Here is a 144,179-nt window from a genome sequence, read left to right as displayed (position 1 = left end):
AAGAGAAATCTGTTTAGCAGTAATCTATGTTGTCATATGTCATCAAGTGTGCTAATGTACTTCTCTGTTATTCTGCCCACATTTTCTTCTCATGTTGAAGCTTTTAATCAAGAAAGACCTCTGAAGCAGGAAAGTGAATCTTGTTTATTTATAAGTTCAAGATTATGTATTTATTACTTGTTAATCCTATTTTTTCCATTCAGCATCCCTTCAATTGACATATAAATGTGTTTCATGTTTATTGCAGCCTAAATAATTCATGACTGAAAAAGAATGCAGCAGATATTCTCATGAATTCTATTGTATTTAAGTTTATGTGGTTTTATTTATTTATATATTTTTACTCCATTATTGTAACCAATAGATGTTCTGGTGTGTTTTGCTTGACTACTTCATAATAATTCCAGACTGTCCCTGTGGGATATTGCAACTGTATTTCAAACATAAAACACTCAAAACATATTCTGGTTGAAAATTCACTGCTTGTGAATTTCTCTATGTGCTCTTTAGTTTTCACAACACCCTTCCCCTTGTTACCAACTATCAGATAACTAATCATAGTCACTAATATAAAAAAAGCAAGTGTCAAGAGGAAAATTACTTGCAGGGGACAAGACAGATTATATGAAGTTTTATTATACAGCAAAAGTGAATTTGTTTGTTAGTTTTTAAGAATAGGAACATTGAGGGAGCTTGTGCACAGCCCTGAAAGAAGCACAGAGGTGTTGCAGTCATGTTCTATTTACAAAACTACAGCTAATGGGAACAAAGGAATGATCCAAATGGTGACCAAAGGTGAACTTTGCTTGATTGGCTTGAAAACATGTATTACTTTTCCTGTGACCACGTATGCCAATGAAGTAAAACCTGTGCATGATTTATACGCATGATAAAAGTGTCTCAAACTCCAACTTATTATGAAATAGCAGCAAATGAAACTTGATCTTTTTATAACTCTCAAAAAAATCACATATAACCTAGGGGAGGGATGTGAAGGGGGCAGAAGACTCCTCTTCTGTATCCTGGGATGGCTGATGAGCTGTACCCATTTCCCTTGGTTTACCATGAAGTAAGCCTTATTTCACAGTAATATTGTTGATTTTGTTTTCTGATATCAATGTATTTATCGACAGAAATTTCTGAACCTTATCTTATCACAACAATTGCTCTATGTGTGAGTCTAGAATCTTATTGTATTTGTCTGGACTTAATGTGCAGCCCATACTATTTCTGCAAATGGAATTATGATTGTGAACAGACTTTCAGTATAACCAGTCTTTTAGTGCATCCAACACCTTACCAGATTTACAATGCCAAATTATTTAATCTACAATTTTATTTCTGAAGGTCTCCTGGGAAGTCGATCAGAGAGATCCTGTAGTGACTAAGAAGGGGAAACCACCCCTGCACCCACTGCATCTGCTGATAACCCTGAAAGCAAGAGAATTGCCTTTTCTTAAATTTTTACATGACACTAGCTTTCCTTTCCCATGTATTGGGAAAGGGTCAGTATTTTGGGAAAGGATTGGGAGAGTTGGTATTTTCACTGTTTCTGGGACTGCCCATGTCCTTCCTGTTTATACCCTTTGCCATTTTCAACTCCAGCTGAACCTTGGTCTTCCTAATTTCCTCTCTGAATGCTTAAGCCTTGCATTTAAAATGCTCAGTAATCTGTCCATGTCAGCAATCAATACCCCTCATTAATCTGTGTCTTTTCTACTTCCCTAATCTATTTCTTTTTTGCCTTTAGGTTGAGTCAGACATTCTGGGCTGGGCCAAGCTGAACTTTCCTATTACTGATTGTTTTCTCAATGTTGAGGATGGGCTCCTCTTGTGCGTTAAGGACATTGCCCCTGAAGCCTCCTTGAAGAAATAGGCTACTCAGTGAAGTGGTAGAATCACCACCCCTGGAAGTGACCAAAGGCATGTGGATGTGGCCCATGGGGGAATGGTTTAGTGGTGAACATGGTGGTACCAGGTTAACAGTTGGACTTCATGATTTTAAAGGTTTATTCCAACCTTAATAATTCTATGAGGTTTCATGGGCTTCTTTGCCCTTCCTAGAAAGGAAGCTTTTCAGATTCTGATGAAACCAGCATCCATACTCTTGAAACCCAGGGTCTTTGATTTGCCTTTTGCTGTCCTGAGGCTCTTAAATTCTACTCTGTTGCAGTAACAGCAGCCAACACCTCCTTGGCCATTTTTTTTTCCTTTGTGATTAGCAGACTCGGTGATGCATCTCCTCATTTTGGTCCATACTGTTTCTGCATGACAAATTTTCCTCCTGGACGCAGGAATGCACCTACCTTGCTTGTGCTCACCATACCCTTCTCTCTATGAAGTCCGTGACTGTCAGTTTCATGTAAGAGTCAGCTTCTAAGATGAAGAAATATCTTCTGTCTGTTAAAAAAAAATACACCATCAGAATTCAATTTCCTCTGAGACCTCTGATTATATTTCATCTATTTAAGATTTTCCTTGGCACTATACCTGTTGAGAAGAAGGGTAGCTGCACTACTGGAAAACATCTATAGATAATACATCTTTTAAAAAGGAACCCAAAACTACTTTTATATATAGCTTCCTTTTTGTGTTTAAGTTAGGCACAGATAGACCAAATGCCTTCCTTACCTCAATTTACTCTTCTCTGAAAACATGCTGAAGGGTAAAACAGACCTATTTTTGTTGACAGAAGTCGCAAGTCTTCCTTAGATCTGTGAATGGTAAGGCAGAGAGGGGAAAGGTTGAGAGATATGAATGGAGGGGAAAAAATGTAAGTTCATAATCATGTTCAAAATATCTCTTAGATGTAATTATTTAGAAATAAATTTGATGTTATATGCTGTAATATTCTTGCATTTTGAGTGAGCCTATAAACTTTCCTTGAGTGGAGTTAAAACTTTGCTAGGTAAAGTACCTTATATAACTGAAGCAGACTTTTAATTCTGTAATAATTTAGTACAAGTTTTTGTTGACCAAGTTTTTATACCTTCAGAGAGGTAAAGCTTAGATCTTGCTTAAATATATTTGAAAGGTATATTGTTATATTGTATTCATTCATTGGAACAGCTTTAGTTAAGTTTGCAATGTTTCAACACAAATATTCTAATTTTTTTAAGTATTTCACAATTAAACTCTTATTTTTAAAGCTATGGCTATTCTTGTAAATTACATTATGAAAATGCTGACTGGAAATGTTATGGTTATGTACCGGAACATATACTGTAAGGACTGACTATGGATATGTTATACTGGAACATACCATGAACTCTCAGCCACAGAGGTGTGAGACAGCAGTATAACTGAGTGTGCACTAACATATATTTCTCAACAATCTTCACAAATAGTCACAAATTGTATCTGGTAACACTATTTCCTCCCCAGTTTTGGCCACATGATGTGGGAGAGTCTCAGGGAGGAGGGGGCATTAAACTGGGGAGTGCCATTCCTAAACCATGGCACATCAGAGTCTTGAACAACTGAATTTATAAATGAACATGAGAACTTCAAATCCTCAGGCACAGTTCACCAGTAATTTGTTTGAATGCCATGTCTAAACAGGTCACTCATTGCTTTTGTTTGCTTGTTTGTTTGATCTTTTCTTTTTCTTCTTCTAAATTTGTAGGTACATTCTATCAGATTTTCCTTTTCCATTTCAGTTGTTGTGAATTTTCTGAGACCTATTCAAAAGCATATGAAAATATAAATGCATACATGTGGATACATACACAAATCATATATATATCTTTCATCAACATTAAAACTACTTAAAAAATCATTTGTTATATCTTTACAGAGAGGTAGATTACAGCAAAACAGTTTTTTGTTCTTCACATATTGCTTATAGTCCTTCCATTTTGCAATACACATTTTACTAGCCAGAGATGAAATTGTAGTTTGTAGGAAATTTTAGTGGAGCACAGACCCATTTACTCATACCCTCACACAGGCTTTAAATTATATATTTATTGTACATATTTATATTTATATATTTGTTTATAATTAATATTTTGAGGGAAATAATATATTAACAATTATTTTTCTAACTTTTCAATTTTGTTTTACTCTCAGAGAAGCAAATCTCAATTTCTCTGATATTTAAGACTTAAGATAATATGAAAAATGCCTACAAAGCCAACCACAAAACAAATAAGAAACTTAAGGGTCATTAGTAGTCAAAGAAATGAGAAGGAACACTTTCTAGTCATACTGATAATGAAAAACATAAAAAATAATTTAAAAATTACAGATTAGAGGATGCAGTTTATATAAAAACCAACATTTTTTCATTTGAGAAAGGGATTTAAATTTTTTAGTTGGCTAAGTATTTGAAAGAATTTTGAGATCATTTGAGTTTATAGTGGAAATAAAGCAATTTGAAATTCCAAAGGTGTTCAATTAATAGCATTTTAATACTGAGTAGTAATCTTTCAGTCTGCCTACAAGAAAAAAAACCCTACATAGTTATGTCTGATGGACTCTGAAACTATTTCTTTCCAAAACATTAGTAACTAAGTGGAGTGTAGAATTTATAGCCAGTCGGCTCTTCTTGTGTTTGGACATGTACTATAGAAGCTTCATACTTGTAGTTGTCAACATTTTGATATTGCTTTTATTCTTAAAAGACGTGTGTTTTGTTATATCACAAGTGTTAAAATTTACTTCTGCTAAGAGAGGACTAGTAAAAAGGAAGTCTGTGAAAGTGTCTGTTTTTTTTTTAGTTCAGAAAATGTGATTATTGCTAAAACATAATTTATTTTCTTTAACATACAAAGGCATATGTAATTAAAAAATTGGTATTTTTTTTAAATTATGCACTGATGTAATTACATACCACTTTTATGCAGACAATGTAATGTATGCATCTATATACAGGGCAGTTCTACCCCTATAATATAAATATATATAATCACTACATCTATAATAATTTTACAGTATAGTACCTAAATTCAGCCTTTTCCAGTGCTCAGTCATCCTCACAGTAGAAAACTCCAGGAAATACTTTTCTACTGGGTGGGTTATCGAGCTGTGGCACAGGTTGCCCAGAGATTTTTTGGAATCTCCAACTTTGCTCAAAAGGTCAAAAGCCATCTGGAGACAGTCCTGGGCAACTGGCTCTAAGTAGCCCTGCTTGAGCATTGGAGGCTTGGAGCAGATGGGATTCAGAGGTCCCTTCCAGTCTCAACTTTTCTGTCATTCTGTGGTCCATGGTATAAATACAAAGAATCAACACAACTAGTTGACCAAGAAACAACAGATTCTTTTCCTGTACATACACTCACTTCTTTAGCAAGATTTTTGTATAATCTTTTGACCCATCTTCAATGGGAATATTAGAACATTTAGTTTCTGAACTGAGCAGACCTGAAGGGAAATTCTAACAATTGAAGTCAATAACAATTACAGTAATTTCAGCACAATCAGTACTCCACTGAGTCTTTTTTTATCCAAAGAGTACAGATATAATTAAATCAAAATGTGCTTTCTTATTCAATTAAAGACATTTAGCCATGGAAAGACATTTCAGTCCTTACAAAATATTTTTAACAGATTTGGAAAACATTTAAAACTTAAACTCAGGAATTTTCCCAGTAAATAACATAGGAAGTCAAAGGAAAAAATAAACATTTGTTTTCTACTGAACTGTACTTGAGTTTTTCTTCACTATCTTTTTTTTTTTTTTAAATCTCATCACCTTGTGTGATATTTATTTCAACTCTGTGAAAATCACCAGCTTAAAGTTTACTAGTACTTTAACACAAATGCACATACAGAGCATCACATTCCCCAATTGCTGGAACCTTGTCCTACTTGCTAGGTGATCCAATATGATGTTCACACACAGAGGCTCAAAATAGGAAGGATATTCATAATAGAATACAGTTAGAAATAGGATTGAGCAAGAAGATTCAGTAAGAATGTAGGACAGTCACAGTAGCACTGAGTGTGACAAGCATAATGACCACCTTCTGCTAATCTGCAATCTGTCCTTTTTATCCCTCTTTTTCTAAACTTGTTCTTTTTGGGTTGGTGTTGATCCCTCTAACATTCCATAAAAATTGCTGTATAATCTGCAGAATCTCTGCTCCACACCAAAATAGTTTTTCCCTCCAGCCCATAGTAAGTCCTATGTTCCTTAAAGCAGCATCCCTTCTAGTTTCCTTAGATTTACCCACTGACAAAATCTTTGAATGTCATACAGTGAATTTCAGCTGCACATTTATAGAAGGAATATAGAGAGGAAAGATGAAAGGGAGAAAGATGAAATTCAATTGTTTTAATTGGAAAATGATGTTATAACATTCATGCTCTTTGACAGTCCTTAACAAAACAACTAGACTTTAGAATGTGCATTTCAAAATTGCAAGACCAAGGTTAGGTTTGGTTACTACTATGTAGATCAAGTATCATGTTTTCAAGCACCACTACTATTTTTCAGGAGCATATTCTACTGAAAACAGAGGCCTGCAGCAGCTCCAAAGTAGCAATGCACTAATCAGACTGTAATTGTGGCTTGCCTTGAACACAAATAGAAGTATATTATGATAGTGTTAACAATATTGTATGTACACTGTATAACCACAATATATAAATAGTTTGTAACACCATTAAGTCAAGCTTAGGAACAATCTTTAACCATTTAACTTTAGTTTGTGATCACCAAGAAAACAAAGATATATGTAGCTCCAGGTAGAAAAAGATAACTACATTTTTGCATATTGGTGAGAAAAAACCAATTTTATTTAAAAAATGAATGAAACCAATTCAAACATTATCTTGAAACATTTGTTGAAATCTTTGTAAAAAATTTGCTTTGGAAAAGGAATTTAAACAAAATAACTGAAGTTAGATGTAAAAAATTTTGAAATTGGGAAGCAACTTCTAAAACATGTTTATGTTGATGCAATTTTTCTCTGAAGATTGTTGAAAGACAACACTAAAAAAAAATATGGCATGAATATTTTAAAAAAAGTGTTCTTAATTTTTCTTTGTTTATTTTATAAATGTCAGTTATTGAAACTGAATGAGTTTTATAGTCATGATTAGAAGGAGGTTGCTATCCATTACATTTGTAACTGTTTCAAAAAGCATTTAAGGAGTGTAAGAATGTATCAAATTACTGAGTATTTTGACTACGCTGTTAACATCAAGCTGTCCGGAGAAAATTAAAAATTGTTTGCTTGTCATGATATATTAGTCAGGTCTCCTTTTCTCAAGAAAATATAAATACTGAATTAAAAAAAAAAAAGTCCTAATATCTTTCAGTAACCTAAAAAATACATAAACTCATCAAAAATCAAAGGAGGCTATCAAAAATTAAAGGAGATAGAGTAGTGCAGGCAGAAAGTTCAGAAGAATATGAGTCAAAATTAACTTCAAAAACTCTTGCTTGTATCACAATTGTGCCATGTTATGTCTCGACAATCTATCTCAAGGAATTTTTGAGATGACAAGCAAACAGTCTCCTAAGTATTTGTATGCATAAGAACCTACCTAGACAACAGAAGAAAAAAGGAAGTATTTCCTATGTCCAGCACATTTTTTGGTAGTTCTTGTAGGGTTGCTAGAATTTAATAAATTTACAAACTATCAGCTTGGGAGCAGAGATGAAACACAATTAATGAGCAAATGTCTCACCAAGGCAAGTTACCACACACAGAGTTTCAGCCCAAAGGTATAAACAAATCTACTCTTCATCAAAGAAAGCCACTCAATAGGTCATTTTTATGCAGGGCCTAGGGAAATTGAGAATGCTACCACTTCTGAAGTCTGTATGGGCTTACTGTGATTAAAAGTGACAACCAACTTTCCCTCTCAGCTGTGTGCTGAGATGACCTTACTGCAGCATGCCTGTGTACTCATATATTTGCACTGTTAACATTGCTTTGCGGAGACTGTTAGTGATAATTATTGTCTGTAGTCTTTCATGCCAGAAATAGAGCTAGATGTGCTGCATTCATCAATTGGTAATATTGTTTCTGTTTAACATAAGGGATCTTGAGAAAAAAATGTGGTCTTCCTTTTTTTATTTGTGCCATCTCCATATGTTTCTGACAGAATATGCCTCTGGGTATAGAAAATTAGTATTAAACAAAAATAAAAAATATGTTGTGGCAGTCATTCTAAGACCGATGACTTGAAAGAGCAAAAAGATTCAGTAGGCCTTAATTATAAATTTTGGATTAAAAAAAATCTGAAACACTATTTTTTTTTCCTTGTATATGGGAAAAAACCTGACAAAACAAAGCATGCAATCACCCTGCTTAGCAACAGTGAAGAGTGAAGTAACTCATGAAGACATAATGAGATGAAAGAGAAATCTCTCATGATTTACTTCTTAAGTACTTACTACTTACATTTTTCATCTCTATAAATCTATCTTATAGCCCTACGTAAAAACATATTAATAATAAAGCACAGTTCTGTAAGAATGCGTATGTGCAAGCTGAGTCTCCTAGTAGTTAAATTCAGTCTTTTGTACTTCTGCTTGGACTTGCTAATTTAAATGCACTTTTTTTTTTTTTTCCCAGCCATTCTTCTGCTGTTTTTTTCAGCCAGACTGGTTGCAGACAGCTTGAATATACATGTACATTTGCATATATAAGCACAACTCCAACAATATTCAGCTGACTGGGCAAGAACACAAACCTATTAACGATGAGAAAACTCTGGTCATGAAAATTGCATATTCAGTAGTCATTATGTCTATGCTGTTTTACTATTTAGACGTAATAAAGGTAGTATGGTCTTCATACATATTATGGGAATAGAAATCCAGATTTTCAGCTTCAGCACTCTGAAAATAATTCAGAGTAATATTCCTGAATTACAGGGATTTCAGGGTTATATTCAACCATCCATCTTTAAGTGTCTTCTTTCATTACCACGTTAATATTTTCTCATATACTTGTGAACAATTTTACCTTGATCAAAGTAAAAAATTCTCATTCTATATAGTGTTCATCAGATTCTGTCTAGAAAGAATCAACATTCTCACTGTAAAGATGTTCTTCCCAAACAGCAAATGCATTTTTCCCCTCACAAAATTATTAGCTCTCAATTGAACACATCTCTACATAGTGCTTTATGTATTTATTGCCATAGTGCTTTATGTATTTTAAACTGAAACACAGTTGCTTTAGAAATTGCAAAAACATCTCTTATTATCCCAGAGATTCACTTTACTACTATTATTATTATTATTCAGAGGAAGCTTCATCTGAAGGATACTATTTTTACATTTGGTAGTATCAAGAATGAATTTACCCACTGCAGAAAGAGAACATCTGTGTATGGAAGTAATTCTCTCTATGGCATTACATCAAAAAAGTGGATAAAATTTATTCAGTGCAATGCCAACTTGCTATAGCAATTTCACCTCTTAAACTTCCTTGACTATGTAGTGAGCTGAGCAAAAGTGAGACTTTGTTAACTCCAACTAAAAACAAGTATTCAGAAGCATAAGTGTTCCTGTCATGGGGTAAATAATGTGAAACCCTTTTCAGAATTTTCACATCATAAAGCTACTAAAAAAAGTCTTTTCAAAATGCATTGAGCCAGATCCACAGCAAGTGTAAATCAGGATAAATTTATTAAATTAACATATTCCTATGTGGTTCCATAATGAGACTCTGTGGCAGGAATATATACTAGACTGCACAAAGGTAATTGGGGACTGAATATGATGATGCAGAAAATCCTTAATTTGATGTTGGAGGTTGGACTAGATGACCCCACCAGTGGTCCCTCCCAGCCTTACTCATTCTGTGATTCTGTTATAATTTTTACAGATCTAATAGAATATTTTCAGCGTATATTGATTCACACAACACAGCAATGTCTGACTGCAATTTTTCCTCTTAAGGAATGACCTGATATGAATACTCTCTGCTGATGCTAACAACCTCTGAACTATACTGGGTTGGTTATTTCCCTTTGGAAATGAAGATGGTGTCAAAATTTCAGTTTTTCTAATCCCATTGTTTGAAATAAAAAAAATTAGCAAGAAACCATTCTGTGCTTGAATGCATCTAAATGATGATTTAACATATATCTCAGATAAAGAACAACAACAAAAAAAAAAAACAAAAGAAAGGCACACCCATTTTTTAAGGTTGTTATGCATAATTTTATTTGAGTGACTTTTTTAAAAATCCATGTATAAAATCTAGCTAAAATGAAATATTCATAATTTAAGTGCATATGAATCAGTAGCACATGTTCCTTCTTACCTTTCGTATGCAGTCCTTAATGGGAGAGTCCTGGAAAACCTCTGTTATTTTTAAGTTAAAAACCATACGTACAGATTTTTTTAGTATCTATTCCTTCTCTTTTGTGTTGAGCATATATTTTTTTTTTCAGAATTAAACTGTTCACAAGGTTTACTTTTTTTTTTTCCAATTCTTCTCCACACTGTGGGTGCAGGAGGGAGGAAGTGACTGTGGTCACTGTGGTTTTTACCAGCTGGGATTAAGCCATGGCAGGACAATAGAACCAGACCAAATTAAACAAAACAGGGACACATGAGCAGTTGGGTGACTTGTTCAACTGTACAGCCTCAGATATTCAAATCATATGTGCCTGTACATACATAAAATCAAACTTAACACAATTGGAATTGAGGACATAATTTCAACAACTAACTTTCTCCTATTTTAGGATCAGTTTTTCTGTCAAGAGAAAAAAGTTGTCAGAGGAAGGTCATCACCCCTTATCTATTATAATTTTCTATGTGCCTAAATTTAGTTGAACCAGATCCCAGCTTTATGCTCTACCTCAGAAAGGGCAGAAGTAGTCAGGTCAGATCAGCACAGAGGAAATGGACATAAAGAAGACAGAGTTAATGGTAAGCTGAACTCTCATATATTGTATTGGTCCACTCTCATGGAATGTATTGGTCCACTTTTTCAATATGATCATATTATCCACAAGAAAAAGCTGCCTTTTACTTCTGCTGATGATACTTCAAGCATATAAAGTCACAGACTGAAAGAACTGCTCTGATGTCAGTGTGTTCTGGAGTCATACCATAAAGTCTCACAACTTCATCTGGAAATAAATTTTTTACTTTTGTATATAAGACAGCGCTGAAACGTAACTATCATACTTCATAAGTTTGAGACACTTTTAACAATGAAGTACATGAAAGTTTGCAGGAATATTTCTAAAGGAAAATTTCATATAAGTTGCTTTTGCATCTTCCAAAATCTCATGTAGGATGAGATAGAGGGTCACTTACAAGATACTTTTACATATCCTAGTTATTTAAAAAACCTAATTGACTCTAAATTCAATATATATTCATGTGCACACCTGTTCAAAACAGTTGCTATTTATATTTGAAAACTGGATTCTTACAGGAGGAATTCCTCTTTATTAGATTGGAACATTAACAAGCTGGACATGTACATTTGAGTTACTTACCATCGTTCAGTGCAAATGAAGAGAAACATGGCTGCTCAGGGAGTGATTCCTTTGCTCCTGCTCTCATTCAGGAGTAGATCACCAGAAGGAGCAGCTTGTTTGGCTCTAAAGGTGACCTTATTAGGCAAGTTCAGACAAGTTATTTCTTTCATGGTCTTGTGCAATAGGGAAAGTGGTGGTGGTGGGGGGCGAGTTAAGTTAGTTATTCTTTCTTAATTGTATGATTTTTTCCCCATTTTTCATATATTTTCCTTGATTCAGGCAATGCTGCCATTAACTTGTACTCTTTATAAAGTTAAAGAAGGCATGTAGGTTTGCTCTCAGTATGAATCCATGAAAGTACAGCCATCTTTTAAAAATCTGAGGGCTAATTGACCAGTTCTCTTATGGGACTTATAAATGTAACTGACTAATTTATTTTTTATTACTTGTCTTTGAATTTTAATAGTAATATGTTCTTTGGGTTTTCTGCTTCTTTGTTTGTTTGTTTGTTTGTTTTTGTGCTTAGTCTTTTTCTTATAGAAGCTACTGTGAAACTGGGTTTTTTTATATTTCTGATTAAAAGGGTGCAGAAAATACAGAGATGTTTTTGTTATTGCTGAGCAGTGTTTGCATGGAGTCAAAGACTCTTCTGCTTCTCATCCCACCCCATCAACATGTGGGCTGGAGATGCACAAGAATTTGGGAGGGGACACAGGAGAGCAGAGCCACAAAAAGGATATTCCATGCCATGTAGTGTCATGCTCACCATATCAGCTGGGAAAGGAGAAGGAAAAGGTGGAAGTTCAGAGTTACTATGTTTGTCTTCCCAAGCACTGTTACATGTAATGGAGCTGTGTTTTCCTAGAGGTGGCTGAATACCTGCCTGTCCATGGGAAGTTGTGAATTAATCCCTTGTTTTCTTTTGGCTTGCACATGCAGCTTTTGCTTTATGTATGAAATAGTTCATCTCAACCTCTGACTTTGCCCAGTTTTACCTTTCTGATTCTCTCCCTATCCCACCAGGAGAGAATGTGTGAATGGCTGTGCAGGGCTTAGACCCAACAGTTAGCTTTTCTTTCTCAGCTAGGCAGCTTCTACATTCTGCCAGATAATAAAAAGTTAACTGTAAAAATAAAACAATAAGAAAGAAAAAGAACAGATTTTTTTTTGTATGGTCTTGTCCCTGTTAACAAAATTTATAGGGTGTACATAGGATCTAATTTTCCAAGCTAGTTTGCAGACATTCTGGTACGATCTACCTAGCAACCCATACCAGCTATCATAAGGCAGTCACTGAGAGTTAGGGTAATGAACAATTTCACTAGAGACTCATTTCAAATTTCCCTTGAAATATGTGTGTGTCTCAATTATCCTTTGTAAAGCAGTTTCTCACTGTGAGATTTATCCAATGGCTACTGAAATCAACAGACATTGAACCAAACCCCACTCAGTACTTAAGGTGGCAACATATATATGAAGATGGTATTATAATGTCTTTTCAATAATAATGATTGACAAAATTTGATATTTCTTAGGAGCTTTTTTTTAAAAAAAAAGGTCTTCTAATCTTGGGACTGGAAATAAAATATCACTTCTGTGGCTCCATCATAGCAATATGAGAAGAAAAGTTTTCAAATAATAGAAAATAAAACTATATTTGTTCTGTATCCAGAAAGCAGTCTGTATCAATAGCTTTGACATCACAAAGAAGAATGGGAAAAATGTATATAAAATAATTTGAAATAGATTATATTCATATATATCTTCATATTGAAGAGAGTTTGAAAAAAATTAACAACCAAAACAGTGCTAGGGAATATTCATGTACCAGTACCTATTTTGTGTATCTATGATTGTTCTAACAAAGAGAGAATTCATCATGACAGAATTTTTTACAAAAAGCAGGCAGACTTTTTATTTTTGGAGTTTGGATTTTTTTTAGTCTTTCACTATCTTAATTAAAGCATTTCATTTGCTGGATAAAATGCAAGGCAGCTTCAATGTTCAGGCATAATAGAGATAAATGACAGCTTCATTCCCATCACAACTGGATGGAGGTAATTACTGATACTGTCACAGGCCTGGCACAGATCATTGCTTGTAGAATAGCCACATCCCTACTAAAAAATACTAATGTCAGAATGAAGGATTCTTTCCTTTTGTAGCTGTCCAATATGATTAAAAGATTTTGCGCTCTAAGGCCCTTTTTAACTAATATTATTAACAGTGAAAATAGTTAATAAGCCATTACTAAATTGGATGTCCCATTTTTGCATCCTCTAATGGGATCATAAACTAATAGAAAACTCTGCGCTGAAGCTTTGATAATGTATATTTCATTGCTGACTCTAGATTTTAGTTGCATTATTTGCCAACCACGTTAAAGGCAGAGTTTTAATTGTAAGTAAAGAACCCTGTTTTGACTCATTTGGTATTAAAAGTTTTCTTCTTTTCTAATTTTTTAAAAAGTAAGTAAACTTTAATCATAACACAGCAAAGCTGGCAGCAGGTGATCAGGAATCCGAAAGCTAATATACAGCTGACTGTTTACAAGTCTAAAAATATATCTCTCTTCACTGTTAGAACCATGAATGTCAGACAGGAAGAAAGTAGGAAACAAGATTGTTGTTGACTTATCCTCCACTCTCCATTTATAAGTGCACTAATATGTACTTTGGAAGCAAAATTCACTAAGATCTTAAGGTTTGTAATTGTCTTTTGTTCAGATTAATTGAAAGAAACAATAGATGGCCCCCAAACCAAGAGGAAAGCATACAACTTCTAAAACAAAATAGGTAAAGCAATTCACAAATAAAGGAGGTGTTGATTATTAATTTCTTTCCCCTTGAACACTGTTGAATAACAATGTATGAGTGTGTTTGCACATTTTGTGAGTGAAAGTGGCGCTGAGAAACAGAACAAGACAGTCAACGCAGCTGGGGAAAGGACAACACACACTGTCCTGAAAGAAACCCTGAGAGGAAATTTTAGGTCAGCCTCTGCCTAAGAACGCCTTGAGGATGTGAGAAAGCGTGAGAAAGGAGCCAGCTTCATATAGTTTCTTTACTCTTCTCAGAAAAAAAAAAGAATGTTATTTATTTTTAGAAAATGAAAGTAACTATACATAAGTACACTAGCCTACCATTAAATTCTCCTCATTGAAACAGTTCAAAAATTATCCAAGTTCTGGCTATTTTTAAGTGGTAATGCTTTCTTATTCTCAGATAATTTTTGTATTGGTGATTAGTTTATAAAACTGATGTATAGGCAGGGATTGAAGAGTTCGATTTAATACCATATCTAAATGTCAACCAGTTGAACTTTAAATTTTTTTGGCTTTGAACTCCAAAAAATATATTTTAAAATTATTATACAATTTATAAGTGAAATTATATCCATCAGCAATGTATTCAAAGGGAAACCCATACACACAGTAGAAAGACACCAGAAGGTTAGCACCAATAATGTTGAAATGTTGAAATACTGGGATTTTTCCTTTTTTTTTTTATTTTTCATTTAATGAAGAAGGCAGTGATTCAAAGGCAAAGACAGCCATCTCCTAGCATTTAGGATACAGTATGGAATTTTCTTCTGAGACTAGGTGCCCAGAGATATCGTCCAAAGAATTTAACAAACTACTTGTTATGAAAGCTGATCAATTTTCTATACTTGAGGACACATTCTTTCCTTTGAACACCCATTTGTGACAGATAATCTGAAGGAATTACTATTCAGTCACTATTGCAGCCAATATAGCTACATTTTTTTGAGGCTGTGGAAGATGCCATGATCCATAAAGTGGAAAAAAATCCAAGCAAAGGGGTCAAAAGTACGCAGATCCTTACAGATATTCAGAATCACAAAATTTGGAAGGGACCCTAGTGGGTCATCTGGTCCCACCTCCCTGCTCGAGCAGCTATGGCCTCACCAGGGCTGAATAGAGCAGCAGGATCACCTCCCTCGACTTGATGGCAATGCTTTCCTAATGCTCTCAGGATACTGTTAAGATCCAGTTATTGAGAGATGCCTCTACCCAAATTAAGGTGCAAATGACACTATATGCTATAGTCAATAGTATGGATTTTATTTAACAGTAAATATGAGAGAGGGAGATAGGAAGAAATGGGCAAAGGGCAGAGAAGGGGAGAGAGAAAGAGTGAGAGAGAGACAGATTAAGCAGAAAAATATCATCTCTCATGGATCCAACTTTGTCCCATTGGATCTTTTTTTTCATTGTGGGCTTCTTAGTGGTAGGGGTCTCGAGGGCACTTAAAATTTTCACTATTTATATATTTCAGCAAAAAATAATCAATGCTTATTGGCTGCACAGTTCTCTTATTCTGTTGATTGAATAATTCCCTCATTTCTAATTAGTCCCATGCTCAGTGTTTCTCTTGAGTCAGTGGGCCTCCTAACTTCAGTTGGCCAGCTATCACCTCCCCTGCCAGACCCAGACAGAGCTGATCTTCAGCACAGTTTCTGAGCTGGCCTTCCCTGTGGACTCCTTGCACTGGTGTATTCTTCTCTCCCAGTCTTGTTCATCTCCCCTCTAGGCCTGAGATAATTGGAATTTAATAGTATCTTTATCTTGTCTCAAATTCCTTCAGGTAGCTGAGCTTACAGTCCACATTCCAGGAATTAATGGAAGCCTGTTTGAGAGGGTGGGGGGTGATTGGGGTTGGGGTTAGGGTCATGTGTATAGACATGGCCCCTAGAATGAGGCACCCCACCACCTTCCCAAGGATCAGGTGAGGCTGACTGGCCACTAATTCCCTGTGTCCAGTCCTCAGGCATCTCTCCCAGTTGCTACAACCTTTCAAGGATGATCAGGAGGGGCCTTGCTTTAGTGTCCACCAGGTCTCTCAGCACTCGTGCATGCATCCCATGAGGGCACAAGGGACTTGTGAATATTTTTTTCCTATGTGTTCTGTAACCCAAATGTCCTTGATCAAGGGTAAGCCTTCCAACATTCCTTTACATTGGTATCCTGGGTCAGAGATTACTGAGAGATGGTCTTACCATATTTTTTATTTTTCTGATTTTTGGGTATAAGAACATATAGTTTTATTTTTTAATACAATTGCACTTTCAAATTTCAAGATTCTCTTTTAAAATATACCAAGTATTTTTCTTTCTGCTTGTTTGAAAATTTGACCAGAAAAGATTTACAAGTCTCAGCAGAGATAGGGTTTTTTTATATTTTCTTAACACTTCGGTGCACTCAGGTCCTTAATTAGTTTATTCACCACTCACAGAAACCACTGTTAATGCAATGGTGGTAATAATAGAAAGGATCTTCAGCAGGAATAATGTAGGCTCAAATGACAAATGAGCCCCATTTATTTGAATTTATAGGTCATTAGTTCAGATGCATCCTTGGTTAGGAGATTGTCCAGATTGTTAGATGGCTTATGCAAAGCAAGCATTCCACTTTTTGATGAAGAACTGTGCATGATAAAAAAGTACCATCAAGAGTAATGTGTAGTTACAGCACAGAAACAACATTTCACAGGATGAAAGCACAAATTGACTTCTCGCCTTCTGCAGTGTTTCCTCAGATCATATTTTAAACTCTTTGGAAGTAAGAAAGGCTGGAACTAGAACAGTCTCAGCTTTGTGTAACCTTTGTTAATGAATTTGATTATCAAGATTGTCAGTCAAGTTATTTCCATCAGGTAAAATTTTGCAACACTAATAATTGGAGAAAATAAAAATTAACCTTCTTTTTAATACTCAGAAAGATTAATGAAAACATAGAGGGTTTTCCATTATTTTCTGTCGTAATTCCTGTAGTTCATAACATTGCCATTTTGAACAGTCTCAATATTCTTCTAGATCTCTGTGAATTTTGCTCCTTTTTAATTTTTCTTTCAGACTCTCAGAATAAAGAGAGTCACTTCTTTGACATCCCTGAGCACTAGTAAACAGAGAAAAGCAGCATGTATATGTGGTCTGATTAATTACAACTACTCATAACATGATAACAACAGCACTTACCATAGAAGCTCTTCACAATCATCTTCTTTTCTCTCTACCAAGAGAGAAATATTTGCTAGTCTTTAGCAAACTTATTTGGAATTCTTCTTTTTGAAATCTCTTCTTCCTTCAGCACAACTGAAATAGGACAATGATTTCAAGAGTTATTTAGTGAGAATTGAAAGTCACTTTCTTTGTAAAAGGAAGGGGAGAAAAGAAAAAAAAAAGACAACAAAGGGGGCAACACAATTATTTCATTTATTTCCTAGAAAGTTTTGGCTGCAGATTTTTCCTGAGTGTGGAATTGAGTGTGGAATTGGAGCTGATGGAGAGCTTCTGGTTTAAAATGAGGGAAATGACATTCAAAGATGATTTTATATTGAGTGTCTGCTATAGGCCACCCAAACAGGTAGAACAAGTGGATAACAACAATAGGAGCAGTCTCAAATTTGAAAGTCTTGATCCTCACTGTGGGCTTCACCCACTAGGATGATTGTAAAGGGTCAACACACTAAGGAATAAATAATTTAGAGGGTTTCTGGAGTTTATTGGTGATAAATTCTTCCTACAAGTGATAGAGTAAATGAGGAGAGGTGCATTTCTGCATCTGATAGTCAACAATGAGGGGACTGCGGGGATCATTGGAAATGTGGAGCCCTCTCTATGGGTCAAAGGATGAAGGTGTAAAGGACCCTGAGGTCAAGGAGGAAAGTGAAAATCAAGTCCCACAAAACTGGAGAATGGGAGAGCAGACTTTTTCATCTTCAAAGAATCATTCAGCAGAAACACATTGGGTAAGTTCCTACAGGGGAGAGGCCCAAGAAAGCTGGTTAATATTCAAAGATCTCTTCATACAAGCTCAACAGACCTCCATCACAAATTAATAACTAGTCAAATAAAAATGCCAGGAGGATGAACAAAGACCACCTGGCCAAACTCAGAAATAAAAAGAGAGCAGACAGAGTGTGAAAACAAAGGTAGACAACCTGGGAGGAATATGGAAACACTGTCTAAGCATTCAAGGACAAAGTTATAAAAGCTAAATCCCAGCTGACCCTGGATGTCAGATAAAGTGGGACTTACAAATGTAGAGGCAATACAAGAAAAATGTGACACCAATGATTCATGATTTGGTTACAGTGTGAGGTATAGAATTCTTTTTCTGTCTCAGTCTTTATTTACAAGACTTCACTTATGTGAGAAGGCTGAGTGCTGGGATTGCAGCCTAGAGAAGAGGTTTGGAGGGCTTGTTACTCATGTATATGAATTCCTGAAGGAAGGATGCAAAGAGGATGGAGCCAGGTCCTCTCGGTAGGACCCAGTGACAGGTCCAGATGGATGGACATACACTGAAATGCAAGGTGTTCCCTCTGAAGATCAGGAAACATTTTTGGTTTGTTGTCATGATAGCAAATGATCTCCCTGCAGCACCACGTGTGACATAGAAACACAAGAAGTCTCAACTATGTTTCCTAGAGAAGCCTATAGTATAAGAGAGACTCCTCTCTTAATGAACTGAGAATTAATTATCTGAAAAGTAGTGATAGACTGAAAGTTAGTGATCTGAAAAGTAATAACTGAATTGAAAATCCAAAGTTTTATCCTACTGTAGTGTATTAGAAATTAGGGGAAGAGAAGAAGAATGTTTTTAGAAGGTTTTCATTCTATGTGTGTTTCTTTTTCCATGTAGTTGTAGGTTAATAAAGTTTTTTCTTTTATTTCGAAGTTGGAGCCTGCTTTACTCTATTGCTAATCAGATCTCACTGTAAGCACCAAAGAAAGTATATTTTCATGAAAGCACTTGCATTGTGCCAGCATCAAACCATGACACCTTCGAAGGTGACTGAGCACTGGAATGTGTTGCCAAGGAAGGTTGCAGAGCCTCCATTCTTAGAGTTATTCAATACCTGTCCAAATGATGTGCTTGACAACTGGCACTTAGTGGCCTTGCTTGTGCAGTGTGGTTGCACAAGATGACCTTCAGAAGTCCTTGCCAGCCTCAACTCTTCTGTGATTCTTAATTTTAGGGAAAGGTATTAATCCAGAATAAACGCAATGGTGTCTTGAGATAAGAAAGCTTCACAAGTTTAGGGTAATTTTTTTGTCTTAGAGATTGCTTCCACTTTAATATGCAGTAATATTATCTAGAATCATTAGTAATTTTAAAAGAAAATATGATCAAGTCATCTTAAATGTTGTCACACTTCATGAAAAAGTCACAAATATAACAGAGGCACCTCTACAGTCTTCCCATACTGTGAAAACTGTGCCAACCTGCAGGTTATTAACAGCAGAATAATTCAAGACGTTAGCATCATGTAGAAATTCATAAATCAGAGTTCAGAGATATTTACAATATCATTAAACATTTCTTTAAAACTCTCTGTTAAAGCAGAGAGTTTTAAAAATACTGCTACCTCTTCAAGAAACAAGAACATTCACAAAGCACATGAGATAATTTAATAATGGGTTATATTTTAGAAATCAATGTATTTGTAATTGTTTTACTGAGGTTTTTTCCCTTTATTCTCATTAATTTTCATTGTCTAAAAGCAATGGTAAAGGAATGTGAAATATGTAAAGTAGATAAAGGAAATATTTATATTTATAAAGAATTACATAATAATTTGCCAGATATTTTAATTCTATGACTATTTTAATTTTTTTTTTATTTTAGATACTAGTTATCAATAGCTATTCAGATAATAGCAATCTCCACATTTTTTCTGGGACTCTATTGTCTACAGTTCTACCTATTTTTGTGTTTATAAATTGCTAACTATCCATAGGAAAGTACACTAATTTTTTTTAGCTTTGTGATGAGTAAAATCATATAGAATTAATAAATCAGAAGTTTTATTTTAAAAAATCAGAAATACACTGCAAGAAAAGGAGCTGAAAATGTAACACATTTATGCTTTTTATGTGGCCTGCATTCCAAAATAAGTGGTTTACCCTGAGCTCTATTTTCTACTTTAATCAATAAGATATTCTCTCCTGGTGATTTTTATTTGCTTTCCTCCTAGATTGAGATTTTTTTTTATAAAATTGATATGAATAAAGCAAAGATAAATAAGAATGCCAATGCATTTTAAAAAAAAGCTTTTGAGAAAATCAGTACTAATTGTGCTAAAAAATTGGATTTATATTCCTATAAAGGAAATAAAAATCAAATAAATTAATTTTCATTCATATAAATACCCACAAAATCTATGCCATCTAAAACAATATAAATAACATTTTTGGGCAAGGTGCAATAACTCAGACAATTTTTTTCATAAATTTTGATTTATATAATATACATAGTATAGACATCATAGTATATATAGCATGCATAACGTAGACATCCATATCACCCCAACATGGGTATCTACATTATTTATTGTAATTGACTGATCTTCTGTGTGTGATTAGTTTGTTTTTAAATGGACTAATTGGCTTCTCCCAAAGTGCATATCTATCTCTGTGAATTTGAAAAGAAGTTTGAAGTATCAGACATATGTGTTTACGCTATGCACATGTATTATGTAAGTGACATTTATCCACTAAACCCATTCTGATTCTCTTACTTATTATGAAGTTTGGCTTTCAAGCTCTAGTGGATTTGTAGAAATGACCTTCAATAGCCTCTAGTCAAGGACTCTCCAAAGATAAAAAGGTCAGTTATTCAGTGACTCTCCACTTAAACCTGTACAGCAGATGAGTGAAAATTGCTAAGTGCAAGAACAAGCCTCTTCTCTTGCTGGAGAGGACCTTTCAACCTCTGAGTTGAATCAGAGGTACATTTTAAACAGTTCTAATTACTTGCTCAAGCAGAACTGGTTCTAAATTTATCAGAAAAGAGAAGACATGAAGAAAGATAAGATAATAGTAGCTGCTCTTTCCATAGTAACCCAACTGTTAGGCACATACTCAGGAAAAGCTAAAACTAGAAGCTAAAACCCTCATGAAGCTCAGGAATCTCAAACACATATTATGGGTGAGAGAAAGATTTCATAATGGCAAGTTAGGATAAAACCAGAGATGTGGATGACTCCTAGAGAAGATTGGACTAGGCCAAAGGTCTCCTGTCAACAGACTTCAGGAAGAGATGGGAGCATAAAAAACAACTGTGTCACAAGCCCTGGGGCTTTTAGAAACTTGCTGGCATGTGGAACATATGATTTTGTGTTTTGGGGAGCTTTGGAATCTTTGCTTTTGAGGGCCTTTTGGCTTGGGGGGCTTTTGGGTCTTACTGCTTTTTGGAGATTTTTTGAGACTTGCTTTTGAGTCGAGGCTTTTGAGATCTGCTTCTTGCCCTGGCCATAGGCTGCTTTTTGTCCCTTTTGCCCTAGCCCAGCCTGCGCTCTCCTGCCCTGGCTGGCTCTTCCTCACCCTCACGTCTGTTCTGCCTCCCTGTGTCCCTGACCTGCGTGCTTCATCTCTGCATCCCTGCCTGAGCCCCTTACATCCAATCCTGCCCATTCTGAGCCAGCCTACAGCCCATCCTCACCAGGACCCATCCAGAGCTCTGGACCTCCTGGCCAAGCTCCCCGTCACATCGTGCCTGGTTGTTCTGGGTGCTGTCCACACCCCCTGGCACTCCCTGGCGTCCAGTGGTAACATCCTATTTATCTCTGTCTCCACTTTCTCTCTCTCTCCCCTCTCTCCCATTCCTTTTAAATTTTCTTTCCTTTCTTTCTGTCTCTTTGGTAGACTGACTCCTTTCTATCTTGTTTTCTTCATTATCAATAATTGGTTCTCAGTGTTTGTCTTGTTTGACTTAATTTCATTCCTGATCATACATTTTTAAAATAACTCCTCACAGTTTCCCACAGTCAAACACAGCAATTTGGTAAGACAAAGAGAATTGAAGACACTCAAGTTTCCTTTCTAACTTTTCACTATTGCATGAAGAACTTCAGGTACAGGAGTCGGTACTAGTCATATCATTATGATTGTGACTTTGAATGGATATGACCTGATAAATATCTAAAGGTGTTTGACCACTAGTCAAAATACAACCAAAAAGTTGGCTGAGAAGAATTCAGATGTTTGTAAAAACAATTCAATTTCTTGTAATACTCACTTCATCTTGAAGATTTTCATTACTTAAATAAACCTTGCCAAGAATGGCATTTCATTATTAGAACTCCTAATTACAAGTGAAACGTCTATTTAAAGCTCTTGTGACTCTTTGTACTCTATCTCTGATAATATGTAAATTACAGTGCAAGCTCCCACTTGGCAAGACTTTCATGAATTTAGAAATGCAGAATTTATCTAAAGAATGGCACCATTTAACAGATTAATTGTTTGGTTAAAAGTACCCATAATTGTGTGTTCTGTTATACTTCCTGGAAATGCACTTTGGGCTCAAAAGGTTCAAAAGACTGAAAGTAAGATGATGAGAAAACGTTGTCCTGACAAATTGAGTTTTTGTACAACTTATGGCTAAGTAAAGGCCTCAGCATAGCTATTGCTCAATTACCACATTCTGCAATTCTAAATTTTTGAGTCAGGTCTGTATGTACATTCATATAAAAAGTCTTCAGTCAGTGCCTCTTCCCACTAATTTAAACAACCCTTATAAAAGTAGCGATCCTCAAATGATAAATGAAACAGATGACTGGTTAGAGCAAATGAAAACAACACAAATTTTTAAATATATTTAATTGTATAAATGACACAAATTATTCATAATCTACAATTTTTCTCAACATATATATGATATGTTATTCTAATATTTAACCTTGTATCTCTGAAAGCTACATATTTATTTCATGATACTGTACACAATGTGACCTTTTGAAGCACTGTAGCTGGTAAAATATAAATTTTCCTGCTAGCCAATCACAGTATGTTAAGACCAGACAAAGTTTTGCAGAAAGAACCTGCCATCAAGTGAAAAATCAAAAAAATAAAGAATATTCCTTGCTCTCCATTCAGAACATGCTTTCTCAGTTAGTTTCTGAGTTTCTTTGTTATCTTAGAGTTTGAGTACGCTTATGAGCTCATGAATCACAATTTTCTCCAGCCTTCTCATTAGCTATCAGAAAAAATACCTTCAACAACTTCTGTCGTTGATCTATTCTGTTTGATGAATATGTTGCTTGCTCAGCAGAATTTAAGTCTTCCTTACCCCAGCCCCCAAGCCTTTGATTTATAGAGAACATTTCACATAGTTATACATTTAAACAGTGCCTTATTACCTTTTTTTTCCTTGAAAAGCAGTAATGTTGATAGGAAAGTTATAAAAATAATTGTTAGAAAATAAGAATTTCACAGAAGCAAATTTAGAATTCTAAGAAAATTGATTTGTTTTCTGTCTGTATCATTTAATGCTGTCTTGAAGACTTTAAAGACATTGCTTGATAAGGTAGGACAGGTGAGAAGTTTTGAAAATTGAATTCCATGAATATACACACTTCTTAATATTTAGATTTTTTTCATCCTCCAATTTTGAATCATTCTAATTTGTTCTGCTCAGGAAAATGTCCAGTTTTTATGATTCTGTGAATATTTTATTGCAGGAACAGTTCCAAGAAGACACTGCTTCCATCTTTTCACAGTTCTCCACAGTATTTTATCAAATTTTGCACCCTCCTATCCTTACTGCATGTTCAAGACATACCCTCAATTTCATAAGAAGGTCACTCAGTTGGGCTGTGGCAGCTTCACATTATTTAAACACTCCTAAAAGAACAATCCAAAAATGCAGTAATTAAGAGACAGAAAGTCAGGGGGTCAGTATGGAACCCAGGAAACCATACTGTGTGAAAATAGTCTATTCTAGGAGATGTGTCCATGTGAGAAACATGGACATCTATGGACATCAATATGTCAGATTCTGGACCAAACTGAATGTTGGAACTCGTATGGTGCTAATTTTATTGTAGAGGTTAGACTAATCCTTCCCATATACCAGTCTGATTTATAAAAGCAGGAATGACTGTGCAGGTAATTATTACACATTACTACATTACTGCTTTATTACACATTACTAATTGCATCTTCAGGCTACTGCCCACTCTGTAAATAAAAAACAAACAAACCAACAAAAAACCAAACAAACAACTGGAAAGATCACCTAAATCATATTAAAGCTATGCCACAGCTATATTTAATTTACTATTACAGCTGCAAAGTGGATTCTTGGTTTTGAAAGGAGACACAATTTAGATGATTATTTTAAGAGTTCATCAGTTATTGTGGGCAGAGATATAATTCCTAATTGCAATCTGGAAAGTAATAAAATATAAATAAATTATGTTGCATCTTAAAAAAGTCTTACATTGCCGGTTAACTTAATGAAGTACAGCTTTCCCCAAGCCACGTTTTTATTTAACTTTATTACCAAAATACAAGAGCTGAAAACCAACTGCTCCATTTCTCCTTCGTGACCTAAAAACTAAGATCTAAATACACCCATACATAACAGGGATGACTGTACATACAAATTTATTTGCCATCTATTTACTGTCTAATTTGTTACTGAGGCAAATATTTTCAACAAGCAATTATCAATTACTTTAGACATTCAAAAACTAGTTTCATTAAATTTGTATTTAAAATCCATATAAAATGAAGAATACAAATACATTTTTTTATTACTCTGTAGATGAGATTCACCTTGCTTGCCTGATAACCTGAATGTCTTAGTAGCTGTGTTTGAGACAGTCAGCCTGGGTCCTATTATCATTTAATAGATGCAGGCACTTTCTGGCACAGTTCATCTGACCCATTAGAGTCCAAACCCCTGCCCACATATTCTTGATATATGTCTGAGGAGTTAAGTTTAATAGTGGCTCTTAAACTGAAAATTTAAAAAGATATTTTATCCAGGTTATGCACCTGTAGATAACAAGATCTTCCAATTTAGACAAACTCTCAGTACACTTTTGTACCTGAATTGATTTTTCCTGCTTAGAAATAGGACTCAATGGTTCTATGTCCTAATTATATAACCCCCAGATCCTGGATTACAATAATTTTGGTGCTTTGTTTTGTTTATGTGCTCATTCACATCTAGTCATACTATCTCTAGCTAAGGCCTGCAGTGCACTGGATAGATCTCAGAGGACATTAATCCTAAAGAAGCCCCAGAAAATGTTGAAAGAAAGTGCAACAGGGAAATACACATATTGCATTTTTTATTGCTGTGCACTACTTTTGACTGAAGACAAATCAAACTAAATAAATAAATAAATAAAATGAATCTTTGCTTCTTACTTCTTTACTAACACATATTTCTGGAACTGTAAAATAGAGATTAGTTAATTTCTGACAATGAAATGAGAGTAAAGTATGGTGCTATCCCAGGAATCAGTCTGAACTAGAAGGAAGAATGGATAGGGAAAAGGAAGTTCCGTACTGAGAAATTAATTACAGCAAAAAATATTCAAGGCCAATAGATTGTCTACTAAAGAATTAGCACTATATCATTATCAGCAAGTCTGGTAATTCAACCACACCTTCAAACACAGAGACACTGCATCCCGAGCAGCCTGTATGCTCACACACACCTGAGAAGGCCCTATGGATCAGCACATCTTGTGACAATCTCTAGGCAGTAATACACGGCAGCATCATGTTATATTTTCACTCCATATCCAAAATTTTAATTTTCAGTCCTGCTGTTTCAGTACTTTGATTATGCGAGTTATTTTCCTATGTTTTCTTAGTCTTTGGACATTTCTAGCACAAGTACTGTAGAGAAAGGATTCTTAAAATCCTTTTATAGAGTCCCCTAAGGATGCAGTAAAAGCCTATATGAGACACATAAACACTGCTCAACTCACATGTAATTGCTGACCTCATCTCTGCACTTCCCTGCCCTGGTCACCAGCTTCCTCTTTCTCACCCCATGGCAGAAAGTACCATGACTGGGCAGAAGGTCTAATGCTGGGGCACCTGGTCCTCTCTTCAGTCTCTGATTTCTCAGAAACAACACTTGATAAAGACTTCTTAAATTGATGCTTCACATTGGCTGGCTTCTAGGAAAGGGAAAATAACATATTGAGTATTTAGGAAAAGAAAATGAACAATAATGGATGAAGGTGAGAGAAATAGGCAAGAATCATTGCTGGCTTAGAGATTCTTGGCTGACACTGCTCACCTGCTGCTTGGTACCTAGAGTACAAAGGGGTTATTGCTGCCTTCATCTCCCCATGCCTCTTAGACAGACACGAGCTGCATGAAATGGACTTCTGGTGGAGCCTATATCTATACAATCTGTTTCAAATAAAAAGAGATCCTTGAAGCTTCCAGATGAAATTCACTAAATTTAGTAGAAGCAAAGTTCAAAAATTCAGTGTGAGTAGGTGAGTAGCTCTCCTGGTCTCTAGGGGACATAGAGGTAAGAAAAATAAAAAAAAAAAAAAGAGAAAAAGTAATTGACCTGAACAGGAGAGAGTAAGAGCAGGGAGAATGAAGGTAAGGTCCTTGAAGATAGTAACTACTTCAAGCTTAGAAAAGATAAAAGGAAAGGCTGACTGTAAAGCAGACTCACTGCAGAAACTAAGAGGGATTATAAACATGAATAAGAGTGAGGCACTATGAGCTCACTGATATGTATAAGATTTAACCTAGAGAGAGGACGTTCAACTCCTTCATATACGTTACATCAGGTTAGGAAAACAAAACAAAAGAAAACAAAGCCAAAATAGAAAACAAAAAAAACAAAAAAAACCCAAAAACAAACCAGCCCCCAGCTCCGCAAAAAAAACCAAAAACCCAAAACCAAAAAAAGAACACCCAAAAGAAGTCAATAGCTGTGGGGAAAGAAAAAGGTATGTAATTGACCAAGAAATCAACACCTGTAAGTGATTAGCCAATAAAATCCTTAATTAAAAGTTTAGTAGGACAAAAAGACTCTCTTCTAACAGATCTTAAGAAGTATATAATAATTAGAATTTAATACTTATGGCATGCTGGTTTTGGGGTTTGGGTAACACTGGTGAACTCTGGACTGAGGTTCTTGAGGAGAATGAGCAACCAATCACCAAAAGTTTTCCACAGGGCTCAATTCTATGGTTGGTTTTGTTCAATAGGTTTTGAATTACATGGATGTAGAAGATGAATGTACCATTAGAAAGTTTTCTTACAGTGCCAAACTGGTTGGTTCTCATGACTCCCTTGAGGGATGATAGGACTAATCAAAGGATCAAAATTAAAGCATTGAGCAATTATAATGGCAAATTTAAAAAATCCAGGTGCTGGGTTCCACACTTGTGACAGAGGCACATATAATTGGGACAGGAGTGACTGGAACACAGCTCCACAGAAGATTGGCTCAGGCTCAATGGGAGCCAGCAGTGTTCCCTTGCAATCAGGAGGCAAACAGCATCTTCAGCCAATAAAAAGTGGTAATTCATCTACTGTATTCAGCATTGGTACAGCCTCATCCAGAGTACTGTGTGAAGTTCTGGGCCCCACAGTTCAAGAATGACCTGAAGGTCCTATCCTACAGCAGAGGATAACAGAGCTGGTAAAAGGGCTGGAAGGCACAGCCTGTGAGAAGTGGCTGAGGATGCTGGATTTGTTTAATTTAGAGAAGAGCACAATGAAGGGTGACTTCAAGTTATTTGTTTACAATATAATTATTTGCAATTATTTGTTTAGACATAAAAACATTCTTATTTTCTAAATTTATTCTTTAAAGGCTTTGTTTTTATTTCTGCCATATGTTATTACAGCATTTCTTCAGTGCTCCTGCTACTGTTGCATAATATTCTGCCACAAATCAAACAACTCTGCTAGGGAAAATTTTTCTTGAAAACCAGGAAAACTTCAGTGTTGTGTCACCATAAGGCATCCACTCCTGAAGACCACTGCAGCCAAACCAGACTTCTTATTCTTAATCCAGTAAGATGATAAAACATAAGGTTAAAGTGCAATGATCTTATACACAACAGGTAAAACCCTTGGTTTAGTTTTCTCTTATGTGGCATTTGCCATAACTAATGACATTAAATACTAGCAGCTCTCACCAGAGGGCACAGAAGTATCTTCATTGGAGATGTCCTTCACTCGACAAAGAAAGGGTTTTGGTTATTCACTGTAAAAGTCCTCAGCTCTTCCTTCCCAGCAGGCACTCAACTTTCTTACAGTTCAATTTTATGGCTGATGACACATACAAATGGCAAGTATCCTAGCCTGTTATTTTACTATGCAGTCCAAATAAAAAAAAAAAAAAAAAAATTCAGTAGCTGAGTTAGAGGTCATTAAAAACAGCAAGAGGGATTTTTTTTTTAACATGTTCTTATCCAGAAAAAAAATCAGGCTCATTTTTGAAAATTAAATTATACATGGAGGGTATTTCATCAAATAACCTTTTAGCCAATTATCAGACACTATTAATCTGTTCACTATCCATTCATGTAAAAATTACTGTCTTGCAGGTTTTTTTATGAATTAGCTATACTAAAGAATCTGTAACTGCTTATCTAACTATAGATGCCAAAAGCCCAAAATAATTGTTTCAGCTGTGGTATGGAGTGACTAATCAAGGTCATGGCTCAGCCTTTCTAAAGGGATTTTTTCTGTTCCTTTTGTTGGCCATCAAGAATTCAGATCCCCAATTCAGGAATACTGCTTCCTAACCACCAGAAATACATAGTCACATTACTACCTAATTATATCCATACAGGAATAAATTTCAAACCCAATAATTTTGATGCATATAATAAATTGAAACTTGTTTTGAGATATTTTCTTGAAATTACAACCATAAAATCATAGAGCTATAGAATGAATTGTGATGGAATGGAGCTTTAAAGATCATTTGTCCAACTGTCATGGGTGAGGACAACTTTCACTTGATCAGGTTGTTCAAAGCCCCATTCAGCTTGATATTGGAACCTTCCAACACTGGGACAGTCACCTCTGAGAAATATGCTCTGGTGTCTTAAAATTTGAGCATAAGAAAAGTTTCTTCCTTATATTTAATCTGAATCCACCCTTTTTCACTTTAAAACCAATCATCCTTGTTCTGTCAGTACACGCCCTGTTAAAAAGCCTGTCCCTTCTTTTTTATAAGCCCCACTAGAGTATTGAAAAGGCACTATAAGATCATCAGAACCTTCTCTTCTCCAGACTAAACAACTCCATTTCTCTCAGCCTTTCTTCCTAGGAGAGAAATTCCAGATTTTTGTCATCAATGTTGCATCAGGAAACGCATTACCAGCAGTTTGAGAGAGGTGATTCTGCCCCTCTACCCAGGCCTGGAAAGGCCACATCTGGAGTTTTGAGTCCAATTCTGGGCTCGCCAGTACAAGGGAGACACTGAGCTCCTGGAGCAGATTCAGTGGAGGGCAACAAAGACAATTGAGGGACTGGAGCATCTCTCTTACAACGAAGGGCTGAAGAAGTTGGGCCTGTTCAGCCTGGGAAGAGATGTCCGAGAGGGGACCTTGTCATTGTCTCTCAGTATCTGAATGGGGGCTGCCACGAGGATAGAGTCACAATCTCCTTGGTGCCAAGCAGCAGGACAAGAAGCAATGAGCAGAAACGGATGCAGAGGAAGTTCCACCTTCTCTGCTCTGTGGGTGACTGCACACTGGAACAGAATGCCCAGAGAAGTTGCAGTCAGTCTCACTGGAGATACCCCAGAACAGTCTGGGTGCAGTCCTCTGCCACGTGCTTTAGGATCACCCTCCAGAGCAGGGAGGTTGGGCCAGATGACCCACTGTGATCACTTTCAGCCTGACCCATTCTGCGGCTCTGTGATTCTCTGCTCGGCAGCTCTGTCAGGTCCTTTTCTTTCTTATACTGTGAACTCAGACCTGGATGCAGTACTCCAGGTGGCATGTCACCAGAGGAAAATAGAAGAGCAGAATCATCTCCCTAGACCTATTGTCTGTGATGCTTTTTTATGCAACCAGACATGCAATCAATTTTTTGGTCTGTAAGCATACATTGCTGAATTAGGTCTATTTTTTATATCAACTAGTATTCCCTCAGTTTTCTTTAGGGGTCCTCTCAATCCATTCATCCTCCTGTTTGTACTGATATTGGGGATTGCCCTAGCTCATGTCTAGGATATTGCACAGCTGATGGCAACTTCCATTCCTATGTGTCCTGGTGAAATGAATGAATTTACATATGGGAAAAGTTTGAACCAAAAGACATGGTGCATATGAAATAGAAAAATACAAGCAATGATCTCTGGTGAAGGTGGGTTTAGAAATGAAAATATAGATGAACTGCAGCAATTAAAATAGCTAAGCCAGCAAAATAGACATGCAAGATTAGTCCTTGGATAGCTCACTTAACAGTTTCATATATAAAAACTTGAAGATATTAGCTTCTGGATACTTAAATCTAGCACATTTCATTGTTACTCCCACTGTCAACATTAATGAGAACTCTTCAAGTATACTGAAGAGAAATAGATCTTTAAAGGATTTCATTTATTTTTTAAAGGATCACTTAAATCTAAATTACTATTAAAAGGAAAAGAGTGCTGAAGTAGAATTGCATTAAAATTACATTAATTCTCTCTCTCGAATGACTGCCATGAAAGTATAAATAATGTATTGAAGACAAGGGAAAGAGAAGTGAAAAAGGAAAAAAAAGGTATGTTTGCAATCAAATAAAAAAGTTTTATTTAAAGTTTATTAGAAAGTATTTTAACACCTCCAAAATGCTACCTCCATTTGTCTCCTAATCAGAAATTCATATGTAAAACATTATATTCTCATTTTCAATTTGATTATTATAATCAAGTTTATTTTAAATAAATAAAGATAAAAGTCATCTTAGAAGATCAACTAACATTTTTCTTTAATTCAAATATTTATGGAGAATAATTATGTATATACTACAGCATAAATTTCTTTATTCCTTATATAAAGTATTTTAAAATACAATATATTTATAGCTTACTCTGCATAACTATTTCTTGGTGGGTCTTATGAAGTCTGGCTGCCAGATACCCACCCAGTCACTTTCTCACTCTCTCTCCCCAACATGACAGGAGAAGAAAATATGAAAAATTTTGCGGGTCAAGAAACGGACAGGGAGGCCACTTATCAGTTGACACCATGAACAAAGCATAGTTGAAGCAAGTAAAATGAATTTTCCTCCTGAAATTCAAAATATCTGTACTAAATATCGGTACTAAAAAGTCCTTTCTTGCATCTTCCTCATTTTCCTGGGCTAAATTTCATTCCTTCAAACCCAACTCCTCTGCCTTCTTACCCTATCTCCAAAGGAATATGCACATACATATTTCTCTCTCTCTCTCTCTCTCTCTCTCTGTGTATATATATATATATATATATGTCAGAATGGGTCATGGTAATACAACCATCTTTTCTTCTTTCTTATATTAAAAGAAATTAGAAATGTGTATCTTATATGCTTAAAATTATTTATAACCTATATGTATTATTTTAGATAGAACAATTTGCAATATCTTTTTCCAGGAACTCCATGATGATATTCTTCCAAATCTTGCAGATGAGAATTTTTGTTCTCTATAGTGAGGTTTTGGCCAGCTAATCTATGCCTAAATGATAGGCATTTTGTGAAATGTTACAATGAAATATAAATATGTAATTTCCAAAAAAGTCAATGCTAGATGTTATCTTCCAGATGTCCAAAGGATTCCAGAAAAATGTTTCTCAAATAATATAATCAATTTTATTTACAATGTTAAAAATCTTATCTAATGTCTTTTTATTTGCTTGACAGGACAGCATTGCCAACATAAAAAATTTAAATGTTCACACACCGGGTCAGCTTTGCAGACGGTAGAACTAGAATGATTTATACCATCTGAAAGATAGGATCTCATGTTTTTGAAAAATGTGTAACTAAAAGTGATATAGTACAATATGTTTTCTTACATGACAGCATGTCTCAAGTGTCAGTACATGATTTATAAAAGAAAATTTTAAAATGCTGTATAAAGCAAGAAAATAACAGACAGCATGTATGGAAAATTCTATATAAAACCTTGACTAGCAGCGATTTGTAACTTGAAATAATCATTAGTGCTGATTTCTTTTTAGTACTACAAAGTGTATCAGAAGCAATATGACTGTTTAGCCATCAAAGATAGTCTTTTGACGTGCCTGAACACTTTATTACACAATTCCCTGTCATTCTGTCTTTTGCCACACAAGTTCCTCTGTATTCAGGTTGCAAGTTTTGATATGAAGCGGGGGGTAGAGAGATAGAAAAAGGGTATTTTTAATGGTTCTTAATATTTTTCTTCTAATACTGTTTCACACAGTTTTTCACAGAACTTTCAAAGTCCTTGTGAATCTTTTCCTTATACTATAACATCTATGAATGGGTGACAACTGACTGTGAAGAAAAATTAATCAAAACAGATTCAAAGTTACTGTAAGTTTTGTGAACTTTTCACTGTCAATGCCATTCCCTGTATGACATCTCCAAGACCTTGATCAAAATGTTTTACACAAGTGTTCCTGCTCACTATATGAAGAACTTCTCACTAAACACAGAGAGCTAACAATAACAACTAGTGAGTCAGTATTGTTTTTCTTTTCAACACTCAGCATCTAGAGTCAAATTTCTTGAACTGTAAATAATAAAACAAAGATTTAAATGCTAAGCAGTTCATTTAACAGCACATGGTAACACCAACATCTGTTTCAGTGGAACTTCTCTATCATACTTAGGCAGGTTATCAAAGTCCCAGGTTTGCTTGTCATGGATTATTCCTAAGCTGATGTGTAGGGCAAAACAAAAATAAATGGAAATGCATTGAGTTCCATTGTCAGTGTTATGCAAATCCTCATATTTATTGAAGGTTGCATCAAGTTTTACATAGCTATGAGCAATAAGTGATCTTCAGAGATGAAGACAAAATTCATGACACAGCTGGCATCCATACAGTCTATGGAGGTACTCCTGCAGAAAAGGCTGTCCATCCTCTTATTGGGAAAGTCTACTGGCCATGTTGTTCTCTGGACAGTGCTCAGGTTTTGTCTTTGATTTGACTGGCATGGGGGAAAATCAAATAAATGGATAATACTATTGAAGAGTTTACAAATTCTCAATTTAACTCTGAGCTTGTGTAAGTTTTAACATAACCTAAGAATGCAATAGTTCTCACAGCCAGGAGGACATCACAAGTGCCAGTAAACTTAATTATCTCACAATTTAGATTGCAGAAATATGCAAAAAATTAAAAATATATAGGCAGAGAATGGCAGACTATGAGGATGTGTGGCAACCCAAAGTATAGCAGAATAAGGAAGATAAAGTGTCATGTGCTGTTGACATTGAAGTTGTCAGGTCATCAATATCAAAACATATCTACTCTCAGCTTTTAAGGACATCTCTTATCAGGAAAACAATGGATAGCCTATACTCCTGCTGTCAGGAAAACAGAGTAAATAAAATCAGAGTCATGGTGACTCCTTTATCTATCAGCCTCAGTCCTTGACCTTGAAGTGTCTGGGAAAGCAAGAAGCAATAATACACTGCTGCCCTCTACCTTTAAATAAATGAGATTTTTAAAGTGTTCCTATTCCATCAGTGTGCACCTGGACAGCCATTTGCTATGTGTAATTTGTATGCACAAATACAAGGAAGAAATTATTTAAAAATAAACTTCCCACTGCCATTCATGGATTTGGGTAAAACTAGTTGAGATAAATTAGAGGTGTTGCACAATCTATCTCATGATCTTGCATTTTTATATTTCTAGATGAATTAGTTAGTTGGCACAGTCACTCAGAAATGCTGAGTTAAAGAGGACTTTGAATTTCATGCCTTTGATTAATGTGGATTCATATCCATAATCTTTTAATAGAATAGTTCAGTATGACATCAAAAATCCAAATACACAATAACAAAATTAAACAAGAATCCATTGCTGTACAATAGGACTGTTGTTAATACTGATACTTTCTACTGATGCAAAATATATGGTAATTTAACATCATAGCCTGTTATCTCTTGGATTATCTATATATGGTTCCTTTTCCTATAAGTAATTTTCTGCTTTTTCTTCTTGGTAAATCTTGGAGCAAGCATGCTGAAAATATATTGTCTTCTGAGGAGCAACCAGGCTTATTCAAGATGAGCTTTATCTGCTTTGTGTCTGCAGAAGTATTGGAGGTCTCTAGCAAGGTCAGTACAGAGCTTGCAGAGCAGAGCTGATTTTGAGTTCCTGAAGGTGTGCTCCACATTTGCACAGACAGTTGACAAGTAAGTTGCAAAATATTCTGTTTGTGGGGAGAGATCAGGATGTAAGCCATACCTCATTTACAGTTTCTATTTATTATGAACATCTTCTTTGAGAAACAAGTTATTACCATAATCTCTCTTGGGTAAAGGGCTGGTGTTATAGTTTAACCATATTGGCCATCAGCTCAGCCCCACACAGCTTCTCACTTACTCCCTTTTACAGCAGGATGAAGAAAAGAATCAGAAAAGTGAGAAAAAGATTGGGTTAAAAGAAAGATAATTTAATACGTAAAAGCAATGAATGCAAACAAAATCAAAGTAAGAAATTCATTCACTGTTTCCTATAGGCAGGAAGGTGATGAGCCATCTCTAGAAAGCAGGGCTCCATCACCTGTAATGGTGACTTGGGAGGACAAACACCATCCCTCCAAATGTCTCCCTCCTTCATCTCCTAGCTCTTGTTGCTGAGCATGATGCCAGATGTTATGAAACATCCCTTTGGCTGGCTCTCTGTCTCATCTGTGTTGCCTGCAGGCTTCTTGTCACCCTCAGCCTACTTGCTGACAAGGGACAGTGAGAAGTAGCAAAGGCCTTGTCTCTGTGTGAACACTGCACAGTAATAACAAACATCTCTGTATTATCAAAATTGTTCTTATCAACAATTCAAAGCAAACACCATAAATGCAACAATAAAAACACTTAATGATACCCCAGCACAAAACCACTACTGCTAGTAACCTGCAGTGATAGGAGTGCAAGTCTTTCAAACAGGCCAAGTTACTCCCAAAATATATATTGATAGGATCCAATAACTTCATTTAGTAGGGAAAATTTCCTTCTTTTAGCTCTAGCTATTTCTTTTTTGACCTATTTCCTAGGCTGCATCAGCAAGGGAAGATTGCAGAAGACATGTTGATAATTATTTTATGGACCTATCAATGGTGCTTTAACAAGTAAAGCATATCCAAGACCCTTCAGCAGCAGCTGATTTAAGTTGCTGCCATTTCCTCCTGGGTGCAGCTGGGGTGGGATAACTGCTGATGCTGTTGCGAAAACAGCTGCACAAGCTCTTCAGCCAACTGGAGCTGGCTGGCAGCAAGCTGCTGAATACAAGCTGCTGCTTATTTGCAACAACAGCAGCCTACCGGGTAGCACTGCTTTGTGCTGCTATAGTGGCTTGAAAGTACTGCCAGGTGGGAACTTCTGAGAGTTTAATCCTAAATCCCATTTCCAGGTGGTATTCTGTGACATTCTTAAGATTACTGAAGGCCAAAAGACTAGCTAAGTAGTTTGGGATATGATCCTGCAGTGAGGAATGTAAAATGAAGAAGATTTTCCTCTGTCTACCTAGTGGTAAGAGCCAGTTGGCTGTATGGACGTAGCTGCTGAGAAATATGTGATAGTTAATGTATTCAGCTTTTTGGAGCAGATGAATATAAACTTTTTGTGAGATTTGATATCCATAAATCATAGAGAGCTGTGACAGATAATTTTGTTTGGTAGACATTTAGACTGAAAATATGCCCTCATATTTTATTAGTTTGGCTAAAGTGATGGAATAAACCCTAAAATATTAACAGAAGCTATTTACATAATCAGTACAAATAAAGAATGGAGTCTCATAAATGAGTAAGATCATAGAGACAAGTCCTTCCTGAAGCAGGATATTTATTTTATATTAAAAAGACAGCAATTTATTAAGACAAATCTCTTAGCTTCATCTGCTCCAGCTTTTTTTTTTTTTTTAATTTTTTTAATTCAGGATATATTGCATGTTCAATTTTTTCTAAACTTCATTCTCTTTGTTTTTTAATTTTTTTAAGGTTGTCAAAGGATTAGCTTTCTTATGCTTTGAAAATTTTATGTGCTAGGGATGCATACAGCAGATGAAGACAGCACGTACCAGTTCCTTTCCAGAACAAAAATGAGTTCCTCAGGAGCGTTCTTTTTATTGATGTGATACATTAATGACAAGAAATGGAGAAACATAAAATCTTTATTTATGTCATGTCCTGTTTCACCCATATGAAGCAAAGATATTTTGAAGAGCAGAGTGGTTTACAGGCAAGTTTTAGAATGACCTGGAAATTTACATTAAACTATTCAGAGAATGAGGAATAGATCCAGGATGTTGCCTTCGGGGCTCATTTTTGAAGGACAGAAAAGGGATCTCCTGCATTATACTTGTAAGGTTACAGCAGAATATAGACAAAAACTTACTAGAACAGTTTATTTTTAATTTTTTTTTATAACTATCCATTTCCATAACAAAACTTGAAAATTCCTGAGGGACCTTTGCAGGACTGACAAAGGGAAGTTAAGAAGAAGGACATTGGAATTTCCATACTCTAAATATTGCTATTAAATCAGATGTCTTTTCTTTTTCTCTGGAGCAATAGGTGTGATCTTGAACTGGGAAACAATTTTTAAAGGCTCCCACTACGTAAAATTCAGCTGTGGGAATAAAAGGCAATGTGAAGAAGCTAGAAGCAGAATACAAGAGCGTAATAGGAGTTAGGATTCGCTTTCATGGAACTATATGCAAAAATCCCAGATGACCTTTCCCACATTCCAGAAACATTTGGAATTATTTTTCTCTACTTTCAAGTGCTTTCCTTTTCAGATATTTTGGAATATTTTTGGTATGAAATATTAAACCATGCTCTAGATATCTATGTGAAAGGTGAAAAAATTCTTTCTGTATGATAGATTGTATCAAGCACATTGTCTAGACTTGAGGCAGTGGTAGAGGAAAAAAAATATTAGAGCAAGGTTAATAAAGTACATACAGAAATGACAAATAGGTTTAGAATAATAATCTCTAACAGAAGTTGTTTAAAAAGTATTTTGTTTTGATACTTATTTCTTCTCTACCACTATTTACTTAATGCAAGAATGGGAATGTGTATTTTTGCCAGCTAGAGTACCACACTCAAGAACAACGATAGAAGTACTCTTCAGTGGGTTAAGATGACCTTTCTGTTGTTGTTTTATTTATTGCTATTTTTTTCATTAGATGCTTATAGATTTTCAGGTGAAGCTTTTTAAAAGGAGATGCTTAGATTGATGAGCTGTTTTAGTAACTCTTTCACTACCTTAGCTTTTTCTCCGTCTCTTTAATTGCATTAATTTCACTTTATATATAAATTTCTTGTAAATAATTTTCTTCTAAGATTTCTGCACATAGCCAGCTAATTCTGTCATTCCAATATCCACTTTTTTCTAATTATTTGCTTTTCATGCCTAGAAAAGCACGAGTCTAGACAGTCTATTAAGGTAAATATATTAAAAAAAAAAAAAAAGAGACCTAAAGACTTAGTGGGTTCAGTCATTTACACTGAAGCAGTTAAAGTAAAAGTTGAAAACTCCAAAAATATCTGAAAGTGTCTTACATGGGTGATTTTTGTTCTCAGGTACAAAAGCTTTTGATAGCTCTTAGTATTTGTACAAAAAGATGATATTTTTGCTTAATTGTCTTCTGTCTGAAGGTAGACTTTAGACCCATTCTTTTTCATGTAGTGGGAAAAAAACTACTAATACCTTAAAAAGAGAAGTCACAAAAATGAAGCTAAAAATTTAGCTGAAAATTGTTTCATATCATACTAGCAGGGTAAGTTGCCATAGAATGATGGGTCTTAAAACAATGTTTGTTTCATTTGGCTTTTAAAACAAAGGTTCTCTGCAAAACTAGACTGCGGGTGCTCTAGCAGGAATTTAGACTCCTTTCTCTAAAGAGTTGCATCTTTGCAACTCCAATAAGTAACCAAGAGCTCTTCTGTGACACGCACACACTAAATCCTAAGAATGTCCCTATAAGAAATATAACTCTCAGATTTTAAGAAAAAACTTTTGATTGATAAGGGCTCATCTGAGCCACAACACACAAAAAATGGCATCAGTAAATTGCTTGGCAAGTACCCATGTGGGGCTCCATGGAGATTTTTAAATCCCTTAAAGGTCAAAGCACCAAAAAAGTCCTGTCATCCCCCCGTCCCCTAAATTTTAAAGATAAAGGTAGTTTAGTAGCATTTGAAATTTCCCAAAATTTTAAATTAATTAAGAAAAGAAAGCTTTTTCCCTATTGATTTTTATTCTTATTTTTTTCACAGCTCTACAATTTCCACAGCAATCTTTTTAACATCTAAAAATCGTCACTGCTGAATTTCAAAAAAACTATGTGTGTGTATATATATATATATGTATATATGTATATGTAATTACTGTATACTTTAATAATTTTGATTTAGTAAAATCGGAATTCTATAAGCCTCTACTATACTCACACATATAACAGTCTTGCCTACATGGTCACCAATAATACACAAAACATATAGAAACTTATTTCTCTGTGTGATCCATATCCAGTGTATGTATGAAACTGGAATTCAAAATATATGAGATGGAAGAAATGAAAATGGCAGAGTAAGCCTAGGAAACCAGGCTTAAATCACTGTAGTTTGCCAATGTTTTTATCTGAGTTTAGTTCTTATAAATTGCCCTACTTTATGTACCACAAAGTAGTGCTTGCTGTTTGCCCTCCCACAAATGATTTTTATATGCAGTATCTATCCAACCACTAGCAAGCTAATCTCATTTAAAGTACAGTAAATAGAACTCAAAAGCATAATGCAATGAAGTGCTAGGTTGGCATAATGCCAATTCAATTTTCCTGATTTAAAATCAACTTCATTATTATGTGCATTTTTCATTCAATAATCTTAATTATACATTGAAAACATGAAGAATAGCATAGTAAATCTGTAGTTAGGAGGCTTTTGACCAGGTTTAATCTCAAATGGCATTATATACAGCAGGTTTATATATTAATATGTATTTATGTATTTATATACATCAGCTGATTACTGACCACCCAGTGATTTTGCTAACAGTGGAATGACAACTCTGTTTTTCCTATCAGGATTTCATACCTTTTCAAAGTGATCTTTTTTCATTTTGGCTCCTTAAGTTTCTGCATAGAAGGAAATAGGATAGACTTTTTTAATTTGAAGAGGCCTACAGTGATCCTCTAATCCAACTACCTGAACTATTCAGGGCTGACCAAAAGTTAATGCTGCTAATGGCATTATCCAAATGTCTCTTGAACATGTGGCTTTGGGCATTGACCAATTCCTCAAGGAAGCCTGCAATGTCTGACCACCTTCTCCTAATGCTTGCCTATATCCAGTCTGAACATGCCCTGGCACAGCTTTGAACCAACCTTTCTTGTGCATCTTGTCACTGGATTTCAGGGAGAGGAGGTTAGTATCTCTCCCTTCACTTCCCCTCCCCAGAAAGTTGTAGAAAACAGCAAGGTCAGCCCTCAGCCTCCATTTCTTCAAACTAGACAAACCCAGACTCCTCAGCCACTCCTCACAAGACACGTCTTCCAGCACTTTCACCAGCTTTGTTTCCCTCCTCTGGATGCATGCAAAGACCTTCAGATCCTTCTCAAATTAATGAGGACCAGAACCGCACTCAGTACTCCAAATAAATGAGGCCACAGCAATGTTGAACACAGTGGGCTAATTTTGACTGCCTGGTGATACTGTGTTGGATGCACATTTCTTCCTAAGTTACATATCCATCTGAGCTTTTATGTTTCTTATGCCTGAACAGATATTTTTACAGCTTGTTCTCACCAGTTACCAGTTTTATTGGAAGCCTGAGCCACAATTACACAGTTGTACCATATTAGTGAAAGACTTCAGATCCTTACAACAGAAATAGTTAAATTTCTAAGAGCCACAAAATACTGTAGTAGAGGTTATGGAGAAAGACTGTGGAGCTTCACTTATTATTTTATACATCCACTGACAGAGAATTCCTGAACAGAGAATCTTGGAGAAGACAAAATATAGATACTTATTTTAAGATTTTTTTTAAAGCTAGAAGATATCCTTTTTTTTTTCCTTCTTCAGCATAACAGAGTTAGCAGATGAAAAATAGCTTTAATATTGTATGTGTCTAAATAATATAAGGGAAACATAAAAGATCTTTGTGGTGATAACTTGATATGTAATCTATATGTCATTTAGAAACCCTCAAAAACCCTCAAAATGATTAAAGCCTTCTTCTGACAGTTTACTAAGAAAAATTCCTGAAAAGCTAAGCATGACGCAGGTGAAAGTAAAGGAAAGAGAAAAGAAAAGAAGATCTACTAAAGGAAAAGGTAGAAGAAGGGGATATTAACGTTGTCAGAGAACCAATATCAGTAAAATTTATGCAATTTTTACAATTATGTTGTTCTTTGCCTGGGAAAACTAGCTTTTATTTTTTTTAACTATTAGAAAAGGATTGGTATACATTTTGGGGTTTCTACATAAAAATACACTTCACAATGACAATATTATTTTCATTTTTTCATCTAGTTTATATAAAATGGCTTAGCTAAATTAGTCTTTTAAGATTACAAAGTACCTGCCTACCAAAGATACTGTGAAATCTGTACTTTATCAGTCTGAGATAATTTGGGGAGAAAATGAGAAATATTAGAGATAAATTATTCATTTTTTTTTCCAAAATTTTAGATGGGAAGAATGTGAAAAGGTAAAAATCCCACTTTATGCAAAACATTGTTTCTAAGGTTAAGTCTTCAAAACAGGTTATGGCATGGATTCCTACAAAGCTCTTAAGAGGAAAATGTGCCCACATATATGAGCAACAAAGCATCCTGGACAGTCTGTATTCCAACTTCAAAGCAGATCTCCACTTGCACATATTTGTGGAGCAGCATTTCACAATTTCCCAGAAGTAAGTTAATGACTGTAATTACAGTATTGAAAGAGAAAGAATATCAATAAATGCACCAAAATCTATATGAATTTTGTGGTTGAAAAGACAGCAGAGGGTTGAATAAATGTCATTCATAATGTGTCAAGTCAGAGTGAACAAAAGCAACTGACTAATATTTGTCTATAACCATACTGATCTTTCATTTCTTTGTAATGAGAATTTAAAGGCTTTTCATTCCATTATGCTTTCCCCCTCTTCCATCTGTTTCTATGACTTCAGATCATCTAATTCCTTCAGCCCTCTGTCAGTTATTTCAAATTTCTCTTGAGCTGTTTTCTCCCTTTATTGATTACCACTGAACTGCAAGAGATCTTCCATCAGCTTGCCCTCTTTACTGAAACATTGCCACAGGAGGTAAACAGTTCAGAAAGAACTTGCAGCAAGAGTTCAGTGTGTTCCTTAATCAAATTCTCATTAAAGACCAATATACTCCAAGAATTGCCATCCATAATGTCATCTATCCCATGAATTTCTACACCAGCCATCACTGTAATGACATCTGTAAAGCTCTTACAGACTTCTTAAGGTAGACATTAAGAATTTACACCCACAATGGCAGTCTTTACACTCAACTAAAGATTAACTAGCTGGTACACACAATTACTTTAAAAGTAATTTCTTTTTTTATAGTGGCATTGAATGAGCACAGACATTGTTTTATCTAATGCTGGTGACCTCAAACAGAATGTGTAGCAAAATAACAAGTGAAAGAGTATGGAAGTGGTTTCTTGGATCAATATCCTTATAGCAAAAGGTGTAATCATGATGAAAAATGAAAGACTTGTCAAAAGTAATAAAAATAACTGTATCTGACCGACATAATGGGATGCTTTTATGAAATGGTAACTGAAAATCATGCAGGCTTTTTCAGGTAGACCTACACTTTTTCTTTCATGATGGTCAGGAATCAGACAACCAGACAGTAAAATTCAAACGCAGAAATCTAATACAAGGAGAAAGAATCATCCTAGTAAAAGTGCTTCATGTAGTGGAACAGCTGAATTTCCTTTTTGGCCTTTTTTTAGGTTTTTTTGGCTGATTTTGTTGCTGGGTTTTTTTGTTTGTTTGTTTGTTGGTCTTGTTTTTCTTTTATTTTTAATGCTATTATTCTCTAGGACCAAAAGAGGAAACTTCTTGAAATCTTACATGTTCAGCCCAGCTACTCTAAATTAAGAATGACTGTAAGCAAAGATGTTCACAACTACCATGACTAGGAAAAAAAGTACTCTTTGTCCTTGGGTGCTGATCCACACTTTGGCAGTAAGTGACGTGATCTGGATCTTATACCCTTAGTTCTGGTAGTTTCATTCGAATTAAAACACAAAGGCAGCCAAAACAGCTGCATCATAAACTCCTATCTTCTGGTATTCAAAGTTACTACCAATATTCAGACCTACAGGAAGAAAATATTACAGATAATACTGATTACCTGTTGCTGTACCTACTGGTATTGACTAGAATCTATTGAACACAGATAGTATCAACTAAATTATTTCACTATTATTAAAACAAAAAAACAGGCAGAAAATTATTGGTCACAAAAACCTTATGACTGTTGAAGAATCTGACACATAAATCCTGATTTTAATGAAGATCTGATCTTATTATTATTTTCTCCCCATCTCACAGTTGTCTTTTTTCTCAGCTTCAATTCTAAGTGAATTAATTTAGGCTATATGATATATTTTCAGAAAACATTCCAATATGCGGAAATTATTTTGAAGTTGACAAGGGTTAAATGTAAGTAACTAGTCTTTTTAGACCAAAATTCAAGCATCTCAAAGTCTTTTATCTCCTCAGATTTCTTAGACCTACTTTTTAAATTAAATTTATTTGTATATAGCTATGTAAATATACAAGAGTTGGTGGAGTAGGGGGGCTGATGGGACACTTGATAATATACAAAATTTAGTAAAATAAATCTCTTTTTTATCTAGAATTATAGATAGTTTCAGTTGGAAAGGTCCTGTAAGATCATCAAGTACAATTGTAACCATAATGTTGCCACTGCAAAGTCCACCAATTTTATTGCCTACAATGTTAGTATCATTGTATTAAAACTATGTAATTGTTATGTTATTCTTCATATAATGGTGCTTCTTACATTCATGACTGAATGTGCTCTTGACTAAATCTGTTCTAAAACTGCAACTAAAACCTAAGAATTTCCTTTAAATAAAGTGTTATAACATTGTATAGCTAATAATCAAAGGTCAGGAAAGTTGATGCAGCGGTGCTCTTACAAGGCTGTTAATGTGTCATGCGAATTGTGTGGATGTGTTGTGGTGTGCTTATCAAAGCATTGATCATTTTAAAGAACCGTAACTACCATGTACGAACTTTTTAAAACTTCTAAGAGTAGATGCCATACCAGAATTTATTTGGGGTATAGAAAAAAAAATACAAAACAAAGAGTACCATTCTTCTGGTTTTGGTTACAAAGTTTTAAATTATGATATTTAAATATACTTTAAAAAACAAACCATCAAAAAAAAAAGAGTCAATGAAAGAAGAAATTGAATGAGCTTTAGAGAAAGACCATATATGCCTGCATGCACATCAGAATTTGGTTTTCTGGCAGGAAAAATGGGAAAAATGGAAACTACTTAAATAGAGAAGATAATGATTTATATTTATTTTGAAATTGCACTTTCAATAAAATTGAAAAAAAAAAAATTGGAGATAAATGTGTCTGGAATTTTCATGTCTCATGAAACTTCCCCAAATCTGAATGCTCATGCAAAAAACTGTCATTCCAATATTAAAAAAAAAAATTATACATTTGGCTTACTAGACAGAATGAACAGAAAACATAAGGCCTATATTTGAACATAGTGTTTGCTGATGTTTGTGAAGAAGGAGAAATTTTTGATGTAGCAGAACAAAATGATTTATATTTGGATATTGCTCAAGCAAATTTGGGAGACGAACAATGTGACATCTGGTCTTAGCAAAGGAGGATCTGGTCTCTTCTGCTCTTCAATTCCATTTTGAATGGAAATTAGAAAGTCAAGTAAAGTATTTATTAATGGCTAATTAAAATATTTTAAAAATACTAAATTAAATTCTGGCAGTCAAAATTCATATAGGAATGACCGTCAAAAATTTGTTACTGGTTTTGTTTCTGTGTTGTTTAATTTTGATATTGGAAGTTTTCCAGGCAAAGCAGATAAACCCAAGTAAAGAGTAAGACCCAGAAGAATCCAGATGGAAAGCCAAATTATAGATTTTTTTTTCCTACATGACTAAAAAGAAATATAAACAAATAAAAGTCCGAGATGATTAGCTGTCTTGCTTGCTTAGACATGGGGCACAAAACTAGACTGTAATATATAAAGAATTAAATTATTTGATGGCCAAATTACAGACTGGCCTGAAAGTAAATGCTTCAGTATTCTAAATTATGAACTGAATTTTAGGTTGAGACAAATTAGAAACCCACTTAGATGTTCTGATTAGACGTTGTGAATTCTGGACCAAAAACCAATGACCGTGTTAGAAGTAAATTGGAGATGCTGAAACTAACTCTATCCATTGTTTGTGTTTTAACAATTAATTTAACATGATTTGCACAGAGGAATCAAAAGAAAATAAAAAAGCTTTTTCAGAGGTTGAAAAATCTCAAAAAAACTGAAAACAAGAGCAACCATGTGGGAATAAATCCTGCACCACTTTATTATGTTGATTAATGCTGGAATCATTTATATTCACCATTATAATCAGGGAAAAAATGACATTTCAGTGAGTCAAAACCCAGAAGTTTGGCAGATATTAAAGATTCAAACATTTTTGTTATTTTTTTTTAATATTTTGTTCTTCTACCAGACTGTCTGAAAAAATCTTACTTTCACATTGCCTTATGAATGGCAAAAGCAATTTGGAGCTGATTTTCAAGAAATGTTTCAGTGCCACTTCCCCCACATAGCGAGACTTACTACCTGTTCAAAGAATGTGAAGAGGGGAAAAGAGTTGAGGTTTCCATAGTAACCTTTAGTAGTCCAAAGTAAAATTGCATAAAATGAAATCATTATCACTCAGCAACTAAAGAAGACAGCTCAGCTGATGAAGATCCAAGTTGTAAATGACTGCCGGTGAGTAGCAATTTTTTTCCCTACCTTTAGTATTACTATGCCTTTTATGGCAGAAAGAAAAGAGAAAAACATAACAAACCAAAAGACAAAATGTATGCTTCTGTTATGTTTAACAATTTTGAAAACTGATTTTTAATTCAGAAACAATGTGACTTAGAATACATGGTATCCATGGTAACCCAGGAGTTCCTAAAGATCACTCTGTTCATTTATCGGGAATATGAGCAGATTGTTTGTCTCCCGGTAGACTGCAAAATGTCCTGTTACTATATGGCTGGAAAACAAACTCAAAATGGCTTATAGAGCTTTCATTTCTCTTGCACTGCAGTAAAGAAAAATCTTTATTCACCAGATAATAGTAGTATGAAATAAATTGAAATATCTTTTAAGTACTTAATTCCTGAGACCTCCTAAAAGAAGCTGAAACATTGAGCAAAAATACCTTATCAGAATCAATAGAAGAAAGCAAATCCTTGAAAAGAAACAGTCTTTCTGAGGCATTTTTTCTCCCCTCTCACCAAGTGACTGAAACTATGCAACCACTTCAATGCTGTTAATCCCTAATGGGTTTAATCAGTTACTTACTATGAGTGACAAATGTATCAGAACATTTATTTATTTAGCTTTTTCTTTACAGATATAATCTGATACAAAGAAACATAATTCAAGTGTGTGATGAGGAGGGGTTTGCTGCTTTGGTCTCCTTGTTTGTTTGGGTTTTTTTTTTTTAATATATATTTACATTAGAATGAAAGGAAGAATTCTGTGTACCTTACATTTCAGGCTCCTATTATTAAAACAGCCTTATGCAATTTACTGTGCCACCATAAACATAAAGCTTTTCAGCCACTAGAAACATAGGAAAACATATACCTAGTGCCCCATTGCTAATCCCCTTTGGGCTGCTCAGTAAATAATTTGAAACAAAACAACAATACCAAAATACAAAGGATCACAGGAAATAGATGAGGTTGGTATTGTTAGGTTGATTCTGCTGTAGCCTCTACTGGGATAGGAACTGGTGTGCAACCTGTTTCTGAGGAAAATATGAAGAGTGCCCTGTCGCTATTCCATGGTCTGGATGAAGAGATGCATGTGCATGTTTATAGCTCGCAGAACAGTATGGTTAGGATTTCCAAGAATCCTGATAGTAAAATAAATGAGAGTTTTTCCATGCATTTTGCTTCTGGTATGCTATTTGAAGTAAATTTAAGTCATTATACCTGAAGAAAAAGTTTCCTTTTTAGACATCCCTGCTTAGATAGAAATGGTTTTTGGCTGATGTTTGGGCTGTACTACTAAGCTGTGTGTTAGGATGTGTCTTCAGACAGATGTGGTCTGGACCTGTGCTAACCAAATTGTCACCCAGGTGGAAGTCAGGGCATTATAGAAACCTGATACTACATCTAAGCTAACAGGATGGTGCTCCAAACTTCTCCAAGCTCCTGTGCTCCATAGCATGGCGCTGCAGCAGCAGTGTGCCCACCATGAACTCCGTGCCTCATTCATTCAATTACTTGACATGATTGGACAGAAACTGAAGTAGAAAGTTTAAAAATACCTTTTTTGAGATAGTGCATAAAATTCCCATAGAATGACTTTGATTACAGTGCATCATTCTAGAATGGAAAGATGAAAGAAACATGTCCTTGAATGACATACACATATTTTTGGACTGTTTTCTTCCTACATGCTTTAGTTTTCTAAGTGGAATACCTTATACACAGAAAGCATATCTATTCATTCATGCATGAGTTGCTTTATTTTGTACGTGAATTCATAAAACAAAAATAAAGGACCAGCAATTGTGAAAAATTTAAGGTTTTTTTTCTCTCAGTCCAGGATCACTGATGGTTTAAAACATCAGTATATTCTATTTCCAATGATTTTCCCATTATAAGTCTCTAAGGACTAGTCAAACCTCCACTTCTGTTGAAATGTCTTACTTTAAACATATCTTTACTTTATAACACACTCAAATATCTCAAATATCTCAAATAACCTTTTCACAATATATCATCATTAATTGCAAAAATTCACTAAAAATTAAAAAAGAACAAGAGATCCTTTCAAAAAAATTTAAAAGAAACATAATTAATTAAAATTAAAAACTACATCTAAAAAGAAATTCAAGTTCCACTTGTAATAATTTATAATAGATTTTTCTAAAGAAAGAAAGCATAAGTGCAGTTGAAGTAATTGGAGATTACTAATCATTTAACTTAGTCAATATTTTGTATAAGAACTTTTACAGAAATAATATTAAAGGATATTAAAGATGTTCAGCTCAGGCAAATTCACCAGCAGAACTAAATTTATTTTTAAAAAAATGTAAAATGAGAACTGAAATTGTACATTTCTGCAGAAGATCATTCAAGATTGGAAAGTCCATTTCACAAATAATTTGCCTGAAAGCTTTATAATAAAGGAAAAGCTAAAGAAAAAATATAAGCCATCCATACATATATTAACATATATTCCTGCTACTAAATCTTCAATGTTTCTTCTTACATGGATTTAGCTACTAAGGTGGTCTTGTCAAATACAGCTCTACAAAATTTTGTTTCAGACATGACAGTATCCAGTCCTTGCTCCTTATCACTGGGCACTGATTCCCTGTATTCCTATGCATTTATTACTTTATATCTTCCCTGTCCTTTCTCAAAATTAGTAGTCAGCATGATTGTTTTTCTGTGGTTACTGCTCCTTTTTTCTCACAAATATGTATGTTCCTTTTACCTTTCTGAGAAGAGCATGCATTTCATTATTTTCTTAAACTCTTCAAGGTCTGTCTTTTCATCAATGTCCTGAATTGTCTTGATACAACTCAGATGAAAAATAAAACCACATTTCTTGCAAGAACACAGCAAGACCATAGTTAACCTTATTCCTTCACTGAAGTGTTTTACATACTGGTAATTTATCTCAACATTTACTTACATGGAGTTTCTAGTGCAACTAGTAACCACAGGAGTGGAAACAAATCATAACCTGGCATCATTTCTGCAAATGATGTCTCATTCACATTGAGAACAAGATTAATCTCACCCATGTTTTCATATGCAGATGTAAGACCATGCAGTTTGTTTTCCTTTAAGTAAAAAGAGAGAATGAGGCTCACAAAGGCATAATTCAACTAATGTATTTTGGATTTCCTTTAGATGGCTCTATGTGCTTAGAATGAGTGAATGATAATATTTCAGATAGAAACATCTATGACTTGATTCCTCTGCCTGCACTTAAACACCCAGTGTTCATTGAGATGTCTTGGACTATTCTGCATGGATGTAACAGGAGTCTTCTAGAAAGGTCTGGCTCTCTATGTATCCCCTGTACTGTCCTATGAAGATGTGTATTTTGCCTCAGGAACTCTCAGATGACTCCAACTGATTTGAAGTTCAGGATATATACATTTTAATATCAGTGTGTGAGGCAGGGGTCAAATTTATTTATCCAAACATAAGTACTGAATCTTATGGCTACTAAAGCTTATACCTGGCTTTCAATTGTTGCTTCAGAAAGGCATTGGTTCTCCATAAGTGCTTTGTAATAACTTATAGCAGCTATTTTTCCTAAATAAAAATAGATGCATCTGTATAGCAAACTGAAGAGCTCTTTACATGTGGAAGCTGTCATTATAGCTAACAGTGAACCAGAATTTAATTCTGTTGCCTAAATGGTGCTGATTAGAAATGGCTGAAATGTCCCAGGTTATCCTAGCCTATCATCAGTTGCTACCTTGGAATAGCATATATCTCCCTTCTGTCCCATGTAGTGCCCAAGAGCCTCATGCACATCCCTGCCATGCCAGTACAACACAATTACATAATTATCCAAAATTTCACCCCACATCAAAACGTTCAGTGTTGTCAAAGGTGTTACTCAAATCGAAGGAGCCTTTCAGCTACCCAGAGGGGGGCATCCATTTCCATACATTCCCAAGGAGATCTAGGAACAATACAAAATGGAGACCTGCATGGTTTTGGACCAGCTACTGGAAGCCAGACCTAGGATCGAGAAAAAACAACTCCAGGTATTGTGAAGTGTTGGCAACTGAGAAGGTAACTCAAGTGCTTTGTATAAAGGTGCCCATACGCTCCCTTGAGGGTGTTACCTAATTCTCCACTGAGCATAATAGTTGCATAAATGCCTCTTTCACAGGACTACACCTTCATTTAAAAGTTTTAATTTGCAGCTACTTTCTTATTTGATCAGATAATGTGCTGATTAGACCAAAATCAGGAAGTAGATTTTTAAATAAGAATTATATCTACCAGTTCTCAAATTAGACTGCCGTGCTGTGATCAATAAACTAAGTCACAGAAAGAATATCAGAACTGCAGTCTTTAAACTGACCTTAGTAAGGAATATATTCAGTCAGATTTTAAGTATGGAAAAACTTAGAACACACATGGAAGGAATAGCATAAAGATACTTTTCCCCTTGAACACTTGTTTTTCTCACCTTAAAAAAAATATGATTTTCACACTTTATAAAAATTTAAAAATTACTTATAGTTAACAATTGACGATATTTGGTCTGTTTATTAGTTTTTGAATGATATTACAATGATAACTGAGTGGTTATTGAGGAGGATGTACTGATTCTGATTTAATCAATACTGTGACTTTGAGGGTACACAGAGTAGAAGCTTTTCTAACACTTTAGGCTAAACATATATTTTGAATGTAAACTTTCCCTTTTCCTCTTTAACACTCCCATGCAACACTTGCTGCTTCATTTTTTTTGGCATTTAAATACTGAAAAGGATTTAAAGCATGTCAACAGCATCTAAGAGAACATGCTACTCCTGAAATAAATTTAATTACAAAAATATTGTCTTATTCTCTGCTGTGACTATATTAATGATTCAGCAGCTATCTCCATTATCACTCTGTAAGTTCCAGTTATAACAGAGCAGCATGCTTTTTATTATATTAGGTGAATACAGGCTCTTTTTTGGTTCTTCACTCTGTAAAAGACCTGTGAGTGAGTGCAGGTGTGAAAAAAAAAAAGGAAAGAATACTTGCTTTTTAGAATGCTTTCAGGATTGAATTCATAGTAAGTTATTCAGCTTCTCCAGCTTTCATTAAAAAGCACAAAACAGAAAAATATTATTGCACTGTATTTACAGCATAGTATTGTTTTTCCATAGCTCATATATATATATATCTCCTATGTATTCAGATGTTTACACAAAGCGTACAGCTTGCTGAATCTGTTTTGATTTCACTTCCCACCTATCTGACAAGCATTCACATCAAACAAGAATTAAAGCTGCATGAACCTTCTTTGCTCCTACCATGAGTTTTGAAGCTAGGCATAGGTACAGGTAAACAGGCATACACACAAAGCAGGAAATTACTGAAGTTTATTGTTTTCTTATACAATAAGATGCTCTCTATGTAATAAAATATGAGCAAAGTGGAAGGCTTGGGTCATTTTGCAACTGTATTCTTAAAAATGCAATAAAAATACTACATGGTAGCTTATTTTTTAACCAATGTACTCTTATATGCCATGCATGCTAGCATGTTGGTGGCATGGTGACTGAAAGTTAAGAAAGATTAATTCAGATAGATAGGGAAAGGTTAGAACCTTTTGGTTCAACCTGAAAAGTTAGCCTTGCCATCAATTGCAGCACGGGATGGCAGATCCCTGGAGACACAGTCCCAGCATGGCCAGCAAAGCCATGGGGATTGGGACAGGCTGACAGGCCAAGATATGGGCTAATGTACATCTAAGTGTTTTCTGTAATGCCAGCAGAATCTCAGTACTGGACTTCCATCTGAACTGTCCACTCTTAGCACTTTCCATCTGAAAGTGCTTGTTCCTTTCAAAGCAATCCTGAAGACTCACATTATCTCTTTAGTCTTTTAATAGATGTGTTTGCTGCCGTATATGCCAGTTCTTGACCAGCTCTTGCCAGTGTTTGTCCAAAGCAAGAGTGACAATAATTCTTTCTCCTCCATTAGCCTCAGTCATTCTAGTTGGTGCTATCACACAAACACTACTGGTGACTGCTAAAGCACCTTTCCTGCTCCCCTCTTTCCTCTCCAGAGTCTGGCTGACCTTGTCTTTAGGTGCAGACACTTCACAGCAGCAGGGGAAGCAAAGGAAATGGCTGTACAGCAGAAACATTCATGATATAAACATTAAAGCCATTCTCCACTTCCTCTTCAAATCAGGTTAGGATGGAAAACTAAGACGTGTACTTCGTTTCAGTTCCCTTCAAGACAAGTTAATTTGAATAAGGCACCAGTCATGAGTAGATAGGCTCAACTCCTCTTTTTATTTTCCTGAATACTTAAGCGAACGTCTTTAGTATTAGTCTTTTACTAAAGACGTCAAAATTTATAGAAATGAAAAAGAAACAGTTGCTGCTGTTTATAAAACATTTTAAAGTGTTGTTGTACATTTCTATTACTTTTCTATATGACCTTTTCATTACTAGATAGCCATATGTTTCATATAACATCAACAACTTATAAAAAAACATTGGTGAAAATTTCAGCAGTAATTAAAATCAACAGTATTCCTTTATACGGAGAAAATAAAATAAGTCCTTTGGATTGCACAAACCTTTAAACAAATCAACAAAGAAATGAACAAAAAAGAATATTTCAAAAGCTTTCTTAATTCTTTGTATCAAACTCAGCATAGAAATCCCAAAATGCTATCTTTCTTATTGGAAAAAACTGCCTCTTGCTTTCCTTTTTTCCCCCTCAGAAATACAATATTTTTGTTGTGTTTTTCTCTTTTGTTTTTTTACCTCTCTCTGTTGAGTAAATCAGTTTTATGGCATTGTAGTCACAATAAAAATATATGTCAGTATTCATGTTCTTCCTGGAGAGGATGGTTTAGTCATTATTCATGATAAATAAAGACATTTGTATAGAAGTTAATGCAACTTTCCCTGGAAAAACTGCACTTCAGAATTTAATTTTCTATTTTATTTTCCCATTATAAAAATATATCTTAGGCCATGAAGATTTCCACTGACATTCCCGTGGCTCCAACATTTTCTTTCTATAAGCAAGATAACTCTGTGGCTTAAATTTAACATAGTTTTTACAATTGTGCACTTCTTTTTGTATGTTTGATGTCACATTTATGGGTAACAATGCAGTTCCTTGTACTGTAGGGGTTGGTATAAATTATCCATTCATAACAGCTATAGGGCTGAACTTTTCTGCTACAAAGTCCTTAAAAATTTTATTCTTCCTTTGTGTGATTGAGACAGTAGTAATAGTTGCAGAGTAGAGCCTCGTTTTTGGGAAATATTAAGCTGTGTCATAACATATAATGATCCACATTTTCAAAATAAATAAATCGCCCAGAGCACACAGAAGGACATTGTCTGAGCTCAACTTTAGAAATTATGTCTTTCAACAACTCTATGAAAAGCAAGTAGTGAAAATTGATTATTCTCTGAACTGCTAACTCATGCAAAAAACTACAAAGATCTCCTTAAAGAAATACAAATGAAAATTGTCACTAACTTTTCCTTTTTTATCTTCTTTTATGTGATATATATGTTCCATTAAGCCTTTTGTGAAAATCAGCAGCATGTTAACTGAGCTGTTTTGCTTCTCTGCTTTAGACACTTTAGCTTTTAAAACATCCCCATTTCAACACAAGGACCAAATTAGTATTTGGGAAAATAAAAGTTTGTTTCAATATATATAAATGGAAACTGGCATCTCCCCTCCCACTATAATTTCTGCACACTGTGTTCTCTGGTTTCGTTACTTCTTTGGTCAATAATTGGTTTTGTTTTTCCTTTTTAGTGGAAGCCTTGTGCATATGTGTCAGTCCTCATGCATTGGCATAGCATACCTAGGTGTTCACATGTGTATACTTAAACTGAGCATATGTATGTGTGATTGCATGTGGGTTGAACCTGATGTCACCAGTTTTAGAAACGTTCATTACCCTTTGATACACTTTGTCTACATTTTTTCATAAAGTACAAAAAAATTAACATCTATTTGAAGCTAACTTGCTGTGAGCCAGTCCCACCACTGCTGGCAGTAATTGTTTGCATGTGACCTTGCTTTTTGATTATGCTGAAATTTATTAAGGAGCAATCTGCAGGCAACCATTCTGGTCTGCTCACTTGAATGTGATTTATTCAGAACTTTCCTGCATGCTTTGTCCATCATTTAATCTCAGTTTCTAAGGGAATTAATCTTGAGTTTCTTAGCTTCTAAATGATTAAAGTAAACACGGGCAAGAATGAAAAGGGAGAAGAAAGAACCATAGGAATCTTTCTTCCCTTTTATTCTTTAGGGAAAGGTACGTTCAGTGCAATGAATAAAACTATCTTTCATGTGGAAATTCTGCTTTACCGGCAATGCAGAGTACTTTATTTATGAAGATGAGTAAGCTAATCCTCATTAAGAAGAAATATAATGAAGTGTGGGGGTTTTTTAAGTCCTAGAATTTTATAAAGACATTTGGGATTTGAAATATGATGAAAAATAAAGTACAACACAAAATGAGAAGTTTTCATTACCAGAACGACCTAAAAACCCCAAAGGAATGCTTAAAATTAGTTTATAAGTTGAGATACTAGAAGAGTATCCCCACTTCGCAAATGCAAAAGTGATATTGATCAGTAGTATAATTACGGCTAAGATACATTCTCTAGAAAACTTGTCTGAAGGAAGTAGAAGGATATTAAAAAAACAAAAGAAGAAAAACACCCAGGAACAAAACAAACTGGGGATATGGAGCTACACCAGCCTTGCCTCCACTGGGCTACTGAACTTAGCAAGCCCCTAAAATACCTGATGTACATTTAGAGTCTCCTTTATAATTTCTTATATCTTTTTCTCATAAAACACATGATTGCTGAGAAAATTTATTTTCAGGCTTGAGGTGAGAATATGTAAATGTGCCTGTGGTACTTTTGAACATTGATGTACAGACAGCCACTCGCCACAAAGAGACCTCATATAGCAGATTTTTCTATTGTTATTACAACAGATTTTTGTTGTAATTACACTTCCTCACATTTTGCAGCATTTATTTTTACTTCATGTTCATTTGCCTGTTCTTCAAGGTGTATTCACACTTTCTAGCCAGTTGTCTGATTTTCATTGATGCATTAGATTTTCTTCAACTTTATGTAAATGTGTTGGTTTTGCACAGCCTAGCTTTTGGTAGCAGGGGGGACCACAGAAGTGGCTTCTGTGAGAAGCTGCTGGAAGCTTCCGCCATATCCAGCAGAGCCACTCCCAGGTGCCTCTAAAGATGGACACACTGCTGGCCAAGGCTGGGACAATTAGAGAGGCTGGTAATGCCTCTGTGATGACAGATTTAAGAAGAAAATCAAAGCAAAGAGGGGCACACCAGAGAGGAGGAGGAGGTGAGAACATGTGAGGGAAAACAACATGGAGACATCAAAGTCAGAGTGGTGTCTGAGAAGGAGGGGAAGGAGGTGCTCCAGGTACTGGAGCTGAGATTCCTCTGCAGGCTGTAGTGAGACCAGGGTGAAGCAGCTGTGCCCCTACAGCCCATGGGTCCAGGGGGATGTAGAGATCCACGCACAGCTTGTGGGGAAGGTGCCCATGCTGGAGTGGGTGGATGCCTGGAGGAGGCTGTGATCCTGTGGGAGATCTGGTGGAGAGAGAGGGTCTCTTCTCTCTGGAGCAGCCTGCCTTTGTAGGACTGGACTCTGTAGCCACATGCCACAGCAGTTTTGGGAGGACTATCTGCCCATGGGAAGGACTCATGTTGCAGCAGTTTTGGGCAGATGGCTGCCTGGGAGATTGGAGCCAGGCTAGAGAAGTTCAGAGAGAACTCTCTTCCTTGGGAAGGGACTCCATGGTCTCACAGTGGAAGGACTCCTCTCCCACAGCAGTGGAAGAAAACCTCGGGTGACAAATTGACCAAAACTCCATGCCGTCTCTCTCCCTGTACTGTCAGTGGGGAGGAGGGAGGGGGCTAGGGGAAAAAAAGAGGTGTTTTAAGGGCTTATTTTACTTCTCATTATCATCCTCTGATTCTGTTAGTAATAAATTCACTTTGCAACTTTAAGCTGAGCCTTTTTCGTCCTTGAAGGTTTTTGTGCTTAACTCATGAGCACTTTGTTGTTTTTTTTTTTCCTCTGTTCTGCCCAGCTGTGGCAGGGGAGTGTGAGGAAGTGGCTTTTATGGGTGCCTGGCATTGAGCCAGTGTCAAACCACAGCAATCAACTAAATTTCCTTCACAGATTCTTTTCCCCTGAAAAAATAATACATGAAATTATAAAATAGAATACCTCTTTGAGCTTATGTTACCTGAATACCTCTAATAGGCTGAGTCTGACGCGTACTCGCCATCTCAAAAGCTACTTGCATCACATAATTCTTACTCCAATTCTCACCTTCTACAAAATAGCTAATGTGGTATCCTGTGTTTTACTACACAAAATGATTTAATAAATCTAGGCCAGCAACTTTTCTGTGTTCCCATTTTCTGTAAAATTTCTTATCAAGAAAGCCATCAAACTTACAGTTATATACTCGCAGTAAATACAAGTGCATTGTTAATGTTTCCTCTTTGTAGTGTAGACATTGTGGAAGACTTGGTCATACACTGGTTTTGAATTGGAGAACTGGATGTTGCAGCCTGGAGTGGAAGAAAATTAGTTTGATTTTAGAATAAGACCTTGATTAATTAGGGAATTGATTTAATTAATTAAAACATTAATTAAATGTTGAAGAAAATACTGAAAAGACAACAAAACCTAACATACAGGTTTTAATTAAAATACTACATAAAATTTTGGTGAAATCAAAGAAAATAGAATAACTTAATTATAAACATTATTTATATAACTGTCTCTTAAACAAGTTGTGGCAACCGTATAGGAACAGCAACATGTAAAACTAAGCATTTGTAGAGCAAAATATAAGGAGATGAAGACACTAAGGATGAAATGTTCAGTTTGCTAAATTAATTATATTTCATGATAAACAGTCTTTCTCCCATCCAAGAAGATACTTCATACATCAAAAGCAAGTCAAAAGCAATCCATTGTCCTGTGAGTAACATAATGCATTACTGCATTCTGCTGGAAAACATCCCAGGGTACTCAGAAACTCTAAGTAATGAAATAAAGGATATTAATGATAAAACAAAACTATGTGGCTTTTATAGAATCTATTTTTATTAATTCTGTACAGACACACAATTATGTCCTTTGCTAAGCTGTGTATCATGACAGCTCATTAAGAGAAATCATGGCAAACAATTTTGATTTTTTTTTAATTGTCTAAGAAGGAATAACAACTTTGGCAAATAAGATGAAATAAAAAAATAACATTCAGAAAAAATCAAGTGAAGCAATTTGAATACTTCTGACAGTGGTTAATTGCCATAAAACCAGAAAATAAATTATTTAGGCCATGTGTAAACATGATATAAAATGAATACATTCTTCAATGCAGTAACATATTTGTGGTTTAATACTAATTTTGAATTAATGTTATTCCATTTCCAATTTACTAAGTGTCATTGAAAAAGCAGTCATTTAACAAAATGTTCTGTAAATCTCACTCAGCATGTTATGGCATGGATATGTCTGATCAAAACTATTTGACTTTGCTATTCCACTATGGGCTTTGGTTCTACTAATTTAAATAAATGGAGCAATGTTATAAAAATTACAAAATACCTTTGAAAGACACCTCCAGGTCGAGCACACTACCAGCACTCTATAAGTGTCAGAAAGAGGTTCAATTAACAGAGTTTGACGAATGGCATAGGTATTTTTATTAAAAATTTCTTTCAGACCCTAAGAATAAGGATCCTTAAATTTTGATGGTGAATGTTTGCCATGACTTCCGCTGTCTTAGAATCTGGAGGTATTAATTCAATAGCCTACACAGAGGCACCTCTAAACATTTGAGTTTGCTAGGTATCCTACCTCAGATCCACTTGTCCTTTCAGAATAAAAACCAAACATGAATTGTCTTTATGTTGTCTTTTATATGCCCGCAAGAATATCTCAGACACCCTACAGCACCCCAGCTCAAACAGATTTTAGGTATGAATAGCAGAAAGGTGTTCTGAGTTCTACTTTTGTGCTAATCATCCTAGACTGCTCTTAGTCAGCAGGAGAAATAAAGGCTCTGTCGGGCAATTAATAGAAATTTGACCTCTGATCTAAAACCATAGGAATTTCCTGTGGTGATTACCAATCTATCTACTGCCTGTTAAATTAGCCTTGGTAAATCATGGACAAAAATGATCCTAACATTGAATATTTAAATGTCTAAGGTCAAGGAAGAAGAGTCCTGCCTCCCCCAAGACTCTGCATTATCTCTGAAGGTAGAACTTACTTGCTAGGTCCTTTAAGTCTTGTAACACTGAGGAGGAATGCATTAGTCTACCATCACATAATACTGATTACAGCACAATGATGAGAGTAGAGTCTGTCTTCACATCGGTGCTAAGATCTTTTCTTATTAGTTCCCTTAAAGTTCACAGAGCTTATGTCAGCTGTTTTCTTCCTAGTACTTTAGAAAGTCTTCTTTGCTTAAAGGTCAATGCCATAGAAAACTATTTTTTATTGCTAGAGGGAAGCTGTAAACAATCTCAGAAGTTCATAGGACAAACAGCTAAAGAATATTTCTCAATTCAGTTAAAATTTTAGTGTATAACTTCTCAGTGAAACACAGTAAACTGCCATAACTATTTAATCAGGTTTTCTTCAGGCAGTTCCAACCTGCACCAGAAATACATATGTGATTACCATGTTGTATATGACAATATTTTACCTACATAGTGTTAGAGTGGATTACTCCACATCCATCAAAAATGTTACATTGAAATATTGGCAGTTTGAATCTTCTTGTAACTAATATATTTGATTAGTCTCCTTATCTTCAGGTTATAAAATAAATGGAAAGATACATTTCAATTTAATTTAGTTATTATGAAGGACTTTACCATCAGAAGTTTGTAATAGTTTACTACTGTCCTACTGCTTGTAAGGCCTTAGTGCTACATCTGGTCTGTAGAACCGAAGAATCCAGAGCTCTGAAGATGCCACTGCCACATCACTACTGGCTGTAGCTGGAACTAAGAAAATAAATTGTGTGGTGAAGGGCAGAAACCACTGAGATTTCTAAGAGTTCTTAAACCCAGCAGTAAAGGAGATGATGAAAGCTTAGAAAGACCAGCACAGGCAACACAGGAAGGCACAGTGAACCTTGTGCTGGGGAACTATGAAATGATTCCACAAAACTTGTATCGAACATGATCAGTCTAATCTTATCTCCCTGAATATTTGGGTGTACTTATTCTGTACAATGAAATAGAATATATTATGTTTTTTTTATGATCTAAAATGAATAAAATTAACAGCTGCCTCCTGTACACAACATTGTAACATTTTGTGCACGGAAATAGTCAATTGGGTTCATTTATATGGCTCCTGTAAATATTGCTTTGGGACTGACTTAGTTGGGAATCTTAGTGTTCACCTAAAATTCCATCAATTTAGTGGGTTCCAGGCTTAGGTACACACATGTAGGAAAACATAATATACACTATCTAAATGCTTAAATCACACAATAGATGAAGGTTCAGTATGATGAAATATTTTCAAAGTCTTGTTACAGGAGGATTCACATACAACATTTTCAACATTGTTAGCAATTAAATTTGCATGTTCATCTTCATCACAGAGAAGTACAAACTTCTGAACCTTGGAGAGAGTGACCATATGCTTGAGAACAACATAAAATGGCTGAAAAATAGTTTAGCTGGAAAGGACTTGAGTGTTAATGCAGGCACTAAGATTTTGATAAACCCAAAGTGTGCCTTTTTTTGCAGGTTTAGTGTATAGTGGGCTACATTAGGAAGAGGAGAACAAGAAGTTGAGTTAAATTATTATCCCATTGTTTTTCTTATCTTATCTCAGCCCTGGGGAGGTTACATGTGAATTACCAGGCCTAGTTCTATTTTACTTGTCCCTATGGCAAAAATGCCTCAAAAAAAAAAAGGTTGAGCATTTGAGCAGGGCCCAGTGGACAACTACCAAGATGGTGAGAGAGCTAGAGCATGACCTGCGAAGGAGGTCAAACTGAAAGAACTGTCTGGTGGAGAGGAGCCTGATGATCTGACATTATAGTTTTTTGGAGGGGAGTTTCAAAGAAAGCAGATTCAAATGCTTCCCTGTTGTTGCAGATGGTGCAGCAGAGTTGTTTTGAGGGGGAGATTAAACATCAGGAAAAACCTTTCCAGCTGGCAGAAAGTTCACCACTGTAAAATATTGTCCAGAGGGGATGCATTAAAAACCATGTCTGTGGATTTTTCATGCTTCAAATCTGACTGATCTGGCTTTGTCTTGATGATAATCCTGTTTTGAGAATGATAATGGACAAGGCATCTCTAAAATCTGCTTTAAGTAAGCATTTCTGGTTTTCTGTCTTTCATGGATGATAAGCTCTGAGGACAGCATAGCTCTTTAACTTGAATTCATTAGATTTTAAACTTCATTTTATTATTTCACTATTTAAAAATCATTTTCTCAGGGTAAGAGAAACATTAAGGAACCTTGTTTATCTATTCTTATTTTTCAGTTGCATTTATTATATTTAACATTATTCTATTTCTTTACTTAGCATGAAGTACAGATGAGGAGAAATATTTGGGAGGTTGTTTTTTCTCAGTTTGAGCCCCACAAGTGTTTTTAAAGCTTAATCTTAAAATAGTTCATCCAAACAGAATGAATGAACACAACATTGAAATTTAATGTTTACAAATGGAAGTAACTTTGTCATATCTTTTAATACTAAAATTTGTCACAGAGTTATGGCAAATATGACTACTTTGTTCATGACTTTTAAGTGATACAAATATTGTCTTTTGATCCATCACTTCTTAACCTAACTTCAACTATATAAATGTACATTTGTATGAGTAATTTTCATTATTGGGAAGAAAGAAATCATAGCAACATCTTCTTTTGAAGCACTTTATCTTTTTATTATGTTTTTACATGTTTATCTGAAATAGCCTAAATCTAATGGCTTTGTTATATGTATTGAATTATGCTCTCATCCAGGGTCAATAAGTGCAGTGGAAAAATAGACTGAAGTGTGGCTTTACTCAAAAATGCTAAATTTTAGTCAGTATAGATAATTCAAAAGATTTTTATTTTATTTTTAATGTTTTTATTTAAACCTTAAAATGCTTTATAACAAAAAAATGGAAAAATATGAATGAGTGATTGAACTTGAAGAATCTTGGATACAAAACTGAGGCTCATACAGTCCCTTCAAATATTAATTCATCTGTGAGGAACCATATGGTTTTCTTATCTTCAATTAAAAAAAAATCAATTTAGTCAGCTAACCACCTGAATTCTCAATATACGAAGTCCAGCTACAGACTAAGGCTTCTCATTTGATATTTATGAATTGCACTTTAAAAGAGAGGCTTGTGTTTTAGTCATGTGCAACGTAGCTAATAAATATGCAGGGAATGAAAACATACTAACATAAAAATATAACTAGAGTGATATACTTATTTAGATTTAGAGGTAAAGATCCTAAGATGGAAGTCTGGCTTTTCCCTTTCTTATTTAAATTGAGTTCAAATGCAAACTTTTTGAGAAAATGAGACACAAACAAACACTGCCAAGGCATAAAAAAATACTTAAGACGAATCATACTGACACAAAAAGATGACTTGAAATTTCAGACTATTCATAACAAAGAAGGGACATTGAACAAAGAAGGGACATTGAGAATTTCAGTGGGGACAGGAAGTGCTGACACCGTCTTTTTCATGGAAAACTTTATATGTATTTCAGTCACACAACTTGAAAGACTATCTAATCTGGATCAGAAATGCCATAGGAATCCCACATCGAGGCCATCTGTTGCTAAGAGTGTAGGAGGGACCATGATTTTGACCTTGTTGTACACCTGGGACAAGGATAGAATGCTACAGGCGGTAGGGAAAAATGAAGAGGTTATGTTTAAGGGCATGAAGATATTATTCCTTCTTGATGTAGGTCCAACCTCAGTTAAAAGAAGAGAACTGAATGAGAATTAAAAGGTTTCCATGAAAGGAAAGGTTATGGTCACAGCGCTCTGTCTTGCAAACTGAGAGTAACTTTTAATAACTGCACACTGACTGAGTAAAATAGCAGCAAATAAGCTTTCATACAGTCAGAAAAGAAAGCACCTAGGAAGACCCTGAAAGTAAAGACTGTGGAGAATGAATACACTGCTGTTTGGGCCTACTTGCATCTCTAGTTTTACATGGTCTTCAAACGTCACATGGTTTGTTGTAAGCTTTGTTCAGAATGTCCTGCTAAGTCTACAGCCACTGCAACCTTAAACAGGTAGGTAAAGGTCATATGTTAAATATATAGGGTCTACTTTGGTATTCTTTAAAGCTAGTTTCAGTAGTGGAGTGTGGAGTGCTTCCTTGCTCTCATATGTATATTGATAGAAAATAGAGACAACTTGTTTTGTCTTTTTTAGACAAATAACTGCTTATAAATCTACTGTATTTGTAAACGTTTCTTCTCCAAAAAAGAGAAGAAAAAGAAAAAAAGAAACACTTCTTCACCCAGTTACACCATTTTTTCTTCTCCAAATGTCCAGCAAGTCTTGGTTTTGTGCTAATTTCAGTTGTTCATGAGATTCTTTTTTTTGCCCTTTCTAGCAGCTCTGAAGATTATCATGTTTATGAGGATTTAATGTTTGTTCTTTTTCTCAATTTTTTTTTCTAGTAGATATAATAATATTTGTAATGGTTTATAAGGAACTTATATAATGTAACTATTTTAGACATTTCTTTTCTTAATACAACTGCATATATATTCCAAAACATACAGGCATCTTTTCTAAGGCAAAGGCATATCAAACTCATGTTTATTTTGCTATCTACTGTCCCATCAAAAGCTACCAACCAGAACTATGGTTTTTTGCAAGTTTTTAATTCTCCCAAGTTAATATCTAAATTTTGTATTGCTTCTTTTGTTGTTTTGGAATTACTTTTCTCCCTCCAAATGAAGCCTGTTTTTAAATGTATATATATATTTATTTTTTGGTGTGCTTTAATCTCCTTGGATTAAATATTCATGTTTCACCTTATCTTCAGAAGACCTTAGCAGTATAATTTATTTTTCTCTTTCAAAGATTTTTTAGTTCACACTCTTTTTGCCATCAAATATTACTTGAATTCAAATTGAGAGCTAGATATGACGTCTGTCAAGATATTTAAGAACAATTATGGTGTAACTACAGAGTATCATAATTTGTCCAGAGAATAGAGGAAGAAAGGAAATAAATGGGCAAGATGTTTTCTTACTAATTGTCATGGTTTGAGCCTGGCACAGAGCCAGTGCCCCCCATGAAAATGCCCTCACCCTGGTGTCTGCTGTGAGATGTGACCAGGAATAAGCAAAACAGGCTTTAGCTTAAACATAAAGAACACTTTATTACTTAAACTACAGGAAAATAGGGAAAGACCATAAGGAAAAGAAAAAAAAAAAAAAATTGAAAACCTTACAAAAACCACTTTCCCCCCTCCCCACTACCTGACTTTCCTAATCCGATACATTCTCCCAAAACACCAACTGCCCAGCCTTGGCCCCACACTTTAGTATACTCAAACTTCAGTTCATGAAGAGGAAAGGAGTCCTTCTTGTTCCATAGGCTTCCCCTGGAAACACACTGAAACCTCGTGTGCTTCTCTGTCACTTCGGCACCGCCCGGAAAAAAGTCCTTTTGCCGCTTGTGACATCTTCCTTCCATGCCCAGTGCTCTCACCACTGACGCATGGACCAGAGCTGCTTTTAGGGTTGTCTTTCAAGGATGCCTTGTCTCACTCCAAAAAGGCACAGTCTCTGCTTTGGGACATCTGTCCCCCCCATATTTTTCCAACCCCCTGGGGCCGGGGGGTCCTCACGGTGAACCCTCCTGGTTCTGAGCCACTGCTTCCCCCTAAGTGCAGTCTGTGTCACAGGAACAACTGAGTCCATGGCCACAAGAAAAGTCCAGCCAAAAGGCCACTCCAAATCATCTCTCCCCATTCAATCATCTCCACGTTCTTCGGGCCAGGTCCTTGTCTCATCTCATCTCTCATCTCCCTTCTTATTCAGCTTCGAGGAGGATTAGCATTTTTTTGCAAGGCCCCAATCATGAAAGAAAGGGGTTAAAACTTTCAGTCTCTGTCTGTCCCGGAACGATGATACTCCCACACGTGCTGCTGCTGCGGCCGGCCAGGCTGCACCCTTCTCCCCCCCTTTCTCCTCCTGGGCCGGCTGCTATCACATTCCGTCTCGCCGACTCTCCCTCTCTCTCCCTCCTGAGGGGGGGGGAATGGCTGCCTGATGCCTCTTGGGCTCCTCCACCCTTCCATCCTTGAGGGCCTTCTCACCCCCATCTCTGTCCAGGCCCGGGCCTACCACGTGGCTGCCCCTCCCCCGCCCAGCAGCAGCGACTGGACAGGGGAGGGTGATCTGACCTCTTCGCAGCGACGTCCCAAGAGAGCCTCCCAAGGCCAAAGCCCTGCTTTTAACCCCTGTGTATTCTCGGAGGTGTGTCCAAACCCCACTGGCTACACCAGCTGCCAGTCTCAAACTCAAAACCTTCATTGGTTTGACCACAGCTTCCCAGAATTCCCACTTCTTCCTGGTCAAACCACCACACTAATAACAATCTTTTTCTCTGTAGACAATAAACAGCTACATGGCAATAGAAAAACCAGCAAATTATAAAGTTCTTCTTTTTTTATAAAGGAAAATTATAGAAGTCTGCATTAAATGTATTTGCTGCATATATTGACAGGAGTATTCAAGATGATTATTGGTTCTTATTTAATCAAGAATACCAGGAATAGCTTTTTCTTTTCATTTCTTTTAATTCTAAGTTGAGGTGGTTATTTATTTCCAATGAATGCAAAATGCATAGAAGTATAAGAACAATCCTGCAAATACTAACACTAAAACACAATCAACATGAAACTAAAAATTTCATTACCCTTTATTTTTAATAAATAAAAAATAATGCACTGTTTTCTTGCACCAACCTTTGTATTTAATTTAAATACATGAGATAGAAGAAACTTTACAGAAAAGGAAGAACAGAGTGCTGTTCACTAATAAGGTAGAAGCCAGGAAAAATCCACTGAGAAATTACCACATGACAAAATGCCTCAAACTTGGAAATGATGCTGAATATTTCAAGAGAGTGTTCACATTATTGTTATCCATGGGACAATTACTTTGTTCCCTGGCTGATGGTTCAACCATATGGCCATTTCAGCTGTTTGTAATCAAGTAAATATGTCTTTTATACTAGAAATTCATCAAGCAGACCTGATTTGAGACTTCCACGATTTTAGTTTGAATAAGACAACTCTTCTTTTTTATTTCCTTTCATTTAGAGAAGCTAGAACAGATTATAAATCCCCATAAAAGACAAAAATAACCTATTAAATCACCCAGTATTTCTTACAATCAGCTCCTGAAAATACATGGGGTAACATCTCTCTTAAAAGCTGTAGCATGTACAAAACCTTATTAAAATGAAAAAACTGAATGTATTCCTTGAAATTAATTTCCTTAATCTAATGTCATATTAATTCCAGCAATTGCAATAATTTTTAAAAGGAGGAAACATTATTAGAAAGGTAAAATTTTAATTTAATTAAACAAACATTAAATTAATTTTAAGCCCTAGAGCCAGTCTTTTCTTTTTCTCCTCTATGGGGTTCTTCGTTAATTTTGAATCAAACACATTCTATGAGGGTGCATTATAATAACTCACACTTTAATAAAAAAATCTCATTTTCAATAATTTTCTGTTTAAATTTTCTGGTCTATGAACCTGATTATTCATGAAAAACTAAAGTCAAAGCTCATTTTACTTAATGGAAAAGTTAAGTTTGTGACAGAACCTAGAATGAATTCCATTTACTTTGACCTTTAAATTGCACATGCTGATAAAACAACAAAGATTGCATCTTTGAAAATTAAATTTAGAAATACTAAATTTAACTAATTCAAGGAAAATTAAATAATTAGAGGTGGGTTTAAAGTTTTGATTCATATATTAATACAATGTATCAACATGTCCTTAACTTTTGTTAACCATGATTAATTTTGAAATATGGCTTTGAAAGATATACATTGTAAAGGATATTTTCTTTTGATAAAGAGTATTTATCTAGAATTTAAATATCTTGCATGGCTGTTAGTCTTTCAGGAGATGACATGCTGGCCAAATGTTGACTCTTTCATATTAGGTATGCCTAAATTAAAAAAAAAATAAATATTGTTATCAATTACTTACAGACTACAGGGCAAACATTTAGGCTGTCTTGTGTTATCCTATGTATTAATGGCACAGAAGCATCAAAAATTTCCCATAGTGAAATTCTGAGTAATTTGGTTCTTTCAAGGATTAGCGGATGATCAGGACTGTCATTAATTATCATTAATAACTTTCTCTTATTTCTGGAGATGTTTCTGCACTGTCAGCACATAGCAGCTCTAATAAAAAAGTCTCCTTCCACATCTCACGATACAATTACTGCAGAGAAATGTTACTAGTTTATTTCTATTTCTATTATGATCTCATAATAAGGATAAAAAGCAAAATTAAAGACATAATTAAAACTTTTTCCGAATCATTAAAGCATGAATACTTTACTCCTATACGTGTTGAAAAGTATGGAATATAGGAATAACAGGATGAAAAAAGGGATATAAATTCTAGTACGAGATGGTCTTAGCTGAGTATAGAATGGGCAAAACTTTGATTACATTCAATTACATCTGATTACATCCTATTTTGAAATATGTCGGTGTTTCAGTGTATACCTAGACTAACTGGATTTTGTTGGTGAATTTTTATTTTACTCCTTGAGGCAAATTAAATGCATATTTTTGCCTAAATATGAAGAATTTATTGAGCATTCATTCAATGGTTTGGGTTGGAAAGGATCTTCAATATACATTCATAAACCTCTTGCCATGGTCAGTGACATATTTCACTAGATCAAGTTCCTTATTGTCCTGACCAACTTGGCCTTGAACTCTTTCCATGATGGAGCATCCACAACTTCTCTGGACAACCTGGTGTTAGAGTGTTTCACCATACTCACTATAAAAAAAATATTCTTTATTTCCAATGTAAGTCCTCCCACTTTCAGTTTAAAACCACTACCACTGTCCTATTTCAACAGGCCTTATTTAAAAGCCTGTCCTCATCTTTCTCATGAGCTCTCTTTAGTCATCAGGAAGCCACCATAAGGTTTTCCCACAACTTTCTCTTCTCCAGGCTGAGCAGCCCTTGGCCTTTCTTCACAGGAGAGGATATTACAGCACTCTGATCATTTTTGTGACTCTGACACAGGTGGAGGACATTGCACTTGCCTTTCTGGAACTTTACACAGCCTTTGGGCAGAATCCTACCTCCATAAATGACTCTTCAAGGGGTCTGCAATGATATGTAATAAGCCAATTACTTATAGACCCTTTCAGCAAGAAAGGCCTTGTGAACAACATCATTAGATTGTTGCTGATTTCATTTCCCAGCACCAACTCTGTTTACCAGAAGGAGGTCCTGAGCACTTTAATTCCATGATTCTCACAAGAAAATATTTAAACATTTTATACCTCATCAACAAACTTCACTCTCTTACATGGAGTGAAGATGTATATCTATATATCTATATATCTATATATCTATATATCTATATATCTATATATCTATATATCTATATATCTATATATCTATATATCTATATATCTATATACCTATATATCTATATGTCCATATGTCTATATATCTATATGCTATATATCTATGTCTATATGCCATCTATATATCTATATATCTATATATTTATATATCTATATAGATATCTTATCCTTCCATAGTTGGGCCTTCCATATACTGATATACTTGGTCACAAATTACTGCAGACCCGCTACAATGTGAATTTTCAGTTCAATTACTAAAAATACAGCTTTCCTGGGCACATATAGGAGTATTTCTTAGGTACAACATTTCTGACAGAATTAATTACAGCATTAAAAACACTTTTACATACTTATTAAAAATAAATAAAAATAACAGTGCTTTTTTAAAATCATTGAGCTACATAAATACACAGCTGCCAGTTTTCTCTGGAGCACTTCTCTAAAGAGTAGAATTTTAAATTTTCTGTTTTAATCTCAAGTGTTCTTTCAAAACTGAGCTAGTAAAGCACATCAGGTAACAAGTACCACTTTGCAGTCCTCTACATGGCCTTCAAAATAGGTACATTTGAAAAGGACTGGGCAAAAGAAAAGATAAATCACATCGACAAATTGATTAGAAACATAAATTCAACCTCCTATTTTTTTTTTTTTGTCTCCCAAACCCAATGGCTAATACAAACATATTTCCAGAATATTATTCATCTAAAATTTTTAGGTATCTCTTTCATATTAACATAAAGCCCTTTTCTTGTTACAAATTTATCTTTATTTGTTATGAATGAAATATTTGCAGACTAGCACAGGCTTAGATATTTATTATTTCAAGCTCAAACTCAGTTCTAAATTATCGGTCTAAGACTTAAACAGAAGAGTTCCTGTCTAATGAGTACCCTAACAGTTGATTATTCAATGGAAACCTTTCCTTTTCTTTTTCATGAGCTCTTTCACCCTGGATCTGAGAAAATTCAGCTGATGTGGTCACTGTGATCAATATTATGCATATTTCAGCACATAGATGCTTGCTGAAACATTCCTCATCAGTTCTAACAGACTCCATTACCAGCTGAGGCATGAGGAGTGGAAGTTCAGTTCACTCAGCTAATCCTCTCCACCTGTACACTCCGTCAACTTTTCATTTGTGAATTAATTCAAGCTCTCTTGGGGTTGGAGAAGATCTTGAGGCACATACCTAATACAGAGCATGTTTCTGTACAAAAGCCTAAAGCCATAGATATTTCCTCTTGCACTACTGGACTATTTTTTCTTCACCTCTGACAAGACTAAATGACTAGGATAGAAATAATGGATCAATAATTCAGTTAGGAGCAAGAAATTTTTTTTTCTTCATTCTGACTTTACTTCTTTGAAATAGTTGCTGTTATAGCACTCAGTGTGCAGCATGATAGTTTAGTACCTTTGCATGGTTCCAGGATTATAAATGCAGATAAACTACTGTAGTCTGTTGTGAGCTGTGGGGGATTTTTTAATTTGGATTTTTAATTTTCTTATTTCACCTATTAATTCAATTAAATGAGAATTAAGAATGATCTATAACTTTGTGTGGGTGCTTGTAACTTTATGCTAGTTTTCGACACATCCCCTCCTCCCTTGAATAACTTCTGAACCTGTGCAATTTCTGCCAAGTTTCACAAGTCTCTCAAGCAGCCAAGGCAAACCAACTTAGTTGCTGAATACTGTAGGAAGTATATAACTGAAATTTTTATAAAGCCTAGTTTAAGTGCTGGTGTTTACAGAATGACAAGTTTTAAGGTTAAAATGTAAAAACTTGTCTAATGCTGATTTACTAATTTTATAATTAAATTATACAAAGGAGCTTTAATTTTGGGTCTTTTTGTTTACCAAAAAGAGCTAAGTAGAAGAAATATTATTTCTCTACAACACCTAATAATAAACTATGTTCTTATCAATTTACAAATAATAGGAATGAGGTTTTTTTTCATTAATTTTTTTTTTCCCATTAAAGCTAGTTTTCATAAAATTTACCTTTGCCTTTTTTCTTCCCTGCTCTCTTCTACTATGATGTCTTTTACTAATTCCATAGGGACTTGGAGATCGGAGTTTTACACAGACTCACAGCTCCTTGAAATTTTGTGACTTGTGGAAAAGAACAGCACAAATCATTGTTCAAAAATAAAAAATGCTGCAGATACAAAGAATTGTCTTTTATAGTTTGACAGACCTAAGAGTGCAGAAGACTCTATGGCTGGCCGTTCATTACAAGCAAAACCCTGGATGTGTGACAGTAGATTGAGCACATGCTAAAATCAGTTCACAGCCCAAATGTTCAGAAGACTAGCCCCTGTAAATCTGATCTCTTATTGTTGTCTGACTGGTTTTGATTTTTGCACTGAGGATTTTAGCAGATACACATGAACCTTTGATCTGCTATGCATAGATGAAATACTTCTTCGTTCATCATGAAAATTCCTTTTTTCTCTGACTTGTTCCTTCATGTTGTTAAAAATCTAAACAAAGCCCATCACTGGGCCATAAGTATATATCTTTGATTTTCAAAAGAATAGAGTTAAATTGTGAGGACTGCCTGTATGCTTTTATTTTTTCTTTCTTTTTCCTGAAGAGTACATGTCTTTTAAAATTGTTATTATTAATCACATATACAATATTGTTATTCCCTGTACAAGAAAGACTAACATAATTTTAAAATGTAATTTATTTTTATAATTATTTATAATAATTCATAACTTTGACTAATAATTAGGTTTTGAAATTGAAGTGACATAAATTGACATTTTTTGTATTTCATATTGTGGCTTAAAAAGCTTCATAAGACAACTGATGGTTAAAAATTACTTAAATGTGTTAATTACCATGGAAAATCTGACCATCCCAAAAGCTATTTCACATAGTTTCTGATGCAGAATTGACCAAACTCTGTATTGATAATACATGTAAGTAATGAATAAACTGTTTCTGGGGATTCATAAATGGTCAAAGAGATCAGATGTTTACAAATAATAATGGTGGTTCAGAGAGGTTATGCAGTCCTTTTAAGATAATAACTGTAGATGCTTGGTCACACAGAACCGTGTGTCACAGAAATCTTATGTGAAAAATCTTTTCTTTAGGAGTTTTCCCTCTTCTGGGAAGCTGAGGCCCCAGAAAGAGAATATAAACAATAATTATCTGCTGATGTGGAATGCAATAAGTGCACCTGTGATTGGCCCATGTTCCATGTTTACAATTAAGGGCCAATCAGGGCCAGGCTTTCTCTGGGACAGATCAGAGAGAGCTCCGTTGTTGATTTGTTTCTTTTTCTATTCTTAGCTTAGCAGCTTCTGAACTTTGCTCTCTATTCCTTTGAGTATAGTCATAGTGTATCATGTATCATATATTAATAAATCCAGCCTTCTGATCATGGAGTCAAGATTCTCGTCTCTCTCGCTTCACCCCTGAGGAACCCTTGCAAGCCCGGTAACAACCATGGATCAGCTGGATGTAAAGATTCATTTGAATCAGCTTGATAAATCTCATCTGTTTGTGCTAAAAACCCTTCCACGGAGACCATTGCAAGGAAGAATCCTGTAACTCTGTAAAGCCAAAGAATGCTGTCTGAAATTCAGGATCTATGTTTCCCCTTAGTGACACTTTATGTTATGCCATCCCTACACTCTGTATTTCTTTTTAGTATTGCATCCTCTTTTCCAAAAAGGTTCCTTAGCTGTGCAGCCCCATTAATTTTTTTTTCAATTAGGAGAGAGATTCCCATTCTTCATCTCTCCCACAAGGAAGATTTCACTAGAAAAGAAAAACTAAACCGTGCATCACTTTTGTTCAGCCCTGGCTCTTTAAGAAAACAGCTGTAGGTTTATCCAGTTGCATGTGTCTTTCTACACCTGTATATCTACATATGTGTTTATATAAATTTATAAAATGGTTATTGACATATATGTGTATATAGTGGTATATATGGCAAGAGGGATTGGAAATAGATGATCTTTAAGGTCCTTCACAACCCAGACCATCCTATGATTCTATATAGAAACCAGACTTCATTTCCTGTAGCCAACAAAGTTATTCCAGGTTCTACTATTTCTGCATGTTGTAACATCTTTAAAGGTTGGTGTATGAATCAGCACAGGCCAGCAGCCGAGAGCCACAAACACACAGCTAAAACACTGACTAAACATATTTCCATTGCCTTGCTTGTGAAAAGTATCTGTTCCCTGCTTAAGGGGGAGTCCCCAAAGGAGCACCTGGGCAGTGGTACACAAGCAGAGACACAGGCACTGCTAAACTTGTTCTATGCTGGCCTCTTGTTCATGCAGGTTTATCAAGGGTTATTTCAAGATGCAAGGTCCTTTACAATCCTACTTGCCAGTGTTCTGCTTGTAGCCCAATCCTCCCAAAGGCTGATTTGATTTCTGTGAGGCAACAGAAGTCTCACAGGGTATATAACCATATTTCTTAAGAAAACATAGGCAAAGGAAAAGTTTGAACACTGTTTGAGTACTACATATTTCCTATCTCTATACTTTCCACCTTGATTTTGAGCCAATGCAACTGCATCTCTAGTATAAATATGCCACTGAGGCTAACCCAAAATAAGGTTCAATAAAATGAACTTATACCACCTTAGATTTCAGAGTCAGGGACATGTGCATGGATTTTTTTATTTTTCAATTTATTTATCATAACAGAGAAAGGCAAACTTGGCTCTACTAGACTTCAGGAGCATGTCAGACTGCATTCATTTTTGGCACAAAAGTCAACTATTCAGCAACTGCCAAATCAGCTGTGACTCTGCAATAGGTCTCATGGGATATTAAAAAGATTTAAGTAAGCAGGGAAACAGATGCTCTTTGTACAGGTGAGAGCATATGTTGTTTTCTCCATGTGTCCAGAATTTCACAGTGTTATGGTTTCAGTACTGGAGTTCAAACTCTGATACATGTATACAAATTTAAACATGCACTGATTTGTATTTAACTTGTCTTCTGAACAAGCTCTCTTCTTGCAGTTTGCTGTGAACTGGTAATAGAAGTATTCACACAACAAAACAATTATCTGGAGATGTTTCAGTTTTCATCAGCAAATGGTATTCAAATGCATTTCTTTGGTGGTGGTAGGATATTTCTAGTTTATGTCTGGTTTCACTGCAACAATTTGTTTGTTTGTTTTCCATCCTCTGTATTGGTCTTTTGGTTTACAGTCAAACTACACATTAACCTCCCCAAATACTATCATTTCAGCTTTCTCTGCACAGTTTTTTCCCCTCTGATCTACTTGGTGGTATGCATACTCTATTTTTGTCAGCATTTTCTCCTTAATTATGCCTTCTTAGATCAAACACAGACATCTGTGCTGTCTTAAGCATTATATGAAGAATTATTTCTGGTATAGGATCCCTTACGCATAGCTTAAAATTAAGAGCTATTACACTAGTAATGTTCCATACTAGAATAATTTTGATCAGCTCTCACTGCAGTTATAAACTTTGTAAATGTTGGAGAGAAAATGGATATTATAAAAAGATTTGAGAGACAACAGCTGTGGACAAGCTGTACAGCTGGCATATTCCAACTCATCATAGCTGTAGAATGCAACAGACAAGTGTAGTTCATTCCCAGCTTTGATTGATTTCCTTAAAATGTACAATAACTCAATACAAGTGATATTTCTGTCTTGTATTGAGTTATTGTACATTTTAAGGAAATCAATCCAGAAGTGATATTTCTGTCTTTTGGATGAAAGTAAGGAAAAGAGAAAGAGGAAAGAGGAGAGATAGTGACAGAAGAGGAAAGTACGCGAGGAAGGATCTGTGCTTCTATAAAGACATAAGAAATAAGACATTACGTAAAGATTTTTTCAGTAGTTTAATGGTTTGGACCTCAGAAACATTGGTTGAGTTTGGGGAGGAGGAGAATATCTGCTGGTCTGTCATGAAAAAGTGCAACATTTGGCTCAAAGACATTTTTAGCCATGTTAGTAATGTAAGTCCCCCATCCTCAGCAATGTATAGAAAAAATTAAATCTTTTAAGTTTTAATACCAAAAACTTCTGTAAAAATGTTCACCTAGGACATTTAAAGCAAAGTAGATATCTTGGAAAAAAATCTAATAATTTAAGCAATGGCTAACTCAGCAAAGTCTTATAGTCAATTTAGGTGATTTTTTTATGGGTTCTACTGTAGCTATATTAATTTTTAACCTGCAGAAACACTTAGGAGAGAAAATATCATTAGGATTAACAGAAAAAGATCTGTAAGTAAAACAAACTTCATTAGACAAAAACATACTACCAAATTCTGAAATACACTTCAGCACTAGTTTACACATATGTGCAATTCAGTTTCTGAAAGTGGGTGTTTTTCTGCAAGCTGGGTGTCCAAAATTCCCACTGTAGTTAATGACATCTAGAAGTCTATTCAGCACAGTCTAAAAATATTCTTGTGTGTTTGATCAGCTGAAAATTTTCCCAAGGTTCACTTGTTGTACAGACAAACCCTTCACTGACTACAGTGGGATTTAGATATCACACCCCAACATAACTGAAGTGGAAGAGAGTAGCTTATACATCACAATATACTTGTCTATATATTAAACAGATGTGGATTTGATGAGTGGAATATTTGATGGATGAAAATTTGGCTGGGCAGCCATATCCAACAACTTCTAGTCAATGACTCTGGGTCCAAAAGGAGAATTCTAATAAATTATGTCCTCAAAGCTCTATATTGCAGCCAGTATTGTTCAATATCTTTGTTGATGACATAGGGAGTGGGATTGAGTGCATCCTCAGCAGGTTTGCAGAGGACATCAAGGTGAGTGACACAGATAATTCTCTTGAGGGACAGGATGGTGGCCTGAGAGATCCTGACAGGCTTGAGGAGGCAGCACACGTGAAGCTCATGAAGGTGAAGGAGCAATGTATACTCACAGCCCAGAAAGCCAAATGCATTCTGAGCTGCATAAAAAGCATGACCAGTAGGTCAAGGGAACTTATATCCCCCTTCTACTTTGCTTTTGTAAGACCCCTGCCTGGGGTATTGCATCCAGGTCTGAAGCCCCTCTGTCAGATCTGGAGTAAAAAGGACATAGATTTGTTAGAGCAAGTCCAGAGGTGGACCACAAAAACTATCAGACGAATGGAGAACCTCTCCTATGAGAAAAGACTGGGAGAGTTGGGGCTGCTCAGCCTGCAAATGAGAAAGTTCTGGGAAGACCTGATTTTGATGTTTGGATATATAAAGTGGACTTAGAGGAAAGATGAGAAGGGACATTTTGCCGTGGTCTGTACTGACAGGACAAGGGACAATGGTATTCAACAGAGAGGTGGTAGATTTAGATTGGATAAGGAAGAAATTTTTTTACATTGCCAGTGATGAAACACTGGAAAAGTTTCTCAGAGAAGCTGTGGTTGCCCCATCATTGAAAGAGTTCAAGGTCAAGTTGGACAGGGCTTTGAGCAACCGAAAATGTCCCCGGCAGGGGAGTTGGAACTGCATGATCTTTAAAGATGTAAGAGACAAAAATGTTATAGTCAATGGCTTAAACATTGTTATGAAGGACTTTTTGCCCATTAAGGCAAACTGTATAAAGAAGCTGCAACCACCTAAGTTCACCTCTCCCTGAATACACCTTCTGAACTGGAAATTCACACTGTGAGTTAAGTTGCCTTAGGGAATTTGAGAGAAGACAAAGGTGACACTTCTGTCTATATATCTCAGGTCTAGGCAGAAATAAGCAAGGCTGAGGGAAAAGAATTTATCCACAAGAAAATCAAACCCAGCAGCTGTCCTGAAAATCATTTCTCACTTGGTTTGGAGGGAGGCCACAGCCCACAACCCCATCTGCTGAGGCCAGGTTTGCACAGATTCCCCCATAACCAAAGGGGAAGGAAATGAGTTTTTGGGATGTGGCATAACCTGTGTTCAGAGGGAGTGAACACCCATCCTCTCTTAGACAAACTGGCTCAGTTGTAAAGCTCCCTACCACATGGTGGAGGATTTTACATCCATGGGGCATTCCTGTGAGGAGCAGATGAGGGTGTGTCATTGTCCATAAAGATCTCTGAAGCATTCCCAGACTGATTCCTGAGGCCTTGCACCAGAGCACTGCACATAATGCAGAGATGCAACAGATCTGGCCCATTGAAAGAGACAGTGTCAAGCCTGCCCCTCTGCTCCTCAGAGGAGGTACCTGGTCATTCCCACCTGCATATTACATGGTCCAGAATATCTCCGATTTATTCAAGTTGTCTGCATCGTCATGACTCTTCCCTGGCTATTCTGCACCTCCTAATCTGTGCACTGAGGGCACAAGGTGAGCAACAAAGTAGGTCTTGATGCTGTATCCACTTTTCAGCAAAAATTAGAATGCTAGTGTGTCGCAGACATCTTTTCATGAAAATCCTTTCCTGAGAAGCTGAGAGGCCTCAGAAGCAAAATGTAAACATTGATTATCTGCTGGTGTGGAATGCAACAGGTGGAACTGTGATTGGCCCATCTTGGATGTTTATAATTAATGGCCAATCTCAGCCCAGCTGGCTCGGACAGAGTCCAAGACAGAGCCTTTGTTATCATTCATTCCTTTCTATTCTTAGCCTAGCCTTCTGATGAGAACCTTTTCTTCTATTCTTTTAGTATAGTTTTAATGTAATATATATCATAAAATCAATATATATCATAAAATTTCAACTTCTGAAATATGGAGTCAGATCTTCATCTCTTCCTTCAACATAAGACCCCTGTGAACACCGTCACAGTAGTGTGTTATCAGTATTGTTTTGGATAAAAGGTCTGAAGCACAGCAACATATGAGATGTTATGAAGAAAATTAACTCTGTCATAGCCAGACCCAATACAATATTTTACAATTTAACTTGCAATTTTGCTATTTGGCACACAATTCTTATTGCAAAACAATAAATCAATAATTCTTCCAGGAGTTCTACTGTTCTATGATAATTCTGTTTTTCTTTCTTGCTTTTTTATTTTGTTCCCATAAAAATTTAGTATCAGGAAAGGCAAAATACAATCTCAGTGTGGAAATTGTCTGTGGTTAATCTGCAGTCTTATTTATCATTTTGTTGATAGCTTATGATTGGAGGTTTTTTTTAATAATTTAGTAAGGTAATTTTTTTTTTTGTTTTGAAACTATAAAATGTGACATAGAATGATGGATTTTTGTTATGAGTATTGGACCACTATAATATGGATTCACATGCTAACACCAGAAAACAGGAAATTACTAGCAGTATAAGGACATAACTTGATTTTTATTGTGCACTTTTATTTAAAAAATAAGGATTTATTTGTTGGACAACTTCTTGTAAAGAACACAATAATGCTACAGGAGTAATTCTGAAGAGCCAATATTTAAGAATATAAATCTTTAAAACCAGTTTAAAATCAAACCAACCAAAAAAAAAAAAACCACCAAAGCAAAAATAAAAATTTCATAACAGTGTTGAACTGTGTGGGGGCAGCAGATTACTGAGAGCCAAGAATTTTCATGGGGAAAATAAAGGCCTTAGGAATCCCTCGTACGTTTCAAATGTTACTAGAATGATAGCACTATGGGTAGAATGACAGCAATATTGGTGACACTCAGGAAGGATCTGAAGTTTTAGAATATCAGATAAAGTTGTGCATTAGTATACACACAAGTCTTGAGGGGGCTAGTACTACAAATCTTGGTACCGAAATGCCAAATAAACAAATAACAAAGAGACTGCAAGTTCTAGATGAAGTTGAAAGAGTCAAGACCAAAGAGAAGTGATGTAGATTCACCCCCTTCTCTCTAAGAGAGAAGTGATGTTATAATTCTATTTGAGCAGCATGTAGCCAGAAAATATAGTAGTAAATATGTTGTATATTAATTTCATGAAAAGCATTGATATTTTCATTATTTGGTCACAAATAAAATTGACTACAACCACTTTAAAATACTGTCAGGAAACAGTTGTAGTGAAAAGACTGAATACATAACAGAAGTTGCTAAATATTGATTCAGCAAAATACTACTCACAAGCACACACGCACACGTACACAAACACACACACACACAAGCCTCTTGACATAAGATGTCTAGAAAGTAAAGCAACTGAGCAAATAAAAGTAAAGCAACCCATACAAATATATTTCTAAAAGAGAGGATATTCTTCCATTATGTTCTTTCCATGAACATCATGGAAAGAAAAGTGTAAGAATTTGTATAGAAAAAAGAATAAAGCACAGAAAGGACTAAAGGTTCTCTGTTGTGACCTAAATAATGAATGAAAAAATTTGGCCAAACATGAATGAAGGTTTTTTCTAAGCAGGTAGGAAATATCACAATGTATCTACATACAAAAACTGACAGACTAACATGCAGAAAACAGAGAAACCTAAGAGCTTCATTACTGTGGAAAAGTCTTAAATGCTGACTTTATAACTTTTCTGAGGATTATAGTGGATAGAGATAGAAATGTAATGCTAACTCCCAAGCTAAAGCAAAAAAAGCATCTATTAAAGAAAAAATGGGTTACCTGTGTGCAAATTCAGAGTGTCTGCTGAAATACACCTTCAGGAATTTTTGAAGTGCTTGTTTATATCTGAAATGCTGGTAGTTATTCATAAACTCTATCAAAATAATAATGTTTTTTCCCTTTGATAGTCAGCGTTATCTATATTGGTTTTATTAAACTCTTTGTTGCATTCACCCATCCTATTGTAATTTTCAGAATTACGCTTTTCTGAGTTAATGGCAATTATAATTAGTGTGGTGTTTGAAAACCATTAATTAGTGTTGAAATTAACTATCATAACTCACCCTCTCCCCAATGTATATGCATTATAAAAACTAAAATTTTGATGACGTTTTTCATTTCAGAATCATAAAATTATGTTTTTAAACTTTCATTAAGATATCATTTTTGTTTTAAATATTAAGCAGAAATATTTTTTATATTCTAAAAAATATTTTGCATAGAATAAAATTCCAATGCTCTGAAGTGCTGATATTTTAATCCCACTCAAAAAAGACAGGAAAAATAATTTCTGCTTGAACTGAACCATTTTTTTTTAAAAAAGGCACAGTTGCTGTGGCTGCAGGGGACCCAAATAAATGCCAAGTACTGGTGAGTTGTCATTTCACTAAAAACTAAACTGTTGTTTCTCTGTTGAGGAGCTTGTAAAAAAAGCATCTGTTCAAAATTGTTGATTATGATATCTGTCAAAGTAAAATATTCATTTCTCACTCTGTTTGACATCTGAATTAAAATATATATGATGAAGTGAAAATCCGTGCAGGAGAAATGCATAAATCGTTGGAAATAACATCCTTCCAATAGTTATTAGTAGTGCTTCCAAACTGGAATATTATTCACTGTTGAATCTCAAAGATGTCTGTTTTATTTCCAGTGTTGTTTACTGATTTATAATTTTGTTAATGAAGAAAAGAAAAATTTTAAATAGTTTACATGGCTAGAGTACAGTTTAGAATTTTCCAAGTGAATTAATTTAATTTCTGGTCCATAATATTGGTGTATATGTAATGTAAATGTAAAAGCATTTGCTTGAAAAAAAAAAAAAAAAAAAACCTAAAAAAGAAATTTCTTTATAGTATTGATGTCCAGGCTATACTTGAGTAATGTAATGCCCCAAGGAGCAAAGATATAGGTATAAATGTAGGCCTGTACATGCCAGGAGGAGCCTAAGAGAGGTGATATTGCTTCTTAAGAGCCAAATAATTGCACATGGGAGATGAGGCATGCAGCCTCCAGAAAATTAAATATAAATTTATTATTCCATTCACTTAGATGAAGGAGAATGTGAAACATAAGGTAATGAACTTTAGGAAAATTTAAGAAACAATAAAAAAATAAAAGAATTTAAATTGAAAATTAGTTACATATGCATTTATCAAGTAAACTTTTAGAAAGTAATCTGAAGATTCCTCAAGCATTTCAAGACACTGAAAATTGTGTTGTTGATGTAAAAAAGAGAAAATATGTTCTGGGACTACTAAAAAAGTTTTGCATGAAAGACATGAAATCATGAAAGATTCTGTGGCTCTTTTCTGGAAAGATGTGGTCAGTTTCTGTCATCCTCCCTTCAAAGATGAAAGGACACTGGGGAGTGACATCTCTATTTTGTAATGCCTGTGTGCGCACATAAAGGCATACATACTTTTGCAGACCATCCAAACACAAGCTCTCATGTTCCCAAATGCCATGGTGCAATCCAGCTTCAGTCCAAAAAGTGTGTTGCTACATTGGATGTCAGTGTGATTGAGATAATCAGCCCAGTTCCTCAAGTGTGTCATTATGCTGGCAGCTGAGGAGGCTTTGAATTACAGCTCTGCCATGTTGAGCCAGTTTGGACAGGCAGAACACACTTGAGTCTGTTTCTGTGAGACATTACAGATATATTTCCAGGGGTAATGGCAGTGAAAGACAGTAAACATACTACAAATGAAGTATGAACAGTTTGAAAAAAAAATGGAAATAAAGAAAACAGCCTTGTCTTTCAAAACATTTTCACTGAATGAAGAAAAGGAAAAACTGTGGATCATAATGTGATTTTGTCAATGTTATTTTAAGGATAATTTTGCTAATTTCTTAAAGAGTAGTTTGAAATCCACTGTAAGTTTGTGTCAAAGTGTTAGTTTTCTATCTGTTATTTCCCTGAAGGCATTATAATGTGGTTCACTGACGTGTCTCAGGCAGAACTTTTTAAACATTTGTTTAAAAAAAGCTGTGTAAAAGATATCAGCTAATCGTAACAAAATAATAGCTCACTTGCAAACATCCACCTTCTAATCCAAGGCAAAAGGTCATAGTTATCTTTAGTTCTCAGAAACATTAATTGATACCCTTTCCAGCTTCTTGACTGTTTCCTTAAATTCAGTCATAGGTATGTTATGATCTTCAGCTTTGTTCTTTTACAGATACTGACTTTCGTCTAACGTTTCTTCTAGCTATATTATTAAATAAAAACTGGTTAGATTATCTGAAAAGCCTGGTGTCTAGTCAAGCTGTTACTTCATCTGGCTCACAGTTCCCATTTCTTAATCCCAGTGCATTACCTCCCATTGTTACTTGGGATTTATTTTCTGTATGTTTCAAGATTGCAATACAGGGCTAGTTTCAGTCACATATGTTCTAACATTAGTTCAGTGAAAGAGAAATTAGTTTAGGTTTCTCAATTACTTTTTATTTTTATCCTGTGGGAATGCATCACTGTTTTAGGACCTAATTTAAAAAAAGCAAAAAAAAAAACAAAAAAAGAAAAGCTTGAATAACTTGTGTGTTGAATCATGGTTGAACCCAGATCCCTCAGTATCTCACTGATTAGAGTATTGAATTTTACATTTCATAGAATTACAGAGTTATAGAATGCTTTGGATTGGAAGGGACCTTAATGTTCCCCTATTTGAAATTGACTTGTCACTTGCCTTGTCACAGGGACACCTTCCACTAGACCAGGTTGTTCCAAGTTCCATCCAGCCTGGCCTTGGACACTTCCAGGGATGGAGCATTCAAAGTTTCCTGGGACAACCTGTTCCAGTGCCTCATCACCCTCAGTATAAAGATTTTCTGTCCATTAATTCGCTTTAACCTAAAGACCTCAGGAACATATTTCAGGAATTAATTTATTATAGGGGTGTGATTTTGTTCCCATTTGTAGACAGATAAAATAATTTCATTGTTTTTCTTCAGCAGAATTTAAATGTTTTGTCTGAAAGTTTATTCAGAAGATGCCCGAGTATCTCCAGCATGAAAAATCAAGAAGGGATCCGAAAACATATGATTAACTCTTAAAGGATACTAATGAATGTAGTAGTTCTTTATTGGAAGACTTATCTGTGTGAACTTTAGTTTGAAAACATCTTTTAAAATAAATTTTTGGGCAGTGCAGTAAAACTGTAAAGTGCATATATTTAAATTAAATTATTTTGAAATTCACTTATTTTCATTCCCTTTTGTCTTAACTGTGTATGTTGCTTATTTAAGTCTCATCCATTTTCAACATGGCCACAAAAACTGTACTTTGATTCTCACACCTTGTCTCTCAGTGATTTAATGTTTTAATAAATTCCTTTAAATGGTCTGCTCCTCAAGGACTAAAGTCCAGTTTATTTACAGATTTCTGTAAACACATGTTTTCATTCATGCATCACGTTAGTCTCATCTGTTGAGGGCAGAACAGGATACATGAAAACTGGCATCACATTTTGGGGGCTAAATTGACTTGGGGAGAAAAGTCACTTTACTCTCATATAAGTTTATTTGCAGCATAAAAGCTTCTTCCAAAAACTGGGATTCCACAGGGGACTTCTGCTAAGAACTAGATTTTAAAACAAAGGAAATTATATTGTTCTACTTTCAGAGATAGTATAATAAAACTGAAGCCAATTTGCTTACACTAATGTAAAATCTGGGTAAGCAGAGGTACCTAAGGAGGTGTAGAGAAATTGCTCTTAAAATCATAGAAGACTTGCATGGGGAAAAAAAAGAAAAAACCAAAAACCCAGAAATGCCTCAGTTTATTTAGAAAATATAGAAAAACTAGATAAATAAGAGACTGAAAACTGGAGATTTTTATTGGCAATATGGCAAGCGTTATTAAATATCAAGATGGACTCCAGCTTGCAGAGAGGCAAATTTGCATGTAAAATTAGATGCCTAATGCAGCAGCTGTATTCTGTACTTGGAAATTGGTTCAGCATCCTAAACAGAGCAGTCTGATGCTGCTTTAGATGACTTGAAGTGTGATTCTGAGATGTTTTTAGCCACCATTTCAGCTACCTATGTATGGTGTGACATGTATGCTACATTCATGGACACATCTTAAATCTACCTAACGCTTCTTAAATGCTATTAAACCCCTTTACCTAGGTATTTGGTTGCAAATACGTAAACATGAACTAAGAAAGGAATGCAGCTGCCTGTCATTGCTCTTCCTGCAGGACTAAGGCCTCTAGCAGTTCCAGGTTCACACCACTCAGACAGGAGGAAGTGTTGACTCAAATACCACAATGGCACTAACCATAGGTTTAATTGGTGAAGCCCATGTCAAAGAGTCTAAGTTACGGCTGCAGTAGAAATAACCTACTTAGTAGTAGTTTTCAGTAGTGTAAGAGAGAATATTTCATTTTATTTAACAAGTTCTGCTATATCTCATTTACTTTCCAGATGCTGCTCCAGGAAAGTATAAATTTCTGTTGTCAGAATTATCATTTTGCAGTTTTCCCAAGAGCATTTCACCTAATGGTATATGCCTGTGGTCTAGAAACTGAATCATGTCATTGGACTCATGCCTAGCCAATTACATTTGAATGCTAAATTTAGATCAAAAACCTGGTGATGAGCCCACCTCGAGCCTTAATTCTTTAGCCAGATCTTAGGCATTTGAGTTACTAAAATTGGATGCATGAATTTTAATCAGCTAAAATTTTCTGAGATAAATTTTACCATTGGAACCAACCCATCTAGACTATCTAACAAACAAAAGTTTATGTACCTAACCCAGTACAGATAATGCTTACATTCTTACATTTCTCATAAAACATTTTGCTTTATTCTTTGTATTTTAAAGCAGTTAAATTATAAAAGAAGCTGCTTAGGAAGGCAAGACTTGCAGGATTTTCAATAATTAATAAGTTGAGATTTTTATCTAAAATTTGTTGTATCTATGGATGACATCCAGAGAGGAACTACTTTCAAAGTAATGGGTAATTTTTAATGAATCTGTCAAAAGTATAGTATTAAAATTGAAGTGGTTTAGGCTCTTAGTTCCATGTACTTCCTAGCTCATTGCCCACTTTCTTAAGCTGCCAGGTATAATGCTTAGTGAGGTCTTCACACAGTGGAAAGAAAATTGAATTAGTTGACAGAGTTGATTTACTCAGAACAGTTTTATAGTGTGTATTAAACAAATGAAGAAAAGGGATTAAAATGCACTTTCCAGTGTTTTTCAGATCTACTTTAGCGCTCAGCACTAGTAATTACTTGATTAAAATCAAATCTGACATGTTGATAATATTTTAATTAGTAATACTTCTGTGACTTGCTGGGAGGTGACATGCTAATTTTGGCATGCAGCTTGAGAGACTGGCTGGGAAGCAGATGGAGATAACTTGCAGAACGATCTCCCTCCTGCCTTCCATTTTTATGATCTGTGATAAAATGAGGCTTCTTTGGTGGGGCTGGAAAAGGTATGAATTCACATTCTCAGAAAATCATGGTCAAGCTTTACCTTTCTGGTTTACCTTAGAATTTATCAGCACAACAGAAATCTGTGTAATACCTATATTGCTAAGAATGTTTATAGAATCATAGAATAGTATTATTTGGAAGAGACCTTTAAAGATTGTGTAGTCCAATGCCCCTGCAATGAACAAACATCTTCAGCTACAGGTTGAAGGTTCCTCAGAGGCCTGGAATGGGGATGGGAACCTACCAGTTCTTGTGGCCACCTGTTCCAATGTTTCAACACCCTCTCAAAAAAAAAAAAAATTATGACATTTATCTAAATCTATCTTTTAGTTCAAAACTGTTGTCTCTTTTCCTATAGCAAAAGGCTCTATTAAAAATTTTCTCCCATCTTTCTTGTAAGGCCCCTTTATATACTGAAAGGCAACAATATGATCTCCCCACCTTCTGTTGTCCTGTTGAACAATCTCAACTCCCTCAGAATTTTCTCATACAAGACAGTTCTAGCCATCTCTTTATATTTGTGGCCCTCCTCAGTAGCCACTGCAACAGCTTTATGTCTTTCCTGCATTGAGAGCCCCAGAGCTGGATGCAGGGTTCCAGATAGGATCTCACCAGAGCAGAGCAGAGGGGCAGAATCCCTTCCCTTGCCCTGCTGGCCCTGCTGCTTTGGATGCAGCTCAGGATACAATTGACTTCCTGTGCTACAAGCACACATTGACAGCTCATATCCAGTTTTTAATACACCAGCATCCCCAAATCCTGAAGTCCTGCAGGAGTGTTGTCAATCCTTCTGTCTCCCAGCCTGCCCCATTACTTGAGTTGCCCTGACCCAGGTGCAGAACGTTGTATTTGTCCTTGTTGAGCCTCATGAAATTCCCATGAGACATTCCTGTGACAGAAGGCTAAGAGACTTGGATTGTTCAGCCTGGAAATGAGAAGATTTTGGGGTAGTAACACTTCTCCAGTCCTTGTTTGCAAGATCATGTAAGAGGTATGTTTATAAATGCCTTGGCCAATTGTCATAGGTTTTCTCTGTCTCTGCTGAGGTATCAGTCTCATTCATCTCAGTTCAGGGGTGAGATTTTTGCAGATGAAGTTTACTTTCAGCTTAGAAACTTCAAGCGCAATACAACAGGTTCATAACTCTATTATGAAATGCCTTTATTATATTATGATAATTCTGTCAATTGGAATTATTCCCACTTATATTATGCATGTAAATTATTTTCCTTTAAACTATTTGTGTTCATTTTTTCCTCAAATTCTCATATTATCTTTCCTGACCCCTACTACACGCTCTACATTTACATTCCTATTCGTAATAAATTGTGTATACATTCATGAGCTGGCTCTTGACTGTATTTCCATTAGAGGTAAATGACAGAGTGGAAATATGTTTAATATAATGAACGACTCTGTTTCCAAAAAGGACTATTAGAAAATGACAGGCATTTGAGCATAGGCCAGCCTGGTTGAAAGTAGCTAGGTAGAAGGGCCAAATTAAATCCAACAATTTTTGAAACTAAAACAGCATCTAAGATTTTAATTAAGTAAGGAAAACAGTTTTATTTTGTCAGACTGAAAATAACTGGTAACTCCAGAGGCAAGTACAACAAAGGAATTGAGGTAAGTCAGTGATTCCACTAGCCTTTAGTTAAATTACAATTCCACAGCTGTACACGTTTTCAGGAACAGACCTTCAATAATTGTTTTGCTAACATTAACTTTACACACTGAAGTTAGGTACTGCAGAGACTTCACAGTGGCCTTCAGCACGGCCACGGAGAGAAAAGAATTGCTCCTGCTCTGATGCCAGCACAGCAAAATTGTAGAGATAAGCAAGACAATGCTGATAGAAGATGTTCCTCCAACAGTAGCATAACTTTCGGCTGGGGGGGTTTTCTTCTGTATTATGTGCTAAATCCTTGAGAAATTTGAGGGAACAGGCCTGATACAACCTAGTAAAAGCAATTGAATAGATAGGAAATGGAGCCTGCTCTGGTTAATTTTAATAGGAAATGCCCGAAGAGAACAATGAACAACAGACAGAAAAGAATAATTTTCTGCTATTTCAAAAGTCTTCCAGAAAAAAGAGAGTGCTACAATGGAACTATTTTCTGTTAGAGCTTTTATATACTAACAGAAAAGAAAACTCATAGTGTTTTGTTGTTATAATTGATTTACTTAGTTATGAGGTCTAAAGGTCTAAAGATATACAGAAAATATCTGCAAAATGTATTCTTAAAATGATGACTGTGACAACACAGAGCAAAAACTAAAATGTCATTAAATTGGAATTAGGCTGCCTATTTTCACTGACATCCTTGAAAGATAGAAGCCCATTCATAATGCAGATATTTTGTGAAAAAAAAGCATAGTAAAGAACAGTTGTGCATTCTATAAATAAACTTTTTGTATTGGCTGACCTCTTAAAATTAGCCAATTTTTGTTCCAAAAAAGGAAAACAACCATATAATATGAATATCAATATACAGTGCATTTAACTATTTACTGTATGACAGAGTGGAGATGGATTTGTAGCTTCTCAGCTTCATAGATGAAGATTTTTTACAACCAGGAATAAACCAGTAAGTTATCAGTAACTTACATTGAGAATTATTCAAGTTAAAATTAAAACCATTTTTAATATAAAATAAAGGGAGTAAAATTAGCTACAGGGAAGGAAACTTTCCATAAACTAAATCATAAACTTTGGGGAAAATTCTCAATATTATTAAATTTTGAACACAGCTAGAGATATCTTGCTTATTTTGCTGTTAAATAGAGAGAGGGGTCTGTTGAAAACATATTAAATATCCAAGAAATATATCAAGAACACTTATTATATGAACTACATTAAATCTATTATATAATATGTTATTTATTTCTGATAATTGATACTTAAGCACATTTAATCTTAAATATATTTATGAATATATGTATGTGTCTGTATGCATATGTAAACACATACCTTTATATGTATGACATAATGGTCTGTGTTTACATATGCATACAGACAAGTAAATAATGGAATAAGTGTGTATTTTCTGAAAGCATAAGCATAGTGTGTGCTTTTTAAGTTTTTTGGGGACAGCACTATATAGTTTTTACATTGGATGCATCTAAAGAAATTATGAAATAAGAAAGGAAAGAAAAAAGAACAAAGCATCAAAATATTAAGCAAGAACTGCTCAGATAGGAAGGAGAAAAGGGCCAATAATAATGTCAAATATTTCAGCAAAAGAAAATTCAGAGTAGCTGGAAATAAATAAATCCATACATGAGTACATGAGTACTGGGAAGCATCTGGAGAAGAGAGGAACTTGATGATCAGAAAATTGAAAATTAGCCTGCAATTGTTTACTGCAGAAAAAGAGGCCAGTAACTTCCCAGGCTCCATTAGGAACAACATTGTCAGGAAATTGTGGGAGTTAATTATTCCCCTTAACTCAGCACTGGAGAGGCCATCTCTGGAGTGCTGTGTCCATGTCTGAGCTCCTCAGTAGGAAGGAGACATGGACATAGTGGAGTAAATCTTGCAAAGGATCATGAAGATCATTAAGGACTTCAAGCGTCAGACGTGTGAGGAGAGGCTCACAGAGCAGGAACGGTTTAGCTTAGAGAAGAGGAGGCTTGGGGAAATCTTACCAATGTGTCTAAATACCTGATGGGGTATACCCTGCTGGGGGTGGGAAGAAGAAAACCAACACTCAGTGATATTCTGTGAATGGACAACTGTAGTGGACACTTGTTTAAGATACAAATGTATATACAAAAAATCATGGGTAAGCACAAGGAAAAGCCTTTTTTTTACTCTAGAATGGTCAAACACTGGTCAAAACCAGACCAAGTTTCCCAGACAGGTTGTGGATTCTCCCTTCTTGGAGACATGAATAATTCAGCTTGGACACAGCCCTGAGTAGCCTACTGTAATTGATCCTACTCTTAAAATGAACACTGAAGTAGAAGAATTCCAGAGGTTCTTTCTTACCTGAACAATTCTATGATACTGTGCAATACAGTCACATTTTACAAGAAGCACTAATTTGCCTTGATTTCACAGGTTCTCTAGCTGTGCCTCCATACATTGTTCAAATGCATGAGATGAGATTGATATCAATCTCTCTAGAGACTGATAATTTCTAGAGACTTGTTTTAGTTCTTGTTTCCTTTATTTTATAGTTTGCTTTTGTGTAGAAAGCAGAAAAATGAAAATGTATTCTGGTTGTATTCTTTAAAAACTGAGTATATTAGTACCCTTTCTTCTTTTCAAAAGGGCTCAGTACCTAATTCCAAGTCACACTGTGATTTTTTACTTAGATTAAATTCATGCTGAGCATCCTCAGTTTGCCAAAACACTCAAGAACTTTCACAACAAATGCAGTGCAAGCTGTAGCTAAAAGAACTGTGACTGTGTTGTCAGTTTGATGAAATAGAGATAAAAACTGTGGTAATGCCCAGGGTATTTAACTTCCCATTGTGTCTTTGTTGCAGAACTTTTGCACAAACTGAAATAGAATCTTTCTCTGTCTTTTGCATTAATTTAAGGCTATGTGACTTTGCTGTCACAGTGACACAAATTAAATTAAATTGCTGAAATGGTCTTCTTTGCCTCAAATGGACATTAGAGAAGAAAATAAGTATATGAATTTTCTTCTCTATTTCATGTAAAATGAAAAAAAAATTATTTATTTAGTATTTATAGCCTAAGAAAACTCTCTGGCATACACTGTTGGAATAGTATGATAAAACATAACTACAGCATTTCTTTCAGAAAAACCCAAAGCTTACCTGTTATAGGTTTGAGAATATTCTTATTTTAAATCTTTTTTCAAGATAAAGCTATTATTTATACTTAAAATGAGAAACTCTGGAAATTGATTTACTGATATAGGAATTTAATAAAAGTCAACATTTTAATGTGAATATGTATTTATTTAAAGTTTGAATCTTGTATAAATTAAATGCAAACATGTTTTGCTTGTCCCCTTCTACCCCCAAAAAAATCTGAAAATTCAAAATAATTAAAAAGCTAAAAATACACAATCTCCCTGAAATGTCATCTATTGTGTAGATGCTGGAGATGTGCAGTGCAGCTGACATTCTCACCAATTTCCTGGCTATAAAGACAGAATGTCAACTGTGCCTGGTATACATCAGCCTCAAGGGTTTTCAAAAGGTCTTGGAACATAGCTTGTTGCTCCAAATATCTATAATGTCATTTTTTTTTAATCCAAGCTAACCACTCAGATTAACTTTAAGGAATTGGCACTTCTAGAAATAATTAATCTTGTCATAAAATGTACTTCAGCAGCTGATCACCCATTTGAGCTCTGCTCCTGACTGTGTGCCTCAGCTGTGAGGAGTCAAACATAAGTAACTCGAGAAGAGAATATGCTGAAGATGGTTAAAACTACCTGGGAAAATACTCCAGATTTCTTGGCAAAAACTAAAATTTCTGGAAGCACTAGATCACCAGCCATTGGGTGATCACAATACTTTTTACAGCATCAGTGACAATGGCATTTCAAAATTTGTTAAAAAAGAAAGACTATTGAATCAGTGCTGGAACTGAACTGCTTAGAACAGTTTTGCCCAGAAGGCAGGAACATGGTTGTACCTAATGTTTTTCAGACAGTCTTTGAAGCTTCCACAATTACTATTTTATGTGAAATGTGCCTGAAAACAAGTGATTGCACAAACTGTGGCATTTTATCATCTGTTCTTCACATTTATTTTTATTTGCTTGGCAGACATTTAAAGCTAACATTGGTAGCAAATTATGCCATGAAATATATATGGCAAATCCTGAGGTTAAATAGGCATAAATATAACCTTGTATATGAGCCTCAGAAATCAAAGCAAGGGTAAGTACACACAGGCACAATATATATAAGGACCATCTAAGAGATAATATAGAAAAAAAAGAAACATAACAGGACCAAAGACATACCAGAAAGACCAGACTGTGCTTACAGAACTTGACAAAAGTTGCAAATGCTACAAACTGAGGAGAATTGGCAATGTGACAGAACTTTAGAACATTATTCATGGGAAATAGGGTGATGCAATTGAATTCTGGAAAAAGGAATGTATTTCACTGTACTAAAAGGTAGCTCTGGTTTGTGCAATGTCAGTGTTTTCTTGAAATTTGGTTTCCATGAGTTGAGGAAAAGAATAAATTGACATGTCCTAAGAATCACAGAGTAGCAAAACCAAAACTAAAACTTAACCATGAAGAAAGAACAGAAAGAAATACTCTGCTATTTAACATGCTAAAGGTGATCCTGGTACATCACTGGTTGCACCAAGAGAAGGAGTATTCTACAGGTCCTGACCTTTAGCTCTTTAGGCAAAATCAGCAATACAAACAGCTCCATCAGGAGAACTAGGGAGTGCAAATGTATCATAGGATGTCAAAATAACATGTCAGGAGATATGTGAGATGCTGTGTGCTTTACTAGTTTCAGTTACCAGGCTGATTCAAGTTTAATTCCCTGAAGAGCTCATTATCATAGTCTAGTTTAGAGTATTTAAATTACCACCATGTAATTGAATAATAAGGAAAACAGACACCATATTGTCAAATTACAGTAAATACAGGAATTTTGAAATTCCCTAAAAACCACCTTATCAATAAATCCATTAAAGCATAATGCAGTAAAATTAAAAAAAAAAAAAAATCTCCAACCAACAACCCCTCACCCAAAACCTAAGTGACCTAATGGATATCACCCTTAGCACTTCAAAGACAAGCTTTAAAGCTATTCAGATTGCTTTTTTCTCACTTCATACACCAGGCACGATGCCTAAATTCATAATCAGTTTTGTCAACTATTTATAGACAGCTAGGAATTATTCAAAGTGTCCTCATTAAATGTTTACCCATCATCTCTGTTAAATATGCTTCCTTTTGCCCATATTAATAGGAGTATTTGACATCATCTCAGTATTTTGAGAAATGCAAAGCAATTTGTAATGAGAGCAAAAATACTGGAATCAAGACAGGAACTGAGATATCATTAGCTTTCTTTTAAAAATGCAATTAATATTTTTCCATCATGTAGATAAGTTTTTATTATTCATAAAACCATAGGACTGCTAAGGTTGGAAAAGACCTTGAAGATTATCAAGCCCAGCCATTAACTCAGCTCTGCCAAGTCCACCACTAAACAATGTTGCAAAGCACCACAGCTGCAGGTCTTTTAAATATCCACAGCAATGGGGACTCAGCCACTTCCCTGGGAAGCCTGTTCCAAAATTTGGCAACTCTTTCAGGGTAGAAATTTTTCCTCATATCCAATCTAAATTTCCCCTGGCACAATTTGAGGCCTCTTATTTAATCTCATCATGTAACTTGCTACCTGGGAGAAGAAAACAACCCCCATATCACCACATTGGTCAGAGCTTGATGATGATAATGCCAAGGTTTTGGATTCAATACCTGTGTGGGCCATTCACCTAAAAATTGGGCTTGATGATTTTTGTGGGACCCTTCCAGAATATTCTGTGGTTCTGAACTCTGTGATTCTGCACCTACTTCCCAGTTGTTGTAGAATGGAATAAGGTTTCCCCTGAGCTTCCTTTTCTCTGGATAAACAACCCCTCAGCCAGTCCTCCTGAGACTTGTGCTCCAGACCCTTCAACAGCTTTTTTAGACACACTCCAGCACCTCGATGTTCTCCTTGTAAAGAGACACCCAAAGCTGAACACAGTTCCTTATGTCCCCATAATTTGAAAACTATGCTTTCATTTTTTTTATGCCCAACATGGCCTTTATCCATCACATAACCCACCAGTTCTTGTCTTTTCACAAACAGCAGTTCCTTAACTCATTCCCCAGCTGTGTCTGTGAGTTATCTTCCTTATGGAAGCTATTTTGATGCAGGTTGTAGGACAATTTAACTTCAGCAACATCCTAACCTATATGAACATTTGTGCTTGCTATTTTTCAGTTTCACTTGAAAAACTCTGTACCTGTGAAGTCATGGCACTGTTCAGTGATGTATCTGCTGGGCCATGCAGGAATTTATCACCATTGCCCCCAACTGCTTGAGTCAACACATTCAGCCAGGCAGAGAATAGATAGGGAATCCTCCATACCATGTGTCCTGTCTGGCCTGTCCTAGGATAGGCAGAGTGTGATTCCAGTAATCCACCTTTCAGGCTCCCTCATGCTCCTCCCCTTAGTCATTCCTCCTTGACATCTGCTACTAAGCAGAGGATTTCCTGTACCAGGACAGTCATCCCGCAGGTGTGCTTGCTGCTGCCTGTCCAGTACTGGCATGAAAGCAGGACACACCTGCAGCTGAGGCCCTGGGTGTGCAGCAAGTTGCTGGCCACTACTGCTTGTGGCCCTGCTCAGGTCTGCCAGCTGCCATTGCACAAGCTGGGGGCTCCCAGTGGCTTTCTTGGCTGCCCCTGAGGTTGCTCCAGTTCAGAACTCCCCAGTGCACTGTGCTAGAGTGCTCTGCTGCATATCGTACTGGCACTGGAACTGCTGGTTCAAAGCAGTTAATGCTACAAAGAAAGATTACTTGTCCTTTAATTCTTAACCCGCAGGAGATACTTATGTGCAGTAAATGTGGTGGGTATGTGAAGTAAAATTTTGACTTTTTTTCACCAAACAGAAATCTAGTAATATGGAGCAAGACCACAACGGGCATCGGAATTTTTCCAAATACTAATAATTAAAAAAAAAAACAAAACAAAAAACAAACAAAACAACAAACAGCAACTGAGCAAAAGCATTTCTAGTAGGAATAAAATATGCCTTTTCTTTCACGAGATTCTTGTGACATTTTTCCTTTCACAAGTTGTCATCCTTAAAAACCCTATGTGGATATATTATTAGCAAACACATTGAGATAAGACATGGTTTGAAACAGAATAGAATTGTATTTGTTGAAAAGCTTGAAATAAAAGGAATTGGTAACAAATCTTCCATTTTTCTTCTTCGTCCTTCCTGGGTAAGGTTGTGCTTTTTTGTTTAGATCCGAGTTCAGAGACTCTCAGGGCCTTACTGAACTGCAACAAAGTCAATCCACAGGAATATTTCTTTTACCCTTTTTTCCCTTTTTACCCCTTTTCCCTTTTTTGTTTGTTTGTTTGTTTCCTAGCTTTTTTTAAACTCTTTCTTTGTGTGATTCCACATTACCTTCATCTCATCTAACTTTTTGGATTTCTCCAAACTACTATGATATTTTGTCTACAGACAAATAACAATTCCTTTTGCCTTCTCTGCATTTTCATTCAGTTCAGGAAGTATTATCCAACAATAAGGTAAACAGCTGGCTGCCTTTTTTTGTATTCTGCCATATGCTTTGAACAGAATACAAATAAAAAGGACATGAAATAAACACCAGAGAAAATAAACAGTTACATCAGACACCTCAGTTAAGAAATTCTTAGCAGACTATGTGTAGGAATATAAATTAAATCTTTCATTAAAATAGCTGCAGTAACGTCCTATCCTCAAAGTCTTTAATAACCATCGTAGTAAATTGTGTGGTAAAACTAGAAGTATAAAAAAAAAAAAAAACAAAAAAAACCCAGCAAAGCAAAAAATAATAGAAATAACAGAGATGTGCTTCATGAATCCATATATTAAAACTATTTAAACATTTATACTTTTTTTGAAGATTTTCTTTTATGTGAAACCTGATTAGGCCATTAATTAGTTTACTATAGTATAAAATCCTCCATCATTACCATTAAAAAAACATTTTAAGCTTCAAAAATGTGTAGATGGTAAGGTGAAATCCATCTGTCTATAGACAGAATATTAAGCATTCTAACGCTATTTCTTCTGTTATATTTAAGATGTTTGCTACACTTGTTGGAATTAGATGTAAGATCCAATGGATGTAGTCTCTTTCATTAGAGTATTGTATCCTTTGTAACAGATGCAGAACTGTCTGCAATGTTTCCTGCCATTCCATTAGTGCAGCTGCAAAGAAAGATGTTCCATGAGAACTTTGGTTAGGTCTCTGAGCCAATGCAGTTGTGAATCAATTCAGCAGTAAATCCATTTATTAAAAAAGTAGTAAGAGGAATTATTTTTCTTTTTTCTCTTTAGATTAAAGCCTGAGCATCTGTATGAAGTTAGACAACTTGGTAAAATAATAATATAGTGAACTTTTCAAAACCTTGCTTATCTCTTTCTAAACCTGAAAAACTCCCATGCAGAAATAGATTTCTGTATGTTTTCCAGAAATTCATGGCAGCTTGTGACCCAAGCTGAACCCAAGTTTATTCTCAGACCAGCAATATCTACAGATAAATTATGGTCAGAATTGTAAATGATGCACATTTTCAGAGTCTATACAGGAAAAAACTTCAGGTTGTCTCTTCTGGACTTGAGGAAGCCAGATGAAAAATCCGTGTTTCCTCGTATAAGGAATTAATCAATAGATTAATATGTATTACAGGTGAGAATGAAATTTTGTTCAAATTCCCTAATCCCTCTATTTTAGCAGGAACTTGTATCTACTGCACACTTTGCAAAGCCAGAAAACAAAATGATCAAGGGATCAGCTTGGCAACATGTGGATCACCATTTCACATTACAAAAGCAAGTGGAAAGGATTTCTCCCTTCTCTCTACAAGGCTGTTTATTAATAGGAAATCTGCTTATTGAGGAAAAGCACTTTCCCATCTGCTGTATGTGAAAAAAAACAAATCCACCAAATAAAACCCACCACCCCCCCCAATAAAAAAGGGAATCAAAAAAAGGGGAAAAAAGTCTTTAATTTTGAATATAAACTCATGGAATCTAACTGGATGTCTGTGTTTGTGAGTAAATGTGCTAAAGTGAGTTCTTGAAGTTTCAAGGGGAAGCCTGATACTTGCTAGCTGTCTCTGGTATGAACTTGCAAATTTGGAAAACACTTCTATTAAACAGAAGTGAATCCTCCAATCAATAGATACAGGAGACAAAGCCTCTCAAAATTACAAAACTGAGAGCATTTGTTTATGCTCACTCTCCATTTTGATTGTGAAAACCAGGGACTTGATGTTCCAGAAAGAAAGTGCTACAAAAAATAAGAAATTCTGAAATAAAGAGGAGGCTGAGAAAAGAAGAAATAAGTCCAGAAAGAATAAGGGGAAGGTCCTAGCTGTAGGAAACCTCTCAAAATTGGAGAGGTCCTGGAGATAGGAGAGAAGTACAGAGGTGAATGCCTGACCTAGTGATGCACAGGACTGGTAACTACCAGCAGCTGCATAGTCGGAAGCAACAGAACTTTATGCCTGACATTCCCAGAGCAGCAAAAATGTTCCTGCAGGGAAAGGAAGCCAACATCTAGTGAAATGGTTTATGATCTCTAAAGTCTCTTTCAGCCTAAAAGATTATATGAGTCTATAAACTTATTATTGTGGGAAAGTGAGGAAGACAACCAAACAGAATGAAAGTTCTAACTTCTTTTGTTTTTCTAGAATAAATTTGGTTGACTAAATAAAGGTTTATTAGCTCAGGGATTCATCCCATACATTCTGCTATCATATTGGTCTCCAAGTCACAATCTTTTTATTTTTTATTCTCTTTCTTATAAATATTTTGGCAAAAACATCCCAGCAGAAAAATACTAAACTGGAAAGGTGTAAGACTTCTATTAGTGTATCCAAAGTCTTCATAAATGAGGCTTTCTCCGAATGTTTAGAATAATTTTATCAATCCTTTTCAAATTGAGCTGGCAACAGTTGTTGATTTGGGAAGGATTGGTAAAAAAATGAAATATTTGTTTTCCCTGTGTCCCACCCCAAACCAAAACTGTGAAATTATTCACTTCTAATTGCTACTTAAATAGAAGATTTTCATGAAATTCCCAAATAAGAGCAGGTCACCACTCCTGACTTTAAATTACCTATTCCCATCTGTTCCCCAGAAAACCACAACAGGAATGACAGTAACTCACATGGAGTCAATGCACAAATAATCCTATAATGGACCAGGCTACTGTGATTTTCTGCAGACAATGAAATGTCTTCTGTCTGACTTGCTGCTTACAATTCAGGGACTAGAAATTATTTTTTATTCCTTTCAGCACAGTGGATGATATAGGAAAATTACTTGCCTGAAGAGAAGTTGTTACCCAAATTGCAATAATTGAGTTAAATAAACACCATCAGGAACTTTCTCTATCATCCACGATCACTCCTTTTCATAGAAAAAACTGTGAAGCATAATTCTGGGCATAATGTCTCTAGAGAATTCCTTTTCATTATTTCTCTGTTGTTGCTGATGTCTTGCAATCAAATAGTCAAATGTTTATTTGAGAAAAGAACAAGTGATATACACACCAAACACAGAACTTCACCTCTCCTCAGACATAATTACATGGTAGAAAAAATCTACCATGATTAATATCCTCTTCTCAATTTTGATGGTCATTAAAGTGACACAAAATATTCCTAGTATTCCTTCCCCATCCCCCCACTACCAGTATTTCCTGGGGTTAAAACGAGTGTCTGCTGTCATTGTTGTTGTTATTATTAAGGGTTTATTTTGGCCAACAGAGAAAAGGCATCAGTTGTAGTAATGCAGTTATCTCACAACTCCAGCCATGTAATTTCAGAGTTTTTTGAAAGTACTGTCTTTTCTTGGCACTTCTCAGAAGATTGCTGAGGAGAAATGCTCATTTACTAAAGTGACTGAAAAACATTGTCACTCCAAATCAACACAGCCATTTAATGAAAATGGGCTTTTCAGTAATATAATAGATGCTGCCAAAGCAGTGATCAAAGAGAGAAGAAAGGGAATGAACTAAGGAACATGAGCTGTTAGAAATTTCAACTCTATTTTGCTAAGCTGTCTGCCAAAAGATGATATCTGCCCTGTTAAATAATTTCCTTCACCAGCTTCAGCTACTTGAAAATGTCTTCACTTTTTTTCATGGATCACATATTGGCTAATAAGGTGAAAGGTTTAATTCTTGTCATGTTAATATGAATCATTAATACATAAGCATTTTTAAAAGTGCTTTCACTGCAACTAGTATTCAGATTATGTCCAAAGCACGTATTTTGGGTTTTGTCTCTTAATTTTTTCCTTCTGAAACTATTGCTCCATCTTCCAAATTCATTAATTAATATGAGATTTACCTTTAGGTTTCTATAATAAATAGCTGGTTACGTGTCTAACCTTTTCTTCCACAGTCTTTTATGATAAAGTCCAATATTTCAAGATTTTTTCCATCCATATTGAGAATGAATTTCTGAAATATGTATTTATTTGATGAAGTAAATTTACACAATGGAACTCCATACCTTAGAATACTTCTGATGCTATATCATGGGGGAACATTCAAAACTGTAAAAAATCTGTCCAGAATTAGAACAACTGTAACAATAGGAGTCTGGTGATTCAGCTAAAGAAAAAGCAAAATAACACCTCTTTTGGGGTTAATCCAAGTGTTTTTTCTCATTTTGAAATTAAATATTTTATTAATTTGCTCAATTCTCTAATGAAAATTGTATTACATGAAAATTAAAATGTTCTTTATTTCCTTTCACTTAAGTAAAATCCAAATTCAGGAACACCTCTGACTGACCAACACTGTACATTTCAAAGAATACCTCACCCACTAAATCTTCATTGGTTTTCACTATGTAATGTTAGTGCACTTCTAAAGGAAGTCTTATGGTCTAGGGCTGATGAAATTTATCTTAAAACAATGAGGGAGGCCTAACTAAGTACTCTAATCTGTTAATTAAAACCTTATTTCATCTTGCTTTTGAAAAATCTAATTCAGACCTCTTAATCTTAGGAAAAGGTTTTAAAAGAGGTGCCTGCTTTTCTCTTTAGTTTTTTCCTGCTATGTGCAAGTAATTCCGTTACCTCTGTTGCACTGTTGTGAAATCTAAGTGAAATAATGGCATGGATTCATTTTGGTTATAATATAAGCAATACATTCAGAAGCTAAATAATTTTTTTTCCCTGAAGCATATAAATAACATTTGTTTTTACCAGTGCCACAGCCAAATCAGTGATCAAAACCAATGATCAAATTATACTTTTTAGAAAACTCTCAGTGGAGAGAGGATGAGAAAATATTCACAGTATTTTCCATCACATTCTGTCATTCTAACTTCCTAGAAAATCTGGCTCGCACATACATAATTGATGCCCATCTTTGCAGGTGATAAAATCTCTTCTAACATCTTCAAGGTTGTGTGCATAATTGAAACTGAAGACTCTGCTTAGCCAACTTCATGGCAATCTTATCAGGAAGAAGAGGCATCTATGAAGATGGAGAGGAATAAAAAGGGATTCTCAAGTTCTGAAAATAAGATTTTTCCTTTCTCTGTCAAAAAATGTAAATGCTTCAGGCAGTCTTATTATTCCTACTCAGATTCTTTCTAGGTTTCATAGATGGAATTATTGCCCCTGTCACAAATACATTTGCAACCATGTTAAAATCTTTAAAAATTTCAGTATCAAGTTATGAAGAAAACAGTGTCTCTTCTATAAATGCAGCTCATTCTAAAGATGCTGAATCACAAATATCTCCTTCCCTCTGTTTGTATTCCTGTTCTTTTTTCATTATCTTTTGACCATTATTTGTAAAGATATTGGTTTTTCTTCATTTAAATCCCTACTTCCTCATCTAACTCACTTCTGCTACAACATCTACTAGTTTTGAATCTTTAAAAAATGTTAAAAGTAATAAAACATAAATGACTTATCCTCAATATATATTAGCTTTTTATCTGTTTCATGGCTTGTAATTTTCAGGGGGTTTGGATGAAATTCATCCTCTTTCATTATTATCACAGCAGGAAGCTGCGAATATGTAGTTTTGATTTGTTTCTGATTCTCTTTAATCTGTCTCCAGTTGCCCCGCATATCTTCCACTCCGTGATATAGTGTATATTGATCATCCTTAATAGTTAACACATGCTTTTTCCTTTCCATAATACCCTGAGACAGAACACTGAGAAGTAACTTAATTTCTGTCAGAAAAGTGCCATTGTTTTAGATCTGATACTGTAGAAAAAACAGATGTTATCAAAGTCCTTGAAAGTTGTACCTGACCATTTACGTCAGAAGATTCTACTTCCAAGTGGTTAAAATTAGGTCTATTGGAAGCAGAAAATAAGTCAGGAAATATAATTTTTTTTTTTAGAGTTCCCTAAATCACTAATGGAAAAAATTGTCTGTTTTGAAAAAGTGTTTTTGAAAGGAATGGAGCTGGCAAAGTCTTATATGACTGGTGTAGCCAAGGGTGTATCATTGAATGGCCCCATACTTTCAAGGCAATAGCTGTTAAAAAGCCTTTAATTCAGACTGCAAGAGTAAGGGCTTAGGATGCATCTAATTTTCTCTTCTCTTTGCTCCCTTAGCTGCCCCTCATATCTTGCTGGATAAATTTTTTCAATCTCCAAACTGAAAACAATGAAAAATATGATAAAACCATTTGTTATCCCCTTGTTTCTACATCACTAATGACCCAGAACATTAGTCAAATACACACAGTCCAACTGTTCATTTTACTGCTTGGAATGGTAGTTGAAGTTCAATGCCATATCTTGTATATTGGCTTGTCAGCCCTAGACTGCAGTCTGTTTTTTTGTGAGTTACAGATTAGGTGATTAAAGCCAATGCAGCATGAAGACAAAAAATTAATCCTTTAATAAATAGACAAAATTTATATAATAAAAAAAAATCTTGTGAATATTCTGATTCATTCTTTGTGCTTGCCTCCTCACTTGGGGTTTCATATTTCATTCTTCACCTTTTGGTAAATATTTGTGGATTCTCAATTTGCAATAAGCTTCAGTGGACCTGACTGCATGATTAGTTGTTGTCTCTCACTTGCTTATTTTTCATGGTAGAAGTTTTCTATGTTTCTGTGTTTCTGTGTTACAGTTAGGGCTCTGAAGGGAAGGCTGAGGTGCACTACTGCAAAAGAAGGAGTATCTGTGCTCTGGGTATGTGCATCCTCTTGAAATCAGTGTGTATGAATAAAATAAAAGGGAATTAAAATTGTCAGGGAATTGGAATAGCCAGAATGACAAGCACTGAGATATCTAAACCCAGGAAACAAAAAAACACCAGAGGCTAATGGCAGAGAATCTACTTTTCAAATGAACAAAGATGTTCTAGTGAAAATTATCAAGACAGAGTGCCATTTGAATTATACTACCATAAACAGGGAAGGGTCAAAATTAGCCATATCCTGTAGCAGGATTTCTCCTAAATAGTTTCACCTATGTTTTAATTGATTCTAACTGTTCTAATTAAGATGAAATGTTCCAATTCATATTTTTTTGTAAGTTCACAGACTACAGGTTTTTACTTTGAAATCTGTATATAACATTTAAAATATATTTTTTTTCTTTAGAGAATTGTTTTAAAACTCAATATTAATAAAATAGGAACCCTATTTAAAAAGTCTGGAATGAAAATAGACATCCAGAATTTTCCAGGTTTACAATTCAGTGAAAGGATTGGTGTTTATTTCTTGTCCTTTTTATATTTTAATTTTTTTCTAACAACACACTTGCTATTTTAAGGTTTTCTTAAGCAGTGAATAATAATTAAAAAAATTACTACGAATTTACTAGGTTAAAAAGACCAATGAATTAATAAGTTCATTTAAACATTCAGTATGGTTTCTAGAAAATTTTCAATCAAAACTATTATGCAAATTTGCATCCATTATTTGCTTGATTTTTGCTTACTTTTCCATTTCGTAACAATTATTTTCTCAGCCAAATATGTCAACACTGAAATCTGGAGGTCTTTTTTTAAGCTCTCTACCAACAAAAGCAGAAGGAAGGTAACAGTTTCCTAACATTCCCAGGTGCTAGGAGGGAGTGTTCAGTGGGAAGAGTTGTTTGTTCATTTATGTGGGTGGTTTAAAGGGAGAATGAAAAACAGGGTGTCTCTGTGTGTTCCTTCTATACTGCATTTTAAAATTAATAACACAAATACTGAGGAGGAGACAATGAAATTCATCAAAGCAGAACACTAAATATATATATGTGTGTACAAACACATACATAAAAATTCAGATATATGACCATACTTGTGATTGCACAGAGACAGATTCATAGGTTAAGTAAACCTACTCCTCTGCTGCCTCTACTTGTTTGACAGGTATCAATCAGTTTTAAAGCATTGAGTAAAAAGAAGAAAGTGCCACTGACCTGATGCATGTCTCATAACTGGATAACTCAGGAAGCTCTGAGAAGTTTATGTGATCTGTAATGAAGTTTATATCAAGACCAGATATAGATTTATTCTAGAAACTCAATTTCTGTATGCATTCTGCATCTGTTCCTGAAATAGTATTTTCCTCTTAGAAGAAAATTCATAGTATTAGCATAAGTGACTTCCCCTGAAATCTTAGAGAAATGCTGATAAGAGTACTACAGTGGCAGAAGGCATAAATGCCATAAGCAATATAGAACAAATATTTTCAAAATTTTTAAAATTATTACTCCATTTATTACTTCATTACTTCATTATGTCTTACTTCATTTTCATATTTTTAAGAGGGAAAAAGAATGTATTCTGAGCAAATAATAGGCTCAGGAATTCTCATCAATCTGGGATTCTTTAAAATTCTAGAAATTAATTTTCTGTGGTTTTTGTTGTTGTTGTTTGTGGTGGTGGTGGTGTTTTCTTTTTTGTTTTTTTTTTTTTTTTCTTTTAAGAACAAGAAATTCTTTTTATTTCAGGTTTAATTGCTGACCTTTAAGTACATTTTTTTCTTTCTGTTCTGATTATCAAACTTAATTTCACCCAAATTATAAATTTAGCCCAAAAGCACTAACTTCTCTAGTCCTTTGCAAAAGATAGGAAAGTCCACTAGATAATTCAGAACAAGAGAATAATTTTAGATTTTTTTTGTACTACATCTGACTCTCAGCAAGTCCTACAGAGACAGTTCTATTAAGTCATTCTGTATAGTATAAAATTAGCTTTTGTGAATCCATCTTTCGTGTCTGCTCTCTTGGCTTCACCTGTGGGTTTTTTTCTTCCCTCAGTTCCTTTTTCCTGGGAGTTCTCTCCTACAGTAGGTCAGGTTAAATTCCACCTGTTCTTTAGAAGCCATCAGAAACTTTCAGTATCCTCCTATGCTACTCAAAACTTTAAATCAAGGAAAGCCAAAAAAAGTACTTCAAACAGCTCTCCTCTTTCTGTCTCTACTTGCAGAGATGTGGGAGAACTGAAGTTGCTTTCTGCTTTTCTGATATCTTATAACCAGAAGAAGGAACATAAGGAAAGTCTTTTTTTTTCCCCTTAAAAATAATCAATCTTTCTTTGAGAACATAGAAGGTCAGTGTCTGTCAGCCTTATTTTTACTGATGTGGTGAGAAATATTGGATTTCTAGCTTAGACATAATTATATTCTTAGCAGGTAACTTGGTTTGAACCTCTCTCCTTTGATTCTGGGTCTCCTAAATCATTAACCTTTACTAATTGTCCTCTGGAGTTCTGTACAGAGTCCTTGACATTGCTCATTGTTTCCCATATATTTTCACTTGTGTCACAAATGAATGATTTGGTTGGCTTAAAGGATCAGTATCAGAGGTATTAGCAAGAAAAGGTTTTAATATGATGTTGAGTGCATCCATCACAACTTGACTGATTTAAAAAATGTCATAGAAAAATATTCTGCCTTTGTGGAGGGGGAAAAGAGGAATTAAAAGCACCATTGTTTTTCTGAGTATTTTCTAAATTTATCTTCCACTTGGACATGATCATTGACCTGGAGGCCAGCCTGTACACACTGACTGGGGATTGTGGTCAGACTGCCCAAGCTTAACCCCTTCTTGAGCAGCTGGGCTACACCTACAGCGCTTGGCCTTGAGTGTCCTGGAGTCCTCTGTGGCTCCAAAACCATGTTGGCTTTCCTATTTCACAGGATCTAAAATAATATGATTGTCTCACCACAGTGGTGACCGTAAGAGCGGTGTTTCTCTGACTTCAAAGGAGCAGTATGACAACACAGGGGGAGTTTGGAGTTGAGAGCCTGATGGAACTGTGCACGATAGTTCAGAAGGCTGGATGGGCCCAAGTCCCAGCTACAACTCTTCTAAATTTCACAATGGGAGCTGCCTTCCTAGGCTGTTCACAGAACCAAGAACATATTTCAGAGGGAAAATGCTGACTGACTTCAAAGCAGTAAAGTTGCATTCATGCAGCATAAATGGTGAGGCTACCAAGACCCAGGGATCAGCTAGGGAGATATTAATTAGCAGTGTGAAATACCCACTGAGAAAGAGTAAAAACACTTGTAGCATACAGTGAGAAAGATAAAATGTAACTTATCTCTCATTAGACTGAAAAATTTTAACAACTATTATTTATTTTTTTTAAGAGACATTTGTGTAAGACAAACATGTTTAACTCCAAGAGATATGTTATATGAATTTTATTCTGGAATATTAGGAAGCTGTGCTGTTCAACCTGTCCATTTTTAGTGCTTGTTACTAATTTTAAGATAATGTTTTACAAATTATGTTGACCACTTCTATTTCTTGAAATTAGCAGTTTTAAATAGATATTTTTTTTCTGTGTAAAAAGGCAATGTAACACAATTCTTGAATTTTGATCCAGAATGGTTATATGCATTAACTGTAGTTAATTTTATTAATTTATTTTAGGTCAACAGTCTTGCGAGAAACTAATATTTCACTTTTATTGCAAAAGATAAAATGTATGTTCTCTAAATACAGAACAAGAATATGGAGTGGCTACCCCAAGCCAAAACAATTTTCTTAGGACAATGTTTCCCATTCAAAATTAATAAATCTTCTGAGATTCAGAGTATTGCAGCCACTAAGTTTCACTTCACTTCTCTGAAGAAAATTTTTATTTAACTTTTATCCATTTATTCCACTTTCTCAGGATATGTATATATATCCTATTTTTGCCTTTGGTCTGTGACTTTAAAAGATTTAATGGAAGTATAAAATCACTAAAGAAACACAGAAAAATGGAATTTCTGCTTCTTGTTCTTCATTCATAATCACAAACAGCAGTAGGACAGTATAAACACACTTAAATATATTTAAATCACAGTACGCGTAGGAGTATGTATATCAGGCTTCCAAACAGCAATTGGATTTCAGTAAAGCATTTGGTACTCTCTCAGAGGACCCTCCTGGACAAAATGTCCAACATTCAGGTGGATAAACACATTATGTGATGGGTGAGAAACTGGCTCACGGGTTGGGCCCAAATAGTTACAGTGAATGGGGGTAATATCAGACTGATGAGCGGTCAGCAGTGGGGTTCAGCAGGGCTCCATCCTCAGTCCTGTGCTCTTCAACATCTTCACAAATAACTTGGACACAGGACTGGAAGGGAGTACTAAGTAAAATTGGAAGACAATACAAAACTAGGAGGAGCTGTTGACTCCCTCAAAGTCAGGGAGGCCCTGCAGAGAGACCTTGACCGATTAGAGAACTGGGAAATCACCAACCGTATGAAGTTCTACAAGGGCAAGTGCTGAATTCTGCAACTGGGCAGGGGCAACCCACCCTGGTTGTGTGTACTGTCCAAGGAATGAGAGGCTGGAAATCATTGCCACAACAAGGGACCTCAGGGTTCTGGTCAATGGCAATCTGAAGATGAGTCAGCAGCCAGGAGGGTCAGCTGTGTCCTGGGGGGCAGCAGGCACAGCATCTCCAGCCAGGCAAGGGAAGGGATTGTCCCCTCTCCTCTGCACTGGGGTGGCCTCACCTCAGGTGCTGTGTGCAGGTTTGGGCACCACAACAGAAGAAAGATATCAAGTCATTAGAGAGTGTCCGAAGGAGGGCAGCAAAGATGGGGAAGGGTCTGGGGGCAAGCTGTATGAGGAGCAGCTGAGGTCACTTGGCTTCTTCAGCCTGGAGAAGAGGAGACTTAAGAGGAGACTTCATTGCAGCTACAACTTCCTCATGAGGGAAAAAGGAGGGACAAACACGTCTCTCTGGTGACCAGTGACAGGACTCTGGGGAATGGCCTGAAATGGCATCAGGGGAGGTTTAGATTGAATGTTAGAGAAAGATTCTTCACCCAGAGGGTTGTTGGACAGAGGAACAGGTTCCCCAGTGAAGTGGTCACAACACTAGGCTGACAGAGGTCAAGAAGCATTTGGATGATGCCCTTGGGCACATGATGTGACTCTTGGGGATGGTCTTGTGCAGGGTCAGGAGTTATACTTGATGATCCTCATGGGTCCCTTCCAATCCAGTGTATTATGTAATTCTGTAATAATCTTTCAGACCCAATCTTTAGTGCATACAGTACTGCCACCTTTTGGTTGTAATTGTCACTGCTAAATATAGGTAGCCGCATTACAAACATTTTGTCTCAAAAACTTCATCATAGTCAAAACTTAAACATGCTAGATAAAATATGCAATTTGCGGAATTTAAGTTCCGTGGCAGTCTTTCAGGATTTTCAGAACAAGATGTTCAAGTTTATGTGAATTAACTTGCGCTACTTACCATTACATTTCTAAGTTAGCCAAAGCCTGTATGTGAGGCCCGGGTCTACAAATTTGATGATTTGGCTTCCCAAAAGGTTACTTACTCAATATGTGTTTTTAAACTTGTGACATCAGCCAATGCATTTTCTTTCACTCTGTTTGAAAAACTAGACCTTAGGGGACAGTAGATCTTGTAAAATACTTACACCCTACCTGCTGCTTCTAGAGATCCATCAGAAGGCTAGAACAATCACACATTTTTCAGACTCCTGCTTTCTGGCAAGGTTTAGAGCTAATCACAAACTTTCACATTTAAATATCTATGAGATAACTTGGGACCCATTATTTTCAAAGATGTGTTTTGGTAAAAATATTCACCCAATATAAATATGGGTGAAGGAATTAAAAGAGTAAGTGAAAACTGTGAAGGTTTAATGTATGTATTTATATCATTCACAGCTGATGTAATTCTAAAGTAAGGCAAACATTACTGTCATGTTAAATGTTAGACGTTCCTGAAATTATCTAGTCCTTGTGACATCTACATGTAGATGTCTCCATGTAAACTGCATATCTAAGCTCCTGTTACATCCAATGTAAACCTTGGTTTTGGTTCAGTTGTTGCCCAAACAGTGGGAAATATATACATATATATACATATATATATGGAATACACAACACGAGGTGTTGGAAACAATAATGCTTTCTGTAAGGTCAGATGAAGTTCAAACAATATATGTATGTTAAGGCATGTCAAATACCACTGAGCATTTATGTTCAGTCTTGTCTTTACATTACAGGTAATTTAAATGCCCAGGTGCAGGTGTCTACTTCTGTACCTGATCTCACCCCATACTGCCTGTTGAATTTGAAGTCTGTTCTTACACTGACTTCAATACATATATGTAGATCCAAATGTTAGTCAAAAATGCTTTTAGGGGAAAAAAAGTGCTTACTTTGCCTTCTTCGAATCTCAGCAGTGTAATGAAGATGTATCAAGTAGTTGTTGCTAACTCAATTGCAATAATACAAGAGTATATGAAGGGTGGCCTCACTCTTAACAGACTTCAACAAACAATGCCAGCACAAACAGACCCAAGTAAGAGTAGGAAGATTCGCTAATAGACAAAACCTTTTCAATTTCTAACCCTTTTCGTTGGTGTTACAGTCATCCAATGTTCCTCTGGGTCCAGAGGGAAAAAGCTCCTGCGGTTGAGCAAAATAAAATTGTGTGCATTTATGGTGGAGTTATACCAGTACCGCACAGTCACAGCCAGGAGAAGTGCGGTGCCTGTGGCCCTCCCAGGCCCGGACACGACTCTGGGCTCCCTGTGTGGGTTCAGAGAAAGAGAAAAACTCTGTATAGCCGCAGGTAACATTGAAAAATAGACCAAAATGGGAATGACAATGTGTTAATTAATGCTCAAACCTGTTATTTCTTAGACTGGAAGTCCATTATAACTATGATGAGATGCAGCATATAAAAGAAATATAAATCAAAAAAAGCAATGTAACATGAGGAAATAATGATTCAGGATAATTGTCTCTCCAGAGTAATCTGCAGAAAAAGTGCTATAAATTAACAATCAGTTCATCAGAAAATAAAATGTGTTATTTAAATTTAAGAATCTCTTTCAGGTGAGAATCTTGCAACATCACCATAATATATATTTCAACTGAGCACACTAATTTATTTGGACACTTCAGCCAAGTATAGTGTTTTTATTAAATGATTCTTTTAGTACTGCATTTTAATATCATTTATTCAGTATTGTTATACTTCAGATTATTTTCCCCTTTTATTCAATTTATTCTGTGTATTTCTGTGTTAAAATCCTTGATGATCTTACAGAAAAGATAGATCAGCAATTTTAACACAGTTTTTCTCCACAAGACATTTTGCAGGTTTCAAAAAGCTGTAGAGAATACCACTTACAACATGACCTTTATCACCTGAAGAAGTTAAAGTTATAATGAGGTTTCCCAAGCTATTTGCAGGAAGTGTTATGGACTTGATGTGATATATACACCTGAATTTTACTGACATCATGCTATTTGGGATTCTGAGATGACATTTTAAGACAAATCTTTCCGCATGACCTTCTTAGTTACCAAAAGTTTAATTCCATTTTTATTTCTATATAGAATTTACAGTGCACGGAGTGGTACTTGGAATTAAAAAGCCATTTGACTCCAACTGTCTTCAGCACTGGGTGCCAAAACCTAAAATGTCTTTTGAATTTTTTTCTTTGCTTGAACTGGCCTTTTCAATAGATTGGATTGGACTGCTCTGCTCAAGAATTCTGGTCGAGGCAGGGAAAATTGGTCTTGTGTCAGAGTTATGGCCTTAATAGCATTTAAAACAGCCTGTTTTGCTATCCTAGGGAGTAAAATCCCTTAACACATTTTGGCCCCCCCAAGGGGACTGTCACATTATGATGTGTTGTGCCGTCTCCCTGACAACTGAAGAAACAGATCTTGAAGTCATGACAGGTTCTTCTGACTGGCACTTGCAGAAAGTGTCTTTTGACATGGGGAAGATATTTTGGCATTTTTTTATGACTGTATAATCATTCCCACAGTGTTGCCTGTGTAATAAAAGTGCCTTCAACAGATCTGCCCCATTATACTTTTCTCACAGAAACATCAATCAGCTATGAACAAGTAAGCACTGAAAAATAATAAAACACAGAGAAATGAACCTTCAAGAAAAGCTTCCTGTTTTAATTGGTCAACTTAGTATAAAATTCTCTGTGATCTATTTCAGGTCTGTCAACTCCCATTAATAGATACTCAACCCTTGCAGAGTTCATTGGCAGATTATTCTAAAACTAATAAATAAGACGAAAAAATTGTGCATTTTTAATTTTCAGATTTAATTTTAACACACATTTTATAAAATACCTGAACAAGAGACGAATGGAAAGAGAAACTAATATGTATACTGTTATATGTTTAATATGGTATTGATATGGTTTTAACATTTTTATTCAATCAGCAAATCCTGGTGAAATTCTTGGAGGAAAACCAATCACAACAGAAACAAATATTGGTCTTGCAGAAACACAAGGAATCTGCTTCAGGAAGACTGTCTATTTCATGTAGAGACTTCTGCCTTGGAGAAATAGAGAGGAAGGCTTGATTAGTAAGGAAAAAAAACCCTCTCACAAACTGAAGGCTGCCTAACTGGGCAGCTTTTATGCATGACCCACTGCTGGTTAGCTAAGCACAGGTTACAAAATCCAGAAAAGAGCACGTGCGTCAGTCACAAGTAAGTATGGAAAAACCTGTTCTTTCAAAAAGAAAAGAGAAAAAGTAAGATTTAAGAATTTTTTTTTCCAAATTATGTAAATTGGATTAGCTGCCATTTATTTCTATTGAAGATTCAATACTTCGATCAATAAGAAGAAATGTAATCTTTGAAATAATAATATATAAAACTGTCCACTGAAAATATTATTCAGTGGTAAACTAATATCACTAATAGATATGTTAATCAAACATGAATGATTTTACTAGGCAGTGATATTCATCATCCTTAAATATTGTGGGGGGTTTAATTTTTTCATACAAAATTAATGTCAGCATGTCTGACTATATTTTTATGAGAAAATATTGTTTTAGAGACATCTGTATTTGTATTTCAATCTTCCAATTTATTAAGAAGGTACAGTTACTTTATGTATCTATATCTATATCTATATCTATATCTCTACCAACATCAATATCATCTGTGTAAGTATCTACATCTATCTATCTGCATACATCTACATATATATATATATAATTAATTTAATAAAAATATAATTATTAGTCTTTCATTTTATGAGTTTTGGAACCAAATCAGTTTGAAAATAATCAAACAACCCGAGATCTTTTTGACTGACTTTAATTTTTTCCAAAATCACTCCTTCACTAAAATCCAATGCACAACTCAGCAGAGCTGTCATGTTTTATTTGTGTAAGACCTGGAATACATAAATAAGACTTTTGCAGTGAAGAACAAGGTAATTTGACAGAACATGATAAAAAACTATCACAACAACTTCCTGAGCAATTATTTTTTGGCCTACTAACTCCCCTTACAGCTTCTGGGAAAATATAGAAATTAATGACATTGTATGGTATTATTTACTCACAAATAATTTTAGGATTAAATCATTTGTTATGGAAATCTACCAGCTTTTCTTTTGTGTATATGCGTGTAAGAAAGTACTCATAAATAATTTTATAAAGAGCAGGGATAAGAAAGACTTGATGGACAGTGCTCTAGAAAAGCATTATTGCTCTGAGTCGCTCTCTCTCACAGCTGGCTTTTCCACTCCTAATTACTACCTTAAGGAAAAATCATCTTATCTACCTGCTATTCTTGCAGGCTGCAGGCTGCTGTACTCCTGCTCAGTGTCCCACTTTTCTATTTATAGGCTTGGATATTTTTCTTTCTATTTCATGCTCTCCCAGTTTGTTGCACCCGTCCTCTCCACAGGAGTAGAGTCCCACGTATGTGCTCAGAAGGGCGTATGTACATTTCTTTATGGGTTGCAGCTTAGATCTGTACAGGGCTGGGGATCAAACAGGGAAGTGAACCGGAACTGCAGTCAAGTATTTGCAGGCAAATAGCAAAATGACTGACTTTTGTGCAGAAAGAAGGATCCTTATCCTCTTGTATGTTTTGATTCATTGCCTTTACTGTGTATTAGGTGCTCCCATAAGAAATAATACCTAAAAAAGGCCAAAACAGAAACAAACATAAAAATCCTACCCACAAAACAAAAAAACACCCCGCAGAGGTCTAATCTTTATAACTTGGACTAAATGTGGGGGGGTGTAATTTGCATTGCCCACTTCAGATCTGTGTAAAAGACTGGCTGTATGGTTAGAAGATGGGGCCCTGTTCCCATTCCCCTGGTGATTTTGCCACATGAACTAGCTCAATGTGTGAGCAGATGGGCTGCTGCGATACAGGGAGAAAGGAAGGCCCGGAAAATCCCTGTGAATGGAAACTACCCATAAGATGCCTTTTCTTGTACTGTCAAACCTGAGTTATATTTTACAAATGGGTGGCATCATGATCTCATTTTCAGATGGCTCACCTTATGCAAATTAATGAAATTCATTGTCCCTTAGCCTTAAATGAACATGAGTATCCCACATGGCTCTAGCTTCCAGGACTATTTAAACTTTTACAATTTAGGTTTCTATGGACAACTGATTCAATAGTGAAGGGATGATTTGGTTTTGTTTTTCCTTCACAAATTTTGTAATGATGATCTTTTCCCACCAATTATATTGGAGTTTTATACCATATTTTATTTACATTTTGGTCTAGAATATGGATCAGTAATTTAGTTCTAGTTTCTTCATGTCTTAAAGCTCTACTTTTATCTGTTAGCTTTGAAGAAATTTTTATAGGGATAACAGAATCTTTAGCTTTTCAGAATACATAACACATTAAAGACACAAAGCACCACAGTTAAAGGAAATCTACAGCATTGCCATTGATTTTGGTATGAAATAACTCATGATATTAAATTTCTAGAATTTAATATATTTATGAGGATTAAGTTAGCAAAAGCAGAGGATATCTCTTCTGCTTTTCTTGAGGTTGTTTCCAACTTTGATAATATTTATGGCACACCTGCATTTTTGGACTAACAGATGTTCTTGATTGAACCAGGAAAGACGGCCCAGAGGTGGTATCTACCAGTGTCCTTATGTCCATTGGCTGGTCATATCATTAGGATTAATCAACAGAAATAAATTATCCACAGGAAATAATTAAATATAGAAAAACTATGGGGGATATTTTGGGGGATTTTACATATGAATTATAGTGCTACTACACTGCAAGATTGAATACTCCTGTTATATGAATGAAATATTCTTGGTAATGTTTTTGACAATGAAATATAATTTTTGACTTCCAAAACAGAGATGGAAAGAAAGTCCCTTTCATGTAGCCATATTTCAGAAAAACTTTAAGGAAATGGGAAGCATAAAACTCTGCTCTCATTCCAACCCCATTGGATTCACTAATATCCCTGCCCTGTCCCCCTCCAAATCAAATTTTCCTTCATTAAAATTTTAGTGTGATACTGTTTGGATCCATTTACATAAGTAGAGCTCATTGTGTATTGCTTGGGTTTAAAAAACAACACAACAAAACAAATCAAACAATTTATTCTGTGATAAATAAGAAATAAACCCATTAAAATTTACTAGCAGATTATTTCTATGAAGCTTTTGCTTGCATCATTTCCCAATGGATCTATTTTCTGCTTATTCTCCTAGGCCCTGCAAAATAAGGTAGAAGAATACAGACAAATACAATATAGAATGTATACATTTGAAGAAGAGACTGAAAACCAAAATAATTCAAAAGGTAGCAACATTTTGCTATAGATATTTGTGAACATTTTGAAATCTACCTCAGAGTGGAAAAAAGCCCCCAGACCAAATCAAACCCAAACTCAAAACCCAGGGTCACCTAAAAGTAGTTTTAAGAATATGCTGATTTTTTAAAAAGAATTTCCAATTATTTCATTTAAAGAATCCAAACCATGTTATGTAAGATTATGCAAATGGTCACATAATAATTTTTTTCATAACTTGTTTTATTATTAGGGCAAAGAAATTTCTAGTTTCTGTCAGGAGCATTTAAGTTAGGAGCAACAGCGAGGAAGGATAGAGGAAAAAATTAAGAAGATGCAGATAAGGCTATTTGCATCTTAGTAATGGCTCCTACCGGGTGCTTTAGCAGTGGCTAAATTCAATCAGGATTTACAAATGTTTGTCAAGGACCATGTATTTTTTACCACTTCTCAAATTTTAAAGTAGACCAAATATCTTCTTGTTGATAAATTCTGCCATTAAGTAAGGTTTTTCTGCAAAACATTTCTCTTCGCATATCCTACCCTTTCTTGGTTTTTTTCATGTTCTAATGAAGATTATTAATAATTTTTATAAGTAAATACCATTGTTTAACTATAAAGAAACACACTGAAAAGAAAATTGAACAGAATAATTTTCATTTTCAAGTTATCTGAATGCACAGTGACATCCCTCACGTTACATGATTTATGCACACAAATAATAGTAAAGATATATGCACTGAAAAGTGTAGATACTAGACTCTGTGGAATGCCATAGAACTCAGGACAAGTGAGAAATAATAATAAAAAAAAACCCAAAACCCAAAAACTGACAAGCTTTTCTTAATCGTCCTAACGTATTCCACCCCTTATAAGAGAGCATGTGCCATAAATTTTTTACCTAGAAAACATTCCTGTCCTTGTGGAAATGAATGGCAATACGTGATTTCTTTGGGCGCTTTTCCTTATTTTTCCGTATTGTGTTTCTTTAAGAGGATCTACAGAGATTGTCATCAGTCCCTTTCTAAAGAAACAAACTAGAAAAGTCACCTCCAAATGCTAGGGGGGTTTATATAAGGATTTCTTTGACTGAAGGAAATTTACAGCCCTTTTATTTTTTCTTTTTTTCTCCAATAGAACAACTGATAAAAAATACTTAAAAATACTTAAAATACTTAAAAACAAGCAGATAATGAAGTCAGAAAGCAATCTTTCAAAAATGGAAGAGGCAGGGAAAACTCCTCCTAAATGACTAGATATTTTTGGCAGTTGTGTGTGCCCCTTTCACCTTTACTTAGATGCATTCCTTATGACACAAAGCTTTGGAAAGGAAATCATATAATAAAGTAAAATATATTTGCCAAGAGCATATGATAAGTGAAAAGATAACAGCAGTCTTTATGGGCACTGTGGTTTTATCTTCGAGAACTTGGAAGAAAATAAATAAATTCACAAGAAGGGACAGTCATACATTACCAGAATCTTTCCTGTGCTTCAGATATTGCCAGAAAACTGAGATGAGTTTTGCATTCACAAATGAAACACGACACAATCTTGTTTTGCATGGGCTTGCTTTCTGTAATGAAAGTTTTACACAGCTTTGCTTCATGAAGTAAAATGTTGATTGAAAATATTTGTGACAGTTGTGGGTAGTTAACAAAGTTACTATTACAGTACTTCAATAAAATGATGCCACTGTAAATGCTGGGCACTAAACTGCTGCTGGAGTACACAGCAGCATTTTAGACACTGCTGTGTGTGAGCTCACATTTCATTAAATGAGTCACTACTTCTGACTGACACCCCATTTGCTCAGTGGAAACACTGAAGTTATTTACTGGATGGAAAAATGAAGCCAAACATGAATTTATATCCCCACACTTTGTGATAGCAAAAATTCTGGCTTGCTTGTCAGAATTTGCAGAGTATGAAAAAGCCATTTAAAATTTGTTAAGCCTTCTGAAAAAGTATTGATTGAGAAGATACAGTCTGAGTGAACACAAATATTGTTACAATAGTTTTTATGACATTTATGTGTGTCAATGGGTGTTGAAACTCTAGATTATGAGAGATAATATGTCTTATAATACAGCCATGTCAGGGCTTTTCTTTTACTTTTTACAGTTTTGATTTTCTCAGGGTATTTGAAGTTATGCTTACAATGGATCAAATTAAATTAAAAAATAAAAAAAATAATATTCCAATGCAATAAATTCACATTTATAGAATTGTTTTCACAGGCTTTGTGCTCTTTAATTCTTTAGTTTTCTTACATTAAAACAATAATTTTGCACATTTCCTTGCCTTTAGATATATTAAAGATTTAACTGACTCTAGCTTATTAAATGATGCTGTATATTTTCTAAGCTCTTCTACACTACGTATACATTAAGAAAGTATCCATAATTCAATCACATACATTTTATAGGAGTTGAAAAGTTAAATAAGAGTCTGATCTATTCCAGGAACCTTATATCTCCAACAGACAGGAATTCTATAGGAAAGAAGACTTCCTTCTAACTCTCTGTCTTCTACCATTTCCTTTTCTTCCTTTTGGCTGAAAGAACTACAGAAGTTCTTAAAGGGAGCCAAAGAATAAAGGATACAGCTGTGTACTGGACAAGGTTAAAAATCTGCCTGGGGTGCAGTTGAAAGCAGTTTAATATCCTTGTAAGTTAAATGTGCATAACTAATCTGACAGTGTTACAGGCTGTGCCACAAAGAATGTATACTAGAGGTAGACTGGGGGGTAATGGCCTGGAATCTGTGCCATGCTGTCATGGAGCATAGACCAATAGTAAAAAATTCTTGTAAGACCCATGCTCACACAAAACATAATAAACTCTGTAAGGTTAAAAGTGTGAATCAAAAAACAGAGTCCAAGATTTATTTTTCTTCTTCCATCCCACGGTCCAAGCTTCTCTCAGAATAAACAAATAAGTAAGTAAATATAAAGTGCAATTCAAGTCTACTTAATCTGAAATCAGAAGATATGATGTGTTTGATACAACTTCAATACAAAAATTGAAGTTCTGATTTATATTTTTTCCCAGATCTAATAACTCAAAGTGAAGATTCAGAGACACTTGGACTCCGAAAAATGTAGTCAAGGAGTCATATCAAAGCTCTTTTTCAAGTTAATGAGAGACATTTCCAGCTAGTGATTCATTCTGTTTTAAAGCAGATAAATAATGTTAATTACCCCCAGGGTACAGCTGCACTGATTATTGACAACTACTAAAACATGAGTTATGCCTAGATACTTATTTACTTTCTTATGCTGAAGTTAAACAAAAAAATCTCACTCTTAGTGCTTTTCCTCTCTCATACTTCTGTACAATATGTGGGTTTGTACAGACAATTTAAGGGTGCTTTTTCAAATTTAATATTTAATTTTCCATCTTGTCTTAGGAAATAAGATTAATTTTAAAGTCTAACACTCTAAACACCCAAATATTTTTATATTACAAAAAGTTGTGTCCTTCTGCAATCCACTACATTTATCCAGTTTTATAATATTTCTTTATGACTGTCTTTCACCAGAGAAAATATAAATTGGAAGTTCCTCATAATAGGCATAGTAGATGAAAAGCAAAAAAATAAAGAAAGAATGTGTAAAAGAACAAAAATAATCAAGTGGCAGGTAACAACACCAGAACACATATCAAGTCTGTATTATTAGTATATATTATATTATATTATATTAATTATATTACATTACATTACATTACATTACATTACATTACATTACATTAATATTGTTTCAGCTGTTTCTACAGTTTTAGTAAAGCTCATTAAATAAACTTGGAAATGAAAATCTTAGCTACCAAAGGCAACTGGAGTTCAACTCATATTATGGAGTCCAATCGTTTAAAAGAAACCCAATTTTTTTAAATTAGTGTTCAATGTGAAAAGAAAAAGAAACAAAAATAACAGAAATATTGGCACTGGAAGACTGGTGTACAGGGTTGTGATGACTGAAGCACATGGGTAAAAGCATCTGATTGTGAATTGAATGCTTTATTGTACTTCATTGCAGCATTACATTACTCTTTTCAGTGTCTGCCTGAGTCAAGCAGAACAAAATCTGTGACATTTCAACCCAGCTGAGATTCTGAGGAGATTAGACTGAGCAACACTATGGTGGACAGGTACAAACACATGTTTTTACAAAGTGGGCATCTTTTTTTTTTGAGCTTCTTCATTATTGCCATTGGAGCTATAAGATAAAGATAATATATAAACTATTCTTCTCCAAAGCTCTGCATTAATTTTTGAGAATTTACTGACTGTACCATGTTCTTATGTAAAATTTGGTGTGGTTAAAAGACGACAGTGTTAACAGAATGTGTTGATGAACCAGAGTCGTTCTGGTAGTTCTGTGGATTAACTTCAATAGGCATTTTACGAAGAGGGAGTTGCACTTGTCTTTCCATGCCTTTCACTTTATGATCTAATTACTGGAATAATGTATTTATATTAACGAATTCTTTTATTTTGATGAGCAGTATTTTGTGGTATCCTGTTTTGTTTTCAACATGTTCTGCATATGTACCCATGCATTCATTACTCTTTTTCCTTATTTATAATACAAAGTCCATGACTTGTCAGATGAATAGATGGAGCAAGTCCATATGATTTTGATAATTGAGGGAGATTGATCTTGCCTCTCCAACATCTTTGGAACAACCGACTTTATTTATATTCCTTATACTAAGAATTTAAGTACCCTCTGTTTATAGATGTGCTGTTCTAACTAGGCTATATCTATGCCAGAAAATCAGACACTCACTGAAAATATTCTCATGCAATGGATCTCACTCCTCTGGAATATTAAGCTATTTAAATTATCTGCAGGCATGGCTCTGGACCATTCCAGCCAATATTTAACCAAACAATTCCTGGATTTGGGAGTTGGCATGCATCAAGTACTACTTACAACATATTGTTTGCAAGTAGTACCTTGGTTTGGAGAATAATAGTGCTGAATAATAAGGAAGTTTTTAATGCCAGCCACATTACAGTCCCTATCATATTTATTTTAGTAGTATAAATGTCACTATATATACCTAAGAAGGTTCATAAAGGTGTTAGTAGATAACTGGGTTATTGCTTGGTATCTAGATCTCTACCCACAGTTCAAGATCTTTTGAGACATCAGCATGTTCACATTTACATACATTACATTAATGTAATTTTCTGTACATTAAAAAGGCTTAAAAAACAGCAGCACCATTGAATCACATGGTTTACCAAGTCTGCAGAGAACAGAGATCTACAGAAGTAAATAGAGGAGATTGATTATGATATTTGTTATTTTTTTAGTTGAAGTGTTTTGTAAATTTAGGTATTATGAAGTGATATGTCTAAGAATTTTCCTCAGACTATATTTCTTTAAGAGTGGAAGTCCTAATTTTAAGACCAAACTGACAGCACAAAAGAACCTTGACTGACGCTAGCCAACTGGTAGTCTTTACTATGATCTGAGTGCTAGTACATGTTTAACAGCTGACCCATATATGTCAACTTGAATTTTATCTCGCATATTTGGATTTAAAAATTGTTTAAAATTAGTCCTATTTTATTCAGCAGTATTAATACTGTAGAAAAATATTTAGAGAAATTCATATTGGTAGTTTCATAGTTAAAACAGGGGCTTTTACATGAAAGATGCATCTAGAAACACAGATTAGGAGTCAAAATTAAAAAGCAGGTTACACTACTATGAGAAATTCAGTATAAAAAAATCTGTCTCTAAAGCTATAAAATATTAATCTAAATTAAAAAATGAATCTTTCACCAGGGTATTTTAAATACTAATAATGATTTTTCCCTATTTACAGTTCTATAAAAATGGAAATGGTTGATATTTTTTATTGCTGTAAAAGTTGTTATTACAGATTTATTGACATTAACATTCAGATTATTATCTCAGATATCAGTTTAAAATTGATTTAGACTATTTAGGTGTCTGATGGCAAAATGCAGTGGATGTATGTAGGTTGTATTTTGTGCAGATCTGTAGGAAACAAATGAACATAAGATATACATGAAACTCATATTGGAAAAAATAAAAATAGGGAGAAATAGTATTTTGTCTGACATTCAGATAGGTATTCCATAAATGCTAGTCATTTCTTCTGGAAGGGTCAAGAGGGAGAATTTCTTACAATTCTTTCTAGGAGCTAGTTTGTATGGATAATTTTTCACAATGCAGAATGCATTGATCAAAAAGGACTGAGTATTGAAAGTGTTAGAAATCAAATTTCCTCTGTTACTTTGGAGCAAATTCTCAAAATATTCTTATTTTCTCTCCCTCCACTAAAACAGATCTCAATTTGTTAGGTACATTTTCTGTCATAAGTTTTCTTATATTTTAAAGTGCAAGGATTTAATCTTGAAGCAGATCTTAGGCAGAAAAGGGAAGAGTGGATTTGCAGTTATTTTAACACTGGAAAACCTCTAAATGTACTGGCTTGAATGTATTGGTGAGCCAAAAATAGGCATTCCAGGTCATGCACACTTCCTGTATGCCTTGATAGCAGAAAATAAGAATAGGGATTACAGGCACAGACCCTTTGAAACAGGTCATACCCTGAACCTTGGGAAATGCAGTTAAATTTAAGTCTGATATAGAGAAGCTTAAAAAGTAAGGTTTCTAGCAATATGTTAATGACTCATAATGCTTTTCTGTTTTTTTTTTTGTCTGTGCTATGGTTTCTGAAAAATTACAAGCGGTGCTTCAGATTTTCCTTTTTTTATTTCTCATGTTCTTTCATATCACAATATTATGATACTTACATTGAATTCACAGACACAGTAGTAAGAAATTAAGATAAGAAAATTTTATAGCTAGTGAATGAAACTAGCTGCTTGTGAAAATGTGATAACTATTGAGAAGAAACATTTGAGGGTCTTTAAAATGCTTGGTACTATTGGAAAATAAAATTGGCAATTTATGTTTATATACTTAGAAGGCAATATACTAAGTCTGAACAGTTTTCTAGTAAAGAACCTGAATTTGAACAAAAATTACAGTCTTTAACTCTGTGGATGCCAGAGACCCCCAAAAGTCAAATAGGTAAGAATCCCCTGTACTTGTGCTCATTGACCTGCCTCTAAGTATCACCCATTTCTGATACTCAGAGAAGGATCCAGTGCCAGAATTATTGGAAGTTGTTTGAAAGTCATTGCTCTGTGCTTAATGAAAACTTCCTGCCCTTGTGCTTTCGGAGCTAATACAGAAAGTTATCCATACTACACAGCACAGAAAAGTTCCTACTGCCTTTCAAGAGAGTTTAACAAACACAGTATTTATGAAATGCTGAAATGAAATCAGCATATCATCAAGACATGCTTGCAACAGCTGAGGAAACCTTCAGGGAATGTTACTGGTTATAGCACCTTTAAAATGGCAACTTCTAAATTAAACTTGTCCTACAGGCCTTATCTTCAGCACAATATTCTGGCATTCTCACTTTGCTTCCTGACTACATGGTCATTGACATTCTAGGGGTTTTGAGGGAGCTTTGTGTTGTGGGTTTTTGTTATCTGTTTTTGTTTTTTATTTTTTTTAATGTGCACATAAAACTATACTGTTGTTTGAGGGTTTTTTCCCTCAAAATAGGTCATAGCCACATGAATGGAAAACAGGTTTTTTTTCAAGAATTAACTACTTCAAAAAAAAAAAAAAAAACAACCTGCAATACAGTTTAACTTTAATATATAATTATTTCTAAACACCACTCCAAAGAAAATGACACATTCAAGAAGCAAAATACTGTATTACCCCTAACAGAGTATTAGCTCAAAAGAGATACAAAGTCCTATAAAGGTATACATATTTTCTGGTCTTGAAAAATGCTGATTTGTTTAATCAAGCAGGGTAAGCATGGAGCATTAAACCACAGAATCTAAAATCAATAACAAAGAAAATCATTCTCAGCTCATTTTAGTAGAAATGTGATTTGCACCAGAATTTAAATTAAAGTCAGAAGTGTGCTGATACAAACAAATTTTCCTTTATCTAATTTAGTTCAGAGAAACTAGGACACATAGAAATTGTTCACGTACATTTTTTTTCAGAATAATTAAATAAAATCTATTGGTCAGCACAGTTAGAACAATAAAAATGAAAACAATGAATCCTGACTCTAAGTTCAATTTACAGGCTTTTTTTACCCAGCTTGTCCTCTTTATGGTGACTTTTTTTTCCTCTGTGGTGATGAACAGCTAGAACTGGCAGCATTCTTTGTCACCTGCTTGAAATTTTCTGTCTCTAGAAGCATCTTTTGCTGACATATCTCAAATGTTTGAAGCTACATCTCTTCATGTACATTGCGTAAAAATTCAGGATTTGTTTTCTAATTCATTCCTTTCACTCACATGGAAGAATGCTTAGCTCCTTTTTAGTGGCTTAGGGTATTAATAAGTATCCTGCAAGAAGGGAATTCTTTCAGGGTATTGGCCTTGTATGAACCTGGCATTTGGTGCCAGGGAAGCAATAACTTTTACTCTCTGTGAAATAATACCTCGCTCTTGGTGTTTTTCAAACTGTGTTTAAGACACTTCTAAAACTGGATAAAAGCTGGATTTCTCCTATAAATACATTACTTCTCTGAGTGGTGAACATTTCAAAGTGCATGAGAAGAAATCTACTTTTTTCTTTTTCCTGGAAGAAAAAAACCTTGTTTCTCATTTAAATCTGCACTTTTTCTTAGAATATTCCTCTTCCTTCCTGCAATCAAAACTTAAATAAAACTAGGGCTTTGGTATTCATTGCTGAACTGTCCCCACATCGTATTATGAAACCCACTTTGAATGCTGCTGTTTCAAACAGATTTCTTTCCATTTCTCACTGAGGTATAGAGGAAGATTTGGGATAAGGAATCAATGAGAAACACAACCTCTTACTAATATAAACTTGTAGTTGATTGAGGAATGCTATATTAGCTATATAGTACTGCAGCTATACATTAGACATGGTTTTTTGCCAGGCATTTTGACAAATCTCTTGTAAGGTTGCTTTGTTACAATTATAATGGAAAATGCATAGATGATTAACATAAGGGTAAAGGAGTTCTTCAAAAATTCTCCAGAATTAAATATTCAAACATTATAATCAAGTGTAGACTTGGAAAATCATGTGTTAAATGATACAGCAAGGTAGGTTAGGATACAAATAAGAATGCTCACTTGAGATTTCCTAAGACTGAATTCATATACCTTGCTATCCCTTTCCACTGCACAGGGAAGCAAGTCTCAGCTGATCTTTCCTGTTCTTTTCTGAGTCTATATAGACATAAATTGCTTTGATTTTGGCAATACAGGATCATTGACTTAATTTTTGCATGGTTTTTTGCTGAGTAGAAATACAGGATTTGATGAAAATTTTATGGTTACTTTTTGGTGAATTGAACTGAAGGAAATGCTCCACATTGATCGAAACTTATTCTAAACTGTAATTTTAAAAAATTGTATGTTACATCAGCAAAAATAGCTGTTGATGGGATTAGAGCTCGAGTATGAAGTCAGCTCCAACTTGATCTAAGATGTCAGTTTTTGCTGTTTGACTGATGATGATTAAATTTACTTTCATATGTTCTAGTTAATATTTCTTCTCAGTATTCTACTTTCCAAATATCAGGAAGTACAATTACCACCATAACTGCACTAGTTCAAATCCAAATCTTTAAACCCAGGATTATACATACAAATGTGGGAATTCAAATATTGGAAGTATTTGCTTGTTAAGGAAATTTCAACTGTTGTAGGGTAATACGCCTTTTCTTTTTATTGATTGTGTCTTCTATCAAGTAGAAACATTCTCACTCTTCAATATGTCTAGAACTGATCAATCAAAAAATCTGTTTTCTGGAATATTTTCCTCACCATTAACCTAATTTCTAAACCGCTATTGGAAGTATTTCACTATATGAAATTAGCGTATAACTTCAAAATCCCTTATTATTATTTTTTTGGTATACTGAGATAATGATAATCTATTTTTCATTTATATATTTTATATATTTCTGGACAGATGATTAAATATACCATCTTTATATATGCCGTCTACAGTTATCCATTTTTGTAGTACTTTCTTGTGTGGCACCTTGTCACAAGGTTTTTGAAAGTCTACTAAAATTATGTGGACTGTTGTACTTCTACTTAGGTTTTTTTTTTTGCGATTCCTATGAATTCTCACAGACTGTTACAATTCCCCTTTGTAGAGACCGCAGTTCACTTTGAAAGCTCAAATGTACTGAAGAACAATTAAAGGAGAATAGAGAGTTGACAAAGGATCATTTTAATGAAACTAAAACAACTTCCTTTCTTTTCATTAATAGACTACTTAGAGGTAATTAAGGAACTGGCATCTGTAAATTGGAAAACTCCCAAGCGAGATTAGCATATTAAAATAATATGCTACACAAAAGTCAGAAAGTAAAATCAGGAATTTCTCAGTGTCTTATAAGATATCATTTTTATCATAGGTAGGCTTTCTCTTCCTCTTAATACCTGTCTTTAAATCTTTAATTTTTAAAGGCCATTTTCATATAGATGTAAAAGTGTGAGCACACAGCTTTCTAGGAAATACCAAGATGAAAAAAGTATACCTAATTACTAATAATATATTTAAAAAATGAATATTTACTTGTATTTAAAAGGAAAATATTTAGAAAAATATATTATTATTTTCCATCTAACTCTGAGTAGAAATTGTTTTCCCAAAATTTTGATAGATGTGTTCTGATCATCCACAGTGACAATCTGAAGATGCATCTTAATAGTTTTTACAGCCTAACTCAGCCACAACATTTTCCAAAATGTTATCTCAAAATAGGACAGAGGAGAGAAGCAATATATGAAGTAATTACAGGTAAACAAAACATGAAAAACACATATGAAGGAAAAAACCACACAGTAAGGAAGGCTCAAAGTTGTCATAATGACAATTAAAAAAAATCCTACTCTTTCATAGACTATGAAAGCAATTAATTTGGTTTATCAAGGCAAGTCAGAATTCATTTCTTTAACTTTCCTCTATAAATCTGTATGTACACTATAGTTGCCCTAGTACTTCATGAGTCTTGTAGTTTTTCTACTGAATTTGTTCAGCCTAAGGTCAAAAAATTTACAACTCTTCTCATTATGCATTGGTTATTTGTTTTTCAAAATAAGCCCCAAAGATACAAGCAGAACTTAACATGTATATGTGGTTTATAGGTGATGCCTGGGTGCAGAGTCCATTCCCTGAAAGACACAGAGACTTGTGTTTTGTATTATGCAGGATAATTTATTTCAGTCACAGTAACAATCCAGAGAAACTCACCTTAATGTTTAGTCAAGGTAAAACAAAATGGTTTCACTCAGCTTAACTACCAGAAATATTCTGTTTCAAGATGAAACAAGAAAAAGATTAAATTGAAAATTCCTAAATGTGAGCCTTCTAGAGGAAAGCATAATATGAGAAAATAATTCTTTTCTGTCAGTAGCTTTTTTTTTTTTGTGTGTGTTCTTTTATTATTTGACCCATTTAAATATCCTCCATAAACTTTCTTTAGGGTGTCTCTTACTTGTTCATGTAGCTTCTTCCTTCTTTTGTCTATAAGTATTTCCTGGAATGTTAAGTTCATCTTGCACTCCTAGAGATGTGGAACACACTTAATTATCTTCTATGATGACACCATCAAAAACTTAATTATTTTTTGTGTGTATCAAAAAAACCCCTCCAAAATTAAAATATTTAAAACTAAGTTTTGGATAAGAGTACATTGATGATGTCAGTTTTTGAAGATATTATTGGTGAGACTACCAATAAAATGCTGTGATCAGTATTCCTAAAAAGAAAATAAAATTAATTTGAAAGTTGGAAAGATTTCAAAGAACAGATCAAATTTATCTCAGGGTTTAAGAACCATCTGGGAAAGATATACTTATCTAGTTCTACTGTCTTTGTTGTAGTCTTCTCAGACTTTGCAGATTTAATTTAAAAGATTAAGAGGGATAAATTCCATTGAAGAGAGAAATAAAAAAGAAGATATAATATCCCAAAAACTGAAACATGAAAAATAAATAACCAGAATAAATATTTTTACCAGTAACAGTAAGTAATCATAAGTGAGATGGAAATAAGATATTAACCTTTTTATCATTAAAAAGAAAATAGTATAAATGATCTATTGATGCTCTGTAAGAACATCCTTGTCTTCAAAATGTTGTGTTTCCACCTAGAAAGAAGCAACTTATCTGCAAAAAGAATAGGTAGTTATGAAATGTTTGAAGGACAAGTGAAAACTTCCAGTGCTTGAGAGAGAACACATTTTGATGCTTCTGAGTGAAACTAATTATTTCCTAGTTAATGAGTATTATAGGAACTTAGGAGATGCAATCAGAAATCATGAGGTATATATCCAAGAGTAAATGAAATTCAGAACTAGAAAAACAATTTATTTATTGCTGGTTTCCATGTATGTTAAAAAAAGAAATTAGTTCATAACGATTCAACAGATTGTGATCCTTGCTAAGAGATTGCTCTTAAAATAACTTTCATATTGCTCTATATGGTACACTGCCAACAGAATGAAATCCTTGTCAGCTGTAGTATTACAACTTTTTATTAGAAAATCTATGAAAGCTTTGCTGAGAATTTAGTTTTTGGAAGATTGTATGACCTTGAAATTCTCTCTTCTGTTCTTAGTTTTAAATGGATAATGGAATTTCCCTCTGGGTATATTTTAAAGACCAGATCAGGACAGAGAGGGAATTTGGAAAACAAATTTTGTCAATACTACTCCACTCAGTAAATTTTATTCAATTTAAACCTTTCTATAAGTGAATGAGAGCAGATTTTCTTTTTTAGTCCATGCATCATTAACGCATTTATTACAGAAATGTGAAATTTTTATCGCCACTGTTAATGCTTGAACTAGAAAGAACAGAGCTTAACTGTTACAGAAAAGGTCTATTTTATTTTAAAATATATGTCATTTCATATCTGTATTATAGTGGATTGTGATAGTCACTGTAAAACAAGCAAATTCTACTGATGTATTAACATCAGAAAGGACTCTAGCATTAGGCAATTTACATAAGAAATGGAAGACAAAGGTTCAAACCTCAGTTCTGAATAGTCAGTGTAATTCCAGAAACTTTTTCATTCAATTCTCATTTTTAGATCTATATTTTTCAGTGATTTTAGATGTAAAATTGTAACAAAGACAAACAATATATTAATTCCTTTAGAGATAACAGAAGAAAACTTTAAATCTCACAGTATTACATGGAAGACCTTTTCTCTAACTGAAAACTTTGCTGAATAATGTCACACCATTTCATTAAACTTATCAACTTCTCTTATTATTTAAATACACACTGCTTTATCTGACCAAATATTGGATTTTCCATCATGCTAATTACATAGAAGTCCTGAGAGCTATAAATTTGCAGCGAGAAATAATAAAAAAAGAAATAATGATCAAACAAGAGAAAAATTTTTAGAAATTTTCTGATGAAAACACTTTCATTCTTACATAGTTTTTCAGATACCACCATAAAGAAAACAAAGACAAAGCATACTACGCATAATTAATCTAGGAAAGAGTGGAATATAAGCCTGCCCCATTAGCAGTAATTTATTTTCTGCATTAATAAAACTTATTCTAGCAATAAATTAAATGTAATGAACTGTACACATTCAATTTCTTAAGAAATCCTATGTTCTCTATCTTGTGGCATTCAATTTATAGCAAAGATATTTATATTTCAATGCCCTAACTAAATAAATCTTTTCTGCATTTTAGGATAAAAAACTTCAAATAGAGTGTGCACTGTTTCACTAGGAAAAGTTTTGTCTAGCTAATTGATTAATGAAAGGCACAAAGTTTTGAAAACCTGCTATTGTCATGGTTTAACCCCAGCCAGCCCCAGGCAGCTGCTCTCTGTCTCACACCCACTCTCCCCCAGCAGATCAGGGAGATAATTTAAAGAGTAAAAGCTAGAAAACTGTTGGCTGAGATAAAGGCAATTTAATAGAGAAACAACACAAGCAAAGCAAAAAAAAAAAAAAAAAAAAAAAAAAAAAAAAAAAAAAAAAAAAAATTAATTCACTGCCTCCTGGGAGCAGGCAGGTGTTCAGGCATTTCCAGGAGAGCGGTGGCCTGGGAAGACAAAACACTATCACTCCACAAATCCTTCTCTTCCTCCCTCTTCCCCCACTTTGCATACTGAGCATGATGCCACAGGGTCTGGAATGTCCCTTTGGTCAGTTGGGGTTACCTGTCCTGGCTGTATCTCCTCCCAACCTCCCATGACACCTCAATTTCTTCACCAGTGTGACAGAAAAGCAGAAAAGGCCTTGGCTCTGGCTAAGTTGTGATGAATAATAATGAAAACACCTCAATATTATCAACCCTGTGTTCAGCACAAATCCAAAACACAGCCCCATCCAAGCCACTCTGAAGAAAATTAATTTTCCCTCAGACAAAAGCACCACAACAATTTAGAAGCTGTGGGTTTTTTGTATTGACTTAAAATACTGTGCAGGGGAAAAAGGCTCCACACTGTCAGCTTTTTCTTGTCTTATCTCATTTACCTTCCAAAGTCAGTATTCCAGATATTTGTACTAAATGTATGAAACAGCCTTTCAATACTCATGTATTTGTTAGCATTTAGTAAGGAAGATTTACAGAAAAATAAATCTTTTAAATGTCAGCATTAATGAGAAGTTAAAGTTATGTCAAATGTGACAGCACTCAAAAATTATGTGCCTCCTTGTCTGCCTTTCTTGTATCAGTATGTAAGTGGTACTTTTTTCTTTCAGTGCATTAAATATTTTAATTAACTTTAAGAGCTGTTTGGCTGTGTTACTTGAAAATAAAAATAAATTTGATTTCTGTAATTCCTCAATTCTTCAATTCTTCACTTTTTTTGGATGAAAAGTTATGAGACCCTTGGAGGTCTGTTCAAATGAATGCTGTGTGACTTCCTGGGTTCTGGCATCGCTGTAACTCAATCTGTTCAGGGTTGACACCATGCAAGTAGAATATCAATTAAATGCTCTGTTCCACAAATGGTATTATGACTTTCTTGCCCTTCAGCAGAATCTTCCTGCTCTCTTCCATCCTTTCGTACCTGAGAAAAAGCAGAAGTTGTACCTGCAAATGCATGAAGGCAATAATCCTGCAGTACTCTTCCAATAGCATTCTGCTATTCTGGGGAAAAAAAGAAATCCTGTTTTGAATGTCACTTATTTATTCCTTCTGAGTTAAGGTAAAAATTACTCCTAATCTGAAACTGTAACTGATTTACAGTTTCCATGGAAAGGTACATTTTTCTGGTTGTTTGGTACATTTTTCTGCTGTCAGCTACCTTAAGTTTTCAAAGAATTTTTACATCACCAAAAAATACACACAGGCTTATACACGCTTATATGTTCTTTCTTGAAGTTGTGCAAGAGGCACAAGAAGCATGTATTTTATAACAGTTGGCCAAAATACTCTTCAAGCACATTTCTTTTTCAACTGAATTCCGCTCACCAAAAGGCTCTCACAACACCCTCTATGTAGCTGCTCACAGTCCTTCGGTCAGCTCCAGACATAGTCCAAATCTAATTCCTCATCAATTGTGGTCCCAAGTGTCACATTATTTTAATCACACAGCCATACTGATTAGATTTTATCTTATCCCAAGCTTTAAAATCACTGAAATTGCTGCAGAAATTGCTCTTTTACATAATAAAACTTTAAACTATAATATTGGAATTATTTTAACAAGCTTAGCTGTCAAAATTGCCTCTATATCTTCAGCATGTTGAAGCAATCTCTGAAGAAGGTGCATAGGTTCCGTATGTAGTCGATGGACAGCAGTGGCTGTACTTGAAGATTTGCAAACACTGAGCACCAGATTTAAACTGCCCCAATTTCTTCCTGGAGACCCCAGAGTATATGTAGTCATAAAATGTAAGATCAGCAGTTATTATACAGCTGAATGTATGGTACAAATTAAAAAAAAAAAAAACAAAAAAAAAACAGAAAAAAAACCCCAAAAAACCTAACAAAACTTGCAAGACTTATTTTTTACTTTTTTCCCCACATATGAGAGTTGGCCTAATAAAAAATACTGACTCTCCATTTTACCTTACTCTGAGAATGCAAATGTGGTATTGTGATAGTTTTCCCACTGAGAAAGGATTGTCCCGAGGATAGTCTTATCCTTTAAAAATCCTCTTAATAACTTCTGGCTCCCAAGATAAGGCAGTCAAGTCAGAATCTATTAATATTTAAAATTTCTATTGACAAAGTAAAAGATGATTTCTTTGACAATCATCTTTGAAGAAATTAAGTAATCTTTGATTGAGTGAATCTGCTTATACAGAAATAATGCTTTCAATGTATTAATTAACTAAATGTTGCTCTCAGGGTGCAACACTAATAAATTTTGTACTTTTCATTATGGGATTAATGTAAAAATGCAGGTAGGCACTCATTCAGATTTTAATTTACATTATTTTTAATAAAAATCTAATTAGAGTAATTTAAAATAAAAAAGATTAGTTATATAATCCACTACTGAATTCTTTATTTTAAAAGAGTTTTATGAGAACAGTAATTCAATAGTGGTTTGTTTTTGCTTTTAAAGTGAAAAATATTAAGGACTTCTCTGCTTTTCAGCAAAAAATATGGGGTTTGGGGTTTATGGGAGGTGAAGTATTGAAAACCACTCTTCCTAATAATCCTCCAGAAAAAAAACCCCACAACAATATTGACTCAATTAGAGTAGGTACATGTCATATTATTTTTTATTAAAAAAAATAACATTACCATGTTTTTAATTGGTTTGGTTACTCAGCATGGCCAAGTGCCTTATGGTAAGAGAAAACATGGATAAAAGCAATAATTGATATATGGCTCATTGGAGGAAAGAGAATCTTGCCAAGGCTACAGGATCAAGGTGAATGTTGAAAATATTAGGGAAAATGAGGGGAAAAAAAGGCTAAAATACATCTGAATTTACCTACAAAGAGCGTGAGATATTAAAAGGGTATGAGAGGCCTTTCATGGAGCAGAAAATTGAAATGAGAAAGGGAGTCACGGCAGAGTTGAAAAAAAAAAGAAACTGAAATACTGTACTTGATAAGAAAGAAAACCCATAAAATTATGGTTTTTTATAAGCCTAGAACTTGATTTTCTCTCAAATAAACCAGAAGAATGGGCATGAGCCCTGTGGTCTGAGAATAGTTACAGATGTTACCTCATGGAATTTTTCTGTTGACGAACAGATTAAAGAATGTCTTCTTCCAGTTTATTTGCAAAGTTTTGTGTTTGGTTGTTTTGGGTTTTTTAGTTGTTTAATCTTCAGAAGAACTTTATTTGGGAAGGTGTATGAGAATCATATGAATATGAATTTGAAAGAATTGGGAACCACAGATAGGCAGAAAATATTCTTCTATAGCATTATACTATAGCATAACTTTAAATTCGCTTGGATACATCTCTACTTAAATTTCAGAATCCTTTTAGTGAGGTAGATTGTAAATACTTAGGACATGATGAACTAGCATGTTCCCTACGGCTTAAAGAAACAAGAAACAAAGAAGCAATTTCTCTATTTTTTGTTTACTTTTATATTTCAGAGCATGAGGCTTCTTGTAGCATGTTAGGATTTATTAGACAGTTGCACAGACCAAGCACAGATTTTGAGAGCTCTGAAGTCATGCAATGTTTACTTGATTTATTTATAATATACATGAGGCAAGTTAAAGTCCCTGCTTTCTTGCTTCCTATCAACGACTCTTTGGTCTGCATATCCGAAAGCATTTTAAATTATGAAAGTGAATGTTTTCCCTTTTCTTTCAGCTAAGGGAGAAGGAATTTCAGATCTGAGATCTTTGATGGTCAAGTATAGACAGTGCTTTTTGCTTATTTTTAGGCCAGACATTGCTTTTATCTTCTTCGCCTGAACTTTTTCGTTTTCAAATTGATTTGTTCTCATTGATGATTTGAGATATTCAATATTTACCCAGTTCCAATAAAAATCCAGAGTGTATGTATGAGAAAAAGATATTTATTCTATGTGTAGTCTTCTTGTTAAGAACTGAATGTTAAGAACTTTCACTAGAAGAAACCAAAACTAAAACCAACCAAATAAAAGCAACCAAAAACCCCCTATAAAACAGCAATAACAGCAACAACAACAGCAAAAAACAAACCACAAAGTATTTTTCTAAACAAGAATAACTTACCAAAATAGCAGCTAGGTATTTTGTCAATTTTGACAATGTGTAAAGCCAAAACAAATTAATCCTGATCTTTATTTGAGTACATTTATATGGACCAGGTTGAGACATCTATTTCTGTGATGATAACACAAAGAAGTTGTATAAAGCATAAGGGAGCACTTCCACCTGAAACATCATGCCATTTTTATGCCTAGATTCCACTTACAATCATTTGCATAGGGAAAACTCACAGCAATACCTAACATTTATGAAGTGTGCTATATTTCTACATGCAGTAGAATTCTAGCATTTGAAAGTGGATCAGCTTTAAATGTCTTTAAAGCAATGTGCAGAGTTCTAGGACCTATGATACACAAAATATTGTCTGTGAAGCCAACAGCAATTCAAATGGGATTGTGTAAAATTCCAGTCCTTATGCTTGATCTTGAACTAGCGCTACATTTCTTTTCAATAATCACGGCTGAAAGTGGAATCAGCTACAAGACCACGACAGAGATCAGCCAAGAAATAGTGAAGCCACATGACATTGAGGGGAAATACTTTCCAGATTTGTCATCTGATTTTGTTATTAGAGAGATATGGAAAGATCTCTTTTCAGAAACAAAAAGCGTAAACCACTGTAGAGTTAAGTTTGACAATACACATCCACTGATTTAGCCCATTGGTTGTAAAATTAACTACTGGTAAAATTTAGAAACACAGTTTTGCATATTTAGGAAAGTTGCTATCTTCATTTATTTATCTCAGAATATGGATTGACACCCAGCATAGTGGAAACATGCACAGCTTCTTTTATTTATTTTTTTCATTAATTTGCAAAATCAAGAATGTGGAAGGAAAGTGTTCCATGTCCTGCCCTTCATTATTATTGTTATTATTAGTGCTGTTTTTCAAATCCTTTGCAATATATTTCTTGTTAAGTAAGACCAGACTATAAATCACAAAAAATAACCCCAACAACTCCCCAACCCCCCAAAAATTATGTACATATGAAATATATGGTGAATATATATTAATAGTTCATATATACACACAATGGTTTGCACATATATATAAATATATAAAAACATTAAAAAATCTAAATATATATATTTCCTATAAAAATTTGATTCAATTATGTCAAAAAGACTGGAAAAATATTATTTTAAAAACCAAATTATAAAAATTCTATATTATTTGTCAAATTTTTGCTATTCAGATCAAAAATTGGGGAAGTATTTCTTATTTTAGTAAAATGTTGATGCTAATTTCTTTTCATTTGTTCAGAAATCATTAAATTCCATTTTTCAATACCTATATCACCTCATAGAAACATAAAAAAGCGCAGACAATATAAATTGGCATATTTTAAAACATTTCTTTTCCTGAAACAATTGCTTTCATGTGTAAACTAAATGTAAACATCTACGTATCAGTCAGAATTACTATGAAAATACATATGTACAGATGTGTATCTACACTAAGTACAAAAAGTTTTAAATTCTTCAGAAATATTTTCCATTTATTTTATTTTTCTTCTTTTTTTTTTTACTGTTCTCCACAATCTTAATTGTTATTTAAAATAATTGTATTCAAGCTGTTTGCATTTTCCTTAGCTTTCTTCCCTATGACATATGTGGAGAAACTAACTTGAAAAGTTTTTGACTAGCAATTCTGAAGAAAATTTTTTAGGCTGGGACACTGCTAACACAATCTAAAAATTTTCTTCTAGACAGCATTACTAAATAGCTTGGAGGATAAAAATGTTGAAGTAAATGTGATTTCAGGGTTAGTATTTATTTAGAAAGACTGAATTTGTGGCAGTTTTGGAAGATGTACAATTTTAGGTTTCTGATGTTTGAATTCTGAATTCATTGCCTATATACACATCTGTAAGAATTGTTTGAAGACCTTGAGGACCAAGAAGGTTCCTAACACATTCAAACATCCTGGTATTTTGTTTACCTTAGCATGCAGTACCACCCATTGAGATACTGTATTGATTTGCTGATTTTCAAAATTTAAAAATACCCTACTACGAAAAAAAAAAATCAAAGCTCAATAGTGTATGCCAAAAAAGATGCTCCAAAATAAAAACACTACCTACCATTTTTATTTACTTCTGAAAATCCTACTTATGGGTTTTCCTTGGTCTTTCTTTTTTTGCTCAGACATCAAAATGCAACTAAAAACTACAAGATATAATTGGATGAAAGCTAAAAAAAGACTACTTAGAAGCTCCTAGCATGTTTTCCTTTCTGCCACAACAGCTATGTCAAGCCAAAACCAACAGCACCTTCAAGGTGACATTCTAAATGGGTTAATCTTGACAGCTGTCTCAATAAATAATATATGATAATTTAAATGCATAAAATGTACTAATTTACATATATGATGATAGCTTTTGCAAACATAAGTAAATTCATAGAAAATTAACATCAAAATCTCTATTGGAATGACTAATTTTTTCACTGACTGCAGCAATGCTGCAGTTAATACTTGTCAATCACAACACATTAAACTGTACATTTCATATGAAATGTAATAACGTGCCCTAATATTTGACACTAATAATAACAGCAACTACAATAAGATTTTTATTTACATTTCATTTTTTCCAAATTTTGCTGCAAACAGACTTTGAGGGAAGTCACTGAGAAATGTCTAAAATGAAAAAATATGAAAAACAATGTTATAATTTTCTGAATTTTTCTGAATTTTTCTGAATTTTTAGATTTATTACTTTTATATTTGACAAATATTTCATCAATACGAATTTTTTTTTTTTGGCTCCCCAAATGAACACCAGTTGCAAGGAAGATGAGAGGAAGGAGTTAAATATATTGTTCTGTGCTCATATTTATATTTGTAAAAGTATTTCAATTATATTATCTTTTAAAGGTGGATAGTGATTAATAACCATGGGAAATCTCTTCCTAAATTTATCCCACTAAGAGTTAGGCACCTAATCCAAAGTAGGTGTCTATAAAGTCTATGACCACTTCATAAATTTTAGATGCTTAATAATCCTGAATGCTACATATCCATCTTAGGTTGTGTTTCGGAAATTCCTCCTCAAAGTTAAACGAAGTGAATTCTGTCCCTATTCTCTTAGGATACATAAATATTGATGCAATACAATTTGAAATAAGAGCTGTTAAAGAAAGCATGTATTCCGTCTGTATAGCTTGAATTCTTTGGTCAACTTGATTAACTCTGTTTAGTCACGCTGTGTGGGATTCATTTGACCATATGTAAACATGTGCAATGGCTATCTAAGGAAGTCTGGCTCACCTTCCTCTGAAGCATATACCACTACTCTTCATTCTACCATGAAAGCATGGTTTAAACTGAGAAATATAATTTTCAGGCATGAGAATCTTCATGAAATAATTCTTGTCAAAGATCATGACAAATATATGTTGCCATAATCTTTGGAGGATTTGCCCAGTATTTCCCTGATTTTTTTCCATTTAATCAGACTTAACTAATATCTGTGTTAGTAAAACATTCATGTCTCACATGTCAACATAATTCTTTAAAAACTGTTATTGCCTAGTTTTGATAGCCCTTCTTGATTAGCTTGAAATGGTTGTTCACATATATTCAACTAGCACATTAATATGAGCACCAGCCAGAGGCATACAAAATAGTTGCATCGGGAATTCAGGAGACACAGGTATAGATTGCAGAGGTCGAACCCTGTGATCACATTTGGCATGAAGGATTCTGTTACTGTTCTTTGTTATGGATGTGGAATATTCTTTAGGTGAATAACATCTCAGTTTGCCCTCACTAAAATGTTACAATCATGGAAATGCCCATCACCTGTTTGACCACTGAGGAAAGATGTAGCTGACTCTGGAAGTCAGCTGTCAAGCAATCCCTAGAATTGTGAAAAGAATTGCTAAAAGGAAAGCTTTAGGTTGAGCATATGAATAAATTCCTTCCATTCTCTAATTCAGTTTTTAATTATATTATGGATAGTATTAGAAAAAATATTTTGATCTAAAATATTTTTTTATCTCATTAATTACAAGAGAGACACTTTTATGATTTTGAACTTATGTTTCAACAATTATTTGAGTGCCTGTACAAAATCAAGGATTAAATCAAAATAAATGGAAGTACCATTTTAGTATGTAAATACATCTCTGTGTTAAGAACACTCTCATGACTGAAATATTAAAATCAGGAATGTTATTCATAGCATTTGCAATTAAAACTGAACTGGGACAAGGGAAAGGAGACCGCATTTTGTCAAGGAAGGTTTTATTGTTTGGACTCCATTACCAAGATATATCACAGTAAGTCCCCAAAACACACTAAGAGGAGGTTAGTCAGTGCATGAAGCAATAGCTTACAGATTTCCATCTGGAAAACAAAACCTGCAGTGTTCAAATCTGTGATATACTCTGATGCTCAAACTTCAAATATAAAATACTTACAAAATTTACAATTTGCAGAGAAAAATTTGTTTCCCTCTGTAAGACCTTTATTCAATATGGGAGAGCACTCTGGTAGATCTCAGTTTTATGGCGAAAGGAAAAGGCCAGCTTTACAAAAGTGAATCTTGTGAATTTCAAAACTATAAAAGTTTAGACAAAAAAGGTATGAGCAGAAATGTACCGCAACAATTGGTAAATATTTAAGACATTTCCAAGGTAATCAATATCTGGGATTGCAAACTTTAATGTAAAAATAAATAGTGAAAACATACAAGCAAAAAATCTATACTTCCTGTGAAGCAAATGAAAAGAGGCTATAAAATATAAATGACACCTCTTTCCCCCAACATAGAGGCCTTCAGCATATACAGACAGAAAATTATGAAGATTTTATAAATAAATAATAACCAGAAGCTAGAGCAGAATGTAAATATGGAAAGGGATAAGAAAATGCAGCAAGATTTTCCCAGAACAATGCTGCATTATTTAATTTAATATAATTATAATTCCACCATTGACTAATAAAATATTTGAATATAATAATTCTATTTATAAAAGCATACATATTAATTTAATTTATTTTAATGATTTAATTTTAAAAAATTATTAACTATTACAGTGTGGTGAGTTGAATTTGACTGGCTGACAGACCAGCCAGTTTCTTTTCTAGTCCGCTTCTTCAAGGGAGGTGGTGGTGGGAAATAAGATGCAAAAGCTTTTGGTACACAATAAGTCATAGTTGAAACTAACCATCCCTGGCAAAACAGACAAAGCTCGGGGAAAATTAGGTTAATTTATTGTCAGTTAAGTGTAGAGCTGGATAGTGATAACCAAAGTAAAAACTGAAAATACCCTCTTTCTTCATTCCTTGCTTCCTGACTCTTCCATCTCCCCAACCCTCACCTCCAGCAGAGAATGGGTGCCTGTGGTCAGACCATAACAGGACCTTGTCTGCATCTTCCTCCTCTTCACACTTGTGGCTGCTTTGCAAAGCAGGCTGGCACCAGTTCCTGCCGCCTTCTCCCCAGGGCTACCCCTGCAGCCCCCAACACACAGGACTTGACACATGAACCCAATACTCCATCAAAGGTGGCAGTGTCATAACATGAATGAATGAATGAAGGGTTGTGAAAAAGATGCTGTTTGCAACCTGGACACAGGATTGATGGGACTAGTTGTTAATTGTCAATTTATTATGTATTAAAAATTTTCTAATTTTTTAACTACGAAATAAATTCATATCCAGCAACAAAGTGGACAGTTTGGACATACGTATGGTGAGTGTACCATGCATTGACCACAGCTTCCTGTGAACAAAGAAATTTACTGCTACTCTTGCACTGCTATTACAGTTGTGTTACTATTGCAATTGAATTCCATGTATTGCATTTATCCTGAGAGTTAAAAGAAAATGGAAGTTGGCAGGTTGAAATAATGATTTGATAGAAAAGGAAGTAAATGGTGTTAATTTACTCTCAGCACTCCATTTCCATCACTCATGGTGTCTCCTATTTGAAAATAGGATGGTCTTTAAGGTCCAGAGGAAAACACAAACTGGACATATCAGGCCATTTAATATTTTTCTACATACAATAAAAACACAAGCTTTCATATCCATTTACTGGTATATCTTATACATGTTTTTACCTATAGATACTTTTTAATAGTGTTTTTAGACATGTAATTGCATATGCTAAAACATAACTGCAGAATGGCTTTTACATCTTGACATTGTCTATGAAATATATATAAATACCAGTAAAGTAATTGAATTTGGCATGACTATCTTAAAAATATATTTGAAAAAATTTTAACTTCAGAATCTTTTTTTTTTTTTCAGGATTTTTTTTTCCAGTTCTTGATATGAATCGGAGAAATAAGAGTACTGTTCCTCTTGAAGCTTCAAATGTAATGCATTGATCTTTTTCACCTTTGCTACAGTTGAATGTTTCCCTACACATAGAGGAATCTCACAGGAAGTGATGCAACTGTTTTGTGCTAAGTATGGGCTATGTTATGCCACAAAAAACAAGGTCTACTAATCTATGAGTAACTTTACACTGTTTCTGTCACACAAATCTGAGACAGCTCCACGACTGCTGCACTACTGTATCCTGTCAAGTAATGTGTAGATTTTGTTTGAAGTGCAGAATTTATAAGCCAAAATAAACAGTAAAGAAGCAATGAAAGAGCTCTGCCAGACTGAATATTGGACTGCCAAGCACCAGTCTTCCCTCCTCTTTATTTATTCACTTAATTTCTGTTTTACTAATTTTGGCTGTAAAGATTGGCAGCAATAGGAAGAACTGAAATTAAAGTGGCATGTATAGAAGAAGTAAACAAGTAATTAGGGGAATAAAAGAAGGCAACAGAATTTCCAGAACCTAGTATATTGAATTCCTGGATAGGAATATTATTTTTTTCAGAGTGTGAGATAATAGCATACTAAAATAAGACAATAGTATACTAAAACAATACAAAGGAATATTTGAGCATTCTATCTGCCTATTCTATAGCAGAGAAGTAGTCATAATAGTATTCAAGTAGATGAAAAGCTGCTGTGAATGTAAGGGGGATAAATTGTTTTTCAAGTCTCTTGTAAATAACTTGCAAAATGGACTTAAGTTACATTGAGAGATTCAGAAAAGAAAAAGAAAGACAAACAAAAAAGGCACAATCAAACACAAAAAATCACATATGCACACAAAAAACCCTCTAAAATCTACCAAACAGGAAAAAGCCTAACCAACTTCCTAAGTCTAGCTATAGCTACATCCTAACTGATAGTTAATGCGATAATTACCTGCCAGTAAATTGTGCAGAATAAAACCTATTTAAAAGATAAATTAATATTGATAGATTAATATTAATAAGTACACATTAATAAATTAAATATTAATCTCCCTTCAAAAAAACTTTGAAAGTCTTGTAACAGATGGGTTCTCTGCTTTAGCTAAGCACCTAGAGAGCAATAAAGTTCTCAGTAAGAATGCTTTTTTGAGAAATGTCAAACACACTGACTGAAATACTACAGAGCAGAGCACCAGCCACATACTAGTTTGATGATTCCATGGCTATGACAGCCTAATGGTAACACCTCTTCTTTCTGACAGGTTATATTAACCTGAGTAACCACATAATGGTAGGGAATGGGTTTGAAAAACATTTCTAGATCTTTCCTGAAACATCTTTCTCTGTGAGTGTGTGTGTATTCATTTATGTATCTGTTTCAGCGTGCTACTCAAGCTGGACAGAAAATAGAACACATCCTGGAGTATCACAGATGATGTGTTTTACATAAGACAGGTGCAGTTTCTTCAAATGTAAACCCTCTTTCTGCCTTTATATCTCCATTTAACATATTTCTTAAGGCTAGAGATTGTGGGTGCCATGCGCCATGTTATTGAAATAATTAGCATTTACTTAGAGTTTGGAAACATATTTTTACCCAGAGGATAGTTAATATAGACTGATTGTCATCAGTGTCAGGTATTCCACGCAGTGTACATTTTTATTTTCACATGATTAAATTCAGAGTTTCCAAATATTTTGCTTTTAAAAACACATTTTCTATTGTGGATTCATACAATCTTCAATTCCTTGATGAAATAACTCAAAATGTGAGCAACTTCTTCGTATTCTTTGCATATAGTCAGACAGTGAGACCAACAGATGTGACCAAATGTGCAACCAAAACCAGGGGTTTTTTTCAGTTCTCATTGTGAGCTGCACAGGACAAGTTTAAGCATTTAGATATGAAAATATAGTCTGATCCTTATAATTTATTAGTAATTAATTGATACAGTTGATGAAACTTAGAAAGAATTCTCATTTGTGGTAGAAATAGCAAAGATTTCTTTCCTTCTTCCATATTCTCAAAGATATATTGCACCTCACATTTCAAATCAAAGTATAAACAGTGAGTTAGTGGGGTAACATACTTCGCCTAGCATTACATTGAGATGTGCTGTTGCACAGCAGGTAACTGCTCCCATAAAAGTTATGTCTTATCACTACCATTAATTGAGCAAACTAAGGTCAGGTTCAATTGCTATTGAGTTTAAATATTCACAGTCATTCCCGTCCTGGAAATGCTGATGACAGTTGTTTACTCATGAGTGAGACACAAGAGCTCTTATAACAGGAAATTAAGTATTCTGTGATACTTTTCCAGATTTTCCAGCAAGTGTGGACTAATTTTTACATACTTGCTCGATAATAAATCCTGAATGTGTTTCAGCTTCCCTAGCTACATAGAGATTTTATTCTTCTGTTTGTTTTTTGGTTTATATTCTTGTTACCATGACCACCTGAAACTTTCATATGGGAAAAAACAGTTTCACTTTCCTATGCTTTTCATCACCTTATGTACCATTAAAAATTTTTTTACCCCTTCTTTTGTGGTCTCTGATATTTTAGTATAAATTCATAGTAATTTGATTTTAAAGTAATTAATCTGCCAAGTTAAGTGTAAGTAAACCTGAACTTTAGCTATAAAACTTCCTTTCTCTTTCTGAAATCTTTTTTTGAAAAATCTAAGTGTGAGTTCTGGTATTTAATGAAGAACTAAAACAAGATGTTGTTGTAAAGGAAAAGCCTGGATTTTTTCTGTTTGTAACATGTAAAACCAATAACCCCCAGATAATTACCTGACTGAAAAAAAAAAAAAAAAAAAGAAGACAAAAAAGAATAAAATTCTATAGTTTTATCCATGTGTTTATTCATGGACTGCTTCCACACTGATGCAATACTCATTAAATATCACTTAATTGTTGTAATAGCACCAAAGTGTTCCTTAATATTCTCTAATACCATAAAGGCCTTCTAGTTGACTCTTAACAATCTCCAATGACACAAATTCCACACTTTCTCTAGAAACTTCCTCTAACGCTTATCACTTCTATGGTGAGAGAGATTTTCTGAACAGACAGAATTTCCCAAGCTTTTTAGATTTTTGTTCATTGTCTCTCATCCTTCTGCTCTCGACCTTGGAGAAAAGTCTTCCTTTCACCACTATGATGTTCTAGTAGCTAGCTGAAAAAAAAAAAAAAAAAAAAGGAAAAAGAAAAAAATCCCCCTTGATCTTATAAAGGTAGATAAATCCTTAGTTTTCTCAAGTGTTAAGGAAACTTCCATTGACCATTCCCGAGGCTCTGGCAGTCACACTTCCAAACATGTAAATTTCATAGCTCAATTTGAGATGCTTTCTTTAGCTAATTCTCATCAGGACAGGCTTAAAACGAGAGAAAAGCACATAGGATATCTATGTTTGATAACCAAGTAAAAATCCAATCTAAAAAAATTAAATTTTTGTAATGAAAGGATATTTTGCTGTATGTCTCCTCTGCGTTCAGCATATGTTTTGGAAATTTCACATATGAAACAAAAGAAATATATGTAAGAAATCCAGAACCGATTTTTAAGTCAAAAATGTTTATTTTTATTATCAAGTAATTCTGTCTGTGATTTATTATAGCTAGTATTTTTTTTTTCCTTTGACCATGATCATAAGCTTACAATCATCACCTGAATGCTCATTTTCATGTCGGAGACAGTGGCACTAGGATAAGAACCCTGTTGTTTTGTTCTTTAATTTTTCTAGAAGTTTTAGAAGAGTCAGGCTGTCCCTCTGAGTACATGTCTGTTACAAAAGCTCAGCATAAATGGTCAAAGACGGTGTTTGGGTTGTTAGGGGGAAAAAATGTATTATTGAAAATGTTGCACTATTTTCGTCATCATGTAACAAACCAGAAGTAACCCAAATAACTAGAAGTTCTGTATAATATGTGCCTAATTGTGCCACAATGGAGGGCTATAATCCATTTCCAGATTCCTAGATTGGTCAAAGAAATATAAATAAATAAATAAATAAATAAATAATCCTTTGACAGAAGGGTTTTGTTTGGTTTTTTGTTTCATTTTTTCCAGTTTCTGCTAATGTGTTAGTTCTGTGTGTGCTGCTCCACAAAGCTGGAAATGACCTTCTTCAGTCCTAGTTTGAATCAGTATATTAACAGCAGTAATTCTGCAGTCCCAAGACTGATGATGCTGTAATTTTCCAGCCTAATCACACTGAACTTCAAACATATTCAAAGCAATTCTATTGAAGTTACTGTCTCAGATGTATTTTTGCAATGTGTGAATTACACATGAGGACATGACCATTAGACAAGTGCTTGTCAAGCTCATTGGAAATGAAATAAAGGAAGATACTTCCCTAAGGTAGCAGCTCATGTGAACTGCGTCCCAGTCTTTGATCAGATTTAGACCTCACCTGAGTAGAAACTAAGAAAAAAAATATAATATCTAAGCAAAATCTAACTTTTTTAAAGTCATCATTGGCAGCTCACACCAGCTATTAAACTTGAGAAGTAATGAATAATTAAAATCTCCATGCATTCACACAGCCCACACACCTCCATGCACAACTGCCATCATGCCAAAGGGCCAAAATGACATTGAAACTGTTGCACATCTCTCAGTATCTGGAGAAATCAACAAGCTGGAGTGAATAATCTGATTTTCCAAGACCTAGTGCTAACACTTCTACTGTCATGAGTGTCTTATTTACAGACCATGTGTATATGGGGGAGATAGGGAAATTATTAACAACCTGCTATTCCCATCTCACTCACACCTCCGTTTTTATGTCAGAGTAGCCTAGATCTCTTCTTGAGGTTACCTCACTCTGTATTGCCTTGTGTCAACAGAAAACACCATAATATCTTCATAATCTTAGTCATTATGTAAACAGAATTTACAGTATCTTGACAGAATCTTAGTCATTATTCAACAGGATTGTGGAAGTCAGGAGTCCTCTGGAGACTATATAGTCCAACCCACCTAACCCAAGATGAGTCACATGAATTTTCAATCCCCCTCACTCTCTACTTATCAAATCTGTACTTCATCAGAAAACTTTAATATTACGTTATGACAAGGCTTAATAAAATAAAAATTGCATTCAATGCTCTCCCATCACATAGAAACAAACTCACAGATGCAGCTCTTAGCTTTTTCCAGGCTAAAAATGAACGTAGTGATACCTGAGACCAGGCATCCTGAGAGATCTTTCTGTTGATCTTTCTCTGTTATAAAAATCACCATAATTTTTTTTTCAATTCCTTAATCAATTCCTCTATTAAGTCTGGCTCTCACCCCCCTGTAAGCTCAGGGACAGCATCCACAGCTTGCACTAAGGGGTCTTGTGTTTTTGGCCCAAAGGCCCAAGGGACAAAAGCAGGGGTTTGTACCTGGAGTAACAGAGCTGCTTTTCTATATATATGCTTCCTGTCTTCATGTAAAAAGATTTTGTCTACATCAAGTCAAGTACTCCTCCATGCCTGTTGGTTTTCCCTCTGTTTTTACTGAAAATAACCCCACATTATATTTTTATTTTTATTCAGGTTAGTTTGTCTTCTAGTTAATGGGAAATACATCTGTCCCATGCAGTTTCTTTAGGTTTTGCATAGGCAGCCAGCAGTATCACACAAGCAATGCCTTGTTGACAGTAGATTTGGACTCCCTGATGGTCAGAACCCTAGCAACCTAAATTTCACCCCTAAATTCCCCACCTCTGCTTCCCTACTCTATTGTTGCCAGCATGGGTTAGGACTAATAGTTCTGCCTTTCAACATCAAATAGATTTATTTGGTAATTTTCAGTGCCACAAAATCAGCAGTCAACTTGAATAGTGACCAAAATTACTGCTACAGACACGTTCTGCCACTCCTGAAGATGCTCTGCTCCTTCGCAATATCTCTTGCATAAGTTAATAAAATACTGGTGTTGAAGGCCACTTATACCTCTGATTCAGACATACCTAAAAGTATAGAGAGTGGAGGTGTATTATATACTCTTAGAGATTCCCACTCCCAACTCCAATTATCCATTTATTACATTCTCTCTCAAGGTTGCATGACACAAATTCAAAATTCACCAAGTTTACCAGCTCCCAGAAGTCAACTTCAGATCTTCTTGCTCTGGCTCTTCCAAAACCAAAATTGTCATGAAAGCTTCACTGCGACCTTTTGTTATTCACTACTTTCTCTAAATTGCTGAGGAAAAATATTTTTTAAAATGCAGCAGCTCTAAACTTAAAAGAGGTTCAGGTGCAATTTGGATTTTTACCCTTTCTCTCCCACTGCCAAGACAAAAATATCTAATTGAGTCCCATTTTTTCCCATTGTCAGCTGTGACTTAAAGGATATTTGATGGAGATACTAATGAGAACTGACATAAATAAGTTAGATTTTCCAGAACAGGAACAAGACTGTAGATAGATGACACCTGTAAAGGGTTTTAAGCGAGTATGGGTGTAAAGACCATTTTTGTAGTAAGAACTCTGAATTTGGGTTAGTTGTCTGCTTTCTCTTTTTTTCACAGTTTAGCCAGTTTCTCTCTTGATTAGACATCTTGTCTACAGCTCATTTCAGACACAATACTCACAATATTTCTACTTACATCTTCCCACTCAAGCCCTTCTGTTACTGAATTTGTAGGCCATGTTACCTTTTGGTGTCTGCTCAGCAGTGTTAAACACAGTGTTATTCTACCAAAGGTTCAATTCATCAGCCATGTGCAAAAGAATTGGAATATATAAATTCTGATGATTTTATTAGAAAAAAAGATGCATCAGATGCACTACTGGGGATGCCAAATTCCCTGTTAAATCTCAGAGAGTAACAACAACAGCAAATCTGACAACAGAAAATTGAGTGCTAGGAGAGATTAAACCGGTAAAAGGAAAAGGAAGGAATTTGGTCATGCAGAGGTGACAAAAAGTCAGAATTCTGAACAATAACAGCTGGATTTATTTCAAGGAACTGGAATGCTAAAATAAATCAGTTTTTGAGATGTATAGCATAAAAAAAAGTAAATTATTAGAAGTTTGTTTAATATGCACATTCACTAAAAAAAACTTGGTAAAATTACATATAAACAATATTTGCAAAACCAATTTGATCAGCCTTGTGTTCTGAACACAAATACCAAATCTCACTGTTCTATGTCAGACATATTGTTATCATAAAATCACTAATGTGAAGGTATCTGAATATAAATATTTCAAGAAAATGCTCTTCATTCTGATGATCTGAGGTCAAACTAGTGCTAACTAGTCCAATTTGATCATTCTGTGTTTAAATACATCTAAATGTCAGCTGTGGAACATTCAGCACCTCTTAAGTGTTCTTATCCTATCATTATTTCCATTTCATGTGTTTTCCTTATAGCATTACTACTTAACGTAACTTAAGTTGTTATGCTAATTTAGGCTAATTTATGCTAACTAATGCAGCCTTAGACCTGTACAAAATTGTCAAACACAAATGAGGATCTCAGCTGAAACAAAGTGTTTCAACATTTTCTTGATATATACCAGGATACTCCATATCTGATAAATTGTTGCAGTTTTTCTGTGCAAATCATCCTGATATGTAATGTGGCTCCAAAGAATATTGCTTCAAGCTCATTATGTATTTATGCGTGTATATGTAAAATACATTAAAAATATGTATATTTTATCTTGAACTATGGTCCTTAAAATAAGAATAATCTGGGTAGATGTGAGGTAGCAGGGTAGTATAAATATATGTCTGAAAAGGCATGCTGACTCAGAATCTGTATGTAAGACCACGATCTGTAAGATCATCATGTCTGTATGATCATATACAGACAACTCCTACATCAAAATATTTCCTTGGTCAGAGACTTCTTTTTCTTTTCCATTTATATTTTCCCATTTTTAAGTGATTTAAGCGTGTTTGTACTCAGGGCAATTCACTTTCATCACCACCTAGACTAATGATAAATGCCTTCAGCTTAGTCCTCAAATGGCCTTTGTTAAAACTGCAGTGCAAACATCAATTGACATTTTGAAGGTCATGACCAATCCCATTTAAAAGTAAGATTAAATAGAAGTTGAATTCGTAATCCAAAAACAAAAGTGCAGAGTTCACAAAATGTTACTAACAGCTATATTGTAGACACAATTAATTCTAGTATCAGAATCTCAGGATAAAGCCCATCTTGAGAGACCTGTATCTTATTTTATGTAAGGTATATTTGCATTTCATTGTAGCATTTACAAACCGAGAATAAAAGCTATTGAGAGAAAACAGTGTTGTGTTCAGCTGTTGCTTTTCTTGTTTCAGTTCTTTTGTATCCTGAAATATGCAGCACATAGTTACTAATTTTTTAAGTTCTTTCATAGTGGATTCTTTACAAGGTATTTATGTCTTCATATACTGTTCATTCTTGTAAACTCCTTGCAATTTCAAATTGTATTTGTCAAAAACTATGTATATGAAGTAGCAATGTTAAAGACAAATTTTTATAAGTATGGAGAAATAAGTCCACACCTAAATCACCAATTTAGTATGCACACATCTAC

At 34.8% G+C, this 144,179-nt stretch overlaps 1 long non-coding RNA gene across 1 annotated transcript; it reads left to right on the top strand.

Moving 5' to 3' along the window:
• The first annotated feature begins 45,325 nt into the window (after window positions 1-45,325).
• Window positions 45,326-135,977, top strand: LOC135451521 (uncharacterized). The gene is made up of 3 exons (XR_010441354.1): window positions 45,326-45,413; window positions 115,181-115,272; window positions 135,627-135,977. It is a non-coding gene; the product is annotated as an uncharacterized LOC135451521 (long non-coding RNA).
• Window positions 135,978-144,179: the final 8,202 nt, after the last annotated feature.

The sequence above is a fragment of the Zonotrichia leucophrys genome, chromosome 1 (genome assembly GCF_028769735.1).
Source record: "Zonotrichia leucophrys gambelii isolate GWCS_2022_RI chromosome 1, RI_Zleu_2.0, whole genome shotgun sequence".
Taxonomy (NCBI): domain Eukaryota; kingdom Metazoa; phylum Chordata; class Aves; order Passeriformes; family Passerellidae; genus Zonotrichia; species Zonotrichia leucophrys.
Note: the sequence above shows the minus strand (reverse complement) of the source record. Positions and strands in the feature narration are given on the sequence as shown.